The sequence below is a fragment of the Peromyscus leucopus genome, chromosome 16_21 (assembly GCF_004664715.2).
Source record: "Peromyscus leucopus breed LL Stock chromosome 16_21, UCI_PerLeu_2.1, whole genome shotgun sequence".
Lineage (NCBI taxonomy): Eukaryota > Metazoa > Chordata > Mammalia > Rodentia > Cricetidae > Peromyscus > Peromyscus leucopus.
In genome coordinates, this window is record NC_051084.1 from 34,670,391 (window position 1) to 34,812,386 (window position 141,996).

General features: G+C 47.5%; 3 protein-coding genes across 11 annotated transcripts in view; 2 read left to right on the forward strand and 1 right to left on the reverse strand.

The window, feature by feature from the left end:
• Positions 1 to 3,623: 3,623 nt before the first annotated feature.
• Anapc16 (anaphase promoting complex subunit 16) lies at positions 3,624 to 18,392 on the reverse strand. Of its 2 annotated transcripts, none has more exons than XM_028886144.2 (4): positions 18,275 to 18,392; positions 11,681 to 11,847; positions 6,609 to 6,683; positions 3,624 to 4,442 (listed from the first exon to the last, which is right to left on the reverse strand). In XM_028886144.2, exons 2-4 carry the CDS (start codon positions 11,820 to 11,822, stop codon positions 4,327 to 4,329), a joined length of 333 nt encoding a protein of 110 aa, XP_028741977.1. In that variant the 5' UTR covers positions 11,823 to 11,847; positions 18,275 to 18,392; the 3' UTR covers positions 3,624 to 4,326. The 2 variants fall into 2 exon arrangements, with proteins under 2 accessions (XP_028741977.1, XP_028741976.1); XM_028886143.2 differs by lacking the exon at positions 18,275 to 18,392 and adding an exon at positions 17,713 to 18,061.
• Positions 17,429 to 113,756, forward strand: Ascc1 (activating signal cointegrator 1 complex subunit 1). 8 transcript variants are annotated; one of them, XM_028886136.2, is made up of 12 exons: positions 17,429 to 17,493; positions 19,950 to 20,091; positions 21,985 to 22,084; positions 23,732 to 23,755; positions 26,298 to 26,395; positions 27,408 to 27,586; positions 54,909 to 55,045; positions 64,150 to 64,269; positions 73,642 to 73,766; positions 75,611 to 75,696; positions 111,671 to 111,788; positions 113,488 to 113,756. In XM_028886136.2, exons 1-11 carry the CDS (start codon positions 17,476 to 17,478, stop codon positions 111,785 to 111,787), a joined length of 1,146 nt encoding a protein of 381 aa, XP_028741969.1. In that variant the 5' UTR covers positions 17,429 to 17,475; the 3' UTR covers position 111,788; positions 113,488 to 113,756. The 8 variants fall into 8 exon arrangements, with proteins under 8 accessions (XP_028741969.1, XP_028741968.1, XP_028741970.1 ...); XM_028886135.2 differs by having other exon boundaries at positions 17,430 to 17,493; positions 111,671 to 111,792; XM_028886139.2 differs by lacking the exon at positions 17,429 to 17,493 and adding an exon at positions 18,087 to 18,170 and having other exon boundaries at positions 111,671 to 111,792.
• Positions 113,757 to 119,448: 5,692 nt separating this feature from the next.
• Positions 119,449 to 141,996, forward strand: part of Spock2 (SPARC (osteonectin), cwcv and kazal like domains proteoglycan 2) — a 26,756-nt gene continuing 4,208 nt past the window's right edge. The window contains exons 1-8 of the mRNA XM_028886145.2: positions 119,449 to 119,925; positions 135,272 to 135,280; positions 135,552 to 135,597; positions 135,836 to 135,950; positions 137,149 to 137,263; positions 138,674 to 138,788; positions 139,234 to 139,350; positions 139,800 to 140,018. Of these exons, the coding sequence (XP_028741978.1) occupies positions 119,737 to 119,925; positions 135,272 to 135,280; positions 135,552 to 135,597; positions 135,836 to 135,950; positions 137,149 to 137,263; positions 138,674 to 138,788; positions 139,234 to 139,350; positions 139,800 to 140,018 (925 nt within the window). The 5' untranslated portion in view covers positions 119,449 to 119,736. The remainder of the gene's footprint in view (positions 119,926 to 135,271; positions 135,281 to 135,551; positions 135,598 to 135,835; positions 135,951 to 137,148; positions 137,264 to 138,673; positions 138,789 to 139,233; positions 139,351 to 139,799; positions 140,019 to 141,996) is intronic.

The following is a 141,996-nucleotide window of genomic DNA, read 5'->3' on the forward strand; positions in this document are numbered from 1 at the left end:
TGTCTGTCACTTAAGACTTCTCTCTCTTTCGGCACTTCAGGCAATTATAAAGAGGCCTGTCAAGACATTTAGGCAAAATTAGGTGCTTTGGCAGAAGAACTGAGAGAGGCAGGCAGTTTCTGCCTGAGCCCAATGTCTCTCAGGTCTGCAAGTCTTTGTCTTCCCTCAGCATGGTGGCTCTCTCCTGGTTCCAGCTCCTCCCTTTACAGAGGTAAAGGCTCTCAGCATTAAGGCCCAGAGTTTCTTCCAGGCTAGCCCTTGACTGGGAACAGAGTCCTCCCAACCATGTGAGGAAAGGTGACGAATAGAACCCTCAAGTCAAACTTGGGGCACATGCCTGTAACCTCAACACTCAGGAGCAGGAGGAAGACTGGGGAGGGGTTCAAAGTCGCCCTCAGCTACATAGTAAATTTGAGGCCAGTTGGCTACATGAGATGCTGTGTCAAAAACAAAATAAGGTGTGTAGGTGACTTGGTCAGGAAAATGTCCCCATGTAAGCATGAGGACTGGAGAGCCTCTGGACCACATAAAAAGCTGAGTCCACAGAGTGTGTCTGTAACCCCAGGACAGGGGAGGCAGACAGATCCTGTCTCAAAAAGAAGGGTGGAGGGTGACTGAGGACGCCTTCTGCTCTCAACCTCCGGCCTTCACTCACACACATACACAAACACGGTTCTGCATGAGCATGTGTACACACATATACCACACATACAACAAAACACAAAAAAGCCCAATACACTAAAATGTCCCATGGGAAACTCTGGGTCTCTAGCTGGCATGGCTGCACATTATCTGTAGTACCAGCTACTTGGGAGGCTGAAAGAGGAAGACCACTTAATCCTAGAAGCTTGGGGCCAGTTTCGGTAAGACAATATATCCAACTAACAACCCCACTCTAAAACCTGTGCTTGGGGGCTGGAGAGGTGGCTCAGCGGTTAAGAGCACTGGCTGCTCTTCCAGAGGTCCTGAGTTCAATTCCCAGCAACCACATGGTGGTTCACAACCATCTGTAATGAGATCTGGCGCCCTCTTCTGGCCTGCAGGCAAACATGCTGTACACATAATAAATAAAATCTTTAAAAAAAAATAAAACCTGTACTTTATGACTACTACTGTTATTAAAGATTTATTGTATGTGTATGAATGTTCTACCTGCATGTATTTATGTACACCACGTTTGTGCTTGATGCCTGAAGAAGGCAGAAGAGGGTAGTCATTGGATCCCCTGGAATTGGGAGTTACAGATGGTTGTGAGCCACATTGTGGGTGCTGGGAATGGAGCCCAGGTCTCTGTAAGAACACATGCTCTACACCACAGAACCATCTCTCTAGTTTCCAAACCCTGCACTTTAGTGTTGATACTAAGTAATTAAGTGCAAAGTTAAAAATGGAAAGATTTGGTTGGCCAGGTAGCACAAACGTGCCAATTCTACTTTGGAGGTAGGTGGAAGAGAATCAGGAGTCCAAGACCGGACCGGGTTACAGGAGACCTGAGTTCAAAACTAACCCGGGGACACAAGACCCTGTCTCAAAAAGCCATTATAAAAGTTCACTTTTGAGTATCTTAAAGGGAAAGCAGCTAATTAGGTTTATCATTTATGTTTTATTACTTTGGGATATGCAGACCACCATGTAGTTAATTCTTGCCAGCTCCGGAAAAAGGAAAAAGCCTCCATTGTGCTTGAGTCCTCCTTATAAAGTCCTGGAGGTAACAGGCAGGGAGGTGACAATTCATTGTACCGACACATGACGCTCTTAGACTTTCCTCCTTGAAGCGTATGTATGTATTTGTGAGAGCATACCCGTGTGTGGGCTAGAGGACAAATTTATATCCTCTTCAGGAGTGCCAACCATGTCCTTTGAAACAGAGTCTCTCACTGGCCTGGAGTTCACCCATTAAGTGGACTGGTGGCCAGCAAGCCCAAAGGATCCTCCCACTTCTGCCTCCCTCCCCAGCACTGGGTCCTGGGTGTGCTGCCATGCCCGGCTTTTATGTGGGTTCTGGAGCTCACACTCAGGCCCTGTGCTTAAGAGGCGCTTTCCCAGCCCTAGACACTTTCTTTGTGCAGGGTTTGGGGTTGGGGGCACTGGACTACAGTAGGATGTTTAAAGTCTCAGCTTTGGGGTCTGGCAGGCTGGATCTTAGCTGTCTGGCTTGCTCTAGGCTTCAAGTTCCTCTTCATGGTGTGTGTCGGAGGATATTATGCAGTTTGCATGCAGAGAAAGGGTAACTAAGGCTTGCTCGTTGCTGGCACACAGTAAGTGCACAGATCAGAGATGAGTCAGACAGTCCATTTCTAGCCCGAAGCATGGAAGAACTGTGGGTGAGAGACAATGGCCAAGAGAGGTGCAGACAGTGCACCTTCAAAAAGGAGGCAGGGTCCTGTCAGCAGGGCTGGAGATGCAGCTGAGTGACAGACAGACAGACAGACACACACACATCACCAATGAAGAGCCCGTGGTTCAGCTCGGGTCTCTTCAATCTCTCTTCATTTCTCTGGTCCCTCTTCCATTCTCCACCCCCTCTAGCTTCTCTCTAAGGTCTCATGTAGCCCAGGCTGGCCATGAAATCCTAATCCTCCCACTTCCTCCCAAGTGCTAAATTACAGGTGTGTGCTCCCAAGCCTGGCTTCTCTTTAATGTCCAGGGGCCCATTAGGAGATGCCCTCCTTAAACACGTCAACACCCTGTCCTAAGCCCCAGCACCAGAGGGTAAGAGAAGGCCACAGTCAGTGCTGCCGTCTGACATGTGAAACGAGGGGGCAGCTTCCGGACTCCCTGAAAATCTGACCCAAGGGCTGTGGGCTGGTACTTCCCAAGCTCTGCACTGCTTCAGACAAGATGAGGGCGCCACAGTCAGTCAGTTTCTGTCCACTCCAATTTACACGACTGTCTTCTGCCTGAGCTACGGGACCCTGAGCCGTTCATCTTCACTGGGCTCAGCCTTTATCAAGTGAACGGGGTCAACTCCTCCCTGTCAGGAAGAGGGTGTGAAATATTTTGAACTCCTGAGATTAAGGCCAATTGCTACTAGGATTAAATTTATTTATAATTAAGCAACTCTAAGCAGATCAGGTGTAAGTTATTAATTAATGAGCAGAAAGGTAAATGCTGGCGAGGGCAAATTTGTATGTAACATAATAGTAATCTGCCTAGTTGTGAAGTGTGGGGGTCCCATGATGAGGCTCAAAGGCCACCTCTTCGTCTTCCAGGTTTTTCTCTATCATCGTGTAAAAACCCAGTGAAGAGAGCAGGGTAATATTAACACTTAGGAGGCTGAGGCAGGAGGACTGCTATGAGTTTGAGGCCAGCCTGGTTACAGAGTGAGACAAGGTTCCAAACAAATGGATGAACCAACAAACAACACACCCTCACACCTACTGAGGTGGCAGTGAGTTTAGACACTGTGCGAGCCAACAGCTCAGAAGTAAAGCAGTTCCACTTCAGTTAAAGCAAGTCTGAAGAGGAATGACCCGAGAGTCTAACAAGAAAAGGAATCTCATCTCTTCTCTCTGTCCCCAATCCCTCAGACTTGGGAAGGATAAGTGTGCCAATTTGGAACTCTTTTCAGGATTTATTTGCTTCAGAATTGCTCTCATATCCCCAATGAGCTGGACTAAGGATTTCTGGGTCTAAAAGGAATTAGGTCACTTTATTTTTTCAAGTGCTGCAACAGTCAAAAAGCAATTTTGGGGTGCAGGGATGGGGTGGGGTAGCACCATTTGGCATATCATAGGAGGTGAGAAAAATAATCTGTAATATTAAATGTCTAAGAATAGAGGAGGAAAGAACACCTTAAAATTCCCCATCTGGCCAGACTCTGAGCTGAAATCACACTCATCTCTGAAGAGAAATGTTTGGACTGTGATTGTGAAACTGTGGATCCTGACCTTGGGTTTGACTGGGAAAAGCTTCCAGACGCTCTATGAATGACAGGATATTCCCCATTCAGTTGGCCAATTCTGGCATGTGTCCACCTGGCTTGGGAGAACCGTGTCATTCTCTGAAATCCCATCCCTCCTGGTTCTCTGAGAGGACGGCCTTAATCTGACCCCCAATACTTTTTTTTGTTTGAGACAGGGTCTCTCTACATAGCCCTGGCTGTCCTGGAAGTCTGTATTGATCAGGCTGGCTCGAACACAGAGAGCCTCCCGCCCGATACTTTGAAACCAAGCATGTGACAAACTCAGCGATATCTCACAGGAGCAGTGGTGGCCTATTAACAGAAACAGAGGAACCCAACATAGATGTGAATCCGATGTGCAGCTCCCAGGACAGCTGTGAGTCTCTGGGTGGTGTGCCCTTGGGGCGACCATGCAGGCGACATCAACCCGAAGAGGGTGTGAACCCCAGTAATTGCTCGATGGGTTTAAACCGCCACTCATCAGCCTCCAGCTCTTCCACCAAGCCAGCCAGTTTTTCCATCCGGGCAACTTGCTGATCTGCATAGAGTCAGAAGGGACAGAACACAACAGGGCATTTCCCATGAGACTGTCACCGGCCACCAACATGACCCCTGGTCTAGACTGAATTTGTACATGGGCTTTCCTACTTGAGATTTAGTGATGGCATCTCACTTTATGTAGGTCTGAAGACGAAGCACGTTTATCTGCATTACTTTTCCCCTTTGTTGGCAATGAAGGAGACTGAACCCAGGGTCAAGTGCCCCACCACTGAGCTGCATCAGTTTCCACGTGTACTGTTCGTTATGTGTGTGCATACACATGTATGTGCATGTGTGTCAGGCACATGGTGGTCAGGGGTTGGCACTGGGTGTCTTCCGGAATCCACTCTTTCTCATTATTTTTTATTATTTATGTGTATGCATGTGTGTGTGTGTCTAGGGAAACCAGGAGAGGGTGTCAAATCCCTTGGAACTAGTTATAGATGGTTGCCAGCCACCGTGTGGGTCCTGGGGATGAAACCCAGGTCCTCTGGAAAAGCAGCCAGTGCTCTTAATTGCGGAGCCATCTCCCCAGCCCCTTATCTGAATGTTTTCCTTTTTTTTCCTGTTGTGTTAATTCATCAAGGTCCATCATCCCTTTATCTCCCTCCAGGCTCAGCCCTCTCCGCGACCAAATATGTTCTTTCTCTGAGTCTGGAAAGTTTTTTATATTAAAATAATATTATACACAATTATTAAGAAATACAGGGGACCCTCTTCGGAAGCCCAACCCACACGGGTATGTATCTCCTTTTCCTAAGGGTCTTTCTACAGATCTATGCTTAAATGTATTGAAATGCTCCTGCCTGCCTGCCTCCCCCAAAAGCAAGCGGGGTTTTATTGCTGTACCCAGGCAGCTCCCTGCAGCTAGAGAAGGACTCAGGAGTGAGTTGCCTAAAATTCCTTAATAAACTCTCCTTGTCTTCATTTAAAAAAAAAGAGAACACACGTGCAAGACAAAGACAGACATACATAAACACATACAGAGACAGAGAGACAGACAGGAGGAGGAAGAGACAGAGAAACAGATATAGAGAGAGGGACACAGACACACAGATGGGGGACGGGGAGGGGGGGAGGGGGAAAGGAGGGAGGGAGGGAGGGAACGAGGGAGGGAGAGGATTAAAAGTAGCAAGGAGTGGTAGTTCAAGCCTAGCACTTGGGAAGTGGATGCAGGAGGGTTGCTCGGAGTTCCAGGCCAGCCTGGGCTACATAGTAAGTCAATGAGTGAGAAAATAATAATAAAAATAATAAAGGAAAAAAATACAGCCGGGCAGTGGTGGGGAATGCCTTAATCCTAGCATTTGGGAGGCAGAGGCAGGCGGATCTGAGTTCAAGGTCAGCCTGGTCTACAGAGTGAGATCCGGGACAGGCACCAAAACTACACAGAGAAACCCTGTCTCAAAAAAAAAACCAAAACCAAAAACAAAAAACCAAAAAACCCAACAACAATAACTAAACAACAAAAAACTACCAACAACAAACAAAACAAAAACCCAGTCCTTACAGGCTGGGGTGAGCCTCAGTGGTGGGGCACATGGCTAGCATGTGTCATGCTCCTCGTTTGAGCCTAGCACTGTATGTGCCAGAGTCTAAAAAAGGGAGCTAGACTTAGTGGTATGTCTATAATGCCAGCACTCAGGAGGCTGAAGCAGGAGGAACTAGAGTTGGAAGCCAGCCCAAGCTATGTCATGAGACCACCTAAAAACAAATCACAATATCAACAGGTGCTTGCTCTCCAGGCCACAGGGATTCATTCAGATGCTCCCATGGGTTTCTCCGTGGAGGAACAGTCTGGAGGGGAAACTGTTCCCTGATGCGTAATGGAGACTTGGTGACGCGGGTGTGCACCAGGGGCTCAGGGTGCAGACAGGGCCAAAGGTGCGGCACGGACACTAGAGGAAGGCGGTGCATGAAGGGAAGCAGGGAGGGCTTTCATGAAGGGCAGGTAAAGGCAACAGAGGAGCAGAAGCATCGGCTCCTGAGAGAACTCAACCTCAAGGGGGTTTAATCTGGACAAGAGCTTAGAATGTTCTTCAATGCAGACAGTCACTGGAACAGTGTGGAGCTTCAGTCACAGCACAGTGACCTTTCAGAACTTGCCCCCCTTGCTTCCCACGAATGTACATTCATAGTCGAGACAGCAGCTCACACGCTTCCTTACCGTGCTTCACCTGTTTAAGCGTGGAAGCCACTTGATAGCTAAACACCGACTCACAGAGGAACCGCTCCGAGCCATCTACGAGGGAAAGGGCACAGGCGTTAGTTTGAGCGGCTTCTAGAAGAGAGGAGAGCCTGTCCATCCTGCCCCTGCTTCTCCACCTGAGGTCTAAGTGTCTCCGGTGTAAACAAAGGGTCTTTCAGAACACTGCTCTGTAAAGCTACCTCTTCTATACCTAGACTATTAAAATAGTACTACTGGCCTGAGAGTTCAAAAATAGTGTTACACAAACAAAAAACAAGAAACCTTAGCCTGATGTCCTGGTCACCACCGCCCCCCCCTCCTGACCTGAACAGCAGGGCCAACAAGGCAGCTGACACACCCAGCGATGTGGTACTGGTGTGACTTAGGACAAAACTCCAATCACTTATTGTTAAAAAACAGAGCCAAGGGAAAAAGGGCTGTTGACTTGTACTATATCAAGTTGTACCACCATGACGATCACAAGCCCTGCTGGGAAACTTCATTCTGTACACACAGTTGTAACCCTGATTTTCCAACGGAACCAACCAAGCACTGCATTTTGAATGACGCTAAGGGGATGGTGCAAGCCCAGAACCTAGCACTGAGCTGGTGCCAAAACTGCCAACAAGAGGAAAAAAACAAAACCTGCCAACCAGAAGGTGGCTAGCTCAGTCATGATGCTCAGAGGATGATTGTGAAACCCGACACTCGTCAGTGCAAAGGCTGATCCGGCAAAACACATCCCCAAAGACATACAATTCACGTAGGAAAATTCCATGTTTTAAAGGGCAGCAAACCCCCCGGGGCAGGTGTTTCATTCCCAAAGTTCTCAAGCCAGTGGAAAGAGGGTACAGCTGTCTCTCCCAAGGTAGCAGTTCACACTAGCACTGCTAGATGTCAGCACTCACTCGTCAGTCATGGACTGGCGTGTCACGGTATTAAGTGACACACCAATCATTCTGGGAGCTACCAACACAGTCTGGCCTCATGCTGAGTTCCACACAAACCTTTCTTTACAAGTCCTGGTAATCAAAGGGAAAAGTACAGCTGACTCATCTGAATGGTGTGAATACACAACCCAACAGGCTTCCTGCTAATATTACATTATCTTCAATGGGGCGGGAGGGGGGGGAGATAGAGAGGGAAAGAGAGAGAGAGAGAGAGAGAGAGAGAGAGAGAGAGAGAGAGAGAGAGAGAGAGAGAGAGAGAGAGGGAGGCCGAAATTACTCTTAGGATGAGCGGGCTGCAAGTTCAAGTCTCTTTCCTACCCCTGGCTTTTCATCTCCCTTTCTCAAGGTGCTGGGGGTCAAACCCGGAGCACTGCCATGCCAGGTATTGGCTGCTGCTCAGCTGCACTCCTTGCCTCTGACTGGCATAGAGATGGCGACTCACTGCTGACATCATGGAGTGTACCTAGATAAGAGTGGAGAGCAACGGAGAACTCCAGATGCCACCAGGGAAGGGAGCTGCCATGAACTGGACACACTGATGCAGGCCGCTATGTTCTGGCCGGCAAACACCACCCTGGCATCCTTCTGAAAGAGCTCCACTACCACTCGGTTTCCTTTGCAAAGAGCAAAGCACAGGGGAATAGAGCTGGCCTCCCAGGTGGGAATTATGGGCTGCAAGGATCAAGTGACAAGTGGGGAAGCTTCTGGAAGTGCAACCTCCCACTCTCATTTAATCACTAGGATAGCGTGCATAAGTTATCACACTGGCCTAGCTAGCTTTCTTGGTTATGAGTTCCAAAGCAAAAAGAGAGAAGCTCACCTTCCAAAAAAGTGCCTGGGTACCACTGTCCCATGCTTCAGCCTAGGATGTATCCTGCTCACGTGCAGCTTTGGATTGACTACAAAGTCCCCTGCTTCTTAAGCCACAGTCTATCAGATGTGCCATCTACCAATCTACAGGCTGGGATGTCTCCAGAGGAGTCAGCCAGAGTGACCTGTCTTCCATTTACAATTGTAATCAACACACTGGGCTCCAGATCGTCGGGTGAAAGAAGTTCAGTAAATGGCCCAAATCTAACACCATCCCCAGTGCCATTAAGTGCAATGCTACGGAAATCCATTGAGAAGGTATTGCTTCCCAGTGGGAAATCAGACAACCCCAGGGGATTTATAACTCAGTGGCCTGGGAGGTCCCTAAAATAGAGCCACTTCTGGGTTGGAGGGCAGCGTCTCCTCTGCTCACTAATAACTGGGTGAGGACAACCTCAGCCGAGGGCAGGCGACTGTTAAAGCTTGCTTCCTGCTGCTGTTAGCAGACAGCAGATGCACCAAAGTTTAATTTGAGAGGTTAACTACAGGTTGTTTGGATTTACTATCCTAGATTTAGGAGCAGGCAGCAGCAAGTTGAACCTGTTGGGATTCTGACACACACCCAACCTTGATTCTTTTTTTTTTTTTTTTTTTTTTTTGGTTTTTCGAGACAGGGTTTCTCTGTGTAGCTTTGCGCCTTTCCTGGAGCTCACTTGGTAGCCCAGGCTGGCCTTGAACTCACAGAGATCCGCCTGGCTCTGCCTCCCGAGTGCTGGGATTAAAGGCGTGCGCCACCACTGCCCGGCCCAACCTTGATTCTTAAATGCTTTTGTTTTTTACTCTCAAAAGCAACCTTGCTGTGCTTCCTTTCTTTTTAGAAAGTCCCACTCTTTGCCCAAGCTGGCATGAAAGTCTCTATGTAGCATAGGCTATCGCTGAACTCACAGCAATGCTCCTGTCTCAGCCTCTTGAGTGTTGGGATTGTCTGAGTCCATCAACATTGTTTCCACTTTCCTCTTCCATCTCACTATGTAAGAAGAATAGGAGCTGGGCACGTGGCTCAGTTGGTAAGGTGTTTATCTAGCAGGCACTGAGCCTTGGGTTTGGTCCATAACACGGAATAAACCAGACATAGTGATATGTGCCTGTAATCTCAGCATCCGGGAGATAGGAGGACAAGGAGTTAGAGGTCAGCCTGGACTACTGAGCCTCAAAACTAAACAAAGGCAACAACAAAGACGAAAAATGGTTTGATGTACACATACTCACTGTAGAACAGTGTCATCTCCAAATCTGACACCACCGTCAACTCACATTTAGGAGTGCTACATGGAAGGATATACACACGTTTTATGTAAATATCGTACCAGTTCATGGAAGAGACCTGAGCACCTGCTGACTTCAGTATCCATGGAGATGAGGCATGGGTGGGGTAGGGAGGTGATGTTGGCGGGGAGGTGAAGCAGAACCAAACCCCAGCAGAAACTGTGGGGTAACAGTGGTCTTTTCAATTTTTAAAAATCTGGCGTTGATTTATTAATGTATCGGAAGTCGTGGGTTAAGAGGAAGGAGTCAGTTCCCTCCTTCCACCATGAGACCCAGGGATCAAACTCAGGTGGTCAGGTGTGGTGACAGGCACCTCTTACCTGGTGAGATGGTTCCCCAGCCCCTTTTCTATTTCTTGATGTTAAACAGTATGTCAGATACTTGATTTGGCAAAGTCGGTGGTTTTCCAGTCTGTCTAAGTGTGAGCAGCTTTTAAGATGACTGGGAGAGCCTGGGATGAAGGAGGGCCACAGCTGTGCACCGAGCATTTAAGTGTAACAAATCCATCTGCAGCAGGACCCAATCAGTGCCCCAACGGGGTAATGAAAAGGGCCAGCTAAGACTAATGTCCACGACGTTTTTCCTGAAGCAGGGTTAAGGACTCATCTCTTCTGTGCTATAACGCTCATGAAGCAACTTAAGCGCCTTCCACTCGTCACCTGTTCTGTGGGAAACCCCTTACCCACACCTCTGCTGCACAGAGCTAAGGGCGTGATTTACTTTTAGTGCCACATACGGAGGGGCACAAGTGCGTGCGCATGCCCAATACACCGTGACCTTCCAGACCACACACGGCCTGCTGCTTCACTACCAATCACATGCAAGCTACCCCAGCGCCTTTTGGTGCTAGAGTCTGCCTGCTTTTCTGACACAAAAGATTCTTCTGTCTGTCCTGGCTTGCTAGGCATGCAGCTGGGTCAGAGTGCTTGCCTATCGTGCGTGAGGCCACTGGGTTCAGGACAAGAAAACAAGAACCAGTTATGGCACCGGCATTGTTTACCCCGACACTCTTATTTTTTAAGTATCTGATAGAAATGTACAACGATCACTCCAAAAAGCCAGCCCCCAAATATAGCTGGTGCCTTTCTCAGAGACGTCTCCTCATTAATTTAAAATATATCCATGCAAATATGCAAGATTTAAATAAAAAAAAAAAAAGACCATTTTATAATTCAACACAAAATTGCTTGACTCAAGTGATTGTGAGCCCTTAGCGGCTCAAAACATTTAAAAGCATATGCCAACGTTTTTAAAGTACGAGAAGACTCCCTCATGAGAAGGCCCTGGACGCGGGTCAAAAAACAAAGACTCCAGTCTTAGTTGAAATTCAGGATCTCTAGGGTGAGCCCAGACACGTGCATTTTATCGTTTTGTTTCTCTTTTGAAAAGAAAAACGGTCTCATTGTACAGCCCTGGTTGGCCTGGAATTCACTATGTAGACAAGGCTGGCCTAGAATTCAGAGATTCGCCTGCCAAGCAAGACATGTGCATTTTAAGTTAGTGTCTCATGTGAGTTTTATGCTCAGCGCGAACCTGACGCCTTCCAGCCAGTGGCCAGTGCGTTTCATGAGTCCTGCCTGTGATCTATTTCTGGCCAGTCGGTCTGCCAATGTGTGATAAGACGGTGGCTGCAAATCTGTCTCCAGTGCCATCCAAACCACGCAGTCAGTCACACAGCAAAGTCCTGCAGTGGGCTACATGAGTCACCTACCTTCACAAGAGGTAGATACTTCCCTTTGATTTCCCCTTCAGGCCTGTCTGGTGGGGTTAATCCATCTGTAGACACTCACTGAAAAGACATCACACAGGTGCCACAAGGCAACCTGGAGTCGGACATAGAGCGGGGTCCTGGCTCCAGTGCCAAGCCTGGTCAGGTCACTTGAGGGCTCTGGCTTCACGGAGTCTAGGCGGCCCTCCAGCTGAGCTGCTTTACATGGCGCAGGCACAAACCCAGCATGAGCTCACCTTCTAGCATCTCTCCGGCTCCTTTGGGGTAGGTGAACAGAGCTTTCCGTGGCGGGGCCAGGTCTGAAACACTGAAGCCAGATCCGGTGACGGAGCTGCCACTGACCCCACCAGCTGAAGATGAGGACGAGGACGCAGCCATTCCCTCCAGCAGAAGTCTCTCTTCACTACAGGAAGAAACACAGACACCGGCAGGTTTATAAAAGCCAGGTTGACAACACTTCATTCTAGCCTAGGGCCAGCTTTCCCCACCCTCCATCTGTAAACAGTTCTTTATGATGTCACTCAGGTTTTGAAGTAAAAATCGTGTTTAAAAATAGCTTGCCAAGCTGGGCGTGGTGGCGCACGCCTTTGATCCCAGAACTCAGGAGGCCGAGGCAGGCGGATCTCTGTGAGTTCTAGGCCAGCCTGGGCTACAGAGCGAGCTCCAGGACAGGCACCAAAAGTACATAGAGAAACCTTGCCTGGGGGCGGGGGGGGGGGGGGGGGGGGGAAGCTTGCCAAGCTGGGTGTGGTGGTGCACGCCTTTGATCCCAGCACTCAGGAGGCAGTGACAGGTGGATCTCTGTGAGTTCGAGGCCAGCCTGGTCTACAGAGTGAGTTTGTTCCAGGACAGCCAGGGCTACACAGAGACACCTTGTCAAAAACAAAAAAAAAAAAAAACAAAAAAACAAACAAAAAAAAAAAAAAAAAAAAAAAAAAAGAAAAGAAAAAAGATACCCACCTCTAAGAAGATTAAAAAAAAAAAAAAAAGAGAGTCCTATTTTCTCCCATTAGTGAATTGTCCCACTGAGTGTGGAACTGAGTGCAGATGATTTATAGGTTATGAAGAGTGATATGTCAGTGCCAAGGCAGAAATGGACTCAAGGATAAATACTTCTGTTCCACAGGACAGTTTGTCTTGGGTACATCCTCACCATACCAAGAAGTTCACTTATCAAGTTTTCCAAATAAGAGTCCAGAATAACATTGTGTTCTGTTCCCAAGGAAGGGAAATGGGTTAGGAAATACATATTGGCACATTCATTAAGAAATTGTTAACCTTTCCATGTAAATGTAATGCCTAAATCTAACACTTGATGGCGACCAAAAACTGGAACAAAATAATTCAGGAACTGATCTCAGAAACCGTGGATCTTTATGAATTGAGCATCTGTGGCCTTAATCCTGTGCCATATCTGAAAACCCAGATCCTTGTACTGAGTTCATGACTTCCCACAAAACTTCAGAACAAGAACATATCCCCACAAGCATATGAAATTATATTAAACACACACATGCATTTTTGTTGTTGTTGTTTTGTTTTTTGAGACAGGGTTTCTCTGTATAGCCTTGGCTGTCCTAGAACTAGGTCTGTAGACCAGACTGGCCTTAAACTCACAGAAATCCACCTGCCTTGACCTCCCAAGTGCTGGGATTAAAGGGGTGTGCCACCGCTGCCTGGCCAGTGTATAATTTTAAAATGGTTACTACCATATTTATACCATCTAGAACTTTCTGTCACCATGGAAATGTTCTGATAGTCTAGTTCTGCCCAATACAGTGGCCATGAGACTCATGTTGTGACTATTAATGTAACTGAAGAGCTATATGTTCACTTTTAAATGCTAAAAAAAATTTCAATAAAACCACGTAGCTAGTATTTAAGTGAACAAATGACTTTACGTGGTAGTAGTAGTATGGAATGTTGTAGTTACTCAGGAGGCTGAGGCAGTGGATTGTGCACCCCAGACTACATAGCCAGGAGCCTGTTTCAATAACAACAGACAATGGCTAATTTTTACATTACATAGGTCTTAACATTTTTTTTTTTAACAAAAAGACTATTTATTTATTTATTTATTTATAGAGAAGGTCTTAATTTGCTGGCCTGGAACTTACTATGTAGCTTGGCCTGGCCTGAATGAAACTCATGGCAATGCCACCATGTCAGCCTCCCAAGTGCTGAGATTACAGCCATGTGTCACCACGTCCGGCTTAAAAATGACAAAAGGAATTTTCCAGGGCCAGGGAGCTTGTTCAGTTAGTTGAGTGCTTGGCTAGCCTGCAGAAGCCCTGGGCTCAGTTCCCAGCTCCATATAAACAAGGCGTGGTGGCAAAGGAGTAGAATTCTAGCACCTGGAAGGCAGAGGTAGGAGAAGTAGTACTTCATGTTCCTCTTTGATTCTATAGCAAGTTCAAGGCCAATCTGAGATTCATGGGGGATCCCTCAAAAAACAAAACCTAAACCAAAACACCCCAACAAACAAACAAGAAAAACCAAACTGAACAAACACAAACCCCCAACAAAAACAAAAAACAGTCGTGTCCCGTCCCGTCCCCCCCACCCCCCCACGGCCGCCGTGGTGGTGCATGCCTTTAATTCCAGCACTCAGGAGGCAGAGGCAGGCAGATCTCTGTGAGTTCGAGGACAGCCTGGTCTACAGAGTGAGATCCAGGACAGGCACCAAAACTACAGAGAAACCCTGTCTCGAAAAACCAAAAAAAAAAAAAAAAAAAAAAAAAAAACCTCAAACAAACAAAAAACCCAGCTCCCCTCTGTTACGGTCAGAGAGAACTTTGCTGGATAGTTTTCACTCATCTGCCCCCGACCCTAGTTCTGACATACTTGCTATAAAAAGTTGAAGGCTCGGGTCTAGCTCAGGGGTGGAGCACAAGTTTCCAGGATTTGAGGCACTAGTTTCAATCGACAATACTTACAAAGTTGACACTCTTGGTTTTTAAAACAGGAAAATACTAAAGAATGCTTTGTTACTGTAAATGTCCAGAGCATCTGGTTTCCTTCTAAGGAAAATGGTAAACAACGTCTGAGATGGTGGCTGCTGTTTCCTGACTCTATGGCAGGGACGTGTGGTTGTCAGAGAAGCAGAGCTTGGTTTCTAGTTCCACCATATGGCCATGCATAGGTTGCACTAATGAACACGAACATGGAACAATGAAACTGTAAGGCTACTGCTATCATTAGACTACTATATTAGTGCAAATGCATTAATGATTTTTTTTTTACCACCCCCCCTTTTTTTTTATGTTTTTTTTGAGACAGAGTTTCTCTGTGAAACAGTTCTGGCTATCCTGGAACTCACTCTGTAGACCAGGCTGGCCTAGAACTCACAGAGATCCACCTGCCTCTGCCTCCCGAGTGATGGGATTAAAGGTGTGCACCACCACCACTGCCTGGCTCCTTTTTTTTTTTTTTTTAAATTTGAAACAGCTTCTCACTGTGTAGCCCTGGCTGTCCTGGAACTCGCTATGTAGTCTAGACTGGCCTTGAACTCACAGAGTTCCCCCTGCTTCTCAATGCAGGTGTCAAAGGCGTGGCCACAATGCCAGCTCATTAATGGCACCCTTAATTTTGCTCTTAGGTTACTTTCTGAGTTGTACTTGTACCCATCAGAGAAAGCAACCTTTCATGTGGAATTGTAATTGCTCCTTTGCACCACACTGTCCCAAAATATAGCCTGGTCAAGTTTTTAGTGTTCCTTAAAAGAGACAAGAGTTGATGGACCAGGTCCCAATCTCTAACCAGATCCCTGGTGGGATTCAAATGAAGCACACAGACCACTCAGCCACTTCCCCGGAGAGCAGCTCTGGCTTGACTTCCCCCCAGTTCAGAGCAGAACCCCTGAGAACTGTTTATTTTTCTCAACTACGATTTTAAACTCTGATCTTTTCCACTTCCACCCTGATAATGTTCTATTTAGTTGCTGATGCTTTGTATTTTGTATTTTGAGATCAGCTGCTCAATAGAGCACCCAGGCGGCGGCCAGCCAGCTTCAAAGGCTAGCCACAGTGACTCCAAAACTGAAGGTCATCAAAGGAACTTCCTTTCATCCTATTTTCTTCCCAAGTCTCAGAACCAGTATAGCTCCATACACAAAACAGTCAGGGTGGGAAAAGAGCTCGAAATCAGCACAAGGTTAACTTGAAATAAGCCATTGTCTGCAGAGACACATCTGCAAGATGTCTGCTTCCAAAGATTTGCTTAAGGTTTTTGTGATTTCTTCTCTTGCTGGTGTTGGCGACAGAAGCCAGGACCCTGTGCATGTTCCACTCTGAGCTACACCTTCAGTCTCTAGTTTTGAATGCCATCATTAAGGGGTAAACAGGAGTTAAGCTAACAACAAACCCTAGGTTGTAAATGCTGAGCACAGGGATTAACTAAGTGATTAGTGTAACTCTGGGTAGCCACTCCTTTAAGTGTGTTCATAGAATGCTTACACAGGTCACAGGAACCACTGACTTCCCAACGGCCGTCTAATTTTTGAAGCAATGGCTTGGTGATGGGCTGCTGTGCATGAGGGCGAGCCAGCACAGCGATGAAGGTCTGACCACGGGGCTTGAAGAGGTGGCTCAGGTTAAGGGTGCCTGCTGCTCTTGCAGAGGACTGGAGTTAGGTTTCCAGTACCCAAGTTTAGTGGCTCACATCCACCTGCAACTCCAGCTCTGGGCGATCTGCTGCCCTCTTCTGGCCTCCTTGGTGTCTCTCTCTCTCTCTCTCTCTCTCTCTCTCTCTCTCTCTCTCTCTCTCTCTCTCTCTCTCTCTCTCACACACACACACACACACACACACACACACACACACGAGCTGACTATAAACAGCTGCCTGCCCAGGTCTCTATCCTGGCTTTGCTATCTGCTGTGTGACTGGACAAATCAGTTGACTTTTCCTTAGATGCCTCACCTGTAAAATGCAATCAATAATAGTGCCTGCCTTATAGAAGTGGCATGAAGATTAAATCAAACAGGCAAAGCAACTAGAAACAAAACACAAGTCAGTAATAGACACTGGCACCTTTTTTTCCCTTCTTTAAGACTCTGGCTTTGTAGCCCAGACCGTTCTTCAATTCCAGATCCTACTAAGTGTCTGAATTACAGCTATTACAGGTATGCACTCCGACACCCAGTCTTCCCTATTCGGAGCCCAGTTTCTCATACCTATTAAGTTCGACCACATGTACTCCTAGGAAAAGTTAAATTCTCTTTGACATAGCTATGTGAAAACTCCTGGAAGGGAAGAAGGGTCTCTGTCTGCTGACGATGTTATATGTTATGTACTTCACCCATTCTACCACCGGGCTATACCCCCTCAGTCAGCAGGTTCACTTGGTGTATCATCTTATTAAGAACTCAGCAGGGGGGCCGGGAAGACAGCTCCATGGATAACGAGCTCGCACTGAAGGAGTCAGGGACCCCTCGAACTCACTTAAAGGTGTGGTAGCTGCCTGTCTTCCCAGCACTTGGGAGTTGAAGATAAGCCATTCCCAATAGCAAGATGATTAGCTAGATTAGCGGGAATGGTCACATTCTGGGTTCAGGGAAGCTATGAAAGCTATGGAGGAAGTCATCGGACATCAGCTTCAAGACTCCACATGCATGGGCACTCACACATGTAAAAATCTAGCCTGAGCCGGGCGGTGGTGGCGCACGCCTTTAATCCCAGCACTCACTCAGGAGGCAGAGCCAGGCAGATCTCTGTGAGTTCGAGGCCAGCCTGGGCTACCAAGTGAGTTCCAGGAAAGGGGCAAAGCTACACAGAGAAACCCTGTCTCGAAAAACCAAAAAGAAAAAAAACAAAAAACAAAAACAAAACTAGCCTGTAGTCTTGGGTCTGGAGATATATAGTTCAGTGTGTGAGGCAGTGAGAAGAATCCTGTCGAGTTAGAAAGCAGAACACAAATCACCTTTGTATCCTTGAGGCATCGTATAAAAACCCTTATCACAGTGTTTCCTGGGTGAATGATTTATAAATAATAAAACAAGAACTGGCAGCTCAGTAGAGACTGCAGGGGACCGAGATGGTTGGAGTCATGAAGGTCAGTCCTTTCTGTTTTTTTTTTCTCTCTCACTGTGTGGAGTATACAACTTTGCCTACCAGGAGGCTGCTAGGCCCGTGTAAGAGGCGCCCAGTAAAACTTGGCTGCATGTTGATGATTGAATATCCTGGAAGTTGGCTCTAGGAGAGAAAACTGGGGCTGTCATAGGAAAAGTAATGGTATTTGTGGGACACAATATGGCTTGGTTAAATTACTTACTTTGTGTACGACAGAGATGACCTTGCACTCATAAATTACTTTCTGCTTATTTCCTCACACACAACAAACAAAAACAAGAGATCCTTCTTAAAAATTAAGTCTCGGAAAAAACCAGACGCTTCAGTCGCTTCGGATCCAGTACGAAGGCTAATTATGACAACCGTTGGGTTCTACCAACAAAATCATTCCAGTGTGTTCCACCGGAACATACGGGTCACCACCCGAATCAAATAGAGAGAGGTAGCAAGCAGCTCTTTGGGTGGAACGAAGAACCAGGCTGGGTCGGGGAGGAGTCAGCAACACCACCAGCCCTGGCTACGCTAACTCCACCCGAGGCTCGCACCCTACCCGGCAGTTCGGGAGGAAGCCGAGGCTCGCGGCCGGCCCACTGCGCAGGCGCCAACCCCCGGCCCGCATGCTCAGTCCGAGGACCTTGCCTTTGCACACGCCCGGCGCGGGTGAGCCTCCGGAAGGGTCTCCTTCCACCCTCTCTCTCTGTTAGTCCCGGCAGGTAGGGTCCAGAACCACCACCCCGACGCTTCTGGCAGCCTGGGCTACTTACCCGAGTCGCTTCGTGCACTTTAAAGCCCGACAGCCCCGCCCCCTGGAGCGAGCCGTGCGGCTCCGTTCGCTACGACGACGTAGACGGCGGCGTGCGCGTGCCCGCCCGCCCGCCCGCCCGCCGGGCGCGGTGGGGAATTTTATGGCGGGCGTGTGCCCGCCCCTGTGGCTGTGGGGAAAAAAAAAAAAAATCCTAGGGCGGCGCTATCGCGCCTGCGCAGCGAGGGCGTGGCCGGGGCTGGGCGAGAGCGAGCCTTTTCGGGGAGCACTTCCGGGTGGCTCCCACCTGGTTATTTTTTCGCGTGGTCCGGGTTATCTTGCTGCCACGCGGTTGGTGTTGTATGATCCCTGCCTCTGGCGTAGGGGTTCTTTGTTTACTTCTTCGATTCAGGACTTCAGCTCCTCCCAGGAAACGATAATTACACGAAGACATAGATACCTCTCCCTCTCCAAACCCCCGAGACACAGGGCTGGGGGGGGGGTTCCGCCCTTCTGCGCAGCCTCTCTGCCTGGAGCTGCGCGGGAAAGGTAGAGGAGCATGCATCACAGCCAGCCTCGCGCTCAGGGCCCGTACCCTATATAAAGACGACTTTTGTACAAGCGCTTGTTTGTTGAAGTGGGGAGGGGATGGTAAAGAATAGCACACCAGGGTGTCCCAAGACTGTTGATAATTGCACCCTCTCGTCCACGTTGACTTTCTGTGTTCTCAGAAGCACAAACCCTCACCTTGGTTCTGTGCGAGCGGCTACCGCTTAGCGACCGACCCGGTAGAGGGTTGGACCAAGCATTTATCTGGAAGGGATTGCTATGGCTTCTTTGGCCCCTTTAAGTACATGGGCTTGAAGACTCAGCCCCCTGTCATGGGAACATGGGTTGAACTTAACCACCGCTAGTTCATAAGGAGCCTTTGTTTCCTAACTGTTGATTCAGGTGGTGACTAGAAGCTTCACTTTTCTCAGTAGGTGATGCAGTCCGTTGGGCAGTGACCTCCAGAAACTTCCTTCTCACCAATGTGTTGGTCTGAAAAGGGTAGTTGTACTTTGATAGGGAAATTAGGTCTGATTGCTTAGGTGTGTATTTCTAGCACCTTTAAAAGCACTTAGCGCTCTTCCATGGGTATTGTATGAATGATTACTCATTGTGTTATTATATTGAAAAGAAAGAATGAAGCACTTTGCACATGGTTAAATAAATATCAAGACTGCATCCGCTTAGGTTAAAGATACCTGTAGTCTCTCAAAGTCACTGGCAGGCTGTATACTACCAATGCCTCTTATGGGAGGGCTGATACATAGATTACAAATGGCTGTCTGGAGTGAGTCAGAGGTGTAATAGGATGGTGGAGAAGGCAGTCCTTGCCTTCTGAGAGCTTACACACAGTGGCCGGCCAGCGGAAAGTGACACTATTTTTACTTAGGATGTGCTATGAACTACCGCCCAGTTACGTCCATTCGGGCCTACATAATGGTCCATCTAATGGAGGTTTTTATTTAATTTTTTAAATTACATTATTTATTTTGTCTGCCTGTGTGGCAACTGTAGGAGTCTTCTCCTTCCACCACGCGGGTCATTAACCTTGGGAACCAGTGCCATTACCTGTTCAGCCATCTTACTGACCTAACCTTTCATTTCTAATTCTAAAAAAAAAAATGGTAAAAGGACGATTTATTTTTCAGGACTCTACTAGACTATCATTTGGAGACAGTGTCATGGATGTTCTGCGCCCACAGATTATAACATTCGATGGACGGAATTATAGGAAGAATCCCATCCAGGAAAAAAATTATCAGCATGAAGAAGATGAGGCTTACTATCGAGGTAATCCTACTTGCTTTTAGGTCAGCAATTCTTTGTTTTATTGCTGTTCAGGGCTCCTGGCAAAGCTGATCTCAGATGAGGCATTCTTGGTTGCATTTCCTATGTTGAGATAGATTTCATCTGTACAGAGGCTTAAATGCCATGAGGAGTAATTTTATTCATTATTACTTTTAACGATTGTGTGTGTGTGTGTGTGTGTGTGTGTGTGTGTGTGTGTGTGGATGTGGATATATAGACGTGATCATGGGGTACCCAAAGCAGCCTGAAGAGGGTGTTAGATCTCCTGGAGCTGGAGTTACAGGTGATCGTGAGCTACCCAGTGTGGGTCCTGGAAACTGAACTCAGGTCAGCTGCAAGAACATTAAGGGCTGCTAACTGCAAAGCCCCCATGTGAAGTAATTGCAGCTAGTTATTACTATTAACTTTTAATATTCTGTGCCAAAATTAAGCTCCTTTACCTGTGAAATTGTAAAAGAATATAAATTATTATTATTTATTTATTTATTTATTTATTTATTTATTTATTTATTTATTTTAAGACAGGATTTCTCTGTGTATCCCTGACTGTCCAGGAACTCACTCTATAGATTCTGAGATCCACCTGCCTCTTCCTCCTGAGTGCTGAGATTAAAGGCATGCACTACCACGGCCCAGCATTTTTTTGTTTTTTTGAGACAGAGTCTCTCTATTATGTAGCTCTGGTTGTCTTGGAACTCATTGTGTAGACCAGGCTGGCTATGAACTAATAGAGATCTTCCTGACTCTGAGTGCTGGGATTAAAGGTGTGTACCACCATGCCTGGCTAAGAATAAGAGCTATTGAAATAAACATGTGAAGGATTTAGTTCAGTGTCAGATAATGTTAACTGTTGTTATTATGTTATTTTTCTTTCTTCTTTGTAGTCATGCATTGACAGTTCCAGAGACACACCTAACTTTATTTATTTATTTATTTTTTTTGGTTTTTCGAGACAGGGTTTCTCTGTGTAGCTTTGCGCCTTTCCTGGAACTCACTTGGTAGCCCAGGCTGGCCTCGAACTCACAGAGATCCGCCTGCCTCTGCCTCCCGAGTGCTGGGATTAAAGGCGTGCGCCACCACCGCCCGGCCTAACTTTATTTTACATATGGTTATTTTGTAAATAAGATCAATAGTTGAGATGGGTTATAAATACTTTCAGGGTAATGACCATGTGGTTAGGTTTAATGCATAAACAGGGCCTCTTAGGTTCTTTGCAGCTTTCCCTTTTTGGTTCCTAAGGGTTTCCACTGGACCTTAACTTTGGGGCTCACTTTCCCCTGTGATCCTTCTTACTGTGTGCTGTCAGCCTTGAGCCTTGAGCTCCATTTTTTCATTCTGATTCTTTGTGTGTGTCTCTCTCCTTATTATGTAGCTCAGGCTAGTACTCTTCCTGCCTCAGCCTCTTAAACGTTGGCACTCCTCCAGGCACGTGTCACTCTGCCTGGTCTCTCTTTTCTCTATGTTGAGGTTTAAGGAAGAAATCCTCCTAGTATCTTCCTTATTTATTAATAATTCATTCAAGTAGTTCTGTGCCCTAGTACTTAAAAAGTACTAACTTCTAGACTTTGAAAGGGTGAGTTCCTATTGTGTGAACTTCATCTCAATAGAATAACAGTAAAACATGTTGTTTCAGCATCTTAACTTTCTAAGAGGAAACAACTAAATACTGCTTTCCCAAGGTTCTGAGACTGAAGGATTTCAAATAACCACCATGTTCTTTTCACTCTATGTCTTCTGAGCAGACTCGGGGGGATGCTAAAGCAGCTGTTCTTTGCACGCCTTCCTGCCTTCTTAAGCCCCGAGAGTGATTGGCGGCTGGGAGGAGGCGGTTTCCACTGAGCAGCCCCGTTCAGAGATGCTGTGGTCTCTTTGCAGACTCCATGGAGTATTCTGATGAGCCCTGCGACGCCTACGAGGTGGAGCAGACCCCTCAAGGATTCCGGGCCACCGTCAGTGCGCCGAGTGTGCTCTACAAGTGAGTGAGTTCCCCATCGGCTTCCAGGGACAGTACTTCCAGGAAGCTCAGCAGGAAGCCAGCTCTTCAGTCTTCTACACTTCCTGTGATGCTTGATTACTGATGACAAAGGAGTTCAGTATTTTGGGTCCTCAAATGTCACAGGACTGATTACAGATTAATGTAATCATCCTGTGTTTATGGCCACATCCTGTTGACTTTCACTTTTTTTTTTTTTTTTTTTTTTGGTTTTTCGAGACAGGGTTTCTCTGTGTAGCTTTGCGCCTTTTCCTGGAACTCACTTGGTAGTCCAGGCTGGCCTCGAACTCAGATATCTGCCTGGCTCTGCCTCCCGAGTGCTGGGATTAAAGGCGTGCGCCACCACCGCCCAGCCGGCTTTCACTTTTAAATGCCCTTTGGAGCTACCATTTACCCTTATTTTCACTGCTACCTCTTTTTTCCTATGGATGTCTTTTTTAAAAAAATATTTATCTAATATGTCTGTGTGAATATTTACATGTGTGTATGTATGTACACTACCTGTGTGTGGTGCCTAAGGAGGATAGAAGAATTTGTTGAATCCTCTGGAACTGGAGGTAACAGGTAGTTGTGAGCCATGTGGTGTGGATACTGACAACTGAACCCAGGTCTTCTGCAAGAGCAAGTGCAATAATCACTGAGCATCTCTTCAGTCTCTCTGTGGATTTCTTAAAATAACTGTAATGGTCTTTCCTGCTCTCTTCTTGTTGTTTTTTTGTTTTGTTTTGTTTTTTTGTTTTTTTGAGACAGGGTTTCTCTGTGTAGATTTGTGCCTTTCCTGGAACTCACTCTGTAGCCCAGGCTGGCCTTGAATTCACAGAGATCCGCCTGCCTCTGCCTCCCGAGTGCTGGGATTAAAGGTGTTTGCCACCACCACCCGGCTCCTGCTTTCTTCTTAGTCCTTCACATTGAAAGTGGTATGATTTAGAAACAATTTTTTTGAGATTTGTTTTTAATGTGAGTCGTCTTACATGTCTGTCTGTTCATACACTGTGTGTATGCAGTGCCTGTGGAGGCCAGGTCCAGGCATTCCCTGGACCTGGAGTTACTAGCCTCCTTGTGAGTGCTAGAAATCTAAGCCAGGTCCTATGGAAGAGCAGTCAGTGCTTTTAACCACTGAGCCATTTCTCTAGCTTTCATTTTTTTTTTTTTTTTGGTCTTGCTTTATAGTTAAGACTGACATGGAACTCTTGATCCTCCTGCCTCAGCCTTCCATTTGCTGAGGTTACAGATGTGCATTACCTCCACAGGCTCGGAATGATCTTTTTAAAAGGGAAATCTGATTCTTTTACCGCTTCTGCTGAAAAGCCCTCTGTGGGGTTCTGAGATGGCTCAGCAAGAAAAGGCACTTAGCACACAGGCCTGGCTACCCGAGTTTCATCCTGGAACCTTTGTAGAGGTGGAAGGTGGGAACTGACTTCATGGAGTTTTTCTGTGACCTCCATGTAATGTGCTGTGGTGGGCGTGCCCACAGATGCACTTAGGTGTACACACATTCACACTAATCATACATTTAAGAACTCTTGTCGGTGGTTTTCCACTAGAGATGGCGTTCTGGGTCGTTAAAGTCATGGCCAAAATCATGAATATGCCCTAGCTGATTCTACTTTTATTTTCTCTTTGCTTTAGGTCTCTCTCTGCCTTGTGTTCAAGGTTAGAACTCCCAACTGGTATTTTCAGTTCCTCATATGTGCTGTGTTTTTTCCAGCCTCTGAATTTATGTGTGTGGTGTGCCTTTTGCCTCACTCTTTCCTCTTTCTTACCTGGTTCTATTCTCCTTCCTAGAAAAGCTTGATTTGACCCCAGCCATCCCTCCCAGTCACTGATAATCCTACTGTGTGTTTTTATGATACCTCTGCCTGTGGTTTGTAGCACTTATCATAGTCTGTGTTTGTATGTATTGGTGTGTTGCCTGTTGCCCCCTCTGCAGATGGGAAGCCTCTTGGAGGCGGGAACTTGTCTGTTCCATTTATCCTTAGTGCCTTACTGAGACTGTTGTGCTTTTTCGAGGATCACTGTTGTGAATCGCTTATGGACTTCTGGTCACTTCAGCATGTGCTTGTGTGCATGCTCTCTCATGGTCTCCCCCACACTAACCACTAATAGAATGCTGCCAGAAGCTAACTGGCTTCTTTTGGACTTGCCTGGGAAGATCAGCTGGTCTAAAAAGTCCATCAGCCATGCTGTTTTCCTGTTAAACTGGATCAGTTAGGTCCACTCAGAGGAAAGCTACAAATATGGAATCAAATGCATTTGAACTCTAATAGTTTCTTCCTTGAGAACATTCTGAAATACCTACTGTGGACAAAATTCTCCTTGAATGTAGCCAGATGGGAAAGCAAAGCCAACCGTGACAGCTCACTCACTGTCTTCCTAGGCTCTGATGACATTTTCTCCTAGGAGACATGATTTCAGAATGACATGACTCAGCTTCCTGAAAAACAAAATGAGTGTAACATGTCTCACTGTACATAGGTCCTACTGCCGAGGTGTGTGAAAGTTCCTTAATGTCTAATTCTCCTGATGGCCTTTTGGATTCTGTAGACTCTTAAGTGCTTGTGTTCCTGGTGAACACACGGATATTAGATCAGATGTTGGTCCTACTAGGTCCTAATTAGTAGGTGACATTCGCTGAGAAGAGACCTCCTGACCCCCACCCTTTCCTTTCTTCTTCCCCCTCCCCTTCTAATAGGGCTCCATATAGCCCAGGCTGACCTGGAACCCGCAGTCTGCCTGCTTCAGTCTCCCAGCTGCTGAGATTACAGGTGTGCACCACATGTACGCCATAAGATTTCTTATTTCATTTCTGTGGGTCAAGGTTTTGCAGGGCTTGGGATGAAACCCAGGGCATCTTGGCACATTGCCGGATAAGTGCTCTACCACTGAGCTGTATCCCCAGCTGAACATCTCATTGTTGAAAAAAGCTGACCTATTACAGCAGATCTTAGTGGAAATGATTAGGCTTTATTATTCCATGTAAAGACAATTGACTAAGGGCTGGGAGCTAGCTCAAACAGTGAAGTATGTGTGAGGTCTCAGGTTCAGTTCCCAAACACTTCGCTAAAAGAATAGTTTTAGATACAGTTACCTGTGGTGTTGGGTGTGTAATTGAAATTGTAGAAGGTGAAATAACATTGACTTTATCATCCTGTGATAGTGCTGTATAGACTCTGCAACTCCTCTCCTGGGATCCAGTAGTCTCATTCATGTTAGCACTTCCAATACTGTGGCTTCTGGAAGATAACCTTGGCTTGTCAGGATTATTTATACTAGAGGCCCAGGCGAAGACTATAAACCAGTCAGGAGTAAATGGCTGAAATGGGGTAGATGATGGCTGGGAGGGGCTGGTAGGAGTTGTCACGGGTTTGTCCCATTTGCAGGGGGAGGTTGAAAGTTGTCTCCAATCTGGTTGCTGTGAGTTATCAGATTGTTAGTATTCAAACCTGTACACGAACAAAAACTTACAGTATATAATATGTATGACAATAACAATATTATATATTTGTGGTGAAATCTCTTAAAACATGAGTATGTGCTGTACTTAATTTAGGGTCACATGTTTACTTCCTGTTTCTCCTCTTTTCTTCCTCTCTCTCTTTCTCTCTCTCTGTGTGTGTATCCCAGGCTAGTCTTGAACTAGTGGTCTTCCTGCCTCAGCCTTCTGAATGCTGATTCCAGATCTCAGGAAGCATGGTTCTTTTTGTGCTCTATCGACTATCTGAATGGTAACTCCTGATCTCTTTTCAAAGCTCTTTACCCTTTGTGGTGTTTTGAATGAGAATGGTCCCCATAGGCTCATATAGTTGAGTGTTTGGTTCCCAGTGGGTGGACTGTTTAGGAAGGATTGGGAGGTGTGGCCTTGTTGGAGGAGGTGTGCCACTTCGGCTGGGCTTTGAAGTTTCAAAAGCCCACACCAGGCGCAGTCTTACTTACACTCTGCCTCGTGTTTGTAGATAAGATGTGAGCTCCCAGCCACTGCTGACAGTGCCCTGCCTGCTGCCATGGGTCTTCTGTTTCCACACTGAGTCAGTGATGGCATCAATTGCCTGGGAGTGAAGGGAGCATGTTCTATATAAAGCTTGGTGACTTGCAGTCCTCTCTACTAATACTGCACTTTCACTGAAGTGTATTTCTATTAGGGAGTGTCTCTGGTCATGTGGAACTTAAACATGTATTTTTTTTTTTCATATTCTAGACACATAGTTGGAAAGAGAGGGGATACCAAGAAGAAAATTGAAGTGGAGACTAAAACATCTATTAACGTCCCTAAACCTGGACATGGAGGAGAGATTGGTAAGACAGACATAATTTATGTTTGCACTAATTGCTTTGATTTATTTATTACAGATGTGCAGAAATGTACCCAACCTTCCAATTTTTTAAATTATATTTATTTACTCTCTCTGTGTGTGTATGTCTGTGTCCGTGTGTGGGTACATAGAGTGCCATGACATGTGTGTGGAGCTCAGAGGACAATCTACCAGCGTTGACTCCTTCCAGTATGTGGGTTCTGGGGTTGAACTTAGGTCGTCAGGCTTGACAACAGTGAGCATCTCACTGGTCCCCCAACCCCTCTCTTTTTAGACAGGGTGTCATGTGGCCCAGACTGACCTTAAATTCACCGTGTAGCCGAGGCTGACCTTGAGCTCCTCATTCTTCTGCCTCTACCTCCCAGGTGCTTGGATTGTAGGCATGTGCTACCATTCCTGGCTAAGATACTTAGAGAGAGAGAAAGAGAGAGAGAGCCGTGCACACGTTCCTGTGTGTGTAGTGTGTGTTCACGTGTTCCTGTGGGTATGCATGCATCTGTGCATGTGGAAGCCAGAGGTTGATATCAAGTGTTTTTCTTCCTCAGTTGATCTCCGTCTTAATACTTTATTATTTGTTTATTTTAGAGATAGTGTCTCTCACTGAACCTGAAACTTGTTGATCTGGCCAGACTAACTGGCCAGTGAGTCCCAGGACCCCTCTGTCCCTTGCCTCCCAAGCACTGGAATTACGGATGTGCTCTCCACACCCAATTGTTATTTGGGTTTTAGGGACCCAAACTCAGGTCTTAACTCTTGTGGTGTAAACACTTGACTGACAGGCTACCTCCCCAGCCTCAGATACTCCATTTTCAGTGTATTCTGTTTACATTGACTTCACTAGCAGTTTTCTTCGCCTTGGCGCCACTGCTATATCCGTGATCGGAGGGAGCCCTTTCAGATAGATCCCCAGAGATGATAGTGTCAGATGGCGTCTACCTGTCAAGCACTGTGGGTTCTTGAGCCTGGTAATGTTTTTTTTTTTTCTTTGCATGAAGTGATCACTGGTCAGCATCGAAATGGCGTAATTTCAGCCCGAACGCGGGTTGATGTTCTCCTGGACACATTCAGAAGGAGGCAGCCCTTCACTCACTTCCTGGCCTTTTTTCTCAATGAAGTTGAAGTTCAGGAAAGATTTCTGAAGTTCCAGAAGGAAGTGCTGGAGAAGTGCTCCATGGTAAGTAGAAAACAAAATCTTTTTAAGAAATGGTTCATAATTCAAACAGGGTGGTGGGATGAGGGAAGCACCATTATCGCTGATCTTCTGCCTCCAGGCAGTTGTGGCTCCTTTGGGGTTAGTACTGTGATAAAGACAAATTGGTGTATAGAACTGTAGGGCTGGACAGATGGCTCAGAGGTTAGGAGCACTTACTGCTCTTCTGGAAGACCTAGGTTCAGTTCCCAGCATCCACATGGTGGTTCAAAGCTGCCTATGACTCCAGTTCCAGGGGATGCAGTGGCCTCTTCTGGCTTCTGTGGGCACCGTACACACACAGTGGCCCCACACTCATACACATAAACGGTAAATAAGTCTACCTTTATAACGGTTCTAGAACAGTAAAGTTCTGTTACTAGGATGATAACAGACAAGCAAACTTTAACCAGGCATGGTGGGGCATGCTTGAAATCTGAGCATTCCAAGGCTGAGGCAAGAGAATCTATAGAGTTCAAGGTCAGTCTGGGATAACTAGTGAGACTTTTTAAAAGCCAAAACCAAAAAGTTAGAAAGTGAAAGGAGCCGGGTGGTGGTGGCGCACACCTTTAATCCCAGCACTCGGGAGGCAGAGCCAGGCGGATCTCTGTGAGTTCGAGGCCAGCCTGGTCTACACAGCGAGATCCAGGAAAGGCGCAAAGCTACACAGAGAAACCCTGTCTCGAAAAACCAAACAAAAAAAAAGAAAGTGAAAGGAGTAAAGGTCATGAAGCAATTACAGATCCCGTAGCACTCAGGGGCTGAAAGGGGGAGGAGCTTGAGTTGGAAGCTAGCCTGAGCTAAATAGCGAGACCCTGTTCAACAAACAAAAAACCAAACCAAGTTGGATTATGTATGATTTTATATTCTGCTTTGTTTGAAACAGCATTCTGTCATGAATAATTGTCATTGGACAAAAACCTCGATCTTTCAGCTGTTCTTTGGAGATCAAAATGAAATTCCAGCAGTCATGACTAAAGTCATGACGTAGATTTCAAATGGCTTCTTGCTTTTTCTCTTCCCTTCCCTTCCCCACCCACCTAACTTCCTCCCTTGTTTCTGTGACAGGGGCTTTGGCTGTGTTGCCCAGGCTAGGCTATTCTGAGACTCCTGGGCTCAGGTAGTCCTCCTGCTCCAGCCTCTTGTGTAGTTGAGATGACAAGACGTGTCATCATACCCGGCTCCAACAACTTCCTTTTTTGAATGTTACTAAGTATTCCATTTAACATAGTCTTTATCTTTCTGTTTTTCCTTATTGCAGTGACGCTGTCCTGAGTAGTCTGATTCATTTCTTACTTGAATTCTTAGAAGTGGAAAAGGCATGTGTGTGTGTATGTGTGTGTGTATGTGTGTGTGTGTGTGTGTGTTTGAGTCTTTTTCCAAATTATCTTCAAGAAATTTATGTGCTCCCATGCAAAATTGTCTTTAGGTTTCTTTCCCGGCTTTTGCCAATATTAGATGTTCTTCTCCTGTGTTGTTTTTGTCACAGGAGAGGATAAAAGAGGCAGACGTTCCATTTCCAGGCTCCTCATTACAAAGTGTGTTCCACAGGAAACCTAGGACACGTGATGGAGTGGGACGCTGTGAGGAAGGGTTTTGGTCGGTTGTAGTATTCTCGAGTCACTTGTCTTTTAAGCACTTGCAGGTTCTGCATATCGGTCACATTTTAAACAGCCGTTTCAAGGCAAGGTATAAGCACAACTATAAAGAAGCTTAAAAAGATACCGAATGTGTTTCATGCACCAGATGGTGCAGCCTAACACATATAACGCTAGTTCTCTCAACCAAGTTTGCTGAAGCGTCTCCCAGAGGCTGGTGAGGGAGAGGGTGGGGGAAAGATGCTTGCTGCCCCGCCTGACAAACTCAGGGCAAATGCTGGGCTCTATGGTGGAGGGAGACAGCTGACTACTGCAAGTTGACCTCTGTCCTCCACATGTGTGCTGTGGCGTGGGTGCTTACACACACACACACACACACACACACACACACACACACACACACACACACACACACGCTCGTGCGCATACATGCACACATACACACTGAAGGGGGGGTCGCAGAGACTGTGGATGGAGATGCTCGACCTACCAGGGGACCGTACCCCGTAAAGAAGACTGACTCTCCTTCGCCGGCAGCCATCAGCCGTCAGTAGCCCTCAGCTTCCCCTTTGCTGGAGTGTCCCCTGCTTTGCCCTTGTGTAGGTCTTTTGCAGGCAGCCATAGCTGCTGTGAGCTAATGTCTGCGTTAGATACTGATGTACAGAGATGCTGTTTGCCTCTGGACCTTTATCTCTTTTCTTTTGAAAGATCTATCTATTTTTAATTGTATGTGTATTAGTGTATTGCCTATATGTAAGTGCACCCCGTGTACAGTGCCTGTGGAGGCCAGAAGAGGAGAATGGGTCCCCTTGAACTGAAGTTATTGGATATCCTCAGCCACCATGTGGGTGCTTGGGACTGAACTTGAGTCCTCTGCAAGAGCAGCCAATGCTCTTAATTGCTGAACCATCTTTCCAGCCCCTGGATCTTTAGCTCTTTGAATCTTTCTCTTCTTCTCCTTTCTGTTTTCTGAGCCTTGGGAGATTTTGTTTGTTTGTTTCTTTTTTCAAGACAGGGTTTCTCTGTGTAGACCTGGCTGTCCTGGAACTCGCTCTGTAGACCAGGCTGGCCTCGAATTCACAGAGATCCACCTGCCCCCTGCCTCTCAAGTGCTAGAATTAAAGATATGCTCGACCACCGTCCAGCATATTTTTTTTTCTTTCTTTTGTTCTTGAGAGATTTTTTTTTTAAAATATAGATGGTCTACTTAAAAGTTCAAAGTTTAAAAAATTCTTTTCTTGGGGGCTGGAGAGATGGCTCAGCAGTTAAGAGCACTGACTGCTTTTCCAGAGGTCCTGAGTTCAATTCTCAGCAACCATGTGGTGGCTCACAACCACCTGTAACAAGATCTGGTGTCCTCTTGTGGCCTGCAGGGACCAGGCAGAACACTGTATAATATACATAATAAATAAATAAATCTTAAAAAAAAAAAAAAAAAAAACTCTTAAAAAATTCTTTTCTTAGTTTGCCAGGATGGAAGGATTAAAAATTAAAATTGTATTCAGAATTATCTTAATAGTGAAATTAGCTTTGGATTCTAATTTGTATGGATTCTGATTTGCTTATTTAGAGCTAGGGTCTCTAGAATGCATAGAGTTCTGTGACTGTCATCATTGTTGAAATCTAGAGCAGGCTCATGGCCACAGACAGCCCTTTCCGAGTGCTTTTCCCATCCTAGTGGTATTCATTTTTGTCTTCCTGAATGTCATGTTCATGGAATCATCTGATAGGCTGTTGACTCAGGCCTCTTTCACTTAGGGTATGTGTGAGCTTCCTCCATGCTGTATAGATCTGCAGTCCACTCCTCACTTAGGGTGTGTGTGAGCGTCCCCCGGGCTGTATAGTCTGTAGTCCATCCTCACTTAGGGTGTGTGTGAGCGTCCCCTGGGCTGTAGAGATCTGTAGTCCATCCTCACTCCCCTGAGTTGGCTTCTACTTCATGGATGCTACAGTTTTGCTCTTCATCCATTTGTTACTAGACATCATTTGGACTTTTCCAGTTTCTGGCAATTATGAATAGAATTGCTATGAACAACTTTGCAGAGGTTTTTTATATAAACTTAAGCCTTCATTTCCTTAGAGTAAATACCCAGGAGTGAGATTCCTAGTATGTGTTGTAATCACATGTTTAGCTTTATAAAAATATTACCAGGGCTGGTGGGATGGATGCTCAGTGGGAAGAGGGTTGGCTGTGTAAGCCCGACAACCTGTGTTTGGTTTCTGGGACCCATGGAAGTTGGGAGGGAAAACTGAGTTCACAAAGTTGTTTTCTCATCTCTACATGAGTGCTGTGGCATGCAGACATACCTCTTATCCACCCCCCTCACAGTCACATATACACTCACACACCCCTCACCACACATACCCACACTCACACCACACAAATTCACACATACCCCCATCACACACACACACACACACACACACACACACACACACACACACACTGCACAAACTCACACACCCCTCACCACACATACCCGCACCCACACCACACAAATTCACACATACCCCCATTACACACATACACACACACACTGCACAAACTCACACATACCCCTCACTACACACACACACACACACACACTGCACAAACTCACACATACCCCTCACCACACACACACACACACACTACACAAACTCACACATACCCCTCACCCCCCCACACCACACAAATTCACACACCCCTCACCACACATACCCACACCCACACCACACAAATTCACACATACCCCCATCACACACATACACACACACTGCACAAACTCACACATACCCCTCATTACACACACACACACACACACACACACACTGCACAAACTCACACATACCCCTCACTACACATACACACACACACACACACACACACACACACTACACAAACTCACACATACTCCTCACCCCCCCTACACGAGCCACACAACCCCCCCACCACACAAACTCACACATACCCCTCACCCCCCTACACACACTCTCCCCCCTTCAATAATACTTTTTTAGGGTACTTGCACCAGTTTGCATCCCCACCAGCCACATACAGTAACTGGTGGTTCTGTATCCATGCCAGCATTTGTATTGCTGCTGTTTTCTTTTTTGGGGCCTGGGAAACAGGTCTCATACATGCTAGACAGCACTCACCACTGAGCAGTCCTCCCAGCCCTGTCTCCACTATCTTTTAGCCATTTTAATAGTTATGGAGTAGCATTTTAATTTCCATTTCTCTAATGACTCAATGATACTTAATGATACTCAACTTTTTCTTTGGTGAGTTACCTTTTCATAATTTTCATAATTTTGCCCATTTTAAAATTGGTTGGTTTCAGGGCTAGAAAGATGGCTCAGAAGGTAAAAGCACTCAGCTAATACAGAGAACCTGGGTTCAGTTCCCAACACTCACATGGCGGCTCACACCCATCTGTAACTCCAGTTCCAGGGGGTCTGATGCCTATTCTGACATCTGGGGGCTCCTGTGTACTTGTGGTGCACATATCCATACCAGGTACACACACATGAAATAAAAGAAAATATTTATTATTTATTTATTTTATTTGTTTTGGTTTTTCGAGACAGGGTTTCTTTGTGTAGCTTTGCGCCTTTCCTGCAACTCACTCTGTAGACCAGGTTGGCCTTGAACTCACAGAGATCTGCCTGCCTCTGCCTCCCGAGTGAGTGCTGGGATTAAAGGCGTGCTCCACCACTGCCCGCAGATAAGAAAATATTTTTAAAAACCTTTAAAACTGGGCTGTTTGCTGGGTGTAGTGATTCACACCTTTAATCTCAGCACTCAGAAGGCAGAGACAGGTGCTGCATCTCTGTGAGTTCAAGGCCAGCCTGGTCTAATAGCAACTTAGAGGCTATCCAGGGCTTTGGAGTGAGGCTGTGTCTTAAAAAAAGGAAGTTATCTTTTTTTTTTAACTGTTGAGTAAACATACACACACACACATACACACATTTGCCTGTTTTTCATCCTGGATGCTAGTCCTTTCAAGAATGTATGGTGTGCAAATATTTCTCCCAGTACCTAGTTTGTCTTTTTTTCTCTTAGCAGTTATTCTGTGTGGAATAAGTATATTATATTTTGATGGTCTAGTTTATCTTTTTTTTTTTTTTTGCACCATACATCTTCTGATGTCACAACTAACAACTTTTTTTTTTTGTTTTGTTTTTTTGTTTTTTGTTTTTCAAGACAGGGTTTCTCTTTGTAGCTTTGGTGCCTTTCCTGGAATTTACTCTGTAGCCTAGGCTGGCCTCGAACTCACAGAGATCTGCCTGGCTCATAACTAACAACTTTTTGCATAGCTGTAAAATGTGAAACTTCACTTATGCCTTCTTTCAGATTCTGTATGATTTTGTTTGTTTGTTTTATTTTTAGCTATTTAGTTCAGTTAATTTTTGTATAAGGTGTGAAGATGTGGCTGTGGCTAAGTGTTTGCCTTGTGTGTTCAAGGCCCTGATTTTCATTTTTATTGCCGACCCCTACCCCCTCAATGAAGGCAAGTTAATTATTTTTTTTAAAGACTTATTTATATTTATGTTATGTGTAGGTCTGTGTACCATGTTCATGACGAGCCTGTGGAGGCCAGAAGAGGGCGTCAGATTCTATAGAACTAAAGACAGCTGTGAACCATCTTGTGGGTTCTGGGAACCAAACCTGGCTACTCTGGAAGATCAGCCAGTGCTCCTAACCACTGAGCTACCTCTCCAGTCTCCTTCCTTTTGTGCATGGATGTCCATGCTATGTTTTCTTAATTCTGTCATGAAGAGTGTAGTAAAAACATTCGGGCTGGGCGGTGGTGGTGCACACCTTTCATCCTAGCACTTGGAAGGCAGAGGTAGGCAGATCTCAGTGAGTTCGAGGACAGCCAGTGCTGTTACATAGAGAAACCTTGTCTTGGGGTTGGGGATTTAGCTCAGTGGTAGAGTGCTTGCCTAGCAAGGGCAAGGACCTGGGTTCAGTCCTCAGCTCTGGAAAAAGGGAAAGAGAGAGAGAGAGAGAAAGAGAGAGAGAGAGAGAGAGAGAAACACCTTGTCTTGAAAAAACAAACAAACAAATTGGGATAAAATACAACAGTGGTTAATAGCTGTAGTTTTAGTTTAAGATCTGATTCTGGAGTCCTTATACGGACTTGCACTTGAGCAAATAAACTTATCTAATGGCCTGATTGGAGCACTGTAGGAAGAATTAAATGAGTTACAGTACTCAGCATGGTGCCTCCTCCATAATAAATAGTTAATAAGTGTTAGCTGTCCTTCCCTATTTTCTGTTGGCTAGGTTAAAGTTGTATCATAAGAGCGTAAAGATTAGACGGGGTGAGGATGTTGCTCAGATGGTAAAGTGCTGGCCTTGCACTCTGGGAGCCTTGGGTCCAATGCCCAGTACTACATAAACAGGATAGAGTGGTGCACGAGTGAGACCCTGTCTGGAAAACAGATGAGATGAAGCTAGCTTTCATAGTCACAGTGGTGGCAGTGACCATTTTTTTGGTATAATTTTTTTTTTTTCTAAGTTCTTTTTTTTTTTTTCCCCTTAAGACAGGGCCTCTCTATGTAGCTCTGGCTGTTTTGGAACTCATTATATAGACCAATCTGGCCTCGAACTCACAGAGATCCACCTGCCTCTTCCTCCTGCCTTCTAAGTTCTGGGATTCAAAGGTGTGTGCTACCACGCCCAGCTTTTGAAGCTCATTTGAAAAAATGTATTTCTAGTTTTCTAAGACAGGATTTCGTTTAGCTCAGGCCTGACCTTGAGTTCAGCATGTAACTGAGGTGGGCTTTGATTGTTCCGCCTTTGCTTCTCAAGTGCTGGACTCAGAGGCAGGTACCGCCATGCAGGACTCAGAGGCAGGTACCTCCATGCCTGGCAAAATCTTTTCTTTATTCCTCCCTTCTTTCCCACCTTTCCTCTTTTTCCCCTTTTCCTTTTGTGTCTGCTGCTCTGTCTATATTTATTGTTTTATGTTATTTTTAAAAAAGATTTATTTAGTGTGTGTGGAGGGGGATAGAGGGAGGAAGGGAGGGAGGGAAGGAAGGAGAGAGAGAGATATAGATAGATAGATAGATAGATAGATAGATAGATAGATAGATAGATAGATAGAGAGATAGAGAGATATTGAGGGTATGTATGTGTGCACCATGTGCATACTGGTGCCTTTGAATGCCAGATGTTCTCTTAACTACTGAGCCTTCTCACCTAGTCCATTTATTTATTTATTAAGTTTTGCTACTTTATGTGTATGGGTGTTTTGTCTGTTCTGTATGTATGTGTATACACCATATATGAGTCTGGTGCCAGCAAAGGCTGGAAGAGAGTATTGGATCCCCTAGAACTGGGGTTACAGAGGGTTGTGAACCGCCTTGTGGATGCTTCAAATCAAACCTGGATCCTCTGGAAGAGCAGCCAGTGCTCTTAACTTCTGAGCCACCTCTCTAGCTCCATCAGTCCCCTTATTTTGTTTTTTTAGATGATCTCATGTGTAGTCAGAAGTTTTCCTGTGTCCCACCAGGTCCCATAGCTGCTCGGACCTAAGTAAACACACAGAGGCTTATATTACTTGCAAACTCTATGGCCTAATGGCTCAGGCCTCTCTCTAGCTAGTTCTTCTAACTTAACTCAGCCCATTTCTATTAATCTATAAGTTGCCACGTGGCTTTGTGCCTTACCGGTACTTTCACATCTTGCTTCTCCTGGTAGTGGCTCGCAGCATCTCCATACTCTCCTTTCTTCTCTCTCGCTAGTTTTAATGTACCACCTGACCTTATTCTGCCTCACCATTGTCCAAACTGCTTTATTCATCAACCAATCAGCAACACATATTCACAGTGTAAAGAGACATCCCACAGCACTCATGTGTAGCTTGGCTGGCTTTGAAGCCTTAAATCTCCTGCCTTAGCCTCTGAATGCTGCATTATAGGTGTGTGCCATCACTCCCAGGCTGTCCTGTTTTTGGGTAGATTTTGGGTACAAATTACAGTGAGATAGATATGTGGGTATAGAAGTATTGGAAACCAAGTGCTTTTGTAAATCAGTTGTGAGAATTATAAAATTGATTACTTAACAATGAGACTATGAGGGTTTGTAGATTCAGACTGTACAACATAGATATTATATAACCTATCGTAAATGACAAAATTGGCTTTTAGTGCTTAAACAAGGTTTATGTGTATGTCAGACACTCACATGTGGGTTAGAACATAGTTTTCATTTAACATTTCAAAGCAAGGTGATTTCATGTTGCCCAGGAATGGAAGGTGGGCTAGAAGTTCAAAAGCACTGGCATGAGAAAGATGGTTCAGAGACAGGACACTGGCTTGGCCCAGCAGTACAAGATGAAAAAGAACAAATTCAGAAACATGAAGGGCCAAAGCGTCATTTTTTTTGCTGGCAGTGAGGTTAGTTAGTTTTGGAATTCTATTTCTTGTAAATACCAATGTAGCTGAAGCTCACAGTCTTGGTTGTTTTCAGTGTTATGAATACCTCATGTGAGACAAGTGCATTGTGACTAGTCTGTCTCTTTTGTGTGTGTCCACACATCTTCTTGCTTTTCTTTTGGCTACTGACACAGGCTGATAGGGAGCAAATACTGGAAAGCTCACTTTAATTCTACCAGAATGAGATTGTCTGCTATGAAATCATGCTGGCCTTAATCAGCCTGAATTACTTCCGTCCTGCTTTCAGGGAGACTTCATACTGGCATGGCCTCCTTCCTGCTTTTAAACTATTCTCTGGCAGCAGCAGGGGAAGAGTACAGCATAAAAGAGGAAATAAGTGAGGGACTATTATCTCCATTATATTAGAGAGGCTTTCTGGTGAGCTTCATTCTGGTGTTAGAATGATGGTCCAGTGGCTTTAAAAGCCTATAGTCATTTTCTAGTGGCAGTCTGCACATGTGATCCCAGGGCAGGTGAATTCTGTCCTAGAAACCTTGAGGACCTTGTGTTTATTCACTGAGGTAACAGGTGTGTCCTCAGAGGCTGCATGACCTGCAATTTAGATAGAAAAGGGGTCGGGGTGGAATCATCAGTGTAGTCCCATGCCTTTAATCCCTGCACTAGGGATGCAGAGGCAGGTGGGTCTCTGAGTTTAAGACCAACCTGGTCTACATCATGAGACTCTTGTCTGGGGAAAAAAAGGTGTGGTGAGATGGTATCAGCATTCCTTAATTTAAAACATAGGAAAATGAAATCCTTCCCTCCCTTCCTTTATTGCTTTTCTTTTTTCTTTTTTGGTTTTTCGAGACAGGGTCTCTCTGTGTAGCTTTGCGCCTTCCCTGGATCTCACTGTGTAGACCAGGCTGGCCCCGAACTCACAGAGATCCACCTGGCTCTGCCTCCTGAGTGCTAGGATTAAAGGTGTGCGCCATCACCGCCTGGCCCTTCATTGCTTTTTGAGACAGGGTCTTGCTTTGTAGCCCAGGCTAGCCTGGACCCCACTATATAACCCAGGTTGGCCTCAAATTTGAAGTGATCCTCTGCTTCAGCTTCCCAGCTGCTTAGATTGCAGGTGTGAACTACCATGCCTGGCATTATTTTTCTACTTACATTAAAGTTATCCTTAATTTGTCCTGTTTATGGTGGTATTGTAAATGGCCTTTTGAAAATTGCAGTTCTCTTTTTGTTTCAGTTTTCAACTGTCTCACTGTTCTATGGAAATAATTGGTTTTTGTTTGTTGACGTTGTCAGGTTCACTGTTGTAGATTAGTGTGGAGGGCTGCAATAACAAAGTACCAAGGCCTGGAGGCCTTACACAACACCATTCATTTCTCACAATCTTGGAGCCTGGAAGTCTGAGCTAAAGAAGCTGGTGGGGTTGATTTCTTCAGGAACAATCTCCTTGGTTTGCAAATGGCCATCTTCTGGTGTCTTCACATGGGCTCCTCTTTGTGTGTTCCTGTGTCCTAATCATCTCTTCGATGGACTCCAGACATCAGGTTGGAGTCCATCCATACAACTTCATTCTTACCTTAATTATCTCAACAAAGGATCTGTTACCAAATATATTCATACTCTGATGGTCTCGTGTAGCTCAGACTGGTCTTGAACTTGATACATAGCCGAGCATAATCATGAACTCCTGATCCTCCTGACTCCGCCTCCTAAGTGCTGGGATGATAGGTGTGTGCCACCATCCTGGGCTTTGGAAGCCTCATCCTGTTTTTTTGTCCCCCTCTCTTGAACTACTTCCCTTAAAATAAGTGGCTCTTCTGTCCCTTTGATAGTACGCTTGTCCTTGACCTTTCCGTTCACTCTCCAAGGAAATGAAATTTACTTTTAGCAAAGTGTTTTCTGAAATTACCTTGTGTTCATCAGTTATATAAGGAATGTTATTTGACTATAGACGTTATCACCATGGTCCTTGTACTTCAGCTCTCCAAGCCCAAGTATTTAATGTGGGATTCAGCCTCTCACAGACACGATAAGGTAGTTTTCATCTATGTGATCTGCAGGTAAATGACACCTTATTCTTTCAGTCTGTCCTTGCTCACATTATGATTCGCAAATGTCTTACTGTCTGTAAGTTCAAGAAGTATATTACAACCCTGTGTATCTCTCAATCATCTGTAGCTAGTGATGCCGCTATAATTCCACTTTATCTCACAGCAGGGTCTGGTAGAAAGCACATCTGTAATGAAAAACAGTAATTCAAACTGTGTGTGGTGGAGCGTTTTGAAGGCTTATAGATCTGTCTGCAGCAACCAGGGATTTTTCAGGCTGCCTAGAGAACCTACATCAGTTATAGCTCCTGAGACATTATTTTCATACTGTGTGAAGCTGCCACTGGGCTGAAATGGCTCTTGGGTCTGGGGTCTCCTGCTACTTCCCCAGTTAGGATTATTATTTTTTTTTCTAGTAGGATTATTCACTGAAGAAGAAAATTATATATAAAAACTTTAACATATAATTAGAATTCCTTATCTCTTAGGGAATTGGACAATTTGTAGTTGTCTTATGAAATGATTTAGAGTGAAGATGGTCTGGTTTTAAAAAGAATCATAAACCCCTTGAGTTCTGATGGTGGTTGGGGAAGTCAGAAAGGAGGCACTTGCAGCAGTGACATGTTTCACCATTTGGAAGGAGGGCTGTAGTTAGGAACAGGTTGTTTTTCAGTTCATATACTCGTTAAATGCCTACCGCATGCTATATGAACATAACACATTGTAAATCTGTATTGTTTAGTACTAGTGGACTCTGCCCTCACAGATCCCACACCCTACTGGGGGAAATAGACTTTTAATGGGTACCCAGAGGGAGATTGTGGAGTGCTCAGAGAAGGCTTGCTAAGGTCAATGACACATAGAATTTTGAAGGAGGGGCAGGGATTTCTGCCAGGCCAGTCTGGAGAGGACCTGGCACTTCTGAGGTTTTGGGGAGGATGAAGACTTTCTTGAGACTGAAAGTGGGTAACCAGGAATGATGTAGGGGTCCAAAGGGGACAGACAAATAGCTTCCAGGTTCTGATTAATTTTAATTTGCATATCTCCTGTAAAAAACTAGTGTGGTGAATTTAGCATTGTAGAAAAATAAGTGTGAAGGTGGCATGGAGGATGCCTTTAGAATCAAAGAGTTCAGTGCCAGTGAGGAGCCTGTTGATACAGTCTCTTGGAAGAAGCTAGGGTTTGTGGCGTATTTGGGAGGGATCTATTCCAGGGATGTTTCATAGGCTTTTTCCAAAGTGGAGATAGTAATAGTACTGGAGTCACAGAGTTGGTCGGATGAAGAAAATGATTTCATTTTAGGGCAGATCGTGGCATGTAGATAGTGCCGCGTGAGTGTCAGGTGGTGTGTTCTAGACATTATTACAGCAAATAGGACTTGCCCTAATCCTGTGGGTTAAAGGGCAGAGGTGAGGGAAAGAGTGGCATCAGGTGCTGGCCGAGGGGCTGGGAGTGTAGTTCAGCGGGAGAGTGCTCACCCAGAGTTCACGAGGTTCCACCCCAGCTCTGCTCAAGCGGGTGTGGAGGAGGAGAATCAAAGCAGAAGCTGAGGATCTGCCTTGGACCAGGTTGACTGTCACTAGTCATCAGTGTCTGTCCTTGGGAATTGGTGTTGGTTCTAGAAGCATTGCTCAGTAATGCTTGTAAGCAGCTTTTGGAGGCATGGTTAAGCTTGAGGAGCGTAAGCTTGTCGTCATGACTCTCCCAGAAGCTAAGTGAGGAAGGGAGAGGCCCTTCTCTTTAATGGGTGAAAATGTAACACTGCATGGGAAAGGTCGTGTGAAGGCTGGTGCTTGGCTGTTCTTTCTTATAAGCACCTCTTTACTTTCTCATCATGTCTGAATAGAGGGAATTTATAAGCCAGAAGAATCAGTGTGTACGACTTAATAAGGTATTTCTTTAACAACACAGAGAGGCTCTCACATGAAAGTCAGTTTTCCCGAACACCCTAAAGGAGTATTGGGAACGACTCATTTAGCTCCCAGGGCTGCTGGGACAGGGAGTGGAGAGGTGGTTTGCGTAGTGGTGTCTCGTCGTGTAAAAGGGAGGAGGCGGCCTCTGTCTATTCCATGCTGCTGTGCGCCAGAGACTCCATATAAATGTCACTTAACCTCCAGAATGGACCTAAGACAGAGGCATTGTTTGTGTCCCAGACCATGGGCTAGATTCCAGACCAGCTCGGTGACAGAGTTAGAACTTGAACTTGGTTTGCCTGGTTGCAAATCCAAACACCATTCTGCCTTCTTTGAATAACTTCATATGTTAGTGAAGTTTGTATCATTTTCCTTTAAGTGCCTCGATAGGATTTTGCCATACAATAATAATACAGTGAGCAGAAGGACAGATCTCCATGCTTATTTCCTTTCCGTTTGCACAGAGCATCAGGAAGTGAATTGGTGAGTCCTTCCCAGATGCCTCTTTTCTTAGCAGGTCCTTGTTTATGGGCTCTGTGTGAGATAATTGATAGAGCCTGTGACTTAGAGGGAAGGTAGGTGATCTCTCCTATTTCATAAGGGGAACTGAAGCTTAGGAAAAGGGAATGCCCTGTCTAGCAACAGTGGGTCGGTAGCAGTGGAGTTAGGACCCAAGACGATATTCTGGAGGAAGGCACACGCCTTTGTAAACTCCTGGAGCTGCTAACACATGCTAGGCATGTGTGCAGTTTGATGATGATTACCATGATGGGTTTTGTCCCTGGCAGTCAGCATCTACTGTCGAGGCAGAACACAGGGATCTTCAGAGTTTGTTTCTTAGTCATCGAGTAATGAGCACGGCCTTGTAGGTCCACGTCTGAAGAGAGGCGTCCTGTCTGCTTGCAGGCACTCTGGCAGATCACCCGGGGAACGGCTTGTGTGATTTGAGTGGACGCCCTGTGGTGGGCTAACCCATTGTACTCTCTACTGCCTTTCCTCCAAGCTTGCCAGTTTTAGAGTTACGTGGTCAGCATTTCCTGGAGTGCTACACCAAAAATGGGATGGGCCTGAGGGTGTGACGCTGCACATCTGTCATCTGAGCTGCTTGGGATGCTGCGGCAGGGTGATGGCAAGGGCAAGGCCTAGCTGGGCTGGACATGGAGTAGAGGGCAGCCTGAGTAACTTAGCAAGATTCTGTCTCAGAATGAACAAGGACTGGGGGTCTAGTTCAGTGGTAGACGCTTGCCTAGCCTGTGAGAGAGCCCGCGATGGCGATGTGGTAAACTACAGCATGGATTTAGTGCAGAGTTAAGGCTGTGCCCTGGGGGCTCTGACCTCTGACTCAGGCTGAACATGACTCTGATGGAGGCTGCTTTAGATTTGTCTTGTGAGACCCTGCTTAGCACACGAAGAAACTGAGGCTCAGGGATGTGACTTTGCCATAAAGAAGGATGCTTATTTTCGTCCAGACAAAACTGCCCCAGGAAATTCCTGTTACTTCCCCCTCTGCTCGCCTCTCCTGGGTGGAAGGTCAATACCGTTAGAATTTTCAGGCGCCAGCCTGGGTGGCCAAGCTAATGGAGCAGAACAGTTCCAGCTCCAAATAATGGCAGACTTGGAGCAGGGCCCAGCGTAATTAAACCCTGGGGTAAAGAACTTGATGTTGGTCTTGATTTGTTTCAATGAACAGGCTTGAGGTAGGAGTATATATTCCGAGCAAAGGGAAACAGTGGCCCTAGAGATTTATACCACTGTCTTTAAAATATTTGATCTTATATTAAATTTAGACAATTCTGTAAAAGATATGGTTGGCTTATTTTTATTTATTTATCTATTTATCTTGGTAGATAACAGTGCTAAGCGGGTAAAAATTAGTGTTTTTCTACTCATTAAACGTCTTCCCCTTAAGGTTACTTATGATGATCTCATGACTCGGAATCCCCTAAAGACTTGAGTCCATGTAACCTTGAGCTAGTCCATTGTTCTGTGTTCTGTTGTGCTTCATGTATTTAGTTTCCCAGCATTCAGTGTTTCCTTGGCAAGTAAACCCAAGCTGGTAAAGTGGTAGCCTCTCAAAGGGTAAGGTGAGGTGGGTCAGTTGCTGTCTCTGTTGCCATGACAAAGTACTTGATTCAAACAATGTAAGGGGCTGGTGAGATGGCCCAGTGGTCAGGCCACTTGCTGCCAAGCCTGCCAAACCTAGTTCAGTCCCTGGAACCCACATGGTAGAAGGAGACAACTGATTCCCAAAAGTTGTCCTCTGACCCCCACACATTTGTGCTGTGACTTGAACATGTGTGCATGTGTGTATATACACACATGGAGTGTAAACATTTAAATAATGAATAAAATTTTTTAAAAAGGCACAGGAAGGAAAGGGTTTCTTCTGGCTGTTTCAGAGCTATCAGCCCATGGTAGACTTCCCCATCCTGTGGGCTTGAGGGAGGGAGGCTGGGGTTCTGGGGGATGGCAGCAGCAACACTCCTGAATGCTGGGCTGCATCATCTCAGGCAACCCAGACTGTCCTGTGAAAGCCTGCCTCAAAAAGATAAGAGAAAAAAGTATTCAGAAATTGTTTGTAAATCTTCCCTCAATCCCACCCAAAACTATAATAAAAAAAATCAAATATGTATTCGTTAGTTTAGTGTGAACTTGGTGTTCATTTGATCCCCCACGCCCAGTATGGGGGGTTTTGTGAGAGAAACTGTGGTTTTGTACATGTTAAGGACACATTACCCTGCTGAACTGTACCCCTGCCCCTTATTCATTGTCAGCTTTGGTTTTTTCCCTTCCTTTTAAATCCTTGTGAATTTATTTTTAATATGCATGCCATCAACATACTTCCAAAAGTCAAAACTATATGAAGAATCATGCCAGGTGTGGTGGTGCACACCTGTAATCCCATCACTTGGGAGGCAGAGGTGGGTGGATCTCTGTGAGTTCAAGGACAGCCAGGGGTACACAGCGAAACTGTGTCTCAAAAAAACCAAAACCAACCAACCAAACAAGCAAACAAACCCAAAACTATGTCTTAAGTGTTCATTTCTAGAAATAGGGTCACTGGGTGTATTGCTGTACTTGGGCCAGGGTCACAGAATACAGCAGACGGAGAACCTGATTTTCTCACAGTTCTAGAATCTGGAAGATGAAAACCCAGGTGCAAGCAGGGTGGGGCCTGGTGGAATATATTTTACTAGACTGCAGATGAGTTTCCCTCTGTGCCCTCCTTGTTTTCTTTCTTTGTGTAAAGATACCAGCTCGGTTGGATTTGCACTCCACCCAGAGCCGTGAGTTCACGTTATCTGCTTCGAGCCCCTTCTCTGAACAGTCCCACTGGGAGTGAGCACTTAGACATAAGGATGGACCAGAGGGAGGCTGACACAACTCAGTCTAAAACCTTGGGGTTTTTCGTTTCTGAGACAGGGCTTCCCAGGCTGATAGTGAAGTCCTAATCCTTCTGTCTTTGTCCCCAAAGTGCTGGGATCATAGGGCATTTTGCATTTCTACTAGCATGGTGGAAGCACTTACGTCTCCACAGTCTGTACCACACATGAATCGTCAGGCTTTTGAATTTTCAGTTGATAGGCGAGAAGAAGTATTCAGTATAGTTTTAATTAGCATTTACTTTTCTTAGTTTATAAAATGGTTGATCGTTAGTGATCTGTAAGACACACTGATATGTCAGCCAGAATTGGGTGAAAATACAGGATGCCAGTGGTGCTGCTGCCAACCTGGGGGGCAGAGGCTGTGTGTGGCTGAAGGCTCCCCATGGTGGCAGTTCTAGTCTCATGGGACTCAGTACCCTATCTCCATGGAAACCAGTCTGACACTGGGATGTGGCCTGGGGATCACCCACGAACATCACTTGTAAGGAAAAACAACCGTAGGTGCCCCCCCCCCCCATCTTCACAAAGAGAAGAAATGGGATGACTGTGTGCGGATAAACAGAAGATTTCCCAGGGAAGAGAAGGGCAGCAATGAGGAGCCTACGGCCCAGAACTCCACCAAGACCCTGGGGCCACATGTGATTGCCAGATGCATCTACAGGCGGGGAGAATATGCCTCCTCTTGGGTTCCCTTCCATCCTGGTTGGCAAAAGTCTCTGTTCTTGAGCTCTTGAAGGAGAAGAATTCACATCTGGCACCAGCAGAGTGATCGTCAGGTAGGGTTTACTTTAGCAGGATAGTAGGCAGAAACAAAGTCCCATGGCCAGGGGCTGCATCTAGTACCACTCATTCCTCCTCTTAGTCCTGGAGTGGTGGCTGTTTTAGACGCCGCCATTACTCAGTCAGTTGTTAGGACTAGATGCAGGGATATGTGGGAAGGTGGACCTACCTACTCAGGAAGTTGAGCCGTTTACTGGGGAGGGAAAGGCCGCCGCTGTCTTTTGGCTGCTCCTCAGGGTGGGCAGGGCTTGGTGGGAGCTGGCTTAGAGTCCACCGAGACCAGCTTTGTTTTTCTCAGAGCTCGTCTTTCTCATCTGTTTACCTTGGCTCTCCCTACCCATAGGTAAATCTTATTTGTCTCCCTCAGTGCTCCTGACCTCCTCACAGTTTAACTTTCCCATTTGTTTTAAGCCTAACAGTGATGCCCTTAACTCTGGAGATATTCTCTGGTGCTGGAGTGGCTGTTGCTCCTGCTGGGGAAGACGCTTTACTCTTTGTTCTTTTGAGGGGCCGCCACCCATCTCCCAAGTGAATACACATCAAGACTTACTATTTCTTATGAATGCCTGCCCTTAGCTTGACTTGTTTCTAGCCAGTTCTTCTTAAATTATCCTGTCTACCTTTTGCCTCTGGGCTTTTGCTTTTCTCTATACCTTTTCTTTGTTTTTGACTCCGTTGCTGGTTGTGTAGCTCAGTGGCTAGCCCCTTCTTTTCTTGCTCCTTGACCTCTCTCCTCCCAGATTTCTATTTATCCTCTTTGCCTGCCTGCCCCGCCTCTCCTTTCTCATGCCTTGCTATTGGCCGTTCATCTTTTTATTAGCCCAATCAGGTGTTTTAGACAGGCAAAGTAACACAGCCTCACAGAGTTAAACAAATGCAACATGAAAGAACGCAACACATCTTTGCATCACTAAACAAGTATTCCACAACTTAAACAAATGTAACACACCGTAAAACAACATTTTACAGCAGGTTGGAGGGCAGGCTATTGCTGCCTCTGTTGCCACCAGGCCTGACCCTCCCCTGCCAGAGCTACCATCTCCTCCTCAGTTCCCTTTTCCCAGAAGCTGGCTCTCTTACTCCAGTTCCTGCCTCCACCCCCCCCCCCAACACACACACCTTTTTTTCCCTCCAAGTCAAATTGTGTTTGACTTTTCATATGCATTCAGGGCATTTCACTCCAGGACATGGGCAATAGTGGTCTGCAGTGTACAACTGTCAGACTTGAAACTTCTTCATGTGTGTGTTAGGTCCAAAGGAAACTCCAATTCCCAAAACTTCAAAAGGCAGTCCAGCGGGCTCAACCTGGACTCTAGGAGGATTTCTGCCATTAGCTAAAAGTCAGCATTCCTCAGCCCCATGAGAAATTGGTTTTCAACTATCAAAAAGAGTCATTTCCCTTACCTCTGGCAGAAGGGAAATATGACTACCTGTAGCATCTATTAGCATATCAAAGCCCATGCTGGCCTCCAGGCTCCTTCAGTATCACAAGTACCTGTTATACATTTCAAAGTCCTTGCTTGAAGTACCTGTTATGCTTGCATTCTGCCCTTCTCCCCTCCCCTCCCCTAAACTCCTCCCAGCTCACAGGGTTCCCTTCCCCCAGCTACCCATTCTCCTCCTCCTCCTCCTCCTCCTCCTTCTTCTTTTTTTTTTTTTTAGCTGAGGACCGAACCCAGGGCCTTGCACTTGCTAGGCAAGCACTCTACCACTGAGCTAAGTCCCCAACCCCTCATTCTCCTTATTACCCTGCTATTCTTGATATGTTGGCTCCCTCTCCGTTCTGCTTTTGTTTCTCTATGTTTTCTCTATTCTCTACCCGCTGCTAGTCTCCCTTCTCTCACAGAGAGCCCTGGCCAGGTCCAGTCTGCTGCCCATGTTCAGTCTACTTCTTTCTCTCTCTGCTCTGGACTCTTCCAGAGGCCTCGGCTGTTTTCTCTCATATCTACAATGAAAACTGTCCCCTTAACCATACCATGGAGTAGTCATATTATCAGTTTATACAGTATGGACTACCAAAATCAGAAAGCCACTGGGTAAATCTGTGATCTTTATTTTATTATCTGATGCTCTGATCTGAATAGGGACAGTTAGAGTGTAGGGGTTGACAGTTCACATTACAGATGTTGTTTAACAGCTTCTCATGGGCTGATTGTCACTTTCCGTTGTGAGGAGGCTATAGTAGAACTAGTAATCTGAAGTCCAAAAGTCCAGGAAAGGAGCCACTGTTCTTTTAAGGAACACCTTCTCAATGATGTCACTGCCTAGTTCCTATCACCCAACATACTGGCAAAATCAGTTTTGGGTGTTCAGGTCCCAATGGGTTAGTTAGGGTTTCTATTGCTGTGAAGAGACACCATGACCACGGCAACTCTTACAAAGGAGAACATTTAACTGGGGCTGGCTTCCAGTTCAGAGGGTTAGTCCATTTTCTTCATGGTAGTGGGCAGACAGACATGGTGCTGGAGAAGGAGCTGAGAGTTCTACGTCTTGATCCACAGGCAGCAGAAGCAACTGTGTCCCACACTGAGCATGGCTTGAGCATGTAGGAGACCCCAAAGCCCACCCCCACAGTGACATACTTCCTCCAACAAGGCCACACCTCCTAATAGTGCTATTCCCTATGGGCTAAATATTCAAACACACGAGTCTTTGGGGGCCATTCCTGTTTAAACCATCACAGAGATTCTTGTTTTAAAGGATTGGAGGTGGATGGGAGGACATAAAATTTGAATTTTTCCTTCCCACAAGGTTTCTGCTAGAGTGGCTTCATGTGTCAAGGGAGGGAATCCTCCTCCTGGGAGCCAAGAGGAAATCTGAAAGCTAATAGTAAGAGATGTTTTCTCAGTGTCAATCCAGCTGGGAGGCATTCTGTTCGTGACACATGCTCCTTCCCCCCAATATAACCAAATGTTATGTGTGCTAACAACATAGCTTTAAAAAAAGTAAAACAAAATTATGCATTTTTATAAAACTTGATCAAAATAGTCAGATGTACATGTTATTGCGCGCGCGCGCGCGCGCGCGCGCACACACACACACACACACACACACACACACACACACACACACACACAGTTTTCTGGCACCTTTATCCTCCTGTGCCTGGCCTGCTTTGGCAACTCCGTTGTCTGTAGGGCTGTTCACATCTTGCCAGCCACTGCTTTTCCCCCTTTTCCTCTGGGTATCTGCTCTCATCTCTGTGCAGGGTGTTCGAGACTCGGTTCTGGTTGGGGGAGCTGGTTTACAGACAACTCTGCAGATTGTCATGGTCCTGGCGTCTCTCCTCCAGCATCCTTTTCGGCTTTTCTTCTGATCATGGTGGCGGTGACAGTGGCAGAATGTAGGCACTGAATGTGGTGATACCGGGGTGGTCAGGGGTGGGTCTTACAGCTTCACACTGCTCCTGTTTCAGTGAGTGAAACTGCACATCGTTGTGTGTGTGTGTGTGTGTGTGTGTGTGTGTGTGTGTGTGTTATCTGTTTATGCCTTTTGTCTACCTAATGGGATTTTTTCTCTTAAGTTTTTTGAGGATTCATTTTTATTAATTCATGTGTATGTGTGTGTCTGTATCTCTGTGTGTGCGCGCATGTGCATGCACACGTGGAGTCCTTTGCATCCTTCTCTGCCTACACCTCTGAAACAGGACCTTTTCCTGAGTCTAGACCTTGAATCTTTGCTAGGCTAGAAGTGAACAAGTCTCAGATCCTCCCATTTCCATCTCCCTCGAAGTTGGGGTTGCAAGTGTTTGTAGGAAGTGCCTGACTTGTTCCTAGGGACACAGTCCCCAGTTGTATTTATGGCGGAGCTGTGCACCCTGGCGTCACGTAGGGAGCTCGCATGCCTTTCCTAATATAGCAGGTGTCGCTCTGGGTTAGAACAGTTGGGGTGGGATGCCCTGTACTTAGCCTTCCTTGACAGTTTAGAGATGATGGAGACAGTTTTACCATGTAGCCTAGGCTGACCTTAAACTCATGGCCCTCTCACCTCAGCATCACCAGTGCATGCTAGTGTGATGTTACCACACCCTGTTTTAAAGCTGTTTGTTCTTTAAAGTCACCTCCTTAAATTAGATGAGGCAATTTGGGTTGATGGGTAGAATAATTAAACTCCTTCATCAGTTACAAAATTAGCTCAAGCTCCATTAGTACCTAGAAAATGGGATATCTATTAACTACTGTTTCAGAGCCAAAAATGAGGCAGTGTGGCCTAGGTAAACCAAGAACAGGGTACAGCTGTGTGTGGTAAATGTATTTCTTTTGGGTCTTTATTAGGGTAGGGATCTGATTATGGATCTTAATATGCAAAGCTAGAATTCCTCCTGCTTGGAATTCCTTCTATTTAGGGGAGAGTCTCATTTTTTTTTTTGTTTGTTTGTTTTTCATTTACAGAATAAGGTTAATGAAATCTGACAGTTTCCTATAGTTAAGGGTTTAAAGTGCCTTTATGGTACTCTAGACGTGGTTAACCTGGAAAACATCATGCTAAATGAAGAAAGCCAGTCACTGAGGTTGTCTTTTGAATGACTCCTTTTATGTGCGCTATGCAGAATAGACAAATCCATAAGCAAATCCAAGAGACAGAAGTCACATTAGAGCTTACCTTCAAGGACAGGAAGTGTGATTAGTTAATGCGTATGGAGTGTTTTGAGGAGAGGAAAAGGTTTTGAAGTAAGGAGAGCCTATTGGTTACACAGCATGAATCTGCTAAGAACCGCCAGATTTCACACGGTAAAACAGCCAGTGTATGTGAAGTGCACTGCACTTTCATTAACACCGGACTCAGAGAGCACATTCACCTTCTGTGTTTCCCAGGGGGTGTGAAAATGTACACAGTGCCAGTGCCAGGGAAGGGTGATGCCTTGGGTGTGCAAGCGTTGTCTCCACATTCACTGTTCACTCGTCCTTGTGCGTGGCAGAACATGCTTGTGTGCAGTTCTGGGGAATGCATCTAGAGCTTGGCTCGGCGAGTGCTGCACCACAGAGCCTCGTGGTCAGCCCTCAGATTTAGTTTAGTGCGAAGTATTGTTCTGGAGATACTGCAGTATCTGTTAAGATAGTAAAAGCCCTATACATTTTGTTTTGTTTTGTTTGAGGCAGGGTCTCATTCTCTAGCTCATACTGATTAGAGATTACCACAGAACGCAGGTTGGCCCCATACTCAGAATCGTCCTGCTTAGGTGTCTGAGTGCTACTGTTACAGACATGCCCCACCACACCCAGCATAAGCCCTCTACAGTTTATAAAGAGTATGCTAGTTTGGAGGGAAGTCCATAGGGTAAGTTATTCTTTGGGCAGCTCAGGAGAGACTCAGTTGCCATGAAATTAACAAAGCTGATGGCAGACCAGAAGAGATACTCTTTATTTTTGGAAACAGGATGTCATTTAGCTTGGACAGGTCTTGAACTCCTCGTCTTTCTTTTTTCACATGCTCAGTTCAGGAATTAACAGACATGTGCTACCACACCCAGCTCAAAAAATCTTTTTTTTTAAAATTTATTCTTCTCTCATATAATACATGCTGATCACTGCATCACCTCCCTCTCCTCCTCCTCCCAGTCCCATCCTGTCCCATCTCCCAGACCCACTCACTGCTCCTCCGTTCTCCTTCAGAAAAGAGCAAGCTTCCTAGGGATGTCAACCGAACATGGCATAACAAGATGTGGTAAGACTAGGCACAAACCCTCATATCAAGGCTGACCAAGGCAACCCATTAGGAGGAAAAGGGTCCCGAGAGCAGGCAAAAGAGTCAGGGACACCCCACTCCCACTGTTCGGAGTCCCACAAAACCCCAAGCTAAACAACTACAGCTTGTATGCAGAGGACTTGGCCCAGGCCCAGGCAGGCTCATGATTGGCGCTTCAGTCTCTGTGAGCCCCTACGAGCCCTGCTTAGTTGTCTGTGGGCTGTGATCTCCTGGTGTCCTCAATCTTCTTAAACCCACATTTAAAATAGTGTGCACTCAGGGCTGGAGAACTGGCTCAGTGGTTTAAGAGAATGCGCTGTTCATGCAGAAGACCAGGGTTCAGTTCCCTGCGCTCCCATGAGATGGCTCACAACCTCCTGTAACTTGAGCTTATGGGATCCGTTGTTCTTTGAATGCCAGGTCCATGGAATCTGACACCCTCTTCTCTATGCAGGTCCCTGTGTACATTCAGTGCACATAAACTCAGACACATACATACACAAACAACAAAAAAGCCTTGCAATACTGCATTCTCCTTTTCCTGAGAACTGTTGCTCTATTGGGCTACTGTTTCTTTATTTCCTTAGGGTACGAGTGATTAAAACCAGGACCACCTGCTTGGGCTCTACTACCAAGTGTTCCCCCCTAAATAGTAGGGGGGAAAATCACATAATATTGGAGATTTCAGCCATAGAGGCCTGGCTTCTGGGAGTCCCAACAAATCATGTCCAGCCACTCCAGAAAATGTAATGATGAAAGGCCAGAAAAGAGTTAATCACTGTAACTACATGGGGAAGGCAGGGGAAAGCCTCCTCAGCCCACCTGCTTGTCAGGTACCGACAGCAGCCTGGGGCTCACATATTACAGGGAAGGATGGGTAGGGCATGAGGTATGCAGAGCTAGACAGTCTTGCTCAAACCGTGTCTGGTTCTGTCGGCTCCTGGATCTGGGAAGTAAGTTTCACTGCTTGGGCAGGCACTTTTGTCCCCGAGATGACTGTTCCCACTTGGCACATGGGTGGAGAGACACACCCTCATGTTGGGATGCTCTGTCTGTGTCAGTGTCCCGGCGGGTTATGGCTTTGCCTGGAGACTTGGCCATTGCAGTTGTTCCAGCAACTCTGGAAAATACTTTGGTTCCTCTTCCCTTGGTGTCTTTAGCCAGGGTGGAGGAGAAGGACCAGCTTTAGATGACCTTCCTTGGGTGGTTAACGTGCAGAGTTGAGCGCGAATCTGACCCAGAGTTTCCAAGCATGCAGGAAACAGGTGCAACATGAGCCCGAGCTGTGGGTCATTTGTCTTGCTTTGGCCCCTCACTGGACAAGTGCCAGGCCGAGGGAAGAGTCAGGGTGTAGCTAGAGTTTTCCTGCTTTGCCCACAGTCAGGACAAATCTTTGTCACCCGCCAGTCCCACAGCCGCTCAGACCCAACCAAGTAAACACAGAGACTTATATTGCTTACAAACTGTATGGCCGTGGCAGGCTTCTTGCTAACTGTTCTTATAGCTTAAATTAATCCATTTCTACAAATCTATACCCTGCCACGTGGCTGGTGGCTTACTGGAGTCTTCACATGCTGCTTGTCATGGCGGCGGCTGGCAGTGTCTCTCCCTCAGCCTTCTGCTTCCCAGAATTCTCCTCTCTCCTTGTCCCACCTACTTCCTGCCTGGCCACTGGCCAATCAGTGTTTTATTTATTGACCAATCAGAGCAATTTGACATACAGACCATCCCACAGCATCAGGGCTTTGGAGCAAAAGCCTCCTCTGAGTCCCTGTCTTAATCCCATCCAATGAGCCATTTTAAAGGGGATGGTTCAGGAGTGTTAAATATGTTGACAATGCACAAGTGCCAGTGGTATATCGCTTTATAAGACTGTTCTTCCAAAAGGAAATCTCAGACCCATGAACAGTTCCTCCTCCCTGTCACCCTGGCCCCCAACAGCCTCCAGTCTTCTTCTGTTTTCCAGTCTCCAAACCCTTGATAGAACTGGACGAATACGCTGTGTGGCCCTTTGGCCTGTGTCTTTTATTGAACACCACATTTCCCGAGTTGATTCATCTTCTAGCATGTTATCACCCCACCCCTGTTTACACCGCGGCAGGTGGGCTACCACGGCCTGTGTATCATTCATTCCCTCATACACAGATGGGCTACCACGGCCTGTGTATCATTCCTTCCCTCATACACAGGTGGGCTAGTTTCATCTCTGGGCTGTGCCAATAGCACTGTTAGGAATGTTTCTGATTGGCTTCTTTTTCATTTTCTTGGGCATGGACCTGGGCATAGAATTGTTGGTTACATGGTGATTCTGTCTTTAACTTTGTAGCAACCGGCAGTGTGTTTTTCACAGTGGCTGAACTGAACTATTTTACTTTCCTGGCATTGTCTGAGGTTGCAATTTCTGGCAATCTTGTCAGTATTTTTTTTCCTCTCCATTATTTTGAGAGTTGGCACCTCATTGTGGCTTGCTCTTCATTTCCCTAAATTATTAATGATGTTGAAGATCTTTGTGTATTGTTATTATAGCTCTTTGGGAAGATACCTGTCTAAATCTTCTGTTAATTTTTTAAGTTGTTGTTGTTTGTTTGTTTGTTTGTTGAGACAGGGTTTCTCTGTGTAGCCCTGGCTGTCCTGGAACTTGCTCTGTAGACCAGGCTGGCCTTGAACTCACAGAGATCCACCTGCCTCTGCCTCCTGAGTGCTGGGATAAAGGTGTGCGCTGCCAGGGCCCAGCAATCTTCTCTATTTTAAAGAGACGATTGTTTGTGTTTTTGGTTTTGGTTTCAAGAGTTATTATATATTTTGGATTTTTTAAAAGATTTATTTATTATGTATACAGTGTTCTGTCTGCATGTATGCCTGCACACCAGAAGAGGGCGCCACATCTCATTACAGATGGCTGTGAGCCACCATGTGGCTGCTGGGAATTGAAGTCAGGACCTCTGGAAGAGCAGCCAGTGCTCTTAACCTCTGAGCCATCTCCCCAGCTCCTATTTTGAATATTTTATTTTTAACAAATAATGCAAATATCTCTCCCATTCTGTAAACGATCTTTCTTCTTCCACTCTCAATCCCACCTTCCTCCTCTTCTGTCCTCCCCCCTTCCTCTCCTCTCCTCCCCTCCCCCTGCCTCTCTTCCCTCCCTTTCCCCCCTTCTTTCCCTCCTCTCCCTTTGCTTCTCCTTCCTCCTCTCCTTCTCCCTGCCCCTCTCTTCTCTCCTCTATTTCCCTCTCCTCTCCTTTCCTCCCTCTCCCTTTCTCCCCCTCCCTCTCTCCCCCTCTCTCCCTCTCCCTTTCTCTCTCCCCCTCTCTCCCCCTCTCCCTCTCCCCCTTCCTTGTTTCTGTCTTGCTCCCTTTGCCTCACTATGTGGCCCGGGTTGACTTTGAACTCATAGCCCTCTCGCTGAGCCTCCCCAGTGCTGGAGTCACAGACGCACCACCATGCTTGTTTCCTTTGCTTTCTTACTACTGATTCATTAGATTTGTGAATTTTGATTAACTTCAGTTTCCCTGTGTTTCTTCATTGATGTTTTTTACTGTAATGTCTGAGAACCCATTACCAAGTGCAGGGTCATAGAAAATTAATTTTATTTATTCTCTGAAAGGCTTGAGGCTTAACTTTATGTGTAAGTCATTGATCCATTTTGAGTTAAGTTTTATATCCAATTAGGCTCACCTTGGCTCTTCTTATGTGTAGACATTTTCTGTGTATGGTTTATTTTCATGTTCTCAGTCATATTCATGCCACTTATTTGTGGGTTGTTTGTGTGTGTGTGTGTGTGTGTGTGTGTGTGTGTGTGTGTGTATGTTTGAGACAGAGACTCAGTGGATAGCCTTGGCTGGCCTGGAACTCGCTCTGTAGACCACCAGGCTGGCCTTGAGCTCATTGAGATCTGCCTGTCTCTGCCTACCCAGTGCAGGGACTAAAAGTATATATCACCATGCCTGGCTGTCTGTGTGTGTGTGTGTGTGTGTGTGTGTGTGTGTGTGTGATTATATATGAATATATATATGACTATATATTTGAACATTTTACTTATTTGTTTTTTATAGATTTTGAATATATATTGGAACATTTTATGCTGGGGATTGAACCTGGGTCCTCTGGAAGAGCAGCCAGGTGCTGTTAACCACTGAGCCATCTCTCCAGCCGTTTTTTCGTTTGTTTTTTGAGATATGTTTCATTATGTAGCCAGGCTGTCCTAGAATTAGCAGTGATCCTCTTGCCTCAACCTTCCCAATGCTGGGATTGGGATTACAAGTTAAGCCCACTTACCCTGCTTATATATGTTTGTTTGTTTGTTTGTTTTTGAGATGGATCTCTCTATAGCTCTAGCTGGTCCAAAACTTCCCATGTAGAGCAGGCTGTCTTGTAGTACAGAGATCCACCTGCTTGCACATCTCCTGAATGCTGGGATTAAAGGAGTGCTCCACCACACCCGGCTTTGTTATGATTATTCTTGCCATTTGCTTGTATGTGACCCGAGTTTCTTGTTTCTCTTCCTCTAACAACAGGATCGTGGGGTTGACAGCTCCATTTTTCAGAATCCCAAAAAGCTTCACCTGACTATTGGGATGTTGGTGCTTTTAAGCGAACAAGAGATCCAGCAGACGTATGAGACCCTGCAGCATTGTAAAGAGGAATTCATTAAGTATGTAACAGGCAGCGTGGGAGGGAGGGAGGGCAGCCAGGCTGGGTCTTCAGTATCATAGGCTTGTGTGCAGATGAGGGAGCTGGATGACATGGGAATCGGCTCGTGAGAGTCAACAGTGTGCTTTGTTGGCCCACTCATGAGTGCATAATAATATCTGTCTGTTTTATGGGCATGAGTGTTTTGCTTACATGTGTGTATGTGTGCTTTGTATGTGCCTAGTGCCCACAGAGGTCAGAAGGTCTCAGAGACCCTGGAACTGGAGTGACAGATAGTGGGGAGCCACTGTGTAAGTGCCGGGAAACAAAGCTTGGTCTTCTGCAAGAACAGGTGTTCCTAACTGCCGAGCCATCTCTCCAGCCCTGAATCATTCATTTGTAGTACCTGACATTGGACTATCAACTGAAAGTTTGAAAATTGACTTAAAGCATGCATTTACAGTTTAAATTGTACTAATTGAGAGGCAAATTTGGTTCTTAAGCAGAACACCTCATTGTTTGATCCAGAGTAGTATGTTACTACGACTTCAGTGACTTCAAAAACACACATTCACCATCTGGTTCACCATCTGTGGGTCAGGAAAGGCAGGGGAGGGTAGCCTAGGCTGGGATGAGAGAGCTGGAGGACCTGGGAGTTTTATCGTTTGTTTGTTTATTTTTCATTTGTCTGTTTATAAAGAAAACATATACACATGTCACGACACACATGTCGACATCCGAGGACAGCCTGCAGGAGTCAGGTCTTCCTGCCCACCATGCGCTTTCAGGGATTGAACTCAGGTTCAGACTAGGCTGCCAACACCTTGATCTGCTGAACCATCCCTCTGGTCTGTATCAGGAGACCTACATGGGTTTCATTGGGCTGGAATCAAAGTCTTGGCGGAGCTCTGATCCTTTTTAGTGTCTTAAGGAAGAATACCTGTTTTCTTGCCTTTAAAGTCCAGCTTTGAGAGGCTTCCCCCGTTATGGCTTCTTTTCCCACCTTTACTTCTAATGTTGCAGTTCTCTGTCCCTTCACTTGTCACCTCTCTGTGACTGCAGCAGGGACAAGCTGTTGGCTTTTAAGGACTCTGACTTGATTAAATCCAACTGCAGTCAAATTGATCCCTGTCTTCAAGTCCCTTAACCAAGACGTGAAAGAGAGTGGTTCTCTTGGAGGTCCTATCCCAGTAGCTCAGACAGTGCTGCAGCATTCCTTAGGAAGGAGATAATGCTGCTCCTCCTGCTCCTCTCCCCTTCCCCATCCTTCTCCGCCTCTTCCTCCATCTCTTCTTTTATTTATACAGAACATGGTCTTACTGTGTTCCCTCGCTGCCTGCCTCAGCCTCTTGAGTGGTTGGGGTTTCATGTTGTCTGAGCTAGTCTCAGATTCTGCTGCTCAGACAATCCTCCAGCCTTAGCTTCCTGAGAACCCGGGTTCCAGGTTCTCCAGCACAGGCCTGCAACTGGCTTAAACTGAGAGGAGGAGGAGGAACAGGAAGGAGAGGAAGGCGGCTGTGATGATGTACATAAGTAGTTCCAGGAGGCTGAGGCCCACCTGACTCACAAGACTCTACCTCAGCAATGTAAACATCTGTCTAATGTGGTATGGTGGCATATGCCTGTGAGTCCAGGACTTGGGGATGGAGATGGGTATCAGGAGTTCAAGGTTATCCCTGACTATGTAAGTCAATTGAAAGGAAGTGTGGGCTTCATAAGACATTGTCTTGAGCAATCAAACAATCTGCCCCCAAATAAAAAAGTAAAAACAATAAAGGAGTAAATATAGATTTTTTTTGTTTTTGTTTTTTTCGAGACAGGGTTTTTTAGTCAGTACGAATGTCATCCCAGCACTCAGGAGGCAGGGCTGTGGGTTTGAGACTAGCCTGGTTTATATAGCAAGTTACAGGGCAGCCAGGGTTACATAATGAGACCCCGTCTCAAAAAGAAAAGAAAAGAAAAGAAAAAGGAAATCAACTCAGGTACTCTCTCGGACCAGAATGACTTGTTACTTATTTTTTTCTACTGTAAAAATTTAATTTACACATATATCTAACATCCAAGTGTCACTTCAGAGAGCTCCTTCTTCCTCTCTCCCTGTCTCTTTCTTTATAGTTTTTGCTATTTTTCTCAGATGGTTTTCTCCTTTGAAGCCAGCTCTTTGCATGGGGTTTGTGGAGATGGATGGCGAGGCAGGCACCAGCGGGTCTGAGTTGAGGTTGGGCCTTCTGTCCTTCCAGGCTTCATGAGGTCAGTCCCTGACCACCTTGCTGTGACTAGCACAGCTCCTGAAGTAGTACAGCCTGACAGAGAAAGAAGCACAGAAGCGTGGGAGACACTTGCTTTAGAAGTGTCCTGATGGCAGTGGCCTTGACAGTGTTCTGAATAAGGATGTTCCTAATGTCCTTGGGCGTGCATCGGGAGGAAATGACTATGACATTTTTGGCACAGCCATTATTTCTTCTGTTATTGGTCACCTTGAAGTCAGGACCCAAAAGTACCCTTTCTCTCTTTTTACTTAAGATTGATGAAGAGAAATTTGGAAACTAACTCACGCACACAGATTTTAGAGAATTCTGTTACTGGGCAGGGAGATAGGTTCCTGAGCCTTTGCACAGCTTGGGTCTGGGAACCCTGCCCAGGAGCGATGAGGAAATGAAGAAATGATAGGCAATAAGACAGACAGACAGACAGAAAAGCTGGGATTGTGTGGGCTGGGCTCTGATGGAGAAGCCATGGTACCCGGCACGTTTATTGTATGTAGTTAAGTGGGGAGGTGCTGCATACAGCTGAAGAGGGCTTATTACATGCAGATAAACAAGAAGGCGGGGGTATCAGATACAGCTACACAAGGAAGCAGGTTCAGCCTGTCTTGATAGCCTCGGTCTCTATAGGAAGCAGTCTTCAGGCCATAAACATCTGGGAGGAGGGGGTCCAGTAAACATTTCTACACACACTGTCAGCATTCAGACCAGCTTAGCATTGTTCTTGGCCTCACCCAGAGAAGACTTTTTTCACCACCATGGGACTGAAACATCAGGGGCCCTGACATGTCGATAGCACACATTCACTCAGGACTTCATTTACTCAGGGCTTCCTCTGCTTCCCACAGTGGCTCAGTGGATAAAGTGCTTTATGCACCAGCATAAGGACCCGAGTTTGTATCCCTAGTACCCAAGTAAAGCCAGATGTGGTAGCACACATCTGCAGTCCCAGCACTCCTGTTGTGTTGAGATGGGAAGCTGAGAGGAAAGTGCATGGAGTATGCAACGATGAACAACCAGAGAGCCTGTCTCAAACAAGGTAGAAAACAAGGACCAGTGCCTGAGATTGTCCTTTTGTCTCCATACAAGCACCAATGGCATGTGTGTGTTCATACCTGTATGAGCGCACACACACACACACATACACACAAACACACACACACACTCTTTGTTTTAAAATTCCAGTTATTATATACAGGTGCCATACTATTCTAACATGGCCCTGTAGAGAAATGGGTCACCTAAGCTGGGCATGGTGGAGCACGCCTTTAATCCCAGCATTCTGGAGGCACAGACAGGCAGATCTCTGAATTTGAGGCCAGCCTGGTCTACAGAGTGAGTTCCAGGACAGCCAGAGCTACATAGAGAAAGAAATGGGTCACCTGGCTCACTGGGCAGAACAGGGTAAAAAGATCTGAAGTTTTTCTCTGTGTTGCAGATCAGACTGTGTAGTGCAGTGATTTGTTTGGGGGCCAGTTTCCTGCTGTTTCCTCCTCCTCCTCCTCCCTCCTCTTCCTCCTCCTCCTCTTCTTTTCTTCTCCTCCTCCCTCTCCCTCCCTCCTTCCCTCTTTCCTTCTTCTCTTTCTTTCTTCTTTTTCTTTTTGAAACAGGGCCTCACTGTGTAACCCTGGCTAATCTGGAACTCGCAGACATCCACCTGCCTCTGCCTCCCCAGTGCTGGGGGATTAAAGGTGTGCACCACTGCTCCCGCTGTTTTATTTTTTAAATCTTACTTAAAACTCAAAACCATTTGGTGTTCATCATTAGATAGTTGCAGTTTTCTTTGTAAAATAAAAAATATTTAAAGGTCTCATACTTCATTATATTCTCAATTCTCTTTTTGCTAAACTAGACTGAAAGTAGCTACATTTTCCTGGCTGCCAGTGAGATAATCCTGCTAAGAGAAAAAAAAAAATGTAGCGTTAGATAAAATATTATGTAGCAAAGTATTTGTTCTTGCCTTAAGAAAACCAGGCCACAGGTTTGAACCACTGAGTTTTAATCCTGAGCTCTGGGCAGACCTGGCCAAGTACTTCCCTTTTGTGTATGTAGTGCCTTTTGTGACTCACTGCCAAATCGGAGCCTGGAAACATGTCCGAGTCAGTGTGCACTGGGAATAACGAACAGTCCTAATAGTTCTAAAACTCTGACATGACAGGATGAAAGTGGTAATTGGGGCTTTTCAAATTCAGCACAGCTTCTGAAATAGGACAAAGTTGCCCTGCCAGAAATCTGCAGTGCATGCAGAAAGATGTTTGAAGATGCTTTTTTCAAAAAGCTGGGAAGATTGGAGACCAGCAAGTAAAATAAGACAAGCCCCCCACCCCCTACCTCTGTGTCCCCAGCCCTCTTCTCCTGCCCCTCTGTGCTATGCTCACTTGTTCAAAACATCTACAGTGCAAACTCCCTTCTGTGATGTCAGGGGAGGGGCAGGTGTTGGACTGCTTAGAGAAGACCAGTTTCCCCAAATGGGTGAGATGCTGCTTAAAAAAATTGTATTAAACGCTGGCAAGTAGATTGTCTTTTGTTTTCCACTTAGGTTTGTCCTTTGCCCTCAGCCTTTGCAGTGGTACCTTGAGGAAGTATGCCAGTGTATACTGGCTGTAAAGATCCCAAAATAAAATGTGTAAAGGGAAACAGTGGAACCAAGAGGACCAGTGTAGACTGTGCTGTAGCTGAACGTGATGACATTTCAAGTTGGAATATTAAAACAAACATGGCTTATTTGGGATTTGATAAAAGCGTAATGCCATGTGGGTATTTGAAGGATCTGGGTCGTTGAGATCTGGAAGTAGTTGTTGAAACTAAAAGATGCTGCCTAACCAGAACCCAGATTTCTGTTGAAATTCTTAAGCTTATGGCTCATGCAACTCAATAGATTTTGAATGAATTATTCAGTGTTGAGGAAACTCTGATGCTCAAATGTGTCCCTTGTGACTTTTCTCTGTGGGATATAGGACAGAAACAGGGCAGTGGCACTAAGTATTTGCTTTGATAAATATGAGCCACCCCTTGTCACTCCAGCGTCTGTCTCCTGAAGCTTGAGAGTTCCTCACAGGCAGGGCTTCAACAAGTAAATCTAGAGGGACAGGACTGGGGAGGAGAAACCAGCTGTGGACAGAGGCTAATTTCTAATTGTTGTGTTGGAGGTCACCTTTAAGCCACCAGACAAAGCACATTTATCAGGCAAACCACTAGATTTCTCTCTCCTGCTCTTTATTCTCTTTCTTGATAAATCTGTGGGTAGTTCACAGGTACTTCCATTTCTACTCATAAGTAAGCTTGGGACCCTGTTGCATTTACCCAGCTTTTGTTCTTGGTACCCCTATCTCACTCCAAGGATTTAAAGTCCTCAACACCAAGGGAAAGACAGTGAGGGAGAAATTCGACCTCCAGGTCAAGGGGAAGAGTAGTGGTGCTTAAGCATTAAAATTCGGTACGGTTTGATGACACCAATATACTTGAACAAATTCTAGAAAGATACCAATTTATGATAGTTATTACCTGATCAAAACCAGTAGGACAGTAGGACAGTCTGTATAGTGGCTCTCACCTGTAATGTCAGTTCTTGGGAGAAGCTTGCCTCAGGTTCAAGCCAGCCTGGGCTACACACTTCTAGGACAGCATGGGCTACATACAGAGCTACATACTCTTGTGACCTATCTTACAAAACAACAAAACACAGCATGATAGGTTTTTAGGAGAGGATGTGGGCTCTCAGTCCATGCAAGTTTAATCATGTCAATCTTAATATAATGGAATAAATGAGCAGCATATCTAACAAACACTGCAGGTGCTAAAAAAAAGGCTCACATCGTTCTTACATGAGGCATTAAATACAACCTAGTGAAAACATGGTAGTGCCGATCTGACTAGGCAGTGTTAGTTTTTAAATTGTGATTGTGTGTGTGTGTGTGTATGTGTGTGTGTGTGTGTGTGTGAGAGAGAGAGAGAGAGAGAGAGAGAGGCAGAGACAGAGACAGAGACAGAGACAGAGACAGAGACACACACACTATGGGGTTCATGTGTCATGGCATGCTTGTGAAGGTCAGATGACAGCTTTCCGTGGTCTGCCCCCCTCTACCTTATTGAGGTTGTCTCTGCTATGCTGGTACTCCAGGAGCGGTTCTCCTGTCTCCCTCCCCCATCTTGCCATAGGAGTGCTGGGATTACAGATGTAGGCCAGTGCATCCGGCTTTTTTACATGAGTTCCAGGGATCAAACTAAGGTCATTAGACTGGCCTTGCATGTACACCCGCTAAACCATCTCACCAGCTCCACTAGGGTTAATTTTAAAAGCAGAAGGAAGGCTAGAAGAGCACATGCTTCTGGTTCCAGCTGGAAGACTAAAGCACGAGGATTGTTTTAGTCCAGAGATTTGGGCCTGCCTGGGCAACTTGATAAGACCCATTCTCTCTCTCTCTCTCTCTCTCTCTCTCTCTCTCTCTCTCTCTCTCTCTCTCTCCCCTCCCCATCCCTCTCCTCTCTCTCTCCTTTCTCTCAGATTTATTTTATTCATTCATTCATTTATTATGTATACAGTGTTCTGCCTGCATGTATGCCCGTGCACCAGAAGAGGGCACCAGATCTCATTACAGATGGTTCTGAGTCACCATGTGGTTGCTGGGAATTAAACTCAGGACCTCTGGAAAAGCAGCCAGTGTTCTTAAACCTCTGAGCCATCTCTCCAGCCCAAGACCCTTTCTCTTTATGTTTTTGTTTTGAGACAGGGTCTCATCATGTAACTCTGGCTGGCCTAGGACTTGCTATGTAGATCAGGCTAGCTTCCAGCTCAGAGAAATCTGCCTACCTTTGTCTCTTAAGTGCTTGCATTAAAGGTGTGTGCATACTATGCCCATTAAAACCCTATCTCTTAAAAAACAAAGCAGTGTGTGTGGTGCAGTTAGCATAAAGTTGATTGTTAAAGCAAGTTTCCTTGCGTGTACTTGGTAGACTAGATGAGGTTTCAGGCCTCTGTGACCTGGAATGTTTTGAAATGTTCTTTATCTTAAGCACAGCCCTAGGGAGACTTCTGCGCGGGGCCATAAATGTTGGCTGGTTGGGTGCAGTCTTTTCTTGCCTGCTCAAGCTCCTTTCCTGCTCAGGATATTCTCATATGGTGCTCGGGCATGGCTGCAAGCCCAGCTTGTCCACTGCCCTGCAGCCTGGCACATGGGTGAAGGTGGCACCTCACCTGCACTCAGTGCTTCAAGCTTGTCTTGTTTCTTAGCCAGTACTGGCACCCTTGGTTGTCTGAGACATGTTCATTCAGAGTAGCCCCATGCTGGCCTCCTCCAGCCACCCAGTCTCTGCAGAGACTGCACCATAACCGTTAGTCTGCCTGTCTAGCAGGTGTAAGAGTACCCCAGTGACTCCTCCTCACTTCCAACATCTCCCACTTGGAAGGTAATTCCACAGGAAATCCCCCACCCAATGATCTTGAGTGTTGAAGGTCTTGGTGGGGACACTGGATGAACTCCTAAAGGAGCGAGGTTTTCCCAGCTGAATCCAGTTTGATGATCACAACATACAGGGCTTGGAAGGAGCAAAAGGAAGAAGTTGTGAGGCACAGTGACAGTCCAGTGGTTTCCCATGGGGAGCTAAGGTGCAAGGCAGACCTAAGGAGCAGGTCTCAGGGCTCCCAGTAGAGCCCAGAAAAGGCCATGAGATGGCAGGCGATGACTGCATTCCTCTCAGCATTGCCCAGAGCACCTTTCCCCAGATGGTGGGCCATCCATTCGGTGTTGACTAGAGACCTGTGAGCACCTGCTTTATTTAAGGCATAGAGATATAAAAGAGAGAGTGATGGGGCCTAGCCATATGATGCTTAGGGAACACTATATAGTGGGTGGAGCTTTCCTGGCTTTTGATGGGCAGGAAACTCTGATGAAGCATATGTCTGTTAGAGGCATCTGGGATGAAAACATGATAGTGGGAATATTCGGGACCACTGTTGGTTCCCATCACATGACAGTTTTTCAGTTTCCAAGGCTGGACCTTCTCGTGCACCCTTAGATCACACAGGTGCAGACTGTAGTCCCTGGAGAGGTAGGGGCTGCATCCTGGCTCAGCAGTTGAGAAGTTGTGGAGAATGGATCTTCAGTCATCATCACCCTTAAGATTAAGGGATTGAAGTCTCAGAGGAGGAAACTGAGGCAGGGAAGAAAGAGAAAGCATTCAGGGGGTAAGGGGAGGGAAAGAAGCTCCTCACTCTAGAGTCTGGTTGGAATCTTGTTAGCCAAGAGTTAAGAATTTTGACACAATTAACAAGATTTGCTGTGAAGATCGCCTAAATAAAAACAATATTCTCTCTCTCTCTCTCTCTCCCTCTCTCCCTCTCTCTCTCTCTAAACAAACACCCCAAATAAACAAACAAAACCCCGAAACATCACCTTGGTTCGGCAGCTGCGGTTGCCTGTCCTGCCATTCCCTTGTGGCAGTTCCCTAGAAAGGGACTTGTTGCACAGATGAGTCTAGGAGGCTTTTCACTGATGTGGGCAGGTGGTCCCGAAGATGTGGTATTGGTATGCGCAAGTAGTGAGTGAAAGAAAGCCTCCTGTAACGTGTAGAAATAATGAAGAGAGAAGGGCCAGCACAATAGAATGTCGTTGCCAGTCTTGTCATCCGTGGCTCTGTCTTAAAGCTCATCCGTGAGTACTGGGACCTGGTGTGGTGCTGAACATACTCTCGTGTGTTTTGCAGTTGTGGGCATTGGGCATTTAGTAACTTGAAATTAGAAGGACAGCTAGAACCCCACTGGTCTGTTCTTAACTACTTGACTGTGCATACTGACCATCTTTCACAATACTGCAGCCTTCTTTGCTTACACAGCTGTACAAATCTGATGTTTTTCCTTTGGCAGCGACATCTCTGGAGGCAAACCCCTGGAGGCAGAGATGGCAGGGATCGAGTACATGAACGACGATCCTGGTATGGTGGATGTTCTTTATGCCAAAGTCCACATGAAAGATGGCTCCAACAAGTAGGTTTTTAATGTGTACATATTTGAATTAAAGGTTCCTAAAAGTCTGGGGCCCTTCTAGGCTCGCAGGCCGTCACCTCAAACTCCTTCTAACTTTTCTGTCTCAGCCTTCCTGGTACTAGGATTCCATGTGTGCACTAACATGCCTGGCCCTTTGTTCACTAAAGCAAGTGTGCTAACACATTTAGGGAAGGGTTGGTTGTGGGACAAAGTGTCAGACCGTTAGCCTGAAAGACTCTTTGAATAGTGGATGTTGATCATAACAGTCGAATTCTTGTGGAAATGGACTGGGTGTTTTTCAGCGTAATAGGAGAGGCAGGAAGAAAGGTGTTGTAGGATGGTTTTCATGGATGATGTGATGGTAATTTGGTGAATACCAAGACAAAATGGTGATAATCTCTTACTGCCATGGAATTATTAAGATTAAGCTATATAGAATGTCAAGAACAAGACGGTCATGGTGGCATAGGCCTTTAATTCCAGCTCTTGGGAGGCAGAGGCAGGCAGAGTTTGAGGCCAGCCTGATCTACAGAGTGAGTTCCAGAAAGCCTAGGATACATAGAAAAATCCTCTCTCAGAAAACAAACAACAAACAAGTTAAGAACAGTACTTGGTATATACTGTTAACATCATCCAAACATCAGAGACTACTATTTTAATGTTTATGATAAATATACCTACATCCCTCTTAGAAATTCTCCACCTATAATTCGGGCCCTTTCTCTTATCTTTCTTTTAAAAAGTTTTTGTTACATTCATTTATTGTGTGTATGTGGGCATGTGGGTGGAGGTCAGAGAATGGATTTGCAGGAGTCAATTCCCTCCGTCTACTCTGTGGGTCCCTGAGATCAAACCCGGGGGTTCAGGTGTGACAACAAGCTCTTCTGCTCACTCAGTCATCTTTACAATTGTTTTATTCTGTGAATTAGGTTAGCCTGAACTACATGAGACCTTCTCTTAACATAGCAAACAAAAGTTCTTCCTCCTTTTGAGAAGTGGTTTGCTGAGTTATAAAAGGCTTCTAAATGCTGTTACATTTTATTATGCTGCTGTTTTTAAAAATATGTGCTAATGTCACTATCAATGTTATCAAAATATTTGAACACTGTGAAGTTGTAAAGCCCATGATGGCTGCTATACATTCTTAAGATTTCCAATTTTCATCTGAAAACTCAAGTTTTATTATTGGCAGAAACTGTTGATAAGTGTTTTCCTTCAAGTTCTTCTTAAAGACTCATACCTCCAAAGTCAGACGTGGTGGCACATGTCCTTACTCCCAGCAGTCAGGAGGCAGAAGCAGGTACATCTCTGAGAGTTTGAGGCTAGCCTGGTCTACCTAGTGAATTCCAGGCCAGCCAAGCATACATAATGAAGTCCTGTCTCAGAAAACAAAAACGGTAGCAAAAAGGATAAAGAAAATATCTCCACATACTGAGCCTGGTCAGCCATAACTTGCCTGTCAGCGTTCTCTCAAGTGTTCTCTCAAGTGGGCAGAAACTGGTTCAGTGCCCAGTTCTTCCCGACAGCTGTCTGCTAGGGCAAGTGCTTCCTACATAATGGCAGTTTCACCACAAGAATGCTAAAAGGCTGTGTGCTCAAGGAGCAAGATTCAATAAAGCTTTGTTCTTTTCTGCTTTATCAAGGATGACTGAGGTTGAACTTCTTCAGATGTTAGTGAAGACTGTTACTGGTGAAGCACTCAGATGCCACCCCAGTCCCCCAGCTGAGGGCCTGGCACTTCCACCTGCCGATGCTGCATTCATTAGTCTGAGACCGTATTTCACTCCTTAGCCCAGGCTGGCCTGAAACATCAGTTCAATCCTTCTGCCTCAGCCTGCTAAGTGCTGGGATTTCCAGGTCATGTGACCATTCTGGGCTATATCACTGCTTTTGCACCATGATTATAAATGTCATCCAGCAAAAAACGGCAGAATATGTTGTCCTCCATGGTCAGCATGTGCTCTGCCACTGAGCCGTGCTCCAGCTAGTGTTTAAGGCTGGTCATGAGAGCAGCCCAGTGTTGAGTGGGTCCGTGCTCCAGCTAGTGTTTAAGGCTGGTCATGAGAGCAGCCCAGTGTTGAGTGGGTCCAGGTGCTTCCTGTTCGAGCCTGGCAACCTGAATTCATGTAAGGGTGGAAGGAGGCTGGCGTCAGAGAGCTGTCATGTGACCTCCACATGTGTGCCCCACACAACTCCCCACACTGATGAAATTCAGTTTAGAAGTAGTTTTGCCATCATGGCCCCCCTGATATTCCAGGACCCCACAGAACACACCGGGGGAACTCGTAGTCTGAGATTCCTCTCTCTTAAGACTGGGTCATTTCCGGGGAAAGTATAATCAGTTAAGTTTTGGTTAGCATTTGTGTACCCGGCCAGAGCCGAACCCATGTAGAGCTCCTGCGTACTCTGCTTGAGGCCTGGGTTTGGTTCCCAGCACAGTACCCATACATTCCTATTTTCTTCGTGTGACCTTTGCAGTATTTGTACCTCGTCGAGGCTGCTGTGCAGATGCACACTTCCAACTCACTGTTGTGAGACTGAAATCCATGCTGGCTTATAGGCACGCAGGTAACAGGGAGGCAAATGGAAAATTACTTGCGATTATAATCTTTGATTCGACATAATAATGAAAATTTTTTCATCTACACTTCAGCTCTGTTTTAGGGCACACAGGGCAGAGACCAGACAGTTTAGTTCACTCTGTTCTTGGCTTCCAGAGGGGAGCAGAGAGAGCTAAGAAAGGTTGATGGAGTTACTGCCTTGAGTGTTTTCCCTGGTGGTTGCCCTTTGTTCTGCTGCTGAGACCCTGAGTTCTGGAGGTCTTCACATGCAGAGGAGAACAGGTTTGAGAATGGGAAAATGCAGACCCATAGAAGTGAGTTTCTTTTGAAGACAGTTCTCACACTCCATCTGTCCCCTCCCTAATGGAGAGCTCAGGTCTCAGAGGCCAGTCCATCCTAACTGTCCCCAAAAGCCGGCTCTTAGACGTTTGGCCACTCTCTTTGTCAAAGCTTTGTGAACTGAAAGGTGAACTGCCATTGAGTCTATAACATGATCAATCAAGAATGGTTTTGAGTCATCCCCATTTCGATTACTGCTCTATATTGACTTTTGATCGTCTATTTCTCCTCACAGGCAGAGCCATGGGTGCTATTTCAGGATTTATGAATCCTCCCTTCCCTAATGTACACTTTTTAAGAGACATATGTATTCTAAAGCACTTGTTTAAGTCAACTTATAAACCTTCTGGAATGTCTCCTTTGTGCAAGGGAGTTTGGAGGCCTGTGCTAATTGATACAGGAGTAAGACACGGCCCTTTTAAAGTGGTGCGCATGTGTGCATGTGTACATGTGTGCATGTGTACATGTGTGCATGTGTGCATGTGTGCATGTGTGCATGTGTGCACACAAACACACAGAGGGTTTCTTTCTCTGTTGTCATCTACCTCATTTATTTACTAATTTATTTACTTTTGAGACAGGGTCTCTCACTGAAACTTAAGCCTATAAGGACGTTTCGGGCTAGTTAGGACTACATAGTGAGACTTTTTTGTTTGTTGTTTTTGTTTAGTAAGGTTCAATATACTAATTATAGTTGTTAACCAGCAGAAAAGATCATTTAAAAGTTAAAAAACTATTCAACAAATTATAAGATAATTAGGAATATATGACAAAACATGTACAAGATCTTTTTGTAGGAAATCATAAACTATGAGAGATTTGTGTATTCAATAATAGATGCTGTCTTGGTCCGTGGTCTATTGCTGTGAAGAGACACCACGACCACAGAAACTCTCATAAGGGAAGGGATTTAACTGGGGCTGGCTTAGAGTTTGAGAGGTTCAGTCCATTATCGTCATGGTGGGGAGCATGGCGGCACACAGCAGACATGGTGGCCGTGACTTCTACATCCAGATCAGAAGGCAGCTGGAAGAGAGAGACACTTGGCCTGGCGTGGGCTTCTGAAACCTCACAGCCCACCCCCAGTGACACACTTCCTCCATCCAGGCCACACCTCCTAATCCCTCTCAAGTAGAACCTCTCCCTAGTGACCAAGCATTCGGGTCTGTAAGCCTGTGGGAGCCCTTCCTATTCAATCACCACAGGCGGATGCCATTTACAAACATTTTCGTTAATTCTTTGAGAATTTTATACAACGTATTTTGATTATATCCATCCCCCATCCTCCCCCTTATTCCTTCCAGAACTCCTCTCCCCTTACTTCATTTCCACTTTTTAAAAAATGGTTTAAATTTATTTATTTTTTTTATTATTTTATGGATGTATGTTGGTGTTTTGCCTGCACGTATGTTTATGTACCACATGTGTGCCTGGTGCCCGGCACACCAGAAGGAGTCAGAGCCCACAGAACTGGAGTTAACAGATGGTTGTAAGCCTCTGTGTGGGAGCTAGGAATTGAACCTGGATCCTCTGGAAAAGCAGTAAATGCTCTCCCTCTTCCTTTTTTGTTTTTGTTTTTCAAGACAGGGTTTCTCTGTGCAACTTTGGAGTCTGTCCTGGATCTCACTTTATAGGCCAGGCTGGCCTTGAACTCACAGAGATCCACCTACTTCTGCCCCTTCTCCCCCGCCCTGGCCTCCACCCCCCCAGTACTGGGATTAAACGCGTGCACCACCACTGCCTGGCTCACCACCCCTTTCTTAAAAGTAACCCAGTAGTCCAGTTTATGCTGCTTATAGACTCCAGGGCGTTGTCCACCTGTCGTTAGCTACAGTACCTTAAAGAACTCTGACTCTCCCTTCCCTGGTGGCCATCAGCTGTCCAGGGCTCCTCAGTTAGGGCTGGGACTCCTGACCCCTTTCCCCTTCATGCTAGAACAGGACTGACTGGTCTTATGTGGGTCTTGTGCAGACAGTATTCTTTATAGATGCCACTTTGCCCCACATGGCTCTTTCTGAATTTAAAACAAGTCATTCACTGTGCACAGAGCTGGAAGGCGGAGCCAGGGCAGGAGCCATTACGGTAAGAATAGGAGCAGGGTGTTTAGAAGCCATTAGGATAGTCTGGGAGAAGCATGGTGGCCCGAGTTAGAGCAGTGGCAGTGGGAATCAATAATTGGACGCAGAAAGTACAATCCGCTTGATCTGGCATTTTTCTTTTTTTTTTTTTTTTTTTTTTTTTTTTTTTTTTTTTTTTTTTTTTTGGTTTTTCGAGACAGGGTTTCTCTGTGTAGCTTTGCGCCTTTCCTGGGACTCACTTGGTAGCCCAGGCTGGCCTCGAACTCACAGAGATCCGCCTGGCTCTGCCTCCCGAGTGCTGGGATTAAAGGCGTGCGCCACCACCGCCCGGCCTGGCATTTTTCTTAAAGTGGAGGGTAGAGAGATGACTAAGCTAGTTTATATCAGGAATGCAAAGGTGAGTTCAGACTAGAAAATCTATAATATTCCTGTCAGATTTAAAAACAGTATCTAAATACATGCTTGAAAGGATTTTGCTGGCCATAGTGGTGCATTCCTGTAATACCAGCACCGAGGAGGGAGGCCAAGGTGGAGTTCAAGGTCATTCTTAGCTACACTGTGAGTTCAAGGTCAGTGGGTAAAGGCTCCTGCCACCAAGCCAAAGGACCCCCATTTGATCCCTAGGTCCTATGAGGAGAAGGAAGAGAACCAACTTCTCAAGTTATTCTCTGAGCTCCACGCCCATGTCTGTTCACGCTCACAATTAAATAAATAAATGCAACTTAAAAATAAAAGCAAAACAAAAAAGAGGAAGTGGATATAGTCTAGTTGTTGAGAATTGGCAAATGGGAGAGTGGTGTTTGTCTGTTGGGAGGTTAAAATGTATAGCTGCACATTTCAGTATCCCTGTGTGTAAGCTGCTCTCTCCTTTCACAGCCAAGCTTTTTTTTTCTTTTTTAACAGATGAATTAAGTAAAAATTAACTTGCCAACCCTTGTTTCCCTGTTTTCCTTCCCAGAGTGAAAACTGCCAAGAGTTATTGTCTGTCTGTATTATTTTAAACAAATAGAATTACATTACACTGTACTGCAGTTCTTTTTCCAACAGGGTCTCATATAGCCCAAGCTGGCCTTGAGCTTGCTATGTAACCAAGAATGACCTTGAACTTCTGACCTCCTATCTCCACCTCCTGAGTGCTGAGAGTAAGGGCATATGCCACCATGTTTGGGGTGTGTGTGTGTGTGTGTGTGTGTGTGTGTGTGTGTGTGTGTGTGTTGGCATTGAGCCCAGCACTCTACAAACTGAGTCTTTTCTGCAGTTCCTCTCATGAGTTGGCCCTGAGATGCTCACAGTCATGTCAGTGTGCCTAGATGCTCGGAAATACTACATCAGTTTTTCAAAGCTGTACCTGTGTGCCATCGGACTTCTTTTCAGTAAAATCGCCCATCATCTCGAATCTTTGAATTAGTAACTTCCAGTCTGGTAGCCAGGTTCTTTCAGCCTGACACCAAGTTACCGCTTCACCTGTGGACCTCCCCTGGGCATCAGCTTGAGATGAGACCTTGCCTATGTCCAATGTCTGTCTTTCCTTCTTTTTCTCAAGGAGGTGGTCAGATTCTCGATGCTGGAGAACACGTGCCACTCGGTTTTGTAGATCTAGCATTTTTTGGATAACACATGGCTTACAGTAGATGTTCCCTGAACACTTGATACTTATGTAGGTCATTTATTCATTCAACTGAAATCCAGATGCATTGAGTACTCTCAGCTTTTGTCCTCATCTCCTCCTTCAGTCCAGCTCAACTCTAACCTTTTCTCCCCTTAAGTCACCCAAGGCACTCGGGGCTGCTGATGTTATCACCAGGTCTACTATACAGCAGGGTGTCTGCTTCTTTGTCTGATGACGTCACCTCGCCATCCACAGATAAGCACCCAAGTGTCTGTGGGTTGTTTTCCTTCTGATGCTTTTCTGCCCTTTCCTAGTTTCTTGATGAGCATGCTATTTCTGTAAACAGGAAACAGTTTAAGAGAACAATTGTGGAGGTACATCTTCCCCCACCCCACCTCTGTAGCAGTAAATGAACCCCGATACTGCACATTTATCTGTTTTGGGCGATATGCTTTTAGTTCCTCAGTCCCTGGCTTCTTAGAAGCCTGCACTGCTTCTTGTGGCCTGCTGAAGACTGGCATTTCCATTTCTCCCTCCTTTCCAGTGTCTTGAGAGCCTAGTGTGCCCTCGCTGCCTCCCTGTCTGATTCCTCCTCTGCACTTTGTTGTGAGACTTCTGTCCCTGGTGTGCCAATGAAACTGCTGTGCAAGCTCCCCCCCCCCCCCAGCGGCTGCCTGAACTGGCTCTGCTCCTTGGCGCTCCTTCCAGCCTCTCTAAGGTCCTCCTCCTGTTTTCTCACCCTTACCAGCTGTCTTCTGGTTCCTTCTCTGCCCTTCCATAGGTGAGCATCCCAGAAGGCTGTCCCTAGCTTTCACGTGGCTTGCCCTTAATCCTCCCTCCATGCTGCACCTGCACTGGGCTTTCACTGCTCTTCCTGGTTTATTGAGATGGCGTCTCGGATACTGGCTAGTATACTGGAAGGCTAGTATACTGGATGGCTAGTCTACTGGCTGCCTACCGGAGAGTAGCCCTGTATGACCTTGACCTCCTGCCTTTATCTTCCAAGTGCATGTGTCACCACATCTGGCTAAAGGATGCTGAACTGACAGTCCCCACACTCCTAGATTGAACTTCAGACTTGTATTTCTGTCTGTTTTGGACACATGTGCCTGGACTGTCCTTCAGACCTGATACCCTGTGCCGCACAAGTAGACGGGCCCAGCGTCAGCCCTGTCCCGTGATGACAGTGAGCAGATGAGTCCTCCTAGCCGCCTGTTGGGTTAGTGACCTGGCTGGCCACCGTCTCCAGGTTCACTGTCCTTTTCTCCTTACCTCTGCCGTGTGTGTCGGGATGGGCGCCCCGTCTCTCACTGAGCTCTCCAGAGTTCCTGCTCGTTGCCCCCAGAGTGTAGGCCTTCAGCACTTCCTCATTCATAGTGGGCTCCTGAGGATTGTGGACTTGGAAGGCACACTGACCTGCTCTGATTTTTAAAAACACATTTAAAAATTTAATTAATTAAAATGGATTTGGGGGGAGAGGGATAAGGGAAGGTAGCAGGAGGTTGACTATAATAAAGATAAGGATATGGAGATATGGAAATGTCATAAACCCATTATTCTGTAAACTGACTAAAACATTATGTAAAGGGGGCTTGTGAGATGGTTCAGTGGGTAAAGGTGCTTGCAGCCAAGCCTGACGACCTGAGTTCGACCCCCAGAACCAGCATGGTGGAAGGAGAGACCCGACTCCGCAAATTGTCACACATGTGGGTGCACTTGGCTTGTTTGCTCGGGTGCCCCCCCCCCACGAAGATAAGAAAAAGAAAGACATTTTAAAATTAATAGAAAAATTGTTACAAAGTCTGGGGCCTAGTATACTAAGCAGACCATTCTACCACTGAGCAACATCCCAGCCTCTAAAGTGTGTGGGGGAGAGAGAATTTAGATTTGCCACTTAGCTACTTAGTAGTTCCATGACCTTGCCCAGGTTCCATAACTTCCCTTCCCTTAACTTCCCCAGGGGTAAGTTAGGGGTACTAATGTGTCGTGAGCAGATACCGAGTACTCAGTGTGGCGGCCAGTGCATTGTCAGTTACTCTTTCTCAGTGAAGAAGCCACCTAGCTGTCCTGGGCCACTGCCTGTCTCCCTACTTCATACCCAGCCCTCCTTACTCTGTCCCAGGCATCTCCGGGAACCAGCAGGCTGCCGTCTGTGATGACCACGCATCGTTGGGGTCTCGCGTGTTCTGCTTTTTCTTTGCTTGGAGAGCCTGTCTTTTTCTGGTTCTGTCTGTGGCTCTTTATTAATCCTTCAAGAACACGCTGAAATCTGTCTCCATGCAGCGTCAATCACTCTCGTGAAACCGTATTGCACTGCCGTGATCTCCCTTTCCCTCTCCTCAGGGTCTTGTTTTGTGACCTGGGCTGCAGGAATTCACGTGTATCTCATGTTTGCCTCAAACTCAGAATCCCGCCCGCTGTGCTGGTGCACATACTTAAATCCCAGCAAAGGCTGCTGGATGGCTGTGAGTCTGAGGCCAGTCTGCTCCACATCCTGAGTTCTAGGCTAGCCAGTGCTGCATAGTTGAGGCCTGACTCACAAACAAACAGAAAACAACAACAAAGTTATAACTCCTCTACCTCAGCCTCCTGGGTGCCGGGATCACAGGCTTGTGCCACCGTGACTGCAGTGACTTGTTCCCAAGGCTGCCTTCTTGATCAGACAGTAAGCTCGGTGGGGACTGCAGTCTCTTCCCATGACTGGCAGGCACAGAGCACACACAGCATGCATGTTCGATTGGTCCGGTTGAGTTCACGAAGGTTTGTGGCGCTCCCCCCTGTCCAGACTGCAAGAACTAGCTGACCGAGTGCTGGAGCGCTTCCAGGAGCTGGGACTAACAGTGAAAGAGTGGAACAGTGTGAAACTACACGCCACAGTCATGAACACACTCTTCAGGAAAGACCCCAACGGTGAGTCCTCCCAGAGCTGCAGCGGGCTGTGATCCACAGGACCTCCGGCCTTAGCTGAGCTTTAAATGAGTGGCCGTCGTGAATCTCTATACTCCTTGGCTGTGTTGAACCCAGTGGAAAGTGGCAGGGACATACCTAATGTGACACTTAGCTTTGTCACACATGGGGTTGTCAGATTTTGCAAACAAAAATATGAGATGAAGGTTGGGGGTGCAGTTTAGGGGTACAGTGCTTGCCTGGAGATGAGGCTTGGGGTGCAGCTTAGGGTAAAGAACTTGCCCTATATGCATGAGGTCCTCCTTCCAATCCTTAGCATGCCTCCCTCAAGAAGAATTTAAGATGCCCAGGTAAATAACCTAAACAGTGAAAGATCTCAGTCTCCCCCGGCACCATTCACCGTGTTTTTTGAGACAGGGTCTCCCACTTGCCTGAAATTCACTAAGTAGGGTGGTCTGGATATCCAAGGAGCCCGAGATGTTCCTGTCTCTGCCTCTCTCTGGCTGAGATTATAGTAAGGGTGCCACTGTGCCAGGCGTCTTTGTTTTGGGTGTTTTGTCTTTTGACATGGGTGCTGGGATTGGGCTCAAGTGCAAGGCAAGCACTATACTGATTGAGCTCTCTCCTACCCACAGTCTCTCCTTTTTAATAGTTTTTTTTTTTTTTCTGGTATTGATTTACTTCTTTCCAAACTGCTCATGTTCTTTTTTCTTAGCAGGGAAGCTGTTTATGTTCGCTTTGCTTGTGTTTTTGAGATAGGATGTCATGTAACCCAGGCTGGCCTTAAATTTGCTATTGGGAGGGGGGTGGCCTTGAACTCTTCATCTCCTGCTTCCACATCCCAAGTGCTGGCTTTATAAGTGTGAGCCACCATGTCTGGCTTTCAGAACTCGTTTTTTTAACTGTGGAGTATGCCTGAGGCTGGGGTCTTGTTTAGAACACTTTTCATTCGACCCAAGTCCAGAGTCCCCCCACACAGAGCTAAAATGTGTTATGTTCATGGAGTTGTTAGAACTCTGACCTGGGGCTCTGCAGACACTTTTTCCACCAGTGTGAAAGAGCACACTGCAAAGTAGAAATATGAGAGCTTGTAAAAGGTCTGTCAGTAGGCAGGAAAGAGTTACCAGTCAAAAAACATCGTGAAAGTTAAATAATTCTTAAGGGTCCTTTGAATTTTCTCTTTCCTGTGCTTGTCTCTGTATTGAATTTTTTACTTGAAAAGGACATGAAAGGATATGTTACTTTTCCTTTTCCTGTCTCCGTTCCCTTTGATATTCTTCTGACTGTCCTTTAAGGACATCTTTTGGGACATGCAACCTAAATTAACTTAGTCAGCTAGAATACAGTTTTGTTTAGGCCAAGGTCATGGACTTGCTGCCTTCCCGTGTAGAATGTAAGGATATCTTTAATGGTAGTAAAGCCCCCACATATTAGAGGTAGTCCTTAAGTCTACCCAAATCCTGGACACCAGCAATTTTGAATAGTTTATGTGCGAGCTTTGGTGTATTTTAACATAATAAAAATCACATGCCCTTTATATGGGCTTGTAGAAGCCTGGAGGTGACTTAGTCAGTGGAGAGCTGAGATCCGTGGAAGAGCTCCTTAGTTACCTGTGCAGACAGTTAGGGCTGGGCGAATGCTGAATGAATGGACTACATGGAAGCGGCAGTGACAGCGGCAGGTGAAGCCTCAACTCTTGGCTGTTAGCTGCTTCTCTTCCCACCATGCACTGCTTTCTAGCAGGAGGTGAAAGTCTGCTAGACGGCCTGTGGCCCTGTAGCTACTCAAGAGGCCGGCACAAACACACTTCTCATGCTCCTCTCACGTTGTCTTTGGATTATTTACAGCTGAAGGCAGGTACAATCTCTACACAGCAGATGGCAAATACATCTTCAAGGAAAGAGAATCGTTTGATGGCCGAAACATTTTAAAGGTCAGTGCGATGCAGAGTGACATGGAAGTCTTTTGGTGCATGCCCTGAGGGAGGGAGGGAGGGAGGAAGTTGTCATCTTCCCACTGGACTGTGTTTTCTCCTGCTTTTCATGAAAGGTGGCTAAATGTTTTAATGTCGGGGGGGGGGGTAGAGGGGAAGATCCATAGATCACCCATCTGTCTGTCTGTCCATCCGTCCCTCCATCTATCCATCCATCCACCCTCCCTCTTGTCACCTCTAGAGTACTTGAAATTCTTGATTTAAGAAAGAGTAACATTTCCCAGCTACTTTGATATTGGATTTGAACCTAGTGAGTTTTACTTTATACTCCAGAGGTTGAGTTTCCATTTTTAAGAGAAAAAATTTGTTTTGATCTAGTACGTTTTCTCTTCATCCACAGAGTTGCCCTCCAAGGTTACTTTCTGTCTATTTTTACTCAGGAGCAGTCTGTGTCCTAAAAGTAGGTAGTCGGTGTCTGCCTGCTAAGACCTTGCCGTTCTGAATCCCATGAATCTCGGCAATAGAAATGCACGAGTTCTGTCTTGCGTCTCTGTCTCCCGCACCAGCTCTGCCCCAGCTGCTCTGTCAGGCTGGCATGCCATTGTTCCTCTGGGCAAAGAGGCCAGGCTTGTTTGTGGATGGGTCAGGTCCCACAATTTCAAGGCCAACAGTGTTTCCCAGAGGTAAAGAGAGTGTGCATTCGTATTAGTCAGGGTTCTCTAGAGGAAAAGAGTCGACAGAATGAATGTATATGTATTAAAAGGGTATTTATTAGAATTGCTTACAGGCTGTGGACCAGCTAGTGCAACTGGCTGGCTTTTGATGGAAAGTCCGAGATAGCCATTCGGTCTCTAAAGCTGGATGTCTCAGCTGGTCTTCAGTATAGGCTGGAATCCCCGTCAAGTAGGTTCTGATACTAGCGAAGGAATGAACTGCCAGCAAGAGTGAGGATAAGCAGACAGAGCAAACACTTCCTTCTCCATTCCTTTGGATAGCCCGACTCAGGAAGGCGTGGCCCACATTTAGGGTGGGTCTTATCACATTAAATGGTCTTCCCACTTCAGACGAGATAGTCAAGAAAAATCCCTCACCGGTGTGCTCAGTTGCTTTGGTTTTCGTTGATTGCAGATGTAGTCAAGATTAGCCATCACAGTGTGTAACAGTAGTCCGAGCCAGTTCATCTTCAGTGGGCCTCTTCTTCCCCTCTCTTCCCTGATTCCTTTACCTCATCCTTTGACAGACTGAGTAGCCCAAAAGTTCTTCCCAAAAAGCTTCTCTCACTGGCTTGCATCACAGACTGTTTGGGCTTCAGTGAGTCGCGGCGGCATGTGCCTTTAATCCCTGCACTTAGGAGCAGAGGCAGGTGGATCTCTATGAGTGCAAGGCCAGCCTGGTCACAAAGTGAGATCCAGGACAGCCAAGGCTACCTGTCTTGAAAAACAAAAACAACAACAATAAAAAAAAAAAATCAAGCTAACAACAACAAAAAGCAAAGTAAGTCCCACGATGTGGGTTAAGCCTGTAATCCCCCCATTTAGGAGATGGAGGGGGAGGCATCAGGACCTCAGAGATGTTCACATGCATATAGTGAGTCTGGGAGGTCTGCCTGAGCTACATAAGACCCTGTCTCAAACACCAAAGAAGCAAATAAGAGCAAGGAATGGAAAATTCCCAAACCAAGGAGATGGAGGAACATTTGAGTCCTGAAGAAGGGTGGTGACGCTAATTACAGCTGAATCCATCAACCTGCCACTGGCCTGCAAAGCTGTGTCATGAAGGAGAGGGTGCACACCTGTGGTAGAGTACTTGCCTAGCACATTCATGGCCCCAGGTTTCGTCTCCAGGACTGTAAATCTGGGGAGAGAGAAAGATCTTCTTCTTGAAATTTCCTGACCTGGACCCCCTGTGATGACACGTGTGTAGCGCCCTCTAGTGTTGACACTCCCCACTCATGCCTCATCCATTTTAGAGCTGGGCCCAGAGAGCGATTGGAGATTATTTAGTGTCATTCCTCATTTGAATCTCTAATGGAGGATCCAGTGTGGTTAGACTGGCCAAGAGGAATTTTAGTTAGTGGCATAGACTGGAATCAATTTTCCTGCTCTTTTGTGCAAGGGTAAGCTGTATTTAGGTGGGGTTCATGGGATGATTGAGGTCATGTCTGTCAGAACCAGAGTAATGCCTGATTAAACTCAAAACGGCAGGACAGCAGGTCCGCCAGCTGATCTAAAACGGTAACTAATGAAAAACCAGACTTTCGGGGCTGAGGGTGTAGCTCAGTGGTGGAATACATGCTTAGTAAGCCAGATGCTGGGTTCAAGCGCCAGCATCAGAGTAATGATGATCAGACCTCCATGCTGAGTATACCAGCATTAAAAGAAGCACTTCTTGACTGGGAAGGGGAGACAGTCCCTGCTTTTCAGGAGCTCCTGCCTCTGAGGGACACAGTGGACAGTTCCAGCATACAATTGTGGGCAGATGTGCAGAAGAAAAGTATAAGTGCCTTTGAACAGAGGACAGAGTAAACTGATATCTGTCGTTCCTCTTATTTTATTTCTTAATCATTAGTTCCAGAAAATGGAATCTTTCTTTCACCTGTGTTTCAACCAAGGGAATTAATCTCTTTAAAAACCAAGGCAACTGTGGGTGTAATTGTCACAACCCCAGCATAAATACATCCTATGTAACTGTGGTAGGCCACCTTTTGGAGTTGCTGTGCCAACTAGAGTATGAGAACCAATGTCCCCAGAAACCCTTGAAATGAAAGAAAATATTTAGAAAACCAGTCGATTATTTTTAAATTTTAAGGATGAAATTATTCTTATTTTAATTTTTGTTTTTTGAGACAGGGTCTCATTATGCAGCCTTGGCTGGCCTGGAACTCAATATGTAGTCCAGGCTGGGCTTGAACTCAGGGAAATCAGGCTCCCTCTGCCTCCCAAGTACTGGATTAAAGGCACGGGCTTGTTGTGGATTCTAGATGACATGCACACAAGCATGTGGAGGCCAGAGGACATCCTGTGTGAGTCGGCTCCTTCCTTCCACCATGTAGGATCCAGGGAGCAAACTCCGGTAGTCAGACTTGGTGGCAGGTGCTTTGGTGGAATGAGCTATCTCACGGACCTTAGGATTATTATTTTAGGAAAAAAATGTATTAACAGGATGGGAGCTGACGGAAGTACACAGAAGGTTAGCCATGTTAGGTACTGAGGAGCCCAGGTTACCTGTGCAGCGTACTAAGAGCTACACAGGCCAGGGGTCCGGAGTGTCTGCGGGAGGCAGCCTTGGAGAAAGCTCTTCAGCTACGCATCGAGAAACCACTGCCCATTGCTGTAACTTAATGAGTGCCCGGCGACTGCCGCTCTGCTCCAGGAGGGAAATCGGTCCTTCTGGTTCCGTGGAACAGCGTGTGTTCTGGGTGCCTTATTAATAAGAAGAAAGTCTCCAGTGGCTTTTGGAGGGGGAAGGCACTTTTTTCTTTTGTACAGCTGTGTGAGACTCAAAGCAGCTGTGACAGACTAGTGTCTGGTTATTCCTGGTTAAAATAAGCTTTCCCTAAGAAAGACTTGGAAGGAGGAATTGACAAAGGATTCTTCTGCTGCGTTATTCAAAGCAGAAAAGGAGCAAACACAGTCGATGATGGTGTTTTTATGGCAGGCTCACAGCTGCAAAAGCAGATGCATTAGTGAAGAGGGCCCAGGCCAAATTAGGAGGCCGATGCTCCCTGAGATCCACTTCTAAGAGGTGGCAGGAAGGATGCTGTTTGTGTGACCATTGGCTGTGAGCACCATGTAACCAGAGAAACAAGGCTGACCTGAAGTCAGAGCAGGAGCTAAGGGAAGAAGCTGCTCCCTCACCGTCGGGAAGTGATTGCTCATCAGCTGCCAGCCCCTGACAGGGAGGCAAATGGCCTTCTGCTGGGGGACTTGGGAAGGATCCTGAAACAATAGACTCGGTCTCTAAGACCCTCCTCTCAAAGACTGACTGCTCACAGTGTGTGCAGACTGAGGACTGAGGAAGAAGCCCTCGGTGGTGAAGGCAGACATGGGAAGCCCTGCAGGTCCCAGGATGGAGGTGCTACCATTTCCCTAGAGGCTTCAGTGACGCAGGCCTGTAATCTCAGCTATTCAAGAGGCTAAGGCAGGAGGATGGCAAGTCCAAGGCCTGCCTTGGCAACTTACTGAGACCAAGTCTCAGAAATAGGCTTGGAGATGTAGCTTGATGGTGGGCTGCCTGCCTAGCATGTACGAGGCCCTGGGGTCAGTCCTTAGAACTGGAGGGGGAAAGTTATATTAATCCTGAGGTGGGAACTCGTGTGTGACCCTAGCATTTGGGAGTGGGGGCTGAGGCAGAAGGATTGCCATATGTTTAAGGCCATTCTGAGCTACATAATGGTTCCAGGCCATTCCAGGCAACAGCATGTGACTCTCAGAAACAAAAACACAAAAAATATGGAAAATGCATGCCAAGTCTAAGAAAGATTAATTTATTTTGAGAAAGCTTAAACTAGGGAGACTGGCAGCATTAAGCTGGGTGTATTAATTTTTAATAGTTTCTTCTAAAATACGGTTTCAGTTGCCCCTGCCTCACTGAGACTAGAGTTAGATGTGAACTAGTTTTCTCAGCATTTTACTCATTTTCATTTGGTCCCTTTTCATTCCTTAGAGTCCTTAAGAGGAACTCAGGAAGGGTAAATGTGTTTCCTTGATTTGTTTTTGTCTTTTAGACGTGAGTGATCTTAGAAGAGAGACTTGTGCCATGGTGAGGAGGTGCAGTCAGGCCTTGAAGTCGAGTTTGATTGGGGAGGGTGGAGCATCATCCCCGAGGCAGTATGGGGGCCCTTCCCAGGGCTGGAGAGGAGCTTCGTTAGAAGACAGAGTCTCCATGCGTGGTGTAAAGGAGAGAGGCCTTCAGAGAACCCCAGAATGAGCATGTCTCAAGTGAGACAGGCAGGCACCTTAGAGAAGTTTTCTAAAGGAAGTTTAATTTTTTTTTTTTCTGCAAATGTGCATGGGCAAAGCATATGTGTACACTTTGACAGAACCATAGAAACAGTACAGCACTGGCCAGGTCACGAACTAGAACATGTCTGCATGCCACACTCCCTGACTGGCTCTTTGGTCACTCTGTCCTAAGGGATAGACATAATTCAGTTTTAAATATTTACAAAAAGAGGCTTGTTCTGAGTGAATATTTGGTTTGATTTGAAAGATGAATTCTTGCTCTGCCTCCCATGACTAGGTGTGTGTAGATAAGAGGTAAAATTTAGAATTTATATAATATTCAGAAATTTGGAATTATGTGATTTCTCTTCTAAAAATTTACTTATGTGTATGTGTGTCTTCTGGTGTGTATGCCACGTGTATATGTGCCCACAGAAGCCAGAAGAGGTCCTTGGTCCTGGAAATGGCGTTACAGGTGGTTGTGGTCCACCTGACATGGTTTTGGGAACTGCACCCAGGTCCTCCTCTGGAGGAGCAGCAAACACTCTTAACTGCTGAGCCATCTCTCCGGCCCCTGTGTATTATTTTTTAATTAATAAGATTTACTTTTAGAGCAGTTTTAGGTTCACAGGAAAACTGAGAAGAAAGTTAAGTGTGTCCCCCACACCCCATCCTGCTGTATGAACTCCTGACATACACCCCATCCTACTGTATGGACTCCTGACATACACCCCATCCTACTGTATGGACTCCTGACATACACCCCATCCTACTGTATGGACTCCTGACATACACCCCATCCTACTGTATGGACTCCTGACATACACCCCATCCTACTGTATGGACTCCTGACATACACCCCATCCTACTGTATGGACTCCTGACATACACCCCATCATACTGTATGGACTCCTGACATACACCCCATCCTACTGTATGAACTCCTGACAACCAGCCCATGGCTACATCTGCTGCAGAGTGGACCTCAGGTCCGTCCTTTACGTTAGGTTCACTGTAGCAGGAATCTTAACGAGTCTTTATTAATAAAACAAACCTGAGGCCAGTTATTGGGGTGAACACTGGAAGATCAGAGAGACAGAACAAGTCACAGCTACCTCACCTCAGCAGTTCCTCAGCTGATCGTGTTTCCTCAGACTGGAACCTTCTGAGTCCTCATCCAGAATGAATCTCAGCTGAACTGCTGCTCCAAAGCCTGAAACTTTAACCAGCTAAAAGCTTAACCAGCCAAATGCTTCTAGTTTCTGGTCTCCACGCCTTATATATCTTTCTGTTTTTGCCATCACTCCCTGGGATTAAAGGCTCACTTCTTGGGATTAAAGGCGTGTGTTACTATGCCTGGCTGTTTCCAATGCGGCCTTGAACTCACAGAGATCCAGAGGGATTTCTGCCTCTGGAATGCTAGGATTAAAGGTGTGAGTGCCACCATTTTCTAGCCTTTGTATCTAGTATCTAGATAAGTTTATTAGGGTGCACAATATTTTAGGGAATACAATACCACCACAGTTCACTCTTGATTTTATTGCACATTGATTGTATGGTGCCTCCACCACTGTAGGAGCAGACAGAGCAGCTGCGCTGGCACTGTGCTTCTTTACACACACACACACACACACACACACACACACACACACACACACACCGAGGACATCCGATCTGTGTACTGTCTACAGAACTTCCTGCAGTAGAAATCACACAGCCTTTCCAGATTGACTTGTTTTGCACAGCAAGGTACAGTCATGGTTCCTTCATGCCATTTCTTTTAATATTTATTTTTAAAATTTTATGTGTATGAATATTTTGCCTGCATGTATGTCTATGTGCCATATGCCCGCCTGGTGCCCTCAGATGTCAGAAGAGAGCATTCAATCCCCTGGAACTGCAGTTACAGACAGTTTTCAGCTGTCATGTGGGTGTTGGAAATCACATTCGACTTCTCTGAAAGAGCAGCCAGTGCTCTCAACCCCTGAGCCATCTTTCCAGCCCTTTCATGCCTCATTGGCTCAGCAGCGAATTTCTTTTAGTGCTAAATGAAACTCTGTTGTCTAGATGTCCCATGCTTTCTCATTCACCTTATTGAAGGACTTCTTGATTGCCTCCAAGCTTTGGCAGTTATAAATAAAGCTATAAATGTCTGTGTGCTAGTTTTGGTGTGAATTTAAGTTCTTATCTCCTTTGGATAAATAACAAAGCATAGTGGCTGGATCATGTGGAAAGAATGTGCATAATTTTTTTAATACACATTAGTCTTGTATGGAGGTTGTGCCATCGAGCATTCCCACAGCAATGACTGAGAGCTTCTGTGATTCTGTGTCCTTGTCACTCTTGGTCTTTCCAGCGTTTGGAAGTTAGTCCAGCGCGCATACGTGGAGGTCATTGGCAATATCCAGGGGTCAGTTCTCTTCTGCTGTGGGACCCAGGGATAGAACTCAGGTACTCAGGCTTACACAGCATGTACCTTTACCCATTAATCCTTTTGCCTGCCTAGGTTTGACCCCTCTGACAAGTACATAGCAGTACCCAATTGTCTTAATTTTCAGTTCTCTGCAACACAGTATTGAATATCTCTTTAGATACTTCCTTGCCATGTATATCCTCTTTTGTGGTTTCTGTTCAGGTCTTTTGACTCATTTTTGTGATGAATGGAATGTCTATATCTAGATTCATTGTCTTGCTGGTGCATGTCTGGTTGCCGCAATTGAGTTTTGCTCCATGTTGTAACTGCTGCCCCTTGTTAAAGATGAGTTGAGCCGGGCAGTGGTGGCGCACACCTTTAATCCTAGCAGGCAGATCTCTGTGAGTTTGAGGCCAGCCTGGGCTACAGAGCAAGAACCAGGACAGGCACCAAAACTACACCGAGAAACTCTGTCTCGGAAAAAAAAAAAAAAAAAAAAAAAAAAGATGAGTTGATTGTATTTTGTAGGTTTACTTCTGAGTGCAGAGTTCTGTTCCATGTGTGGAGCTGAAGCCCTGAATGGATGTGTTTTATTGACAAGGAAGTGCCCCAGACCCTAGGGAAGTGGTAAAGCCTCCCTGCTGTGTGTGTGTGTGTGGATGTTGGCAGTGTGTGCAAAACCTGGCATCCACTGCTTCCTCTTCCCAGATGACCACAACGGAGACTGCTCCCCGGTACCCTGGAGAGACCCTCCTAGACTGACCAGTCTCACGCTGCGCATACTAAACAGCTTCTGCTCCCTTAGAGCAAGCCCAGCCCACTCATCCCAGCTTTCCTGGAGGTGGGTCTGTGTGTCTGTCCTTCCTGTTTCCGCATTGCCCTGTCAGGTTTCCAGGACTATGCTGGATAGGCTGGCTCCTCTCGCTGCTTTCGTCCGTTTCCCCCAACCCCCTGTCTGATGCTACTTTCTAGTAGGTTTTAAGGTTGGATAGCATCAGTCCTCTGACTGCTTTTTGGCATTGATTTGGCTATTTTGGTTTTTTTTTCTTTCTAAATAAACTTTAGAATCTGTTTGTGGATATCCATAGAATCATTTTTTTCTGGGGGTTTGAGGATGTTTTAAATCAATAGATCAAATGGGATGTATTCATGAATTCTTTTTTTAAAAAATAGTTTATTTGTTCTTATTTTATGTAAATTAGTGTTTTGCTTGCATGTACATCTGTACACTACATGCATTCCTAGTGCCCTGGGAGGCCGGAAGAGGGCGTTGGACCCCATAGAACGGGAATTGTGGATGGTTGTGAGCTGCCATGTAGGTGCTGGGAATCAAACCCAGGTCCTCTGGAAGAACAGCCAGCGCTCTTAACTGCTGGGCTACCTCTCCAGCCCTAGCCCCCCTCCCTTTGTTGTTGTTGTTTCAAGTCAGGGTTACAAGTTACAAGTTTCTCTGTAGCCCTGGCTGTCCTGGAACTCACTCTGTAAACCAGGCTGGCCTCGAACTCACAGTGATCTACCTGCCTCTCCCTACCCAGTGCTGGGGTTAAAGACTTCCACCACTACCATCTGGCTTCCAGCCTCTATTTTTAATGTCAAATTCTGATTGTCCATTGATGATAAATATAAAACTGAGTTTTGTGTATTACTCTTGTGTCTTATAAGCTTGATAGATATTATTACTAAGTCTAAAAGGTGTTTTTCTTGTTGTTGTTTTGTTTTTATGTTTTGTTGTTGCTGTTGTTTTTGTTTTTTTGAGGCAAGGTCTCACTATGTAACCCAGGCTAGCCTGGAGCTCGCTATGTAGACCAGGTTGGACTCACCTGCCTCTGCCTCCTGAGTGCTGGGATTGAGGCATGCACTACCATGCCCAGCTTTTGAATGTTTTACCTAGAACCTAGTTCCTAGGCCATCATGTCATCTGTGACAAAGAACTAACGCTTAGTTACATTGCTTCCTTCCAAATACGTATTTCTTTAATTTTCTCTCTTACTTCTTAGCTGGGACTTTGAGTGTGGGTCTGAGAAGCAGGAATGAGAGGGACATCTGCCTTGTTCCTACTTAGCAGGAAAGTGTCAGGTTCTCATCGTTAAGTATGGTAGCTGTGAGGTCTCTTTGTTCTGGGCTTCAGTGTTTTATCAGACAGTAGCTCCCGAAGTAGCTCAGGCTGGCCTTGAGCTCTCCTCCTGCCTCAGCCTCCCAAGTGCATGAGCCTCCACACCCAGTAGTGTTTATACCTGTTCTTCAGCTCTTAGACTCCACACAGCCCCTCCAGCAGGTTGCCAGTTACAGCCTCATTTTCCCGAGGTTCTTCCTCCTTGATGCTGTGACTAGGTTGTGATTCATTACAGCTCCATGTCTCTCAGGGGTTCTGTTACCGCACATCTGTAGTAGATCTAGGAAGAGTTGTCGACTTTTGGGTCTGTTCAGAGTTTTACTTGTTTTTAACTAATTTATGTGTGTGTGTGGGGGGGGCGAGTACAGGTATTCCTGAGCCATGATGTACGTGTGGCATTCAGAGGACATCTTTCCAGAGTTGGTTTCCTCCGCTGACTGTGGGAGCCATTGGGTGAACTCAGGTCCCAGGCTTGCAAGGCAAGAGCTTTTATTATCTGCTGAGCTGTCTTGCTCACTCTTACCTGTTTTTAGTATGGAAGGTTGACTGTGAAACTCTTTCATGGTGGACCAAAACCCAGAAGTCTCAAAGCTTTACAAAAACAAATGTTGCTGTACTGTGGTGCATGCCTTTAATCCCAGCAATCGAGAGAGAGGCAGCCAGATCTCTGTGAGTTCAAGGCCAGCCTGGTCTACAGATCCAGTTCCAGGACAGCCAGGTCTACATGGAGAAAGCTTGTCTGGGGAAAAAAAAATTACTGGGGGCTAGAGATAAAACACAGTTGGTAGAGTGCTTGCCTGACATTCGTTGGATTTGATCCCCAGTACCACATGAACCAGGTGTGGAGGTACATGCCTGTAATAGTAGCACCTGTGAGGTAGAGGCAGGATGATCAAGAGTTTGAGGCCAGCTTGTGAGAGCCTGCCTCAAATAAATAAACATATAAATACATAAAATGTTGATTGCAAACAAAAAGCACTGGAGAGCACACTCTCTTACTTGAGGAAGAGAATTGTATTTGTTATATAGTTTTGTACAATTGAATTCTCAGCTCTAGTATTACTGGCCCTGAAAACTGCTTTTTTGTTAGTTGGCTTTTTAATTTTTTCCGTCAAAGCTCAAACTTCTCTGGAAGCCCTTGACCAATCACTGAATCCATTGCAGTACAGGGGGATGAGCAGCTGCCTGCTGCACTTGGGGCTTAAGTCACTGTCTCTGGATTCATGCTGCATGTGACGTCATCTTTTCTGCCTGCTGTACCTGTGAATCGAAAAGATAAGTCATTTATTGTTTGTTTGTTTGTTTGTTTGGAGACAGAGTTTCATGTAGCCCAAGCTAGCCTTAAACTCCACTGTGTAGTCAAAGAGGAATGTGCCCTTCTGATCCTCTGGCCTCCACCTTTGAAGTGCTGGGATTCGAGTGTGCACCACTAATAGATGGCTGACATGCTGGGATAGAAAGACACAGCTTTTTGCCGGTGAGATCAGCCATCTACAAATGGAGCTCCAGCTCCAGCCCCGAGGATTTGACATCTTTATCTTATTTAGTAAAGTCACGGAGCAGATGTCACTTCTCTCGTCTCTCGTTTTTTTTTCTTTTTGGTAAATTGTCTTTATTGATTTCACACATAATGACTAAATTCTGCTAGAAAAAGGCGCATCACCGTGGTAAAGCGAACGCCTTTTGAAAATGCAGTGTGTGTGTTGCTAAGTTCTGAAGGTTTTTCCTGCAGTTGGTTTCTCCCTGGCTCCCAGTTGTTTTATTTCTCTGATGATAAGACCTGATAGTAGCATCGATCATGACTTGTAACTTTCCAGCCTTTGTTGAGTCATTCCAAGTTCCCTGTCGGTCAGACATGTGGATCACACAGCAGGCTCTTCCTGTGTACACACTCAGGTCGGCTCCCTTGACACACCGCTGTTTGGCTCTTCCCGCTTACACACTCAGGGCAGCTCCCTTGACACACCGCTGTTTTGGAATAGCTTCTGTCCGTGGTGTCAGAAGGAACCTCGTTATTCTTGACAGTCACATGACCTAGGCTGGGAGAAACAACTCTCTGGAGGATTTTCTTGTGTATAAAGGTAAGTTGTTATGAAAAAGTGCCACCCAGGGAAAGAGAACGTATACACTAGTTTATCCGCGTGTTCCATCGGGGTTGGAAGAGAAATCAGGGAACCTGAGGAAAGGGAAGAGAATGGGTGAAAACTGACGACGATGAAGATCCTTAGTGCAAACATTATTTGAGCTGGGCATACTGTCTCAGCACATGAGAGGCTGAGGCAGGAAGATTTCATCAGTCTGAGGTCAGCTTGGCCTACGTCATGAGTTTAAGGCTAGCCTGGGCTATATAGTGAGGCTCCATCTCAAAACACAAAACACAAATGTAATTAATTCATTACTTGGGTCTAAAAGAAGACATAGAGGCCTGAGGTCTTCAGCTTTTGTCAAGAGGTTTTGGACAGGAGCGTTCCCAGGTCTATGACAACAACAAATGAAATTCCCCTGGAAGAATGGGCCGTCCCTTCTCTGATGGTATTTCTTCAAGGACCTTTTCTCTCCAGCACAGCCAGTAAGCAGTCAGTAAAGACTAGGCATTGAGGAAACCATTCATAATAAACAGACTTCTAACAGCTCATGAAGACATGGCACAGCAGAGTGCAGACTTGGAATGTGCTCAAAGAAATACAGGCAAAAGCCAAGCTTAGAATTTATCAGGGAACTGGGAACCTTTAAAAAAAAAAAAAAAAGTATTCCGGGCATGATGATGCACACCTTTAATCCCAGATGTAGTTGGATCTCCGTGAGTTCGAGGCCAGCCTGGTCTACGTAGTGAGCTCCAGGCCAGCCAAAGCTATATAGTGAGACCCTGTCTGAAAAAAACAAAATAAAAAAAAATAAAAGGAATTGTCAGAAGAAATTAACAAGGGCCAGGTGTGGTAGAATATGTCTATAATCCCAGCACTTAGAAGGTAAGACAAGAAGATTGGAAGGAAGTTCTTGGCCAGCCTGAGCTACACAACAAGACTATGTATCAATCAATCAAACAAACAAACAAATTATTTGATAAAGTGTTTCATATTGGAGTAAGATATCAAGAAGATAGCACTACCTTTCATTCAAACATTTCATTTTCTTTTAAGAAGTGGAATTAGGACCAGCAGCCGGCTCCTTAGGTAGAGGCGTTTGTATGTAGGCCTGGTGACCTGAGTTTAATCCCCAGAACCCAGGAGAGCATGGGAGGGGACAGGACCCACAAAGTTGTCCTTTGGCTGCCACGCCATGAGCACACGTATCATGGCTCAAGTATACACGTGTACACACACACACACACACACACACACACACACACACACACACACACACACATACACGGAGGGAGATAGGAGAGGGAGAGAGAGAGAGAGAGCGCTTTAGCTCAGGGTGGCAACATATGTATGTAATCTCAGTACTCCAGAGGCTGAGTCAGGGGATCAAGAGTTTTAAGACTAGGGCTACATAACAAGATCTTATCTCAGTCACCAAAAAAAAAAGAAAGAAAAGTAATTTTCTATGTGACAAGTCTGCAAGCAGGGCCATCTTCTGGACAGCAGTCTGTAGTAAGTCTGGAGACCCCAGGTGACCCGCCACCTGTTATTGGGTCCTCAGTTTTTTAGTGGTAGAATGGGAAGTGGAACACACTGGAAGAACGACAGGACATGAGAAAAGCATGTGGAATTCAGATAAAACTTTGTGAGGGCAAGGGTGTGGCTCAGTGGTAGAGCCCTCACCTGGTGTGCGGGAGGCCTGGAGCCCAGTCTCCAGCACTGCAAAAGCTTTCTGTGGGCCTCATCTAGTTGTCCTGGAGCACAGCATGGTCACATGTGCCAGGGCACTGTTGTGACCAAGAGTATGTGGCCATCTGGCCCTTTACAGAAGTGTGCTGATCCCCGACTCAGAATTTAGAGTTTAGTTTAATTATCTCTTTTTGTATGTGTGTGCATGAGTGTATGTGCTTGTGTGGAGGCTGGAGGTCAATATTAGGGTTCTTTCTCGGTCATTCTCCACATTGTTAAAACTTTTGTACAACTAGTTTTTTGTTTTTGTTTTTGTTTTGTTGTTGTTTTTTTGAGACAGTGTTTCTCTGTGTAGTTTTGGTGCCTGTCCTAGATCTCGCTCTGTAGACCAGGCTGGCCTTGAACTCACAGAGACCCGCCTGGCTCTACCTCCTGAGTGCTGGGATTAAAGGCGTACACCACCACTGCCCGGTCTAGTTTTTGTTTTGTAATAAATGTATTAGTGTGTGTTGGTGTGTGAGTATGTGTTGGGGATCTGAACTCAGATGCTGCTTGTGTGATAAGCAATTTATGAACTTCTCTTCCCAGCCCCTAGCTTATGTGGTGATATATTATGTACCCTAATAAACTTGCCTGAGGATCAGAGGACAGAGCCAACCACTAAATTAGACACAGAGACAGGCAGTGGTGACACACACCTTTAATCCTATCACTTGAGAGCTCATGCCTTTGCTTGGGAAGCGCACGCCTTTAATCCCAGGAAGTAATATGGCAGGGCAGAGAAAGGTATATAAGGTGTGAGGGAGGAAACAGGAACTCACTCTCTTTAGGATGAGGATTTCATAGAGGTAAGAACTAGTGTCTGGCTGCTCTGCTTCTCTGATCTTTCAGGCAAGTTTATTAGGGTACACAGTATATCACCACAAGCTTAGTTATATTTTATCTCACCCAGTGCAACTCTGTTGTATTAGATATATCACACTTTAAAAACAAACAGAATCTTACCCTGCAGTTAGCCAGCCTTGAACTTGTGACTCTTCTTCCTCTGCCTCATTAGTGCTGTTGATGTGAATATTTAGCAGAGCCTGGAGATATGGAACAAATTAGTAAATATTTAGGAATCAACATCCAGTGAATGAGTACTATTGAATTTCTGTTTGGTTCATTTCTAGTGAGCATGTTGATGTTTGTTTTGGGGGGACTGGAGGTGCTGGCAATTGACCTCATCTTCTTCCCTCTTGAGTGCTAGAATTACAACTTTATAATTAGCACAAACAGCAGGGACATGTGAAGTTGAGGGAGGAGATTGTGACGAGATGTCTTGTCAGGCTATGGATGAGGTTTCTTTGCTGTGTCAGTGATAGATGTGGTCATTGGGCTTGGCAGCAAGTGTCTGTACCCACCGAGCCATCTTGCTGGCCCTCTGCCTCCATCCTTGATGATTAAAATAGGAGAGTGTGGGGGATGATCGAGGTGTTGCCTTCTCCCGGTGCCAGAAGAGCACTTCATGCTAGAGGGTCTGACGGCTGCTCACAGATGCTTGAGATGGAGCCGCAGAGCAGCTTAGAGCACTCCAGCGTGGCCTCTTACTGTGTGCTGTTTGCAGGAGGGACATCCAGATCCAACAGCGGTTCACAAAGCAGTTTCCTCTAGTGTGTGTGTTCCCTTGCCTGGAGAGTGAAGTCTGAAGACACTAATGAGCATGCCGGACATCAGCTGTCAGTGAGGGGAAGCCGTTACTGAAACTAGATTCTGATTTTGATGGACACCACTGTCTATTCTGGAAAGATACTCCTCACTGTTCGGATGGCTGTCTTTCCTCACATGATGCTGCTTCTGTCTTGGCTTTTTTCCACAGTTACTGGTGACTTTTCTTTGCAGTGGCGTTGGAATACTTCCACGTGTTTTCTTGGCCTGGGGGGATGATGACAAGGCTCTGGAGGGTCTAGCCAACACGATAACGAGACATTGGCCACAGTTCGGCAGAGGCAGCAAGTGCAAAACAAAGAACCAAACCAGGAGGCTGGCATTGCTGTCCTGGACTCCTGGCTGGCTCTCCTCAGAACGAAATGTGGTGACATTTCATGAATATCCTCTAAGCATAAAGCACTAAGCGAGATGCTGATGTGGTGCATTTGAGGGAGGGGAATGAATATTCAGTCCTCTGAGCTCATTCCCATGAACTCTTTAAATGGGCACCTGGTCTTATTGTAGGAAATGCTCATCTGCATTCATGTCTAGGGATCTGTTCATTTTCTTTTGTGCGTTATTCACTGAAGAAATGAGTCAAGTTTCATTCTTTTTAGAGTCATTGTAGTTTGTGTATGTACACATACATACATGTTCTTGTGTGGGTGGGTAGATACATGTGCATATTGGGTCAGATTTCATGTTGAGTGTCTTGATGACTGCTTCACCTCATTTATTTTAAAAAATATTCACATTTTTTATGTGTATGAGCATTTCTCTCTCTCCCTTTCTCTCTCTCTCTCTACACACACACACACACACACACCCTGTGAGTGCTTGCTGCCCGTGAGGGCATCAGATTCCCTGGCACTGTAGTTAAGATGGTTGTGAGCTTCCGTGTGGGTGCTGGGAACCAAACCTAGGCCCACTGCGAGAGCAGAGCGTGGTTTTAACAGTTTTTGAGACAGGGTCTTTTACCAAACCTGGAGTTCACCAGTTTGCTAGCCTAGCTGGCCCTTGAGCCCCGGGGGTCCTCCCGTCTCCTCCTCTCTCCATCACACCTGGCTTCTCCGTGTGGGCTGTGGGGACCCGAACTCAGGTCCTCATGCGGGAACAGCACTGCCCACTGAGCCATCTCCTCAGCTTCCGTTGTAGTTGTTGCTGTCGTTGTAAACTACCAACAGCGTGTGTGTAACTGGCCTGACTGTGAGACCGACCGTCCTTTTCCAGAAGTTAAAACTGTACCCCTAGACAGCAGCTGCGCACCCCACCCCTGCAATTGCAGGTAACCTGCATTCTTCCTGTCCGTGTGATTCTCACCGTTCTAGGTACCTCATATATGGAATCATAGCTTTGTCCTTTGGTGTGGCTTATTTCATTGAGTGCGTTTTTGGGGTTCATCCATTGTGTGGCATGTATCAGAATTGTATTCCTTATTATATGACTGACTATTATTAATTGTGTGGTTTTAATTACAATGTGAGAAAAACAGTAGCGGAATGTAAATGTGGACCCAGAGATGTTGATGGGACATATCCTCTTTGAGGTAGACTACTGTCAAGGCACCAGACTGGAGGCTGGGGAGATGGCCCAGTGGGCGGAGTGTGTGTATTAGTTACTTTCTGTTGCTGTGACAAAATGTCATGTCCAGAAGCAACTTAAAGAAGAATGTTTGTTTGGGCTTACAGTTCTAGAAGATTAAGTCCGTGGTGGTGGGGAATGCATGCAGGAAGCTGGCTGGTCAGATTTCAGGTGCACACAGGAAACATCAAGCAAGCTGGAAGTGGGGCAAGACACTCATTCTCAAAGCCCACCCCAGTGCTGTGCTTCCTACACCGAGGTTCCAAATGTCCTCAAATTCAGTAATCTCCCTGAACAGTGCCACCAACTGAGGACCACATGTTCAAATACAGGAGCCTGTAGGGGACATTTTTTATTCGAACCACCACATGGTGTATGTATTAGAACCCTGAGTTGATTTGATTCCCCAGCACCCACATAAAAGCTGGGCATGGCAGTGTGTGCCTGTAATCATAATGCTGGGGAGTGAGGAGACAGATGGATCCCTTGAGTTCTCTGGCAGACAGTCTAGTCAAAACAGTATCACTCTCCAGGTTCAGGGACAGTGATAAAGAGGACATGCACCCAGTGTTGACCTCTGGACTCCACCTGGGCATGGCCTGCAAGGCTAAGTGCACACCCACCTCACATGCGGGCACACACACACACTCCTGAATGAGGAAAGCATGGTGGGTAGGTACCCTGTGGCAATGGTATCTGATTATGATTCCAAATGTTAGAGAATTGACACAAAAACAAGCGACATCATCGGTAGTACTGCGAAGCAGTGATAGCTTTAAAAAGGACACAGTCCCAGCCATTGAAGCTATTTTAGAATCAATGCTGAGCATTATTTTCAAAAATTAAAAGCTAGGGAGAAAGCAGTCTGGTTAGAAATCCAGCAGAAGTCCAATTACTCTGTTTTTAGATTGCCATGGCGTTCAACTCTCAAGGCATGCTCGGGCACGATAATGTTCTTTCTTCCAAAGAGCCTTTGGCTTGTCTGACATCTGGCCACACCTTCACAGAGGGAAGGAAGGCGGCTGTCTGAGCTGGACTGTGGAGCCGTGAGTGTGTGTCACAATGTGTGAAGCGGTGGTGATGCTTCTGAAGGCATGTTTCCTGTGCCTCTGGCTGGCGGTTCCGTCTTGTCTAATGAGGTGAAAATAACGTAGTTGATAGCATGTGGCAGTCTGCCTTCTATCTTGCAAGGAGCTGTTCCTAGCCCAGCTATTATTTGGACAGCTATTGTTTGTGCATATGTAGACACTCTGTTGCCTGAGGATATCTGATTTACTTTTTAACTTTTGGACACCATCCCCATGTTAGAGAAAGGTGGAGTGGAGATGGCCTGGCCCTGACTTCTTCCCCCTCCCTCGTCTCCTTTTTCTCAGTGTGTTGTTTTGACATGGCCAACAGTCAGTACTCGGATGCCTAACCTCCCTAGAGCCCCAGGCTGAGAAGTCACTTAGGCTGCTTGCTCTGAGAGACAAGATCTAGGGCTCCGCTCCTGCCGACCTGCCCTTCCTTTCTGGGGGCCTTCTCTGTGGGTTGAGTACCGTCACAGGTACTGTCTGCAGGAAGGTGACCAGACAGGAAATAGAAAAGGAGAGGGACAACAAAGTTTAATGAGGGCAGCCACCTGCAGAAGCATCACCTGGGGCAGCTCTGAGAGAGCAGCCACCCTCAGGCTTGGCGGGGCTTGGCCGTGCAGGCTTGGGGCCTGAGAAGTCTCTAAGCCAGCAGCCTCCAGACAGTTTACTGTGGTAAAGCAGTAAACTCCATGCCTCGAGGCAGGGCTTTCTGGGAAGGAAACTTGGCAGCAGATTGAGCTGCCATCGGCCCGCCTCAAATGCCAGCTCTCGAATGGCACCGTGTGCGGCCTGCGCTGAGGTCAAGCACAGCTTTCCAGCCCTGTCAGCACGGCCTCCTGTCTCCACCTCCTCCTCCCTGCTACGTGTTTTTTTTTTTCTTTCTACTTTTCAAAATGGAAAGGCCCTGCAGGGAGGGGAAGTCCCTTAGCATTTTGCATATTGAGGTGCTCAGCAGAACTGTCTGGCATCCTGTTTGTATATAGCAGTTTTAATTCACTCTCTAACAGGTCATTTGGCTTTACCAGCAGTCTTAAACTTGATAATACTTGCATCAGCAGTGAGGTGCAGGCCCGACCTCCAAAAGTGCAACCCTGAGTGATTACTTGCAGGTTTTATGGCCTCCTCCATTCCCTTGCTGTTTGTCGCCTCCCTAGGCCAGGCCAGGCTGTAAACCGGCCTCTCGCACACTCCAGCAGAGACCGGAGAATGATGGGGAAGTCCCTCTTCTCTGCTTGCACGGAAAACCATCCTCGTCGCAGAGATGAGGAGCCAGCTCTTGGGTGGCATGAAGCGCTGTGGTATTGTTGGCCTGAAGGAACAAGAAGCAGGCGTGCGTGCGTGCGTGCGTGCGTGCGTGTTGACAGGGTGGAGGGTTGTAGCCCGCCCTGGTGTGCACACAGCGTTTCGCCCTTTCCATATGGAAACTCCTGCTGATAGGACTTCTCCCAAGCACTGCCCTTGGCCTCGCTCCTTGGCTCTGAGGTGCCCAGGCCTTCTGTGAGAACAGCACGTCCTCTTTTTATTGGCTATTATTAGCTATTGTTATTGACTCTGATCACTGCAGTCTGAGGTTTCAGATTAAAAGTAGCCTCTCAGCCCAGAGTTATGACTGTATTTGAAGATGACTCAAAGATGACAGATCCATGCCAACAACAATGCCTTTTATTCTGAAGATGTTACTGTTCCAGTCTTTACAAGGATTGCAGCTCCATGTGGACAGATTGTGGCTATAAAGATTCCTAGTAAACCTTCTCTTTTTCTCCTTTCAAGGAAACTGGGTTTTGTTTGTTCGTTCATTTATTTCTGGAATGATCTAGTGGAGACTGGAATCAGAATGTGCAGTCGTTTGGGTCTGGAATGTCCCCCAGATTCCTATATGTTAATGCCTTGGTCTTCCAGCTGTGGTGCTGTTGGGAGGAAATAGAGCCTTCAGGAGGTGGGGCTACTTAGAGGAAGTGGTTCATTGGAGATGCACCCTTAGAGGGGACTTGGGGATCCTGGTCCCTTCTTGCCTCTCCTTTACTTCCTGGATGCCATGAAATAAGATTTTCTCTGCCACACAGTCACCTGTGGTGTGGTGTGCTGCCACAGACTCAGAGCATTGAGGCCATGAGACCTCTGAAACCAGGAGCCCAATAAGCCTTCCAGCCCTTGAAGTTGATCTGTGACACAGCAGTGGGAAGGGAATGACTCAGCACGCAGAACTGTGACTCACCTTTTTTTCCTATTGTAAACCCAGGGTGTCTTTATAAAAGGCCAGCCTGTTTAAAGGTGGGAAAATGGTGACAGAGACTAGTTACTCCGCAGTCATTGGTGGGGAAACGTCAATACCTGGTTTACCTAAGAGCCTTCGAGGTCCTTTTCAGAGGAATTTGTCCATGCTGGGGATCTCAGCTCCGACACTCCGGGTCCTCTGTGTCACTGAGCGCCTCCCTGAAGAAGTTTCCATGTCTCTGTCTTGGTGAAGGGGTGTGTCTGTGTAGGAATATGGCCTGTCCTGGGGTGCACAGGCACCCGCCTGTGTGGATAGTTTTAAGGAGATGGCTTTTGCTCTCGGGTGTGCTTGCCTCCCACCTCCTTGCCTTTTCGTTTCCCGCACTTGCTCTCACAGAAGGATCTGGTTTGTGTGCAGTCAGAAGACAGGGTGAGAGAGGAAGACTTGAGGGCTGCCCCTTTGCCAGGAACCCCGAACCACTTTTTAGGTTTGAGGAATTTTAACAAATAGAAAAAAAAAAGTGTTTCTGATCCTAATTGTGAAATAGATTAGTTAAATATTTTCAAAATTGATTATATTTTTAGGCTGGTAATGTAGTTCTTTATAAATTTTCATTATATTTGTTGGGGGCAGAGCTGTGGTGCACTCGTGTGTGTGTGTGTGTGTGTGTGTGTGTGTGTGTGTGTGTGTGTGTGTGCGTGCGTGCGTGCGCGCGCGCACAGGTCAGAGGACAACTCATCTTGAGGCTGTTCTCTCTTTCTGCCGTGTGGGTCCCAGGGATGAACTCTGGCCCTCGGGTTTGGTGTCACAAGCTCCCTGTCCACTGAGCTGTCCCACCTGCCCTGGGGTTAACACGTTTCTGTTGATTACCTAACATCCTTTTTCTGAGCCAAAATCTTGTCCCAGGCTCCACTCAGATGTTCTGTGTTGTTGAAGATGATTTTAACTTCTGCTCTGCCTGCCTGCACATCTCAGGTGATGGGTTTTCAGGATGAAGCATCACTGTGCTGGGCTTCTCCAGTGCTGAGGATTAAACCATGCTTAGGTCCCCATTCTCACTGCCTGATGTTCTGATCCTGTATCTGTAGGCCTTTTTCTTGAAGAACACTTCAGAAATGCACCACTTTTGAAAGTTATTTTTAATTAGGATCCCAGGGGTCGTGACTGTAGTTTTTACATCATTTGATCCTCACACTTAGCCTGTGTGCCATCTTTCCTCTTGTTTCAAGAGTGCTGGCCTCAAACAGCTTACGAGAAGGAAGAATTTGTGTGCGTGGGCAGAACACCATGATCAGGGGAGCACATGGTGGAGGAGGTTCTTAACCTCAAGACAGAAAGAAAGAGGGAGGAAGGGAGTGTGTTAACCTTCAAAGGCACAGCCCTAGTGACCTGCTTCCTCTATTTAGTCCCCACCTCCTAAAGTTTCCAGACCCTCCCACAGAGTGTCACTAGCTGGGACCCAAGCATCTAAGAGTCCACAGTGTAGTAACAGTTCCAACATCTCCACACGTTCAGGTTCAGAGACCCAAACCCAAACTTCCCATTCCACGGGGGAGGAATGGAACAGCAAGGAGGGCAGCCAAAGGAAGAGAAAATACAGCAGCAAACACTGAATCCCATAGTTCCATGGCTGACATCTGGAGCATGTGGTGTGACTCAAGCTCCAGCAGACTTACGTAGCCCTGTTCTTATGATGGTCTTGCCATTTGCAAACAACATGACTTTTCTCTTGGCCCCATGGGTAGCTTTCTTTAGCAGACATTCCACAGTCCCAGCATCTCCAATATCCCAGAATTACCATTGCAGCCTACGCTATACCTTCACATCTTCATCCATTGCCCTTAGAAGGGCTCCCTGCCGCACATCACTCAGCCTCTCAGACCTTTGAAATCTGGGCAGAAGCCTCCATGACTCTACACTCGTTGGATTCTGTGTGCCTGTAAGACCAGCATCATGAGTTGGGCTCCCAAGTCTGCTACCCTTTTGAGCAGTAGGTGGACCCTTTGGATCATAGCCCCTGGCCTCTGAGTGAGGGTAACTAAGCATGGTCAGCTGATTCCTGGGTAAACAACTTCATAAGTGGCCCTGTGCTGTAGGGATGCTTCGGCCACCCTGTATCCTCAAAGGAGGGTGTTTTAAATGGATACACACACACACACACACACACACACACACACACACACACACACACACACACACACCCTTGAGGCCATGGTGGGTAGAGACAGACCAGTTCTAAGATACCTTTAAGTCTTCATTCTGATGACATTATTCTCCAGGAACAATGTTTTCCTAACTGCAGTGTTTTGTGGGAGGGAGGAAGATGAGTTGGGCAAGGGTCTCACTATGAATTCTAGTATGGTGGTTTGAAAGAAAATGGCCCCTAAAAGGAGTGGTACTATTAGGAGGTATGGCCTTGAAGTAGGTGTGGTCTTATTGGAGGAAGTGTGTCAGTGGAGGTTGGCTCAAGGCACACCAAGTGTCTCAGTTCACTTTTTGTTGCCTACAGGATGTAGAATTCTCAGCTACCTCTCCAGTACCATGTCTGCCTACATGCCACCATGTCCCACCATGATGACAATGAACTGAACCTCTGAAACTGTAAGCCTCCACCTCAATTAAATGTTTTCCTTGGAGCTGGAGAGATGGCAGCAGTTAAGAGCACTGGCTGCTCTTCCAGAGGTCCTGAGTTCAATTCCCAACAACCACATGGTGACTCACGGCCATCTATAATGGGGTCTGATGCCCTCTTCTGGCATGCAGGCATACATGCAAACAGAGCACTCATACCTAAATAAAATACATAAATAAATAAATAATTACATGTTTTCCTTTATAAGAGTTTCTGTCATCATGGTGTCTCTTCACAGCAATAGAAACCCTAAGACAGAAGTTGGTACTAGGGACTGGGATATTGCTGTGATAGGTCTGGCCATGTTTTTGTTTGGAGGAATTTGGACTTTGGTACTTTGGGTTAGGAAAGCAGTGGAATTCTTTAAGCACTGCTTAATGGGCCATGCTAGTAGGAGCATGAAAGACGGTGGTTCTGAGAATGATTTTAACTGTGTGGTGCTGACTCAAGAGTTTTCAGAGGAGAAGAATTTTAGTGTGTTGCCTAGAGATCATTCTTGTGATATTTTGGTGAAGAAAGTGGCTGTTTTTTGCCCTTGTCTGAAGAGTCTTCCTGAGGCTAAAGTGAAGAGATTAGGGTTAATTTAATTGGCAGAGGAAATCTCAAAACAACCTAGTGTAGACTCTGTCTGTGGTTACTAGTATTCATGCTCATAAAGATTTATAATGAAAAGGAGCAAGCTGAGGAGAAAAGGAGCCCCAGGAAGTGGAATGGAGCTGAGTCCTGCATTCAAGGAGATAAACAGATTAGGAAATAGAATAAAGGGAGTGGTGGGTGACCTCAGGGCTACAGTTCCAATTTGTGAAAAGGAATTAAAGAAAAGTTTAGAGCTGGTTGTGGTGGTGCACACCTTTAATCCCAGCATTCCAGAGGCAGAGGCTGGCAGATCTCTTGAGTTTGAGGCCAGCCTGGTCTACAGATCCAGTTTCAGGCAGCCAAGCTTAGGTAGTGAAGATAATCATAGAGAACAGAAAGCTCATGAAGGTGTAATTAAACAAGGAAGCCATGTTCTAGTCCCAGCAAGAAGCAGAACAGCTTCAGCCATGTGGTTCTGACTTTAAGGACAGAAAAGAGGGGCTATGAAGTTTGCCTCCGCAACTAAGGAAAGCTACTGAGGCCAGGCATCTGTCAGGAGTGTCCCTAAATGGAGGCCTAGAGAGGCCATTTCCCAAAGCTGTGAAGTTGAAGCCTGGATTGCCTTGGAGACCCCAAGTTGTTGGAGATGCCAGAGCTATGGGATACCTGCTGAGGAAAGCTGCTAATGGAGTGGAACCAGTTCAGGAGAAAGAAGTGTGTTACAGTCAACAAAGCTGACAAGATTTGGAGATCTGAAGAGTGTTTTGACATCAGAAATGGAGATGCAGAGTTCGGACTTTGCCCAGCTGGTCTTCAGTCTTGCTTTGGTCTAGTATTTCCTCACTATGCTCTCTTCCCTATGTTTTGGAATGGTAATGTATATCCTGTGCCATTCATTATATGTTGGAAGTATGTGATCTGTTTTTTAATTTTACAGGGGATTACAGTTAAGAGATTGCATGAGTCTCAGAAGAGACTTTGAACTTTAGACTTTCAAATAAGTTTGAGACTATTATAGACCATGGGGACTTTTGAAGTTGGACTGAATAAATTTTTTCATTATGATATGGCTACAAGCCCTTGGGGACCAGGAGTGGAATGTGGTAGCTTGAAGAAAATGGCCCCCAAAGGAGATGTCACTACTAGGAGGTGTGGCTTTGTTGGAGGAAGTGTGTCACTGTGGAGGCAGGCTTTGAGGTCTCATATGTGCTCAAACCACACCCAGTGTTTTAGACCACTTCCTGTTGCCTGTGAGTCAAGATGTAAGAACTCTCAGCTCCTACTCTAGCACCGTGTCTGCCTGCATGATGATAACAGACTAAACCTCTGAACTATGAGCCACCACAATTAAATGTTTTCCTTTAAAAGAGTTGCCCTTGCCAAGGTGTCTCTTCAGAGCAATAGAAACCCTAACTTAGACACCTAGGCTGCCTCAAACTCATAGAAATCTGCCTCAGCCTCTGAAGTACTTGGATTACAAGCATGAGCCATCATGCCTAACTCCTTACCTCAAACTTTATACTGACTTTCATGGCCAAACTACAAGTGTTTTAGTCTTTCAACCCTTCTTCTTGCTCCTGATTCTGACTATAAACTTGGTCAGAAGTGTAGGGTCCGAGGAAACGCTGAAGGAAGACCCCAGATTCTAATAGCATGCAAAAGCAAAGAGCGTTTATGTACCAGCATATGTGGGGGGGTCATTCACCTGTACAAAATGGGGACGACCCTGAAAGGAGTGTGCAGGCTCCTTTTAATGTGTAATTTCAGGAACAGTTAGGTCATTTCAAATATGATTGGTTAAGCAAGCAGCAGTTACATTAGTGCATGTTTAATTGGCTGAGCTTTTATCTGTGGACATCCTTGGGTAAGTTTCAAGGGAGTTCAGGATTTGTCCTTGAGACATTGTGGGGATGACTCAGGCCTTGTTCATGCTCTCTCTCTCGTCCCTGAATGTAATTTGTTGATAAATGGCCCTTTGTTGGGAGAGATACCTGTTTGCCCCTCTCAGAGACCTGAAACCTAAGTTTATTTGTGAAAATGGGAAAGTTTAAACCCTTCAAAAAGCACCCAGCAACCATGCCTGACGCAGACTGTCTTGAAGTGTCTGCTAGGTTTGTTAGCCTGTTACTTTTAAACTTAGCCTCTGACAAAATTGTAGGACATAGAAAAAGCATAGGCTGTTGTTCTTTGCCAGAATGTAGCACAAACATCTTCCAGTCCAGTTCTTATTGCAGGTCTTCCTGTCTGAAGCCTCTGAGTCTGGCCTTGACTTCTTTCTTTTTTGTTGGTCTGGTCTTCTGACCTCTTAGCAGAATCAGCCATGTTACCGGCTTCTAGCATCCTAAGCTTTTTGTACCTGCTTCTTCGCACACTTCCAAATCCCCTTGGCCCCCAAACGGTCCCAAAGGCTTCCAAACCACAGTGTGAATCCCAGAAGTGGTTTTTGTTTTTTAATGACCACTGTAATCCAGTACCTGACGGGAACAACTTATGGGAGGAATTTATGATTATGATGATGATGATGATGATTGGTTCACAGTTCAGAAGTTCAGCATGCAGGACTTGGCTTTGTTGACTCTGGGCCATGGTGAGGCAGAGCATTATGGCAGCCGAGGAGTTGTCGCTGAGATTGTCCGTCATATGGTGGACAGGAAGCAGAGAGAAGCAAGAGGCCAGGGACCACGAATAATCTTCTGAGGCACACTTCCAGTAACCTACATCTTCCTGTTAGGCCCCACATTCTTGATGTTTCCAGGACCTCCCAAAATGGCGCCACCAACTCAGGACTAAGTATTGTGGGGCATTTCCTAGTCAAGCCATAACAGCCCTGAAATAAGTGAACACTTGCCTGTGAGGGTATGCACATAGCTGAAAGGTGGAATTTTCTCCCAAGGTGGCATTCTCGGATACAGACTTGTTATTATACTTCAGCATGTACTGCCTCGTGGTCACAGCCTTCTGCTGGCCAGTATGTGAGGCCTGGTACTAGGAGCTCTGAAATTTATCTCAGTGTTAGTGGTCCCAGCCTGTCTCTGTTTCTTATCTTTTAAGTGAGAATATTTAAGTCAGCTCTGGTTCTCGTCACAATAATTTTTTGAAGGGTTAATGAGCTGGGATTTGTAAGATACTTTTAGATCCTTAGATGAAAGGTGTTATTTAACCACAGCAAAGCTCTGTACTAGGAGTGCCTTCCCAAGGAGCACGAAGTGCTTATCACTGTCTTCAGTTATCCTGTTACCTGCCTTCCTGTGAGGGGAGGTAGGTGGGAAGCCTGTGCTTAAGTATCAGGTAGTAGCATTACTGTTACTTTTCTCTGTAAACAGGCCATTGTGCAGAAGCAGAAGTTGGTGGAACAGCATGTAAGACAAACAGTGGGGAAACTTCTAAGTAGCATGTGTTTGGTATTCCTTAGCCCCTTAGCTGTGGGCTTCAGAAGTCTAATCACATGTGTGAAAACAAGAGACAGCACCCTTCCTTAGGAGAGTCCAGCACAACCTTAACTGCCCAGTCCGCCCCACCACCTAGTTCCTCTGTATTTGTACCAAATACAGCCTACAGGTTAGCTTAACTTATGGGTACAAAGAACGACTCACATCGTGTGGGACTTACATGGTGTGTGTTGCCTGCCTGCCTGCCTGCCTGCCTCTCTCTCTCCTTCCCTCCCTTCCTTGATGCTAGGGATTGAGCTGAGGGCCTCACATAGTCTAGGTAAGCTGTTCAACCACTGAGTTACCTCAATCCCATCACATACTTTAAATTTCCATTATGAACTTTAAAACTGGATTTTCTCTTACTGAAATCAAGTTACCTAAGTCCATCCAGCATGAGAAGTACATTTTCTAGAAGACAGATTTGGGGGCAAATAAAAGCACTTGCCACGAAAGCCTGGTGTCCCGAGTTCAGTCCCTGAAACCCACAATAGGAGAGAACTGGCTCCCATAACTTATGTCCCCCACCTCCACACACCCACACAACACTAATAATAAAGAAATGAAACCCTTTTATTCATCATTGTGTGTATGTATGTGTGTATGGGTCAGAGGACCTTTTCTGGTTCTGGGGATTGAACTGAGGTCGTTGGGCCTTAAACATCAGGTGCCGCTACCAGCTGAGCCAGCTCCCTCTCCCATAAATAAACTCGGTTTTCAAAAGACGAATCTTTGGGGCCTGTGAGCACTGCTTTGTCTGGACTGAAGGAGACATGACCCCCGCAGGTCTGTTGGTTCTGTACCTTGAGGGCGCAGATGGGAGAGGCTCCTCTCCATCTTCCTCCACTCCAAGATTTCCAGTCTTTCTGGTGTTTGATGATTATGCCGCCGAGCTGGGAGGAAAGAGTTGAAGGTCCACGATGAATGCCAGGAAAAATGACCACAGTCAGCCCTTCAATCCTGCCATTTGTTTTCTTTCAGTGTGTACCACTGCGTTACCAGAAATCAATAATTCCCTCTGTGCTCTCCAGAGGAAACAGACATGTACAAACTAAAAATGGTGGACTCCACAGACGTGTGGGGCAGCAGGATGCTTGGAATTGTTTTCTGAGACAGGGCCCAGACTCATTTCAAACCTGCAGTCTCCCCAGTACTGAAATACAGTGTGTGTGTGTGTGTGTGTGTGTGTGTGTGTGTGTGTGTGTGTGTGTGTGTGTCACAATGCTGGCTAGGAGGATTCAGTTTCAACTTTGTATTCTCCTTCAGGGAACCCTTTTTGTTTTGTTTGTTTGTTTGCAAGACAGGGTTTCCTTGTGTAGCCCTGGCTGTCCTGGAACTCACTCTATAGTTCAAGCAAGCCTTGAATTCAGAGATCCTCCTGCCTCTGCCTCCCAAGTGCTGGGATTAAAGGCATGCGGCACCACCACCCAGCTTTACTTTTTTTTGTTGGGGTGTTGAGTTTGAGACAGGGTCTCTCTATGTAGCCCTGGCTGTCCTGGACCTCAGTATGTAGACCAGGCTGGTCTTAGGCTCACAGAGATCCACCTGTATCTGCCTCCCAAGTGCTAGGATTAATGCAGGTGCCACCACACCCAGCATAAACCCTGGGCTTTGACCTTAAGCCATTTTGTCCCAGTTGTTGTCAGTTCTTCTTTATTGGTGGCAGGAAAGTTTATTTAATTTTCTGGGCTACTTCTGTTACATTTGTAGTTGAAATTTAAAATGGATGATGTAGTTGGGAGTACAGTGCAGTAGTAGAGTGTCTACCTAGCATTTGTGAGGACCTGGATCTCGTCCCATTTGAAAAAGCCGAGCATAGGAGAGCGTGCTTACAGTTCAGTGCTGGGAGGCAGAGGCAGGCAGATCCCTGGGCATCCTGGCCAGCCATTCTAGCCCAGTCTTCAACCAAAGGTCCTAGTGAGACCATGTCTCAAAAGGTAAAAATAAAAAATGATGTCTGAGGAACAACAGCTGAGATCGTCTTCTGGCCTCCACATTCGTGTGCATATTTGTGCACATGTACCCCCACACACCTGTACCCCCCCACATGAACACACATTAAAGGATTTTTCTTTTTTTGTAATTTTTAGATAGGGTCCCACTATGTAGCCTTGGCTGGCTTAGAGCTTCCTGTGGATACCAGGCTGGCCTCAGACTCACAGACATTCACCTGTCTCTGTCTCTCAAGTGCTGGTATTAAAGATATGTGCCACATTGCCCTGCAAGAACTTAGTTTTTACTTGATTCTTTGAGTACACAATGAAGGATAGCAGTGTGTACATCACAGTTTTCAAATATACATCATGTAGATATAAGAGCTTCCCCTTAGATTATCCATGTTCAGTCTTCTTGTTGGCCAGGGAGAACACAAACACTGGCAGTCTTAAATTCCATTTCAGAGGACTGGAGAGGTGCCTCAGAGGTTAAGAGCACTGGCTGCTCTTCCAGAGGTCCTGAGTTCAATTCCCAGCAACCACATGGTGGCTCACAACCATCTGTAGTGGGATCTGGTGCCCTCTTTTGGTATGCAGACATACATGCAGTCAGAACACTGTGTACATAATAAGTCTATAATTCTAAAACAATTTTTTTAATTCCATCTTCACTCCTTACCACAGTCAGTAGTTTTGCACAGCTGTTTGTTATGTTCCTTTACAATAAGTATTTACAACTCTGGCTTTCACAACCTCAGAGCTGTGTGTGTGTGTGTGTGTGTGTGTGTGTGTGTGTGAGAGAGAGAGAGAGAGAGAGAGAGAGAGAGAGAGAGAGAAAGAGAGAGAGAAGTGCTGTGCAGAGAGAATGGCTGAGGCTTCAGAATCCCTGGGGGAGTTGTTATAAAGCAGGAGGAGAAAAACTCAACATGACTAAAATTCTTCGACTAGATTCTTTTAATTTAAATTTTCCATCAGATCTATTATTTTCTAAACAACAGAATGCTTTACTCTTCATGAACTACCTTAAGTTCAAAAGAGCAGTCGAGGGTTGTTGGTTTTTTTCCCTGCTGCTTTTGAACTTGTAGTTTTTAACTTCTTTCTTCTGTCTCCCCTTTTCATGTCGGTTCCTAACGCAGTAGAGCAATTGAGTTGATTTGTACTTATTTTCAGTCACAATTTAATGAACAGTTTTCAGCCGAGCTGCAGTCACCTGACCCACAGGTTCAGGGAAAGAGATGATCGTGCACGCCATGTGTTGACCTTTGGTGGTTAGGCTAGGCCTTCAGGAGGCCTCTCTCAGGGGAGCTGCCCACACTGAAGGGTCAAATGGCTCAAGTCTAGAGTCAGGCTTCCTGAGGGGAGTCTCAGTTTTCTACCTCACGTGATAGGAAAAGAGACTTCTTCTCTCTCACCAGGTCCTCTTACCAAATCGGAACCCTTTTCCACTGGGAACTGAGGAACCACTAACAGGACTGCACTGGGCAGTGAGGGGACAGATTCTTGGTCCAGAAAGGGAGAATTGGAGGACCAGCTTACAAATCCACCCCGCCACATACCCTTAGGGACCAGGAGGTTCCAGATGTGACGGAGTGGGATATGCTAATAAAGGGGAGGAATATCCATATCTTTCCTGGGAATCCCTCAGGAGCCCCCAAGCATTTGGGCACAACCTCTTTTTCTGTGGTTCCTTGCTGTTGTCGTGGAGTCTGTCAGCTGTCCCAGTGCTTCGGAATGTTCCCTCTGGCAGCCATCTTGAGATCCACGAGTTGGCCAGCCCACGGAAGGGCAGCTTCTGTACTGGAGGAATTCTGTCTTCAGGGACAAACAAGATTAGGCAGGACATTCAGCTGGGTCAGACGAGCAGTCCAAGACTAGGCAGGGGTGCTAGTTCAGGGCCCAGACCCCTCCAACAGAAGACGGATTAATAAGGGAAAGCACACACATTCATTCAAGTTGTGTATAACACAAGAGCTTCCAGAAGGGTGTATTCTTACCTGTGTTCATTCTTAAGCCTGATAAAGAGTAGAAGGTCATGGGGAAATGAGTTGGAGTATAAGAGAATATGATGGGCTAGCAAAGAACTGGAAGGACTTACTGGAGGGCAAAGAGAAATTTCCCCTCCCTCTCTCAAGAGTTTAATCTTTAAACTTAACAGTAGCCGGGTTACTAGGGAGACAGCACACAGGACTTACATGTACCCATCAAGGGAGTCGCAGAAAATATGAAACTCAAAGAAGAGCTTGCATACCCAGAGGGCTGAATACCATCAGTAATAGGCACAGCATTCCTCAGGGCCAGGAGAAGGAGAGGAGGGGAGAAAAGAGAGGGCAAGAACTGTGCAGTCCAGTGCGGATAAAGCCCCACAGGCAACCAGTCCCCTAGCTGTCCTCAGACGCAGGAGAAAGTTTGTCTGGCCATAATGAGGACTTTCCGTCACTTCTCCCTGGTGATAGGAAGTGATTGCATCATTACAGGGATCCATGGGGCTTGGGCCAGCCTGAGGGCAGTGAGGGAATGGAGCAAAGACTGATAGTGGTGCACGTCTTTAATCTCAGCACTGGGGAGGCAGAGGCGGGTGGATCTCTGTGAGTCCAAGGCCAGCCTGGGCTACATAGAGAGTTCAGGACCGCTCGGGCTACACAGTGAGACCCTGTCTCAAAAACAGAAGCAGAAGACAGACATACAGAAAGCTGGGGCCGGGTGGACTGCGCTCTCGGACGGAAGAGCCTCAGCACCTGGGAAGCTCAGCACGTTTATTAGATAGAGTCGAACGGGCAGTGGTGTTCTTGCATACAGATAAACAGGGAGGCAAGGTGTATGGTATAGAGCTGGATTAAGGGGACCTCTGTAGGGAAGCAGGCTGTAAATATCTGGGGATGTGAGAATTAGGGGGAAAGCATGATGGACATCGTCTGCACATACTGTCAACATTCACAATCAGTTCCCCAGGAAGGTTTTGCCTTCCTTCTGAGCTGAGGCTGTGGGGTCCTTGACATGGCCATGTCTATATCAACATTTTCACTCAGGGCTTCACTCACTCAAGGCTTCCTCTGCTCCCTACAGTCATGGTCTTCTGAGCCTGGACAGTCTCAGAGTGTGTCGTATCTTCTTCACAAAGGATGTTCTTTGTGTCTGATTATGGGGAGTCTCTCCCAGGGAGTGTGTTAGGGCCCACTTCAGGGGAAAAGGGCCGTAGAAGGCAAGAGAAATCATCCTGTCCCCATCTTTCCTTAATGGTCTAGTGCTGCTTGTGGGGTGGCCTGTCCTGAACCCCATCACCTCCTGTGTGCCAGTGACCACAGCCTTTCCCCCACCGCACACCGGGCAGTAAGATGGGGACTCAGTGTAGCTTCTGCTTCTTGGGGTTGTGAGGATGTATCAGCCAGACTGGGTGCCTGCTCAGTAAATGTTGGCTCTTGCAGTCTTTATTGCAGTTTATGGTGTCAGGACACTGTTTTAAAAATCTCTTGTTATGATAAATATGAGTTCATAAACATTTCAGTTGACAAGTGAGCACCATCATAAAGTCAAAAGAAAAAATGACAACTTTTTACAAACAATTACAAGGGCATACTTGTAATTCATAACAAAGGGTTCATCCCTGATACGTGAAGACTAACAGTTCAATAAAAAAAAAATGGATGACTGTAAAGCAATTTTATCGTAACATGCTTGTGCTATGGAGTTCATGCCTAGTGCATAATCACAGGCCATCAGGAGCCTGGAGAAGGGCCCGAGAAGCCATAGCTGGAGAACTGTGGTTACAGATGGCCATGCAGACTGTGTCTGTGCAGTGTGGGGAGCCGCGGGGAGTCGCTCCCTCTCAGAAATGCTCTGGTCCCCTACTGTGCCTGCTTACTCTGGTTTCCCCAGAGCATCTCTCTGTCCCTCACTCCTGCTGCTTCCCATCTGCTCCATCCTTCCCATGGCTGCTGTTTCTGCTGAGATGACCTTCTGTACCTAGGCTAATCTCCCCGAGATGCACTTTCTCCAGCCTGCTTAGAAACCTCCAGTGGCCTTCCTCTGGGTAACAGGAGGTCTAACTTGTGAACCTCAGGGGGCCTCTGTAATCTAGTCTAACCTCCTAAGTCTTCCTCACTGTAATTTTCAGGAGCCCTCCCGACATCTAAACTGCCTGGCCCTGCTCACCATGCTCAGTTCTGCCTCTGAGCCCAGTCCCCTGTCTTGTACATGGCCCAAGGTCCAGCTCAGTTCTGGTCTCCACCAGGTGCCTTTGCTTGCACTCAGACCTCATTGCCCAGGGTTTCCTCGTGTCCCACTGCATTTTTGAGGCCAGAATATCTGACAGGATCATCTTAAGGTCAGAAAGGTTTTTGCTGGCTGCTGTTTCAAAGACTGACAGTCACCATGTTGGTGCAGCATGGTGGTGTTCATGGCTGTTGGAATGTGAGGTGGAGCTTCTTCACATCACAGACCAGAAAGCAGAGTGACCAGAACTAGCAGCTAGGCTGCAGCCTTTAAAGCCCCCCCCCTCACATACTTCTGCTAGCCAGTCCCTGGCTCCTAATGGTGGCAGCCTTCCAGAATGGTGCCACCAGCTGGGAAGCATTGTTTAAAAACATGATGTGTGTGTGTGTTTGTGTGTGTGTGTGTGTGTGTGTGTGTGTGTGTTAGATTCAGAGATAACAGTGCCTGTACTCGAATCATACACTTAGCATTTGCTGAAGAGGCTTTTGTTTGTTTGTTTTGTTTTTATATTGTCGAGACAGGCTAGCCTCAAGTTTTCAATCCTCCAGCCTCAGACTCCCGAATGCTGAGATTATAGGCGTCCCCCTCCATCCCGGCTCCAGGTAGACATTTTCCTTGAAGTAGAGAATGCATATCTACATGCACATGGAAACATGTTCAGATCTGGAGGAAAACACACAGGGACTTTGCATAAGATCACAGCCACAGCCTCCACCTTCCTCCCTTCTGATCTGCTTCCTGACTCCTGAGACTTGGGAGACAGAGCCATGCCATGTGTGTGTACATAAGAATGTCCATCATCGGTGCTGAATGAATACCCCACATCAGGAACTGAGCCAAGAGCAGAATCCAGTTCCGGTAGATAAGAAACAGCGAAAGCCGACAGTCTGTAAGTTTCCGTTACTGACTAGGTTCTTTCTTGACAGCCAATTAGAATTGAGATATGTTTCCCACTCCCAGCTTAATTAGAGGTAATACAATTTTTGGTAAGTCCTCTTCAGGGATTTCTTGATGGTAACTTATAAATTAATAACAGCCTACACACGGACCCGTCATCTTTTTCTCCCTCTGTGGACTTGTAGACACAGGGAGAGCTCTATAGCATGGGTTTTTGTTGTCATTTTGCCCATCAAATATTCATTGGCCCCATATAGACTACTAGATACTGTTACAGAATATAGTGCGATTCAGTTTCTCCTTCCACAAGGTTCATATTCTGATGAGTCACTAGAAATAATTGATAGCACTAACAGCAAGGCTTCACACTAAAAATATAACAATGACTAAAGAGTAAATTAACTGAGAGATTGCTGCAAAATCATCTGTTCCAAAGTCTTTACCAGCATTCAGAGAGAACGGGAACACGGAGGTAGGAAATGCTGTAAAGAAGGTTAGCCTGAGCTAGAGACTTACATGTGCAAAATCCATCTGATGGGATGTTATCAAAAAGCAAGAGAGAAGGCAGGAACTTAGGAACATAAATGCAAGATGTAGAGAGATTTGAGAAGCATCACAAGAAACTCCTGATTCTCAGCACCAGTTTACAATTTAGAAGGCGTTTTTGCTTGTCTGTCTTGCTGGCTCTCTGCCCGTTGTGATCTTTTATCCCGTATGGGTTGGGGCAGTGAGTGGTGTTAGCTCCATTGTCTTCACAGCCTGCACTGGCCTTAGAGAGTGTACGAATGTGTGTTCCTTCTCCTCCTAAGAGTCTTAAAGACTTCATTGAAACCACATCTAGCTAACTTCGTTATCACCACGTTCGCTGTTGGCTTTCATCAACCTGAATGTAGTCTCTGGGGGTTCTGCAGGAGGAAGAGCGCAGTCAGAGGCGGGTCAGTTCCAGCTCCATGCGGTGATGCCTCCTTTACCTGGGATTGTGGGCACAGGGATGGGGTGGAGGACTGAAAGGCCACCGTCCTTTGTTTTGTCCCCTCCTTTGCCGGTTGATTATTCGATCTTCTCCGTGCCCAGAGGGCTTCAGTTTGTAAAGCTGTAAAGCTGTCAGTCTTGTTTATGTGGTTTTCACTTCAAATTAATGTTCAGCAAAGGGATTAGCAGATAACTATTTCAGCCTGAACTTCTTTACAAGAAAGTGGATATGGTTTGTACAGGCCGCCTGAGCCAGGAAGCAGAGTTAACTGTAGTCAGTCCTGGAGAGAGCTGGTCTCCTTTCAGAAAGACAAGACCGTGCAGCTCACAGCCTCCACGTAGATCTGTGGGGTCCAATTGATGTTGTGTTGAAGAATCAATATGTACTGGACCTTGTAAAGTTAGCTTTTAATGAACCTCAGGCATTTTCTAGGCCACTAATTGCAGGAAGGAGGTGCCAGTGTCTGGGTTCATGGGTGTGGGGGCTGGTTTAGAGGGAAGTGAGGAGACAGTTGCCTGTGAGCGGAGCATCGTTCCACCCTCAGCTTCTGTTCAGCATTGTTGGGTACTTGTATTGAAAGGCTGCTTGCAGCTGGAGCACAGGCAGAGACCTTGGATACAAACCCCAGGACCAAAAACAGAGAAAGAAAGGGAGGATTTCTTGGGTTCTTTCTGACTGTAAGCAGAGCAATTCTTGCTCGTAGCAGGTTAGACACTCCTCCCACCCCAGTACTTCCCAGGCCTGACCTTGCTTAGCTTCTGAGATTAGACTGGGTGTGTTCAGGGTGGTATGGGCACAGACTGCTCTTTGGCAGCCCTTCCTCAGTTCCCTGGCATGAATTCCAATGGCATTTCAGGTTCTGCCTTCTGAATGCATCTTCACAAGGTCAGGTCCTTCCCTCCCACTGATGCTCTTGAAAGCACTCAGAGTGGAAGAGTGCAGTATGGAACATTTCCTGGAGGATGCTGGCCTAGATCTCCATCTAATTAAAGGGCCTTCATAAGCATCCAGTGTCCCTCTGATGGTGCTGCATGCTTGAGTAGTGAGTGTCCACATCATGAGTGTGGCACTGAGCTTTGTCTTCTGCTCCTAGTAAGAGCTGCTGACAAGGCCGAGGAATGTGCCCTATGGACTTCTGTGTTGCCCTAAGAAAACCCAATACTAATGGGACTTGGTCAGTAACTGAGTCAAAAGCATTTTGTCAAGCCCTGAGAGTCTGATTGCAGCCCCAGGACGTTTATTACAAGTTCTCGGTCATGTCTGCTCAGTAGATCCCTCTCGGCTTTGACTTTGCAGCTCTCCTTTCTAGTGCATTTTCTCAGGGGAGACTTGAGGATTAATGAGAAGGAAGAACCGGCTGTTCCTTCTCACTCCGCCCCCACCCCTCCTCTCTAGGATCATTATTCAGAATAAACACTGAGACGAGAAACATGGGGGGAGAGGGTGGACTTGCAGTGTGGTGTTCAAAGGCAGATGGGACAGTGAGCCTTGCTTCTCCAGCCCTCTTTGGATTCTTCCTTTGCAGAAGTTTGAGAACTTTTACTTTGGTTCCCTGAAGCTCAATTCCATTCACATCTCCCAGAGGTTCACAGTGGACAGCTTTGGAAACTACGCCTCCTGCGGACAGGTTGACTTCTCCTGAAGTGGGTATGAAAAGCACTAGAAATGAAATGTCTTCCCAAGGTGGTGAAGAAGGGCGTTATTCCAGTCACTGGGGAGTGGGGTGGGAATTCAGAGGATGTGCTGGCTAGTTTTTTGTCAGCTTGATACAAGCTGTAGTTATCTGGGAAGAGGGAACTTGAATGGCTGACATGCATCTATGAGACTGGCCTGTAAACAGGCATGTCTGTGGGGCATTTTCATGATCAATGATTGATGGGGGAGGGCCCAGCCCACTGCAGGTGGTACCACCCCTGGGCAGGTAGTCCTAAGGTGTATAAGAAAGCATGGGGAGCAAGCCATGAGGAACAGGCCAGTAAGCCACGCCTTTCCTACCCAAGCTGGTTTTGGTCATGGTCTTTGTCTTAGCAATAGGAAGCAAGATTCATGCAGAGGCTGACTGTCCTGAGTGGTCCCCTCCCAATTCCCAGCTCCATGTTGCCTTTGATGGTCGTCCACAGTCCCACCGAATCTGCCAAGATGCTTGTGGGTGCGAGGAGAGCTTGAGTCAATCAACCTTTGGCTTGTTCTAGTTTGTGTGCTAGGAAGAAATAGAAATAATGTAAAATGTATCATTTTAGCCATTTTAAGTTTAAGGTTTGTTTGTTAAATACGTGTGTAACATTGCCACTGTTACCACCACCCAACACTTCATTTTCTAAAACTTGAGACTGTACCTTCGGGTAGTTTCCTCACTCTTCATTCCCCCAACCCCTGGCGACCATTTAATTTTTCGTCCATGATTGTGGCAGCTGAGTACCTCATGGAAGTAAGAAGCACACAGTGTTTGTCCTAACATAATGCCCCCAAAATTCACCATGTCACATCATCTGACAGTCCTGCCTTCCTTTTTAAGGATGAAGAATATTCCATTGTATGTATACCTTATTTTGTTTACACATCCATCCACAACTGACCCTTGGGTTGCTTCCACATCTTGACTACTGTGAATAGAGCTGGTCCAGACCTGGGTTCACAGATGTCCCTTCCACACCCTGTGTTCATTTCCCTCACTAGCCAGAGATTTATCTTTAGCAGTTACAATTAGATTTGTGTTGCTTGATCTGTTCATTTCCATCCTAAAATTAGTCCCTAAAAATACGTTTTGGGGGGCTGGAGCTATACCTCAGTTGGTAGAGTGCTTGACCGGCTTTCACAAAACTGTGGGTTAGATACGAGCACATGTGTAACAGTATAGAGTGGCCCATGCCTGTAGTCCCATCACTTGGGAGGAGGAGGATCACAAGTTCAAGGTCATCCTTGGCTACATAGAGAGTTCAAGGCCAGCCCAGGATATAGGAGACCAAGCCCTTCCCCCTCAAAACAAACAGCAACAGCAGCAAACCCCAAGGGCCTAGAGTCCCAGGCCAGTGGTTAAGAGCTGTTCTTCTAGAGCACATGGGTTCAATTCCCAGCACCCACATGGAACCTCACAGTTGTCCGTAACTCCAGTTCTAGGGGATTCAGTGGCCTCTTTGTGCCTCTACAGAAACCAAGCACTTAAATGGTGCCCAGACATATATGCAGGCAAAGCACCCATACACATAAAATAGAAATAAATACATTTAAAACAAACAAGCAGCAAAACTGTTAGAGTCCTGCCCTGCCACATCTCCCGTTGCCCTCCCACAGCCCCGGTGGAGTTATGGTAGTTATGATAGCTCTTTCCTGTTTCCTTCTCAGGAGAAGAGCAGCAGAGGACCGAGACTGCAGCATCAGGAGCCTGGGCCTGTGGCAGCAGCAGGCACTCCGGCCTCCAGCTGACTGGGGAGGAGAGAGCTCCAGTCCACACCCTCCCTCCTGTCATCCCCCCCCCTTTCTTCTCCTTTCTGTCTGTCTTCATTTCTTATCCTCATGACCCCTCCTTTCTGTGAAGTCTGCTCCTAAGCTCGGTGTTAAGATCACTGTGCCGGGGGACAGACCATTTTCCAATAAATGAGATTCCCAAGTTACTGTGTTCTCTTTAATGTGATCCCTGCGCCATTATCACTGCATTGGGACTACCGGCTTCAGTACTTACTCACTTAGCTGTTCTGTCCACCAAGGACTCCCAAAAGACTTCCACTTTGTGTTGGTGATAGTCAGGCTTTATATCTCACCTCGGGGTGTTACACATCACAGGACTCTATTTTGACTCCAAATCCCTCCCCAGAGCATCTCTCCCAGCTCTCGGGTACCCTTGTCCACCAGGGTACAGGCAGCATCTTTTGGGTGTCAGCGATTAATGACTTATGCTTGTAAGAGTCTTTAAGAGTTTTGTTTTGGCAATTGTTGTGTGCTATGTCCGTTCTTAACAGAACGGGGACTTCTGTTATCAAATCTCAGAGTTCCTGCCCCTCCGCATGTGAGCAGATGCTGTATTGTTAGCTGATTTCTCAAGCTAGAGGGGATATGTGGTGATGGCGGTGCCTAATGGAATGTATTGTAGATTTCTGTGGTTTGAAGCATTTGTATATTGGTAGATAAATATCAATATAATTTTTTAAAAATTACCTTTTTTTTTGTTTTTTGAGATAGTGTCTCTATGTAGCTCTGACTGGCTGGCCTGGAACTTGTTATATAGACTAAGCTGGCCTTAAACTCAGAAATCCTTTTGCCTCTGCCTCCCAAGAGCTGGGATTAAAGGCATACCCACTATGCCTAGCCAAATTTGAGAAATAATTTTTTTACAAACAGTAATAATAGCCAGTATTAACAGAACACACCCACTTGTCTTGTATTTGTACATTGACTCAGCCTTCAGAGCAATCCGCTGGACTTGGTATTATTATTATTATTATTATTATCATCCCTATTTTTAAATTGAGGATTAACAAGATAAAGAAATCTAGAGCTAGCGAGATGGTTCAATGGTTAAGAGTGCTTGCTGCTCTTCCAGAGGACCTGAATTTGGTTTCTAGCACACCCATTGGATAGCTCCCAACTGCCTGTAACTCCAGCTCCAGGAGATACAGTGCCCTCTTCTGGCTTCTGTGAGCCACTGCACACATCACACACACACACACACACACACACACACACACACACACACACACACTTAAAAATACATAAATCTTTTTTAAAAGGTTTAAAATTTTGGCTGCAATCTTTGGTCTCAAAGTATAGTTTTTGGACTACCAGGAATCCCCCCAAATCTAGGAGGGGTGTATGAGGTCCACACTAGTTTTATAAAAGTAACAAGGTGTTTTTTTTGCCATTTTATTCTCCAAGAGGCCATTGATCAGTGATGTCATTCTGGTAGTTAAATGTAGTGTGTATGTGAGTGTTTTGTATCTTCTAGGGTAATAAAAGTCATTATGGGGCCTGGAGAGCTGGCTCAGTGATTAAGGGCACTGACTGCTCTTCAGAGGTCGAGTTAAATTCCCATCAACTACATGGTGACTCACAGCCCTTATACATAAAATATATAGTTTTAAAAAGTCATTGTGTGTTTTTAGAAGTTAACTAACCTATTTTGTCTTCAGTACTTCTGGGCTCTTACTAGTGATTTTCTCTTCCACCTGCTATTAGGAATTGTGTCCTGCCTAGACCTCAGTACCTCCATGTTACTGTTTTTGGAGACAGGACCTTTAAAGAGGCAGCTAAATGAGAATGAGGCCGTTAGGGTGGACCCAAGTCCCACTGGCCTGGAGTCCTTAAGAGGAAAGTGGGACTCACTCATGAAGACACAGACTAGCACTCACAGAGGAAGGGCCTGTGAAGACCCCATGAGAAGGTGGTCATCTACAAGAACAGAGCCTCTGAGAGACCCACCCCCAATACTTTGATCTTGAACTTCTGGCCTCAGGAACTGTGAAAATAAACTGGCTAACGAGGCCTTTGGTCTGTGGCACTTTGTTATGGCAGCCCTCACAGACAGCTGTTGGGGCGCAGGCTCGCAGGCTACCTGTCCTCCTTTGAACCAGACATGAAAGGGATTTGTGAAAATAGAAAACAATGCCACGTTTTCCCCCTCGGAATTGGGAGGGATTTATGTTTCTCATATAATACATTATTGTTCTGTTAATGTGAAAGGGGAACCTTTTTAAAAAAGAGTATATTGTTAAATTCTTCATTTTGTTTTCAAGTATGCTAAATGGCAGTGCGTGTCGGTTTCACCCAAACAGAAGTTCTTGCAGGTTCTCAGTGACACTTTGATGTGAAAGGGAGACCAGGAGGTTGGAAATGGCTGCTGCTGTGCTTGCTGCCTTCCATATGGGGTCATGTGGATGAGAATGCTGGAGTTTGGAAGCTCCTCCCCCAAGGCCACGTGTGTAAGAGCTTAGTCACTCACTGGTGGCATTATTGGGAGGGAGTGGAACATTGGGAAGTGGGTCCTTGTGGAAGGAAGTTAGGCCATGTGGGGGAAGTGTCCTTAAAGAAATTACTGGGACCCTCGCCTCTGCTTTCTCTTCGCTTTCCAGCCACTATGAGATGCGTAGGCTCCCGCTGTCCCTCTTGCCACAATGCTGACACCACACCATAGCAGCAGAGACCCTCCAAAAGCATAGGGTGCAATAAATGGTTTAAAAGTTCTCAGGTGTTTTGTCACAAAGCTAAATGACACAAGGATTAATTGGGGACTGTTTTGCAGCACTGGAAATCACGTTACATATGAGCTCTACCGATGGCCTGTATCTCCAGCCTATAAACCATAAACCAGATGAGCTCTTCCCATCCAGTAATAGGTCATATTACTTCCAATAGGTAGAGATCTACATTGTTTATGTCTGTATAGAAGTTTTTTTGTAGATACTTGTTGTGTTTGAGGTGGACTCTTGCTTTGTTACTCAGGCAGGTCTTAAATTCCCTGCGCTGACGGGACCCTCCTGTTTCTGCCTACCGAATTCTGGAACTATAGATACAGACCACCGGGACCAGCTGTTGATACAGTTTTAAGTCTAACAAGTTGATTATTGTTTAATAGTTTATTATCCAGGTTTTCTAGAGGAACAGAACTTACAGACTATATGTGTGTGTGTGTGTGTGTGTGTACACATATATATGGAAATTTATTAGAATGGCTTATAGACTGTGGTCCAGCTAATCCAACAATGTCTGTCTACCAATGGAAAGTCCAAGAATCCAGTAGTTCAGTCCACAAGACTAGATGTCTCAGCTGGTCTTCAGTATACACCAGAGTCTACATACAGAAGTAGTCTCTTATGCCACTGAAGAAGTAGACTTGTTAATGTGAGAGAACAAGCAGGCAAAGAGCAAGAGCTGCCTTCTTCCATGTCCATCTAAGGTGCCAGATTAAAGGTGGGTCTACCCACCTCAAAAGATGGGGATTAAAAGTGGGTCTTCCCACTTCAAATGATTTAATTAAGAAAAAAAATCCCTCGCAGGTGTAGTTAATCCCAGAAATAGTCAAGTTGACAACCAAGAATAGTCATCACAAACAGGTATGGATTGGTTTCTAACTGTGGTTGTTATGAAAAAAAATTGAAGTGAGTATCTTTGTGCAATTATCTTCTTGAACTTATAGCATCTAGAAATGAGAATGATTCTTTTAGGCACAGATTTGGCATTTTTACTAGAAAATTAAGGTTCTCCATTTTGTACTGCTAAATATTAAATGCAACAGAGAAATGTAAAAGACACACACAGTTTAACAAATATGTTTAGCAGCATCTCGTATTTGGGGCCTGTGGTTTGAAAAGGCTGACCTGCCAATAATTCTTTTTTTCTTCTTTATAAACAAGGTTATTAGTTATTTTGCTCACCTCTTAGATCTGCTATCTAGAAATTTGGGCTCTTCCTCCTAAATAGCTTTGCCTTCGGCTTTAGTGAAGTGTCTTGGTCTGTGGTGCTGCAGGAGGCAGGTCCTCTTGGATGAACTGCCGGTGTGTGGAAAGTGTCCTGACCTCCATGGGTCTGAAGGCAGCTGTGACTGCCTGAAGGGCATCGGGTTAGTTTCTATACTCTTGTTAAGCCGCTCTGGTAACTAGACCACTACAACCCTTTGTGCATCTAAGCTCTCTGCTGAGTGCTTTGGAGGCCTGTAGATAACTTTACTGAAGACTAGGATGGAGGGGCATGTGGCTCGGTCGGTAGAGTGCTCAGCTAAGCATGAATACAAGCCCTGGGTTCGATCCCTAGTACCACAAGGTGGAGACAGGAGTATCAGAAGTTGAAAGGTCACCCCCAGGCTACATATCAAGTTGGAAGCTGGCCGGGGCTACAGGAAACCCTGTCTGAAATAAAAAGACCAGGATTAAGAAGATAGATGAAAGACGGCAAGATTTGGTAAATCTTCAGAACAGTGGATGCTCTTTCCCATCTGAGGGACGGACTGTTTTGTCTTTTAAAAGCCTGGGATAATTTTGCTCCAGTTTCACAGCCATTGTAGGATATGTGTAGCATTAACATTAATTCTAGGTAGAAGATGGGATCCTCAGTTCCCTCCAGTCTACTGTGAAGAACCACTGTACTACCTGGGAGGACTCCGCATCCATTGTGGGATGCAGACTTCAGTATCTGAAGCTTGCAGCAACACCACAGGAAATCCAAGAAACACAAAGGGGAACTATTGTTTTGTGTTTTCCCCAGCCCAGGCCACCGAGGCATGCAACACTCAGGCCCGCCAGGCCTGGTGTGACCGTAAACCTCATAACCTGTGTTTTTTCCTACCGATTAAGATCGTGTTCTTCCATTGTCTTCAATTTCTTATTTTTACCTTGCAGCAGCCAAGTCTTTTTTATAAAAAAAAAAAAACAACACACTCTAGGGCTTGGGGCCCGAAAGTTCAATATGTCTTCCCCTGTCATACTCTCCAATTTATTTGTAATGTAAATCCCATTTCTTCTCTGATCATGGGTCTGTGCCCAGCTGCCAGCCTTCCCAGCTGGTAAGTCAACACATGTCTATAGGCAATGACTAGGGTCACGGTTTTAACAAAAGCCTAACTAAACAACCTCCGACAAAACCAGCCTCCTCTCCACCTTGTCGCCTTCCCCAGTGGCTTATCAAACTCAACTTGAAATTGAACCATAAGCAAATGAATGGGCCTGTCTGGCTTTGCAGAATCAAGGCAGATGAGATGGCCAGACAGCCCTCCTTTCCGGTTGCCCTAGGAAAAGCTAACAAAACGGTGCCAGGTCCTAAACAGCTGCCTGGGGAGGAGGACATCTGCCCTTGTTTTACCAGCCATTCAGTGCTCAGGCCATGCGTTGAAAAGAGCCGTGGGTCTGGGGACCCATAGTTCAGAGGCAGCCAGTTGTTAGACCGCCTTTGTCTCAAGGAAGCCACCCATTACCGGAGCGAGCGCCGTAACTCGCAGGGAGCCAGCTGTCAGAGCTGTGGCACAGGCCACTCGGGGGTGGGGGGTGAGGGGTGGGAGGCAAGGGGCGGGGAGAAGAAATTGTCTGTGGCCAGACTCCCTTTTAGACACCTGAGCCTAACTGGCTTGGTAACCCGAGAGTTTTCGTCCTCTTTCCGGCCCTGTGAAAGACCCCGGGGGCCCTTCTTGGCTCTCCATCCTTGAATAGACAGCAGGGACATCTCAGGGTTCTGCTTCCTTGGTTTGCAACTCCCTGGGAGCTGGGCTGGGTTGCGCAGCACTGTGCTGCAGCTTGGCTGCTCTGATCCAGCGCTCTGCTTTGAAAACTGCCCCCTCCTTTTTTTTTTTTTTTTTTTTAAACCAGGTATGATGATGTCAAACGTGATGCTGATGCTACAGTTACAGACACAGCCCCCGCTGGCGCAGCCTCTCTGATTCTCTCTCTCCTCTCTCTCCCCGCGTCCAGCGCTGGGCTTTTTCAGACAAGTGCATCTGCTAACCAGGTCACATTTCAGCCACGACCCACCCTCCGTCAGTCACTGGAGTCAGACCGCAGGAGGAGGGCTTGAGGAGGACCGCAGCGCCTCGCCAGCGGCGCGGTGGAGGGAAGGACATCAAATCCTGCAGAAGTCGAGACCCCCCCACCCACCCAGATCCAAGCCCAGACCACGATGACCGCTCCGGGCTACGGGCGCCTGGCGCTGCCGCTGCTGTTCCTCGCAGTGGTCGCCCTGGCTGAAGGTGACGCCAAGGGGCTCAAGGAGGGCGAGACCCCCGGCAATTTCATGGAGGACGAGCAATGGCTGGCGTCCATCTCGCAGTACAGCGGCAAGATTAAGCACTGGAACCGCTTCCGAGACGTGAGCGGAGGGGCGCGGAGGGCTGGGCCGGGCGCGGGTTCCGGGAGGGAAGCTGGGAGCAGAGACCCCGAGCGCGCTGGGAGCCGCCACCGCGTGTCGGAGCCAGAGCCTCTCCGGCCTGCCGGGCTAACTGCTCCAGGAGTAAACAACACCGAGAGTCCTAACCCCGCGCCCCTCCCGTGTTCCCGTGGCCATCGGCATTGGGACCTTCAGTCCCGCAGCCTCCCGGAGAGTCCCAGGCGAGGACATGCTCGGAGGGCGCACGCTCGCGACAGGGTCTGCCCGGTGGCTTGATGTGGAACGGGGGTGCGGGATGTGGGGACCCGGGCCCGGGCTGCTGCTGGGCCCCGCCTGTCCCCTCCTTGCCATCGGTCCCTGGGCCAGGCCCCTGCCGGGTGGATGCTGCAGGCTGCACACACGGGGCCTTGGCAGAGGCAGCAGGTCTGGGTGGGGCTGGCAGGGAAGGTAGCGGTCGCATGGGTGTCCTCCGTCCCCACCTTGGGCTTCGGAGGAAGGGGACCAAGGCGCAAGGACTGAGCGGTAGTCAAGGCTTTGAGTTTGGAGAAGGGTTCCCCCAACCCTCATAGGAGATGGCGGAAGGCGTGTCCATAATGGGGGGAGGGCGGCACAGTGAAAATGCCCAAGGCCCCCCTCAGGGTGGCCGCCAGAGCCAGGCTAGGGTCCTTGTGCCCAACAACCCAGGCTTGGGTTTCCTGGACCACGCTTGGCGAGGGAGCAAGGCTAGAAACCCAGGGGACCCATCCTTAATCCGGAGGGCGTGAGAAGCAGAAGCAAGAGCCCCAGGAGCTGGGTTAGGGGGACCTGGCGGACGCCCGCCGCCGCAACTGGACTTAACCTTGGGCCGAGCGTTGCGGGTGGGGTTGGGGGTGGGGAGGAGGCTGCGGACCGGGCCGGCGGCGCCGCAGCTCTGTTTACCCGCACCTGTAGATCAGGGAGGGAATAGGAGGCGCGTTCCCCTCCCGCAGGGCGGCCCCGGCCGCGCCTCGCAGATGGTGGCGTGGGCAGGGGTGAGGAAGGGAGGGCGTGGCTGCTCCCTGGGCACCTCAAGAGGCGATGGGGGTGGGGAGGGTGGGCTCGGAGACGTAGAGCGCCCCATGATGGGGCGCTAACTGACTCCCGGACCTCCAAAAGCCTCTTCTACTTTGGAAATTCCTCGTTTCCCAGGTTCTCTCATCCTACCCACCTAGTACAAGACAAGTCACACCATGACTGTCCTCACTTCTTAAACTCCCATCATCCACAAGTTCTTTAGATGTTTTTTTTTTCTTCCATTCAACAGTTTCTGTTTCAGAATAAAGAGCCTGTTTTAACATTGTAAAGTGCACTGCTGATACAGCATGGGGCGGGTTGTTAGTGAGAAAACAGATGCCCAGTGACCCAGAAGGCTGAGGGAGCCTGTGAACACACTCTGTCAGAGCACGTAGAACTGGTATTTACAGGTTTTTTTTTTTTTTCCCTGGGAACCGGCCTGGGGTATCCGTCTAGACTTTATTATTATTATTATTATTATTATTATTTAACACAGATAGGGCACTACGAGAAGAGGCAGAGATTCGGATGTTTTTTTGTTGTCAAAGTCAAACTGACATGATTTCATTTGGAGAGGGACTGAAGGAGCAACCAACCGCATGGGGGGGGGCATCCCCGGGACCACATAGTGGGCCTTGATCTCCGTCTTTGCCCCACCAGGGCGAGCGGGCAAGCGAGGCCTTCCCCAGGCACCTGCAGGACCAGCTCAGATTAGCGCAGTCCCCTGTCACACTCTGCAGTCCAGCAATGAGGGGGCAGCAGCAGGCTGGTCCTTCCGGAAGGAATCCATGTGTCACTGGTCCAGGCCTCCCTCCGACTCTGGCTGTTTGATCTGCCCGGGACTAGTGAAGGTCAGAGGGAAAAAAAGTACCGCTTAATCAGAACAGCGAGGGTTTAAAAATAAACAGGTTCCTTTCTCTTCTCTCCGTCCACCTGCTTCCAGCAGCCAACACAGTGGGTGCCAATAAATGCTTGACTGGCTTGACCCCCAGCTCAGGGCTGCCCACCTGTCTCCCTGTGTTGGTGCCACCACCACCGCCACCGCCACCGCCACCCCCATCAGAAGAAAGGCACTAGCATTACAATCGTAGGACCAGCCCCTGCGAGATTCACAGAGCCTGCGTTGGTGGCGGAGAGGTGGTATTTGTGCTTTGAAAAAAAAACGAGGATTTTCTCTAAAGCCCCCTTTTGGGGAGCCCTGGCTGCAGGAGGATGGGGTCAGAGAGAAGTAGAACAAAGAGGATGAGAAGGGAGGGTGTGGCCTTGTGGGAATCTGTTGGCAGCTTCTACTGAAAGGCAGAAAGGAGGCTGCTAGCTCAGAGCCACGGCCTTGCGTAACTGCGGCCATGCCACGGTGTGAATGGCGCCTCCTGGAGCTGTGTGCTGCACAGACTGTACTTAGGGACACACTTCCCATCCCGCCCTAAGAGCCGGGGGCCTCCGGTCAGACACTGTAGCCAAGATCTTTACATCCGCCTCCGTCGGGTCAGCTCTTCTGGAAACTATGAAAACATCAGCTCTTCCTGAGAGAAAAAGGAATTTGGGGGGGAAGTCCCTAAGGGACTGTCAGGTTGAGCTTGACCCTGGTTCCTAAGTCATCCCAGATGGCACAGGGCCACTGGTCTGGCTCGGTGGACTGCATCCGGAACGTGGACGAGGGGCTGTCTCGTTGAACAGTTGACTGACCAGTGGGGAAAGATGGAGGAGATAATGTCAGAGGCGCCCGCGGAGGGAGAGGCTCTGGGGTGTCGCTTGGATGTGGAATTGGCTGGGTGAGGAGGGCCTTCCGATGACTGTTCTCTGGGTGAGCACTAGGATCATCAGAGAGACAGACTTTATCAGCGGAGTCATCCTCCCCTCTAGTGGGCACAGGGCTGGATCATCCCGGCCGGGCCTGTAGGTCTTTCCTAATGCCTGCTACTCTTCTCCGAGGAGGACTGGATTCGAGGTGGAGTAGCTAGGTCATGAGCGGGCTAAGCCTGGCTCCGTGGCTCCAAGGTTCTCTGCCCAGGGCAGTCTTAGGCTTTTATGCGTCCTGCTCTTCAGTGCTCCCATGTCCAAAGTCACTCACTCCCTGCAGAGCTCAGTCAGACTTGTCAATGGGTCTTGGAACACAGCCTGCAGGGCCTCGTGGATGCGGGCACTTGAGAAGAGAAGGTCATTACGCTGCATCTCCCCGGCTGGCTCCAGAGAGCTTGGCTAGGAAGGACTGACTGTTCCCTTTCCTCTTGGCTCTTCTCTGCTTTTGCACTCCACTTCCATTAAAATTTAATTATGTTTGTGAGTGCTGAGCATAGTGCTTGGCTCCCAGAGGCACGCTCTTCATCCACGTTGAGTTGGCGATGACAGTGTGAGCCTTCCCAAAATGCGTTGTCTCTTGTGCCTCTCCAAACGCCATAGACCATGGTCCCTGGGTCGTCTACCCTTGTATGGTCAAAGAAATGGAGACACGGAGTGGCTTATTTGGGGAGATCCACAGCTAGGAAACGGCAGGGCTGGGATTTTGCTCTTGTTTTCCTTTGAGACAGGCTCAGTATCCCAGGTGGGGGATTACAAGCATGCACCACTGTGCCCGGTTTCTTCAGTGCTGGGAATTGAACTCAGGGCTTTGTGCACACCAGGCAAGCACTGTACCAACTGAGCTGCACCCCCAGTTCCAGAACTTGGATCTGAATCCGTCGTGTAATTCAGCTTTGTTTTCAGGCTATCTGACATTCCTTGTCTTTACTGAATGGGGGAGGAAAGGTCAACTGTAAAGAACCAAGTGTCCCCTGGTTAGTGTCCTATCAGCTTCCAAGGCTGTCCCAGGCAGGAGCAGCATCTCCTTAGAAGGATGACAAAGACCCAGTGTCGTCAACAGCCTGCCACCAGCCTATTCTCCAACCTGGCCTGGAGGGACAGGGAGTATAGAGTTCTAGGACACTTGCCCTGGGTTCAGGTTCTTCCCATAGGATGCCAAGCACATCATACCAGCCCTCTGTGCCTCGGCTGCAGATTGGGAGGCTGGCATGAATGTGCACTCAGGAAGGAGGGCGTCCCCTGCAGGCCACCCCTGCCATACAGAAAGCATCAAACGGAATATTGTCTTTGGACCTGGCCCACAACCTGCCTCATTCTTCATGTCAGGACTGATACAGTGGCTTGATTAGTTCCCTCCTCTGCTGTGGATCTGGGTCTATGCATCCGGGGCTTCATGGTGATCCCAGAGGCTGCAGAGCAAGGGGTCAGGGTTTTCATCCGCTGGCTGTGTGCTAGTCTCATATCTTTGTGGACACCAACAGGCCAGAAGCTGCAGAAGGGTCCCCAGATGACTGTCCCCTCCTGCTCCCAACCTCTAGGCCAGTGTGAGTGAAGGGACAATCTGTGCCTATGTTGTGAGGAGGTGTGGGTTTGTGGGAACACAAAAGTGGGTCAGAAGGGATTCTATAATTTGGGTTGGGAGCAGGCCAGGTCCTTCACCGGCTTCCTCCTCTACCAGCTTCCTCCTCCACCCTGATTTCTGACTCTTCTCCCACTAGAGGGTTGGCCTCTCCAAAACAGGGCAGCATGGTGATGGATTTGAGGGTCCAGCAGGACGCTGGGCCTGGGGAGAGGGGGACAGAAGAGGCTTGCCGCTCGACGAGGCTGCCTGATGCTCCTCTTGACTCCCGGCCGTTCTCAGGGGGACAGACAGCCCAGGCCACCTCATTCTCCATGAGGTCAGAGTTATCTGGAGAATGGGAGAGCTCTGTCCTGCCTCACATCCCAAGGGCCCAGGCAGAGTGCTCTGTTTCTCTTCCTTCTGGGAAGACAGATTAGCTGTGTGGTCCTGAGGAACCTATTTTACCTTTCTGAACCTTGACCTTCTCGTTGGTTTCACACAGAGACTAATGAAAACGATCCACTGAACTCTGAGTATTCTGTGATCCCAGGGAAGTGGTCCCAGAGCATACCTGTCCCCTGCCCCTGACTGGATGGAGAGTCTCTGGGTTCAAGGAAAGGCTTGTCTTTTCCTCCTGAGGAAGGTTCCATGACTGAGCAACAGGCTCTCTGTTACCTCAGCCACACCAGCCCTCTCCAGTATTTCTCTCTATGCAGCCCTGGCTGTCCAGGAGCTCACTATGTAGACCAAGGCTAGCCCTGAACTCACAGAGATCCTCCTGCCTCTGCCTCCTGAGTGCTGGGGTGAAAGGTGCCCAGCCCCTCCACTATTTCTTATCTGCTGTAAGTGCCGTAGATGGGCACACATCAGCAGCAAGGCTTATAGTCCAGAAGGCAGGAGGTCCAAGATCAAGGTGCCATAAATACTGCCTGGTGAGGGCTTCCTTTCTCTGGTGCTGGTGGCCTTTTGGCCATGTCCTCATGAGTTTGAGCACCAGTCTTTAAAAAAAAAAAAAAAATTGTTTATGCTATCTCATGGGTGTTTTGCCTGCATGCATGCCTGTGCATCTCGTGTTTGCCCGGAACTGGAGTTCCAGACAGCCGTGAGCCCTCATGTGGGTGCTGGGAATTGAACCTGGGTCCCCTGGAAGAGCAGCCAGTGCTCTGCCCCTCATCCAAACCTAGTCACTTCCTAAGATTGTCGCCTGACCTAATACCGCCCTAAACTGGGGTTTAGGGTTCCGTGTATGAGTTAGGAGTGGGGTGGACCCCAGGCACATAGCCTGTAACATAGTCTTTTCCCGTCTCTCCCAGGGGCCACGTGGGCCCATATTAGGACCATGCATAGGGAACACCCAGGTGTAGGCCTAGGCCTGGATACAGAGTTTAGTTAGTTTTTTTGAGTCAGGGTATCGTATATTCTAGGTTAGATTCAAACTTGCTATGTAGCCAAAGCTGACCTTGAACTGATTGATTCCCCCTGCCTCAACCTCCTGAGCGAGCAAGGGGAATCACAGGGGGGTGCAATTAGGAGGCAGAGTTTAAATGTCATGGTGTCCAGCTTCACTGAGCAGACGTGGGCTCAGCTGTGGTTCTGGGGTGGGCTAGTCTCTCTGACAGACCCCTGCCAAGAATATCATCAGCACCCTCTTGCAGGCCCAGCCCCTTCCTCCCTGTTCATTGGCTGCAGGCTCATTCGGCACTTGCGGGCGCTGCTGCTGCTGCTGCTGCTGCTGCTGCCGCCTCGGGGCAGCACTATTGCTTGGCTCTCAAGGGCCCTCCTGCTGAAGCAGTTAATGTGTTTGTCTCTTTCCTCCCTGGGGGCAGGATCTGGGGATAGATTGCCTTGAGGGGGCACCCACTCCCAGGACTGTTCAGAGTGTTGTAGGTGCTCCACAGAGATGTTCACAGAGTGCAAAGTGTGATGGCCAGGAAGGGTCACCCCCCTCCCCGCCATCCTCTAATCCCTACTACTACTACTTTCCAGCTACAGGACCATAGGTTCAGGCCATGAAGGTGAGGGGGGGAAAGGACTCTGGGCTGGGCTGTTTATTTGGGCGTCTTTACCTTTCTCAGAGTGATGAGGACGTAAGGAAAGATGGTCCCCATCCCCTTTACCCTCCAGGCCCCTGGTCCTGTATGACGATGCTTGGCTGCAGGCAGCTGCCCACCCACCTTTCCTGCCCCTGGGCCCATGGCATTGGCCTGGGGACATGGTGGAGAGGTTGGAATTATCCAGTCTTTTTTTTTTTTTTTTTTCCCCTATTCTGTTCTCATATTTTCACTTGAAAGATCTGGAAGAACAGTACCCCAGGGCCTCACCAGCTCTCGGTCCCCACATCTTTTCGATGAAGAAAGGGACCCCAAAGGCCAGGTGCCCAAGACTCTCTCTGCCCTTGTGGTCTAATGTTCTTCCACACTCTGGGCTCACGTCTCCTCAGCTCGTAGCTAGAGTCTTCCTCGGTGATCCTGGCACTGCACCCTTGATTCAGCCCTGGTGGTCCAGCCGGGAGACCAAGGCCCCCAGACAGTTCAGAATGGAGCCCAGCCCTGTAACCTCTCTCCTCTTCTCTGCCCCTTCACACACAGCGGGGGGCCACTGCTGGCCTATAGGATCCAAGGACTGGATAGTAGTAGTAGTGGTAGTGTAGATCCTGCTAGAGTCATGGGAGGTCATGCTCCGGCCTTGTCTGGCATGGGCTGGGGCGTTGGTCCAGACATACCTGAGCCCAGGCCAGGCTCCAGGCATGCAGAGAGCAATGAGAAGCACATTTTTACCTTTGGAGGAAATTCCTGAGAGGGGAGAAGAGGTGTGGGGGGGGGCGTCTCCCAGATGCCTGTCTCTGTCTGTTTGCCCAGGCCTCACAGTGGGCGCAACCCTGAGAGAGAGAGAGAGAGAGAGAGAGAGAGAGAGAGAGAGAGAGAGAGAGAGAGAGGAGCAGGTGTTTGATGATGCCCCGCCCCAGGCAACCCTCCCTTCACTGAGGCAGAGGCTGTACCAGGCAGTCCGACCTCTTCCCTCCTCAACTCTTTCTGTGGCTGTGTCTTGGGAATGACAAGAGAAGGTACCCTAGGAGCCCCCTCCCCCCCCCCAACTCTGGGCCTTTCCCAGGGGAGAGGGACATTCCTGCACCAGTTACGTGGGTTCTGGAATGAAGTGAAACGCTGGTCAGATATCAGGCCTCTTGGTGCTTAGGCGAGACCTGGCCCACTTACATCCTTAGAGACTCTTGGTCTATTAAGAAAATGAAAATAAAAATGCCATAACAGAATTACAGAAGCTGAGGTTCGTGAGGGTCTCTTGACCCTGCTTCTGACCCTGCTTCTGTCCTGTGAATGTGCTGTGACAGTCTCCTCGTGGAGAGGGGATGGCCGCCCCTGGTGACCACCTCTGTCCCCATGCTGTCAAGTGCGCGCAGAGCGCCTGGCTGCTGTGGTCTCACAGGCAAAGCCTGGCATTTGTCCCCCGCGTCCCTCCATCTTGGTTCCCAGCATTGCAGTGAATGGTGAGGGTTCATCCCTGTTTCACAAATAAGGAAGGAGAGCCTGTCCTGGGTGGGTGACTGGGACCTGGCATCCAGTGGCAAAGCCAAGCAGGAAGCCAGCACCCTGACTCCACGCTGGGCGTCCGGGGAAGGGGTCATTTTCCTCACCACACTGCTGCAGAGAGAGGGTGGGTGTCAGGGTCTTGGAGGGCAGGTTCTCTGCTGGGTCCCGTCCGTCTCGCGCGGCCCCCAGCAAACGGAAGTGATTGGGTTAACTCAAGCTGTGAAGTGAGCTGGTGATTCTTCGGGGGGGGGGCGCTAATTAAAATGACAGGAAGTAAACAGCTTCCAAAATACCCAGCATGTGCCCCCTAAGCCCGCTAGGCCTGCGCACTTCATCGCTCCCCCAGCTTGGCGCAGTGGGCCTGTCTCCATGGCAACTGAGCTGAGCTGCAGAGATCAAAGCAGGAGATGGGTTAGCTCCAAACCTGCAAAACCAGGGGCGGGTGAAGAGATTTCTGGAAAGAACCTGGAGAAGGGAGCCCCGCTCCTCCCCCTGAAACCTGCCCCCTCTAATGCCCGTCCCTCCCCCTCCCGGCTTCGGGACTCCTTGAAGCATGTTGACCTGAAGAAGAAACTACCCACCGCCTGGGATTGGACTTCCTGGTTCTTCTGCCCGACCTAAGTCTTTCTTTATCAGTTAACATTTACGGGGTGCCGTTTAGGGACCTGGGTTTTGGAACCAGTATTCTGCCATGCAATGGCGGTGAGATCCTTCATACGTCACTTTAACCTCACTGAGCCTCGGTGTCGTCGCTTGAGAAACCGAGATAGCGACAGCAAGTTTCTCTTAGGGTTTCGGTGAAGAGTAAACAAGGCAGTGAGTAGAAAGTACTTAGCATAATGCTTCCCCCAGTGGTACTTGAGGAAAAGACGTTGGCTATTGTTACTAGAGCTATACTGTGTCACTGGGTGCCGGGTAGGGAAGGTTGAACTTTATAGGGTGGCTTCCCTTGAGGAACGGGCTGCGACAATAAGGCAGGGAAGCAGAGGCAGGGACATTGCTGGGGGTCACCAAAGCAACACTCGACCTCTCGGAGGTAGGATAACCAGGCAAGGGTGGGGTTTGGGAAGAGGATGCTGGGACTGGGTTGATAGACAGCTAGCTGGTCTGGGCTCAGACATGCCAAGTGGAGAAGGCAGCTAGCCGGTCAGAGCTATGGCCTGCTGAGAGATCCCTGGGTGGACGCTGGACGAGGTGGTCAGACACAGATGAAAAGATGAACCTTCTGGAGGTGTCAGGGACCCAGGGAAAGGCTTCAAAATGTGACATTTACAGTGATTCCCCCCCCTTCCTATAAAAGCAATATATGCTTGTTACAGAAAAATTTGAAGATGGGGGGGGGGAGGGAGAACAAAAAGATGTAAATGCTTTCTGCATCCCTAATCCGCAGAGGAAGAAACATCTTGTTAATACTCCGATAGGAATATTTTTTTTCTCTTATCCTGCCTGTCTGTCCATCAACCCTTCTAAATAAGTGAACACAAACTGCTCTGGTAATAAAAAGGGCACATGATTAAAAAAAGGAGGAGGGGAGTGTGTGCTGGCCACTGGCCTGGGGAAGGCGGATGCATAGACCCTTGGATAGCTTCTGTAGTTAGACCAGCCTGCTGGAGCCTTCACTGGCTTCACACAAATAACACACACACACACACACACACACACACACCTCTAGTTGCCTGTTTCCTCCACTGGCTACACTAAACACCACACACCACACACACACACACACACACACACACACACACACACACACACACACACCTCTAGTTGCCTGTTTCCTCCACTGGCTACACTAAACAACACACACACACACACACACACCACACACACACACACACACACACACACACACACACACACACACACACCTCTAGTTGCCTGTTTCCAGTTTACAACCTTGATTCTCAACCCCACATGGCCAGTCCTGGATGTTCCTGTCCAGCAGGCAGAATAGAGGTGGAAGGGCATGGTAGAGCAGGTAGGTCTCAGACAGACCCCAGGAGTGTCTCCCATTTCCAGGACAGACACTGGGAAATTTGCAAGGACCACCTATCTGAGCAGCAGGATCTGCAGAAGCCTAGCAGTGCCTCTGGAACTGAAGCCAGAGGGGCAGGGGTGGGTATGTAGCTCCTGCTGGCTTTACCCCACCCAAGGGGACTTCACAAGAGCAACATCTGCTTGGCAGCTACGTCGTCAAGTGTATCTGAGAGCATTAGAAAGATCTGCTACTGTAAAACCTCCGCCATGAGGCTGGAGTTGATTGGGAACCACACATGGGATTGCTTGGGGCCTGTCGACATCCCATGCCAGGAGACCAAACACGTCCTTCACCCTCAGCTTTTGGCCACTAAACTCCAAAGCCTGTACCCTGCTCCCTACCCCCCACGAAAGCAGAATCCGGACTTCAGGGAAGGACAGGACACAAAGACAAGAACACTTCTTGCTTGTGGTCCTGGGGTTTCATGAGACCAGAGCTCACCTCCCTTCTTACCAGCCTTTCCACTGCCCACATATTCTGGTTAATAAGCAGAGCAAAGTTACTCGGTGGCCCACAGGGAGCTAGCTTCCCCTTCGTTCTGGGCTGTGAGCACATTCACACTTAAGACTGTTTCTTTGTGTTTTGAAGAGTCTGTCTCTGTAGTAACCACACGTTAACAGACACACAGTGTCCCTCCATTGATAGCTGACACAGAGCAGGACATGGGCCCCTCCACTGTCCTGTGTCAGCCCTTCCGTGGGTAGGGCTAGAAGGTGGCCTTGGAGTGTCCAAAGATGCAGATAGGGAAGTGCTTCACATGGGAAGACCACTGGGCAGCCAGCTGGAAGAACTTGACATCGCTGCATTCCACGCCATCGATGAGGACTGTGGGAGAGGGCCACCTAACCATCTGCCTGCCTGGCGAGGAGTTTAAGTTCAGCTGTCTTGACGGACGGGTGTGGACTGGCGAGGGTGGCAGGGGAGGCAGGGGGGGGGGGAAGGAAGTGAGGCAGCTTGGAGAGGGCAGTGTGGCACTCCACCTGTTGTATGTGAAGCTCCCTCAGACAGAATGGCTGCTCTTTCCTTCCCCCGGGTTCTGGTGGAGGTGAAGACATCAGCGGGCGGAAGCAGAGTACCAGAAGATACACATCTGGAGGGAATATAGACTTGAGCCCTAACCTGCAGGCTGTCCAGGGCTTGACCAGAACCAACTCATGTGACTCCAGCAGCCCCTAATGGTACTTGGGTGTCGGGAGATCTACACAGTTCTCCCACCTGTGACCCTGGGCTTGGGATGTGCAGGGGAGAGAGAGATCCAAGCCTTTGTGGATGAGTGGTCTTTGAAGGACATACTCCTGGCTCGCAGCCTTTCCCCCTGCATCTCCCTTCAAGGCAGGGAACGGCAGTGATGCCAGGTCTGGCTCTGATCATCTTCTGCCCAGTTCTGTTTCCCTACAACCCTAAAAGTGATTTTCTCAATTTTTAATGGTGTTGCTGCAAAGTACTTGGAAAGGATTTATTTCTTATTTATTCGTTTAAAGAGACAGGGTCTCCTATGCCTCAGGGTAGTCTTGAACTTATCACGTAGCTGAAGATGACCTTGAACTTCTGATCCTCCTGCCTCTACCCCCTCTGGAATTCGGGGATTGTAAGTGAGCTACCTACCACACACAGTTTCTATGCTCCCGGGGATAGAACTTGGGGCTTCCAGCATGCTGGGTGAGCCCTCTACCAACTGGACTATAGCTCTAGCCTGGGAGTTTACTGTAAAATCACCATTCCTTTTTTTAAAACATATGTATTTTACATATAAGTACTCTATCTGCGTGTATGCCTGCATGCCAGAAGGCATCAGACCCCATTATAGATGGTTTGAGCCACCATGTGGGTGCTGGGAATTGAACTCAGGACCTCTGGAAGAGCAGCCAGTGCTCTTAGCTGCTGAGCCTAAAAATCACCATTCTTTATAAACATGGTGTATTCATACATTCCAGAAGTTTTTCTCACCTGTCCAGCGTGATCCTACTGAGTGTACTAGCCAGGGAAGAGAGGCATATCTCTCCATCAGTCTAGAACTCTGGGTACCCATCCGTCTCCCCTCTGCTCTGGCTCCTGCTCCAGAGCACTGGAGAAAGGCTCAGAAAACCCTGTCAGGTGAGGATGGATTGTAGCAGAGCCATAGGGCATCCTCTTTCCCAAGAAGACCCAAGTGCCCTTGTCTGGTCATTTCTCACAGCCTCTAATGAGCCCACTTGGGTACCATAAATAGACACATGGCAGGAAGGCTGTAATTCCCAGCTAGCCACAGTCACCTTCATCAGCTTGTAGATGGTACTGGCCGCCCGCACCTGACCTCAGTGTTTCCCCAGGTCTACCCCAGAACGACCATTCCCATGTTGCCTGCAAGATGCCTTTGACCTCTTCCCTGTGACCCCAATGGGGAGTGATTCTTCTCCCATGCCCACTGGATTCTGCTCCCCAGAAGGGACCCCTCTTTCCTCAACTTTCAAGGGCCCCTCACCTTTCATCTCTGTTCCCATTCTCCACACCTAAATCTGAGTTTCTTGTGGACATAACAGCTTCGATGTGAGGTGTGTTCCTCTGAGAGAGGCCAGGAGTGTTCCCGAGGTACTAGCAAGGGAAAGCTGGGGCCCTGGGTGACTGCAGGGCCTCCTCTTCTCATCCCCCTGGCTACTTGCTTCTGCCTTCCCAGGGTGAGGGGCTGAGATGCAAGGGATTCCAGGCCCTCCCCAACTGTGCGTGGCAGTGGGGTTACAGGGCTTAGCTGGATTCTGGAATGTCACTCCTATCCAGAAGGGCCTCCTCTGTCACCCACTGTCCTCGGTCAGTGTGCAGGCTACCCCCTCCTTGGGGTGGGGCGTGGCATGGGTGGATTCTTAACAGCCCTCCCCACCATCACTTGAGTTTCTAATCAGACATTCTTAAGCTTTAAAAAGCCACTTTGTACCGAGTCCCAAGGGTTCTATCTACAGTCTAGCTGTAGCGGGTTTCAGCTGAAGTACATGAGTGGGTTCCAAAGCCCTCAGTGGGCGCCCCCGAGTGGGAGGATCATAGCAGATCATCCATCACCTCAGGCCCTGCCCATTGCCGCATTGGAGCGGGCAGGTGTTGAGAGCACAGATCTTGACAATCAAGGACAGCCAGCTCACACCTGCTTCCCAAATCCCAACCAATCACAGCATCCTCTGTGCTTGACACAGGATCTCAACATGTAGCCCAGGCTACCCTTGAACTGGATCTCCTCCTGCCTCAGCTCCTGACTGCTGGAATTATAGACATGCAACACCATGCCTCCCCTCTCCCACATACACCAGAGCCCCATCCCTCTTCCCAGGAAAGAATGGGAACAGCAGGAGACAGCCACCCCTCCTGCCCAAAGAGGCTGGTGCCTACTTCTGCCTGGCTAGCCTCAGCTACTTGGCTATTCTCAGCCCATTTCCCATCTTTGATAAAGGAGGATTCTGGGAGAGGACCTCTGTGCCTGAGATGCTGTTGGAAAGGGGCTAGAACTGAACTGTCATCCTTTGGCCCCAGAGAAAAGGCCAGGTAGGGGTTGGAGAGTAGCATTCATCCTGTGGCCTCCAGAGCAAGCCCTGAGCCCAAGAGCTGGGAGACACTTGGCTGATTGGGCATGTTGTGGAGTCCAGGGTGAGGAGAGTCCCCTAGGGGTCGGGGAGAGGCCAGATGGGAGAGCCACAGAGAGCAAGAGAGGCAGGCAGACGCATCCTAAGAGCCAGACCCTCCCTCCCAGGGAGCCTGTTCCTCTCGGGGCCCCTCCCTCTTCTCCCACCCATCTCTTAATACCTTCCCTATCTATGGAAGAGGCAGGAAGGCTGTGCTGGGTGTGAAAACTGGAGGCTGTTCACAGAAGTGAGGTCTGCTACTTCATTTCTGGATACAAACCATCTGGCACGGGTGGCTGGCCTGAAGAGACCTCATGGTTATGTGCTGCACATCTGTATGCTTATGGCCATACTCATACAAGTAAGGAGGATGGATGTGCATACATGGCTGCACACCACACACACACACACACACACACACACACACACACACACACACACACTATGTGCCCCTAGGCATACATGAATGCACCTAGGTAGGCCTGAATGAATGGCCCATTTATTTTGACTATTGCCTGCTTGGCTCTGCCCTGGGAATCTTCATCCCTGCTGTCCCGTTGCCTGCCAGTTTCCAGAGGAGGCTTCCAAAGCCCTCATGGGCATCTCTTCATTGTGTGCCCTTGTTGTACCCACTGGGGTACCCGCTGGTACCAGAGCCCCATGCCTTCTTCTCCTGGGCATAACAGCTACACCCCCAGGCTTATGCCATCCCTACCCGCCCCCTGCACATCTCTGACAGAGGTAGGGCAAAGATAAGGATGGGTTGCAGGTAGCTGTATGTGGACTCACCAGTGTCCCATGCAGAGAAGGCTGGGGGCTGGCTCTCAGTACTAATAACCTCCAGGGCCCAGAATCTGATCCTGCCTGCCTGGCAGAGTTTCTTCCAGACACCCCTCGGAAGCTGTTCAATGGTTCTCAACAAGTGTCTCCACTCCGAAGGGCAAAGGGAAGAAGCTAAGGGAGGTAGATGGGAAGCTTCCCTCTCTGGCCAGGTTAGGGTCCTCGGGCCATGGTCTGGAACAGAGCGGGTCTCAGAGACCCTGTGATGTAGTGGGAAGAGAGGGCTATGCCGGCCATCAGAGACCTGGTTCAGGGGAGGTGTGGTCCAAATGGACTAATTGCCCATCTCTGAATGTCCTTGTTTCTCCCACCCATGAAGGGCTGGCTCATGTGACCTAGAAGGATCTTTCAGGTTCCCTGGTCCACGATCATCAGGGAAGCTATCACCACTGGTGCTGATGTCCCCATCCCAGTGTGCACCATCTGGGCTCTGTTGTAAGGAAGGAACTCGGAGCAAAAACCAGCTTTCCTACAGCTTGGAAGAGAGGGCTCTTCCTCACACCTCCCTCACGGGGTGGGCAGGTGACAGCAGAGAGCCTGCCAAAGAAGGGGCTGCAGGGAGAAACTGGGTGCTGTTTCCCAGATACCCAGGGCAGAGGCACGAGAAACACCATTCCCAGGCAGTGCAGCCCCCTCAGACATCTGCCCTGGTGTCGGGGCCAGGCTTCGGCTGGGGTTTGTGATCCCCTTTCAAAACCACGGGCCTTACCTAACAGCTTACCCAGAGCGCAGATTTTCTGTGATGAAGATGGGGGACACTGGCCTCCAAGTGGTGTTGCTGGGGGATTGGGCCGAGAGATACAACCAGAGGCGGCCAGGGATGCCTGGGACTCGTGGTCTGAGGGTGAGCCTCACACTGAAGCCCCTCCTTTCTCTTTCTTTCTCCTGCTCCTTTCCTGTGGATTCCACGGCATCCTGTCTCCAGGAAGTGGAAGTGAGTACAACCCAGGCCTCGCTCACCCCCACTGTCTTCTCTTTCCCTGCCAGCACCATGTGGGGTGGAGAGAAGTGTGGGAGAGACTGGGAAGGGTTCTAGGATATCGAGTGTAGGGAGGCTATGGGCAGTGCCTGGGTGGGCACCTGAAGTTGCCATGGAAACCATAGTGGTCCAGGCCTCAGGTCCCATCCTGGTCCCTGCCGTGGAGCCTTAGCCCTGAGATGTGACGGGGCCCTTCCTTTCTCTCCATCCCTCTCTCCCTTCCTAGGATGACTACATTAAGAGCTGGGAGGACAATCAGCAAGGAGATGAAGGTAGCATGTCCCTCCTGGGTGTTCTGTGGGAGGAGTCTGACACCCATGGGAACGGAAGAGCCATGACTCTGCTCTGGGTCTCTCTGAACAGACAGGCAGGCACCTTGGGCCCGGGACTCGAAGTCCTGAACTCTGGTTACTGGGGGCTGCTGGGGAGAGGGACCTCTGGGGTCTGCAGTTGGACCGGGGATCCTGGGTTCTCCTAGGTGGTCAGTGTCCCACCCCTGTGTCCCCACAGCCCTGGACACCACCAAGGACCCCTGCCAGAAGGTAAAGTGCAGTCGCCACAAGGTGTGCATCGCCCAAGGCTACCAGCGGGCCATGTGCATCAGCCGCAAGAAGCTGGAGCACAGGTGAGTGACAGGAGCCAGCAGCCCCGGAGGGGGTGTCTTGCCCAGATGGTGGGGCTCGACAACCCCCCCCCCCCTTACATAATAGGCATCTACTGTTGGAAAACACATCACTCGTCATTGAGTGGCTCAGAACAAGATCACATGATCAGATTGTTTCCGAGGGTCAGGACACCCCAGGACTGGTTCTATTGGTTTGCTTGGTCCTGGTTCAGGGTTTGCTTGGTCCTGGTTCAGGGTCTGTGGTATAAAAGAGGATGATTTTCCCTCTGGGGTCTTGATGGTCACCAGCCAGCAGGGGGCAGTGTAGGCAGGAAGACATGGTCTCTGGAAGAAGATGAAAGAATCCGGGAGGAAACGGATTCCCACCTGGAGAGATGTTTTGGTGTCAGAGGATAGAGAATACTTGTGAAAGTGCAGACCTCAGAGTCCCACAGGCATGCAGCAAAAGCTGGGGCTGGATGCCCCCTTCCCACTTGTTTCTGGCTGCTGATTGGAGGTGTGAATTCCTAGTCACCGGAAGGCTCCATAGGAAGGTCTGGGTGCCCTCAGCCTTATGGCAACTGGCTCTCCATAAATGAGTCAAAACAGAGAGAGAGGAAGGAAGGGAGGGAGGGAGGGAGGGAGAGAGAGAGAGAGAGAGAGAGAGAGAGAGAGAGAGAGAGAGAGAGAGATCATACCAAACACAGGACCTAGGGAGGCGCAGCTCTTCTCTGACCTGGGTGTCCTGTGTGTCTAAGACAAACAGGTTAGACCAGACCATCTGAAGTCCCCTGTTCTGACATGTGGGGATTTCACGAAATATTGAAGACTGTGGTTTCTGAGGCCTATGGAGGAGGAGGCATTGAGGGACGTTTGGGGGTTTTATGCCAACTCTCCCATTTTGCAAATGTTAATGAAAAACACAACAGTAACTCCCTGGGGGGGGGGTTAGACAAAGTAACTGGGTGCGCAAAGTGTAGCCCATGACCTCTGCTTTGGTGGATTCCTCTTGCAATCAGACCTCTCTTTGCTCCCTGAAAAAAAGTCCACGTCCTGCCCAGTTGGTCCATTCTTAGGAGCTGAGTCTGATGGGCAGGATGGGTGAGCAGTCTACTGTAGGTGGCTGGAGTGGACTCTTGTCAGAAAGGGTCTCAGGGACCTCCTGCTGGCTCTCTTATCTTTCCCTCCATCCCCACATCTTCCCCATCCATTCTCCCAGGATCAAACAGCCGGCTCTGAAATTCCATGGAAACAAAGACTCCACCTGCAAGCCCTGTCACATGGCCCAGCTCGCTTCAGTCTGTGGCTCTGATGGACACACCTACAGTTCGGTGGTGAGGAGCCTTGGTCACGTGTGAGGTGGAGGTGGGGTGTACTCCATGCTGCGGGGAGAGGGACCACCGACTGACCTCCTGAAGAGGTCCTCGGATAGAGATGGGGCTCGGTCACCGTGTTCAATGCAGCCCTTCAGCCCTGGCCAGGGTGATCTGACCTTGGGCAGGTGAGGGGCAGGGAAGAGACATGAACGGATGTTAGGGCAGGTAATGCACATGGGCTAGGCCAGGGAAATGCTCACAAAAGTGCTCAGAGCCCTGGATGGAAGGAGGGAGCTCCTATGGTCAGTCAGTTTTGCTGGGGAGAAGGGACTTCCCACGCCGAGGTCTTGACGCTCACCAGCCAGCAGGGGGCGGTGTGGGCAGGGCAGTCTCCATCAGAAGGCGCAGGGAAGAACCTTGGGAGGGAGCAGACTTCTTCTACCTTGTGGAATTTTGAGAAGATATTTGTGAAAGCACTTTTACAAACTTAAGAGTTCCAGGGAAGCGTAGGTGCTGGTTAGTAATGTTTTTAGAGAAGCTAGGGTTGCTTAGCTATCGTGGAGTGGAGGAGACCCCCTTTTCTTCTTCTCCTCCTCCTCCTCCTCCTCCTCCTCCTCCTCCTCCTCCTTTTCTTCTATTTTCCTGTGTGTGTGTGCGTGCGCGCTCAGGTTGATGCTGGCACTCATTCTCCATTGCTCTTCCTTCTTAGTCTTTGGGTTAGGGTTTCTCAGTTAAACCGAAAGTCCAGTGACCTTGCCAGTCTTGTTGGTCAGACTGTCCTGGGGGGTGGGGAGGATTCCCTGTTTCTCCCTTCTGAGGCTGGAGTTACGGTCGGCCCCCACGCCTACCTGGTATTTATGTGATTTCTCGGGATCTAAACTCAGGGCCCCGTGCTTGTACAACAAGCCCTTTAACCACTGACCACCTCGCCAGCCCTGGGGAGAGCCTTTGGGTCGGCACAGGTATAGATGTGAGAGTTCCTTGCCGAGGGGCTGTGGTCACAGGGTGATGAGGGGAAGAGAGAGAGAGGAGAGAAAGGACATTAGGTATGAGACTGCACGTGGCAACCATGGAGCTTACAAAGGAGATCGAAGGAGACGTGAGAGAGGAGTTGGGGGGAAGAGGGGAGGAGAAAAAAGAGGAGGACAGACGAGGAGGAGGAGGAGGAGGAATAAAGCTGTATCCCACATGAGAGGACCAGGTGTCTTGTGGTCAGTAACCAGCAAAGGTCCAGGAGACCTGGTTTCCACCTCCAGTTCACGGCGCTGGGCACAGCCCCCCTGGGCCTCCCTTGGCCTTGATGTTTGGTCCCTGGCAAGCCCGAAACCCCACGGTCCTTCCTTCCAGAGCGATAGAAACCCTCAGGGCCCCTGGCTGCAGGACCCATAGTTTGAGCCCCCGTCACCTAGCTTGAGCTCTCTCGTGCAGTGTAAGCTGGAACAGCAGGCCTGTCTGAGCAGCAAGCAACTGGCAGTGAGATGTGAGGGCCCCTGTCCCTGTCCCACGGAGCAGGTTACTACGGCCACGACCGACGGCAAGTCAGGTAATCCGGGTGGAGAGCCAGGGCCAGGCTGGGGGTGTTGGGCCCAGCTGGGCAGCCGGGACAGCCTCCAGGACTGTAGGAAAGTTTGCAGAATGGGAAGGAACCATTGGCCATTACCAGCCCAGCTAGGGAAAGGTGTGGGGTCTGTGGGGTCCTGGTGATACAGAGCAGGACCCTGGGGCTCCGTCCCTTTTCTCTTCCCAGGGTGTTGGAGAAGTAGGAGAGGAGAAGGGAGCCCCTCCACAAGGAGCTTGGCTAGACTTTAGATGGGAGGGAGGGGGGGGAGCAAGGGGTAGGGGATGGGAGGTGGGAGGAGAGGAAGTCCCTTCCCCCTTCCCCCTCCCCCCTCCCCCCTTCTCCTGCTCCCCTGAACACTGCCCAGCCCCGAGGCTGCTGCTGCTTCACCCCATCCCTCCCCGGACCTCTGCTCCGTTCTGTACTGCAGAGACCTGCACAGGACAGGACCTGGCCGACCTGGGGGACAGACTCCGGGACTGGTTCCAGCTCCTCCGTGAGAACTCCAAGCAGAATGGCTCGGCCAGTGGTGCAGCCAACCCTGCAGGTGGCGTGGGGACTGATGCTCTGCCTGGGTTGGGGTGGGGTCAAGGAGACAGGAAGGGACCCAGCAGACAGGTGTGCCCCTTCTTGTCAGATCCTGGGCCTATGAGGTGAGCCCCCAAAGAGCGTCACCCGGAAGAAGGGAGGCTGTCTTCAGCCACGATATGATGTGGGCACCAGAGCTTAGTCTCTCCGGGGGTTAGCCAAGGAAAGGGAAGATTTTTCTAGGCCTGCTGAGCATGCTTACAGCCCTGGGTTTGATCCCCAGCTCTGAAGAAACCTATTCTGAAGGGCTTAGAAAATGGGCTTAAGTGGTTCAGGGACAGTTCTTGAACCCCAAAGTTAGGTTTCAGGTTAACCTGAGTCTGAACGGAGGTCTGGGACTGAGAAAGGTGTAGCACAAGATGGTTGGACAGACAGCAGAGCGTACCTGAACTCCGGCCTCCTCCCCAGGGCTGGACAAGAACCTGGGGGCCAGTTGCAAGGACTCCATCGGCTGGATGTTCTCCAAGCTGGACACCAGTGGAGACCTCTTCTTGGACCAGACGGAACTGGCTGCCATCAACCTGGACAAGTACGAGGTCTGCATCCGCCCTTTCTTCAACTCCTGCGATACCTACAAAGATGGACGCGTCTCTACTGCTGAGTGGTGTTTCTGCTTCTGGAGGGAGAGTGAGTAATGGCCCTGTGGTTCCCTGGCACTGACTTCCTGTCTGGGGACCTCAGCCCCAGCTCCAGCCTCTCTTCGGTGGTCATAATAGTTGGTTGCCTCCTAGTCACATGCTTAGGCTCAGAGCCTTCCCAGCCCTCCTCCTTGCTGTATTAGAACCCAGGGCAGCTGACACTTAGCTCTCTCCCTGGGCAGGGTCTCAGGTGGACTGGATTTTTTTTTTCTTGAAAAGTAATTTTTATTTATATTTTGTTGAGTGGACTGGATTTTGTGGGTCCTGAAGCTTGTGCACTTTTGGATACCTTTAAATAAATCAAGGTATGAAAAAAGATAATAAATGTGGGAGCTAAGGGCTGGTTCAGTGGGTAAAGCATTTGTCCTGATGACCTGAGCTCCAGTCCCAGAACTTACATAAAGGTGGAAGGAGAGAACTCTCTTCGCATGCACGGTGGCAGTATGCCATGCCTGCCCTCTCAAACATACGAACATATGCGCACATATACACATACCTCATGCACACATGATAAACACACAGTTATGAATGTGAAGCTTTGGGGGCCTGTTGGAGAATCTGAGGGGGGATGGTGCAAGTGAGGGTCTCAGAGCTGAAGACACAGGAGCTTTTCAGTGATTCCCCTTCTGATGGGCGTGTCTTCTTGGCCCCAAACAAATGATGATGTAAGTTATCGTTTGTGTGAAGACACACATGAAGGCATTCTTTTTTTAATTTTCTTTTTTGAGATAAGATTTCATATACCCTAGGCTGTTCTGGAACTCACTATGTATCTGGAACTGACCTTTCCTGTAGTCCCCAATGCTGGGACTTCAGGCATACACCACTACACCCAGCTTTGGCTTTTATTTGTGTTTCTTTCCGCTTTTTGAGACTGGGTTATCATATAGACCAAGCTGGCTTTAGAAATCACTCTGTATCCCGGGCTGGCCTTGAACTTGTGATGCCCTTGTTTGCCTTAGCCTCCTGTAGTGCTGGGAATAACAGGGCGTACCCTCACGCCTGCTTCATGGCATTTGTTAGCTGTGTATGCTCAGAGCCAGAGCTGGATGTGTGCTTAGAAATCACCTCGGCCACGAGGCAAATGATGGGAAAACTGTGGTCTCAAAGGGGCAAGTGAGCTGCCTGGCCAGTGCCTGCCTCCCTGGCCCCTGTATGGTCAAATCCCTGACCACTGCATGAGTGGTCACCGAAGGCCGAGGCTTGGCTAGGACTTTGGGGTCCTAAGCAGGTGACCACATCTTTGTGAGATCACTTTCTATGGCTAACTCAGAGGCTGTGGTGAGCACACACTGAGGAAATGTGGGTACATAGCATGTGGGAGTCTGTGATGTGAGGCCCTGTGGGCAGTCTGTCTGTCTTCGGTGTGCTCACCAGCCTCCCTGTTGCCTGTGCTGCTCCAGTGTGCCTATTCCCAGGCTCCTGATGCTCATCCCATCCCTTCTGCACGTGCAAGAAGGCTTGGACTGTTTGGTTTTACTATCAGGCGGACCTCTGGTTTGGAAGGCCAGGGTCTCCCCAAGGGCTCAGACAGTAGAGATGAGCCACCAGCTCGTTTCAGGCCTGGGAGTTAAGTTTTGTGTTTGTCTTAGTTAGGGCTTCTATTGCTGTGCAGAGACACTATGACCTCGGTAAACTCTTATAAAGGAAAACATATAATTGGGGCTGGCTTACAGTTTCAGAGGTTTAGTTTATCATCATCATGTTGAGAAGCATGACATCTTTCAGGTAGAGAAGGGGAGTTCTACATCTGCAGGTGACAGGAGGGGACTGTGTCCCACACTGGGCATAGCTTGAGCATATAAGACCTCAAAGCCCACCCCCACAGTGACACACCTACTCCAACAAGGCCACACCTACTCCAACAAGGCCACACCTCCTAATAGTGTCACTCCCTATGGGCCAAATATTCAAACACATGAGTCTATGGGGACCATTCTTTTTTTTTTTTTTTTTTTTTTTAATTT

Excerpts from the sequence above, each read along its gene's own strand:
- Anapc16 (XM_028886143.2), bottom strand. The coding sequence starts at position 17,744 with ATGAGTGCAAGGTCATCTCTGTCGTACACAAA. Across the intron at positions 11,848-17,712 it reads TCATCTCTGTCGTACACAAA|TGAAGAGAGACTTCTGCTGG; the intron begins GTAAGTAATTTA and ends TTCTTCCTGTAG. Across the intron at positions 6,684-11,680 it reads AGCCGGAGAGATGCTAGAAG|ATGGCTCGGAGCGGTTCCTC; the intron begins GTGAGCTCATGC and ends TTTCCCTCGTAG.
- Ascc1 (XM_028886136.2), top strand. Across the intron at positions 20,092-21,984 it reads AGATGAGGCTTACTATCGAG|ACTCCATGGAGTATTCTGAT; the intron begins GTAATCCTACTT and ends GTCTCTTTGCAG. Across the intron at positions 26,396-27,407 it reads TGGACATGGAGGAGAGATTG|TGATCACTGGTCAGCATCGA; the intron begins GTAAGACAGACA and ends CTTTGCATGAAG.